The following is a 144179-nucleotide window of genomic DNA, read 5'->3' on the forward strand; positions in this document are numbered from 1 at the left end:
GTTCTGTCAGTATTGGAATTATGGCATATAATTACTGCCTGTGTTAAAGAACATGTAAAACCCAGAGATGAAAAGACCTGGAACCATAATACAGTATAACTGCTGCATTGTTTGGGGATGGAGGAGTGGGGAAAGGTGGTAGGAATGGGGCAGTTAAATCAGGCCTCAACAAAACTAGACTTAGCATTTATCTTCTTTAATGGTACAAGCTTCCTCTTTGTCCAGTCCCTTAACATCGCTTCTGTCTAGCTCCCAAGTTCTTCTTCCCTGCTAATGATTATTTCTCACAAGATTGGAGCCGTTAATTCATACTAAGGTGTGAATGGCTAATAGATTATTGACCATGTCTGCTTTATAGGTTCAAAGTGTTATATTAATGAAGGACTCCTAGGAGTAAGGCCATGTGAAAAAACAGGGAGCCAGAAGATGAAACAGACATAGTACCTTCTCTTAGGGACGTTATAGTCTCACAGGGAACCAGAGATTTATATGAATATTTGGAAAATAAAATGATAGGTATTATAGGAGGGGCAGAGAATAGAGAGTGGTTAACTCTCCTTTAGTTGTTGGTATCCTTCACTCAGCTATGAGCTCCTTAAGGGCAGAAAGTGTGCCTCATCTATCATTATATCCCCTGCATCTACCATAATGCCTGGTGTGTAGAAGGTGTTCAATAAATATTTGGTGATTTGGTGTTTGCAGAAACATGACATTTAGTTGCACACACAGGACCCTCAGTGTATTGTTTTCTTCTGAGCCAATGTCTAAGGAAAATTTCACAGATAGCTTCTAAAATGACTCCCAGTGATCCCCACCTTTTGGTTTTCCTGCCTTTGTACAATCCCCTTGAGTGTGAACCGGACTTAATGACTCACTTCTCACAATGGGAGGTGACAAAAATGATGGGATGTCACCTCTGAGATTAGGTTATAAAAAACTACGATACTTTCTTTGGCTTTTCTTGCCTGCCGACTTGCTGAAACCAGCTGCCACGTTGTGAGCTGCCTTATGCAGAGGTCCACAGGGCAAGGAACAGAGGTCCACACGGCAGAGCGATAGCCAGGGAGGAACTGAGGCCCTCAGTCCAGCAACCCGAATCCTGCCAACGACCACGTGAGTGAGCTTGGAAGGTGCTCCTTCCCTAGTTGAGCCTGAGACTCAGGGTGGATGACATCTTAATTCCAGCCTTGTGAGAGATCTGGTGCCAGAAGCAGGCAGCTGAGCCCCGCGGGATCCCTGACCTGTGAGATGATAAACCGTGAGATAATAAATGTTGTTTCAAGAGGGAGACAACCCATAAGAGACTCTTAATCTCTGGAAACAAACTGAGGGTTGCTAGAGTGGAGGGGGATGGGAGGGGTGGGGTGCCTGGGTGATGGACATTGGGGAGAGTGCTGTGAATTGTGTAAGACTGATGAATCACAGACCGGTACCCCTGAAGCAAATAATACATTTTATGTTAATAAAAAAAATCCCCCCTCAAGCCGGTGAATTTGGGGACCATTTATAACACAGGGATAGATAAGTGACGTATGGTAAAATGACAGATCCTTTTATCTCCAAAGGGTTTTCCCATGGAGAGAAATACAATCGTTTATTCCTTCTTTGGTGCTCCATTTATGAAGTTCATGAATCTAATTCCCCAAACTGAAAACATTTTTTTTTCTTGAGGCCTTTAAACATTGATTACAGATGTATTAATCATATAATTTTAAATGTATAAGTTTAGGGGCACCTGGGTGGCTCAGTTGTTAAGCGTCTGCCTTCGGCTCAGGTCATGATCCCAGGGTCCTGGGATCAAGCCCCGCATCGGGCTCCCTGCTCTGCAGGAAGCCTGCTTCTCCCTCTCCCACTCCCCCTGCTTGTTTCCTCTCTCTCTCTCTCTCTCTCTCTGTCAAATAAATAAAGAAAATCTTTTTTTTTTTTTAAGATTTTCTTTATTTATTTGACAGAGAGAGACACAGCGAGAGAGGGAACACAAGCAGGGGGAGACGCTTAACGACTGAGCCACCCAGGCGCCCCTAAATAAATAAAATCTTAAAAAACCAAAACATAAAAGTTTAAACAATTTAATCGCAATTATATATTTAGAATGGCTGATCCTTTTAAACACTTCAAAACCTTAATTCATAAACATATAAAACAAAGATTACAGAATTTATTGCTGTAATTTCACTTAAATCTACTCTAAAGCACCAATATCATGGGTTTAATGCCTTTCTTCCTTCTGTTCTTATTTTTCTCTGCTAGTTTTTATACACCCTGAGGGCTACAGCATTATTATTTTTACTCCTTTCCTTGAGTCACAAGATTCTTAGCAGATCTCAAAGAAAAGATTACCTTATCAGCACCACCTAGATTGTAGAACTTGGTTTATTGACTGATTACTTCTTGGTCAGACTTGTTTGTTTTTCCCAAGGTGATTCTAACCCAAACCACCTTTTTTATAGTAAGCTTTTCTATGGATAAATGTTATCTGTTATGTCAGTGAGACTATTTCAGGCCTTATCTTATGCCTAAGATTTAATTTTCCAACCTAGTGTGTATCTCTGAAATTGGTTTTTTAATTATCACTTCGCCATTGTTATATAACTGATTATCCTGTCATAATCAAAAATTGATTATATCTCTTAGCATTAAAAACTTGTATCTCCCTTATTAGCATTGAGATTTAATCTCTTTAAGAGTCGAGAGATTGAGTCTGTGTAGTTAGTGCTCCTTTGTAGGTCATCTGGCTAATACATTTTACTGATAAATACTGTGGAGTCCTCTTTGTGGTTGGTTATTGTGGGTGCCCACCCAAGATGAATAGTTCTTCCTGTTCTTGGCAGTCTACTTATTCTGGGACTACTTGGCTTATGGTTTCCAATGTTTATTCTCCTTAAGCAGCTAGAGATAGGCATGTGACTGAGCTTTATAAACATACAGGATTAACAGAAGAAGTATCAAACTCTCCTGATTATTAAAACTAATGAAAATAAATGTGTGTGTTTTTTTTATATTCACCATTTTCTATTACAGTGACCTTTTGGGCAGACTTCATATTAGCTTTTCTGTTTTGAGCCATTTCGAATTCATGGCCTTTCACAAGCCTTACCCTATCCTAGAAGCCATGCTGATGTCATACTGGTGGTGACAGGATTTTGATACTCAGATTATAACTTCATCTTAAGAGACAGATCTTTTTTTTTTTTTTTTTATAGGCAAGACTCTAGTGTCTAGGGGTATACATTTGGGTGATAAAACATTAAAAAATATAAGCAAGTCTTTATTATAAAAGTGAGGATATACAGAAAGGAAAGGGGGTGTGATCAGAATGAGGCTCATGGAAGAAGCTTGTGGGAGGAGCAGTCGAAGTTCTACCTTTTGATCTGGGCATACATTTTATAATTGTGTGTGTGTGTGTGTGTGTGTGTGTGTGTGTGTGTGTGTGTGTGTTACCAGTGCTTTATTCTTACAATAAAAATTTCACTTAAAAAAATTGTCACCTTATAGTCGGGGAGCAGGGTTGCTCTTTATGTTGACTTTTTTATCTTTTATACAATGCTCCTGACGTTCTTAAAAACATTCTTGCTTTTTGGCAACAATAGGGTGTTGGAGAAATGTTCTTAATTTTTTTTTCTGTCCTAAATCATGGAACTAGCCAGCTTCCAAGGGATTCTGTTTCCTTTGAATAGGCAATAATTTTAAAGACCAGGAGCTGGACTCTGGGGGTGCACTTGAGAATGTGATGAGCAAGAATGCACTGATGTGGTTGGTGGGCCACTGAGACCTGAAAACGTATTATTAAAGTTATTATTTCACACTGATATTTCCAACTTAACTTACTATATTGCTATTCTATACTTTTCTTATATAAGGTTTCATCAACTAAAAGATCACTCGTAGAGCAATAAGGCCCACTTCTGGAGCTAGGGGTGGGGTGAAAACTTGAAGGAAAACAGGGTTGTATTTTGAAGACCGAAGGGCAGAATGAATGCAGAGTAAGCTATCAACAATTCCCCATCTGCCCTTTGAAGGGAGAACTGTATCTTACTTTTATTTATGTTCATGTTCTGTGCCAGGTGCTAAATACTAGTAGAAAGAATGGACAAATAGACTTATCAAAGAATTATTTATTCACCTTCCATAAGCCTCCAAAGTCCTAGAAAAGCTTGTCCCCGGAACTAGCATAACCATTTTTTTCTGGTTTAATTGCCTTCTCTCTTAGCAACGTGACCATGAACTCCTGCTATTCCCAGAATTTCCAGAGGGGCAGTCTCGATTGGCCCTTTCTTCTGGAGTCCCCTCATTGATTAATTATAAACCATGACATTCATCATTCATTCCCAGGTCACGGGGCTTCTTTTGGCTGGTTGGTATCATATATCCTGTTAGATGAGTCAATCTTTTAAGATTTGTGCCCAGAGAAATTAGCATTTAAGCTTCCTCTTTATTCCAGCTCTGAGGTTAGGGAAGCAGCTGTTGATGGACTAATTAGTATCTTAGGAGGACTAAGAACAATCTCCCCATCCTTCAACAGTGGTTTAATCATTTGTCCCAGGGAGAGTCTGAGAACGTCACTGAAATGTTATTTTATGCAAAAACTTCAGGTTGGCCTAGGCTCCTGGTCACTATATGTAACAGAATGGTAATAACTCTAGTGAAAAACCAAGTCTGTTATGCCTGGTCATATGTAAGGATCGTATTAGGGTTTATGTGAGTTTGTCACATCCCTGGAATTAACTCTTTAACTTGCATGTGTGGCAACTGTCTTATCTCATCTCTAGGAGAGAGCATCCATGTCTTAGGGGTAGACGTGGGGCAGCCAAGTATACAGAACCAGTGCGTAATATCACTCACAATAGTCATTTAAGCTACTGGGAAGCTAAAACCAGGAACCCCTTTATTTACTCTGAGACATCACTGCCACACCAATTAGAAATGCTCCTATTGGTGAGCTCAACCTGCTCTGGGGGCAAAGACGGGAGGCACTTGCTTGATGGCTTAGGTTAATCTTGATATAACCATTTTAGGAAATGAATATTCTTTTCTATTGAGGAAAGAATTACTCAAAGTCCTTATGTGAATCATCTGTTTCAAGGGGTAATTTCTTCAATATCTATGTTTATTTCTTGGATTTTATTTTCTCATGCTCTCATCAGCCACCATACCTCTTTTGAGATCAGATGCGTTCAGGATGGTATGGCTGTAGGCACAGGTACCTCTTTCGGTGGGCTTATTTGTTTTTTGGAAACATCGGTGCCTTTAATGTGGACACTCTTGTGTGTTCTGCCTTCATACCATTCCAGTTTCCTTCAGTGACTTTGTATCTATTAGTTTACACCTTTGCAGATAAACATTAGGGAGGATTGGATTTTACTCCCTTTGCATGAGTTAATTAGGCTCTCTGTGGATAATAGTGGTAATTGACGTGGTAGTAGTGTTCCACCAAGCTCCCCTCTTCAGAGTTTTTCCCTCCCACCCCCATCCCAAAGCTGTGCTCTTTACTGGAAATTGTCCTCCACTGCAAGGGAACTGGCTCACCCAGCCCCCTTACCTCAATGGGGCGGGCACCCAGTGCTAGAGCTTCCTATAAGATTGGCTGAGGCCTCAGTTGGAACCAGATTTTGGAGCACTGCATTCTTCACTTCAGAAGCATCCCCAATCTTCTTGTATTTAAGTTCTTGCCTCAAAGTCTGTTTCCAGGGAACCCCATCTAAGATAAATGCCACTTCTTCAGACTGTTGCAAGATTGAATATATAAAGCCCTTGGGAAGCATTCACTTTGGAGTGGGGAATGGATTTACTTTTGAGAGCTGTCATTATTCTTGGGTGGTATGTCATGGACTGATAACGTTCTCATTTCTTTCTGATCTCATCAGTCGGATAGTACTTTGAGAAAAATAATGTAATAACTAGCTCAAGGCAAAGTTATGTAGTGTTAAATTTGTTTTTTGTCCCTCAACTCATTCTTCTGTTGCCTTGGGGCCCTTCATGGTTGCCTCCTTCTCCACCACCTTTATTCTCCCTGCTTCCTCTCATTAAAACAAAATTCAACCAAGTAATCTGAAGATCTATTTGGCTTTATTAAGCGATTCATGAATCAGGCAGCATCTCATCTAATAAGGAGAGGGGAGCTCTGAAGAGTTGTACAAAATAGAAAGGTTTTATAGGAAGGAAGGTGGGGCAAGGAAGTTATAAACAAAACAAAACAAAAGGATTGTTCCAGGCCAGGTCACTTTCCCTTAGGAGAAGAGTAGCAGCTGGTTTTTTTTTTTTTCTTTTAACTATAAGGGTTTATTTTACTTTTCTTTTTTTTAATTATTTTTTTAAAATTTAAATTCAATTAATTAACATATAATGTATTATTAGTTTCAGAGGTAGAGTTCAGTGAGTCACCAGTCTTTTTTTTTTTTTTAAGATTTTATTTATTTATTTGACAGAAAGAGAGAGAGAGAGAGAGCACAAGCAGGGGGAATGGCAGAGGGAGAGGGAGAAGCAGTCTCCCCAGTGAGCAGGGAGCCTGATGCGGGGCTCAATCCCAGGACCCTGGGATCATGACCTGAGCCAAAGGCAGATGCTCAACTGATGGAGCCACCCAGGCGCCCCGATTCACCAGTCTTATATAACACCCAGTGCTCATTACATCATGTGCCCTCTTTAATGTCCATCACCCAGTTACCCCGTCCCCCCCCACCACTCCCTTCCCCTCCAGCAACCCTCAATTTGTTTCCTGTGATTAAGAGTCTCTCATAGTTTGTCTCCCTCTCTAATTTCGTCTTGTTTTATTTTTCCCTCCCTTCTCCTATGCTCCTCTGTTTTGTTTCTTAAATTCCTCAAATGAGTGAGATCATATGATAATTGTCTTTCTCTGATTGACTTATTTCGCTTAGCATCATACCCTCTAGTTCCATCCACATAGTTGCAAAGGGCAAGATTTCATTTTTTTGATGCTTGCATAATATTCCATTGTATATATATACCACATCTTCTTTATCCATTCATCTGTTGATGGACATCTGGGCTCTTTCCATAGTTTGGCTATTGTGGACATTGCTGCTATAAACATTGGGGTGCACGTGCCCCTTCGGATCCCTATGTTTGTATTCTTTGGGTAAATACCTAGTAGTGCAATTGCTGGGTTGTAGGGTAGCTCTATTTTCAACCTTTTGAGGAACCTCCATATTGTTTTCCAGAGTGGCTGCACCAGTTTGCATTCCCACCTCAGTGTAAGAAGGTTCCCTTTTCTCCACATCCTCGCGAACATCTGTTGTTTCCTGAGTTGTTAATTTTAGCCATTCTGACTGGTGTGAGGTGGTATCTCATTGTGGTTTTGATTTGTATTTCTCTGATGCCAAGTGACATTGAACATTTTTTTCATGGGTCTGTTGGCCATTTGTATGTCTTCACAGCTGGTTTTATTATGCAAATCACCTTATCTTCCTTTGGGGCTAGGAGAGGGCCCAAGTGACAGGTTACCTCACTCTTCTTCTCAGAAAATTCCCTGACTGACCCTTTAAAATTAAATTTCCAGGGGGGGTTGAAGGTAACCAGGTTAGGTATTGAGCCCTGGTTTGGTGACTTGGCCTAAGTGATGCCCTTTCTGGCTTGTGGTTTTCCTTTTTAACACCCTCTACCTATTCTAATCCTTCTGTACTTTACTGCATACACCTCCTTCCCCTGGAAAATTTGTGGGAAGGGAAAAGATTTGGTAAACTTACTCACACTGAGGTGCAATATGTTACCCCTTAGCTGTCTAAGTTATACTTCATCTAAAATTCTTTTTGTGTGCCTTTAGTTTTATTATTATCATTCTCTATATTATGACCATAACTGCCCTTCAGTCATTTCTGGTCTTCATTCTGGCAAGAGATCAGTCTTTTAAAGTTGGTCTTCTCAGACAGGAAATATCTTAAATAGACTCTTTTAAAATGCATGCCATTAATTAATTAGCTAATTAATTAACTAATTGCTACTGCTATCACAGAGAAGATTTTCCCTTTTATACTAACACTGTAAGGTGAATTGCCTTTAAAGGATGCAATTTTGCCAAACAAACAAAATGAATAAAAATCTTACTGGATTTCTAAACAATGAAGATGAAAAGAGTAAAAATAGAGAATTGAAATTATAAATGTGTTAGGCAGCTCACCTTTCAGAGGTCTCAGGAGTTGGGTTGATTTGGAGATGGAAAAAGACCTGACAGTGAAGGATTCCTTTTTCTTCTCTTTTTTTCTTTTTCTTTCTCTTTTTCCTCTCCTCTTCTCTTCTCTTCCTTTTCCTTTTCCTTTCCTTTCCTTTCTTTCCTTTTCTCTTTTTCTTCTGGCATATGAACTCATAATGGCTAAATTTGTCTTCCACATCAGATTAGTTAGCGGTCTGTGTTGAAAGTGATAGAAAGCTCAACTCAAATAAAGTTAAGCACAAAAGGAGATTGACTGGAAGATCCTGGAGAAGCTCAGAAAATTCCAGAAGGAGATGCAGGAACCAAGGCATTTGGTGGTGCTCCCAGGCCAGAACTGAAGATCTGGTGCCACCAGACTTTGTCTTCATCTTTCATCTCTGCTTGTTTTGTGTCTGGTGCTGTGGGGTGAAGTATGTCCTCCAGAAGATGTTCAAGTCCTGACCCCCAGGACCTGGGAATGTGACCTCATTTGGAAAGAGGATTTTAGAAGATGATTAAGTTAAGATGATGTATTAGTTTGTTAGGGCTGCCATAACAAAGTGAGTAAGGGACAGTCTGGGCTAGGTAGGGAGAGATAGATAGGAGCTCTGGGATCAGGCTCACAGAAATCCCCAAAATGTGGAGGAATAAGGAAACCAGAGATAAGGGAACACACCAGACCACTCTGCCCTAGGTGTCTGAGGGGGAAATCTTATTTATGTCAGTCTCCTGTGGTCAACAGAAAATAACCAGACCCTAAAAAGAAGTAAGCCATTAAAGATGTTATAACTAGTCCTTAATCCATGGTGCTGCCAGTAAAGAAGTCAAAAAGATTCAAGTTCCCTGGTTAGCTGGCGAGAGATCAGTCTTTTAAAGTTGGTCTAAAAGACCAAACCCAAAAGCCCTCAGTGGCAACCCTGTCAGGACCCCTCACTCTTGAGAGCTTTTTTTCTGTATCCTTGCTTAATAAAACTCTATCAGTTTACTCATTCCCCTTTGTCCACGAGATTCATTCTTCGACTCTGTGAGACAAGAACCTACCTCTCCTGCTTCAAAAGTACCACAGACTGGATGGCTTATACAAACAAACTTTATTTGCAAAATGTTCTGGTGGCTAGAAGCCTAAGATCAAGGTGTCGACAGGGTTGAAATGGTCCTTCAAAATGGTCCTCTCTTTTTACCCAGGAACTACCCTTCTAGGACTCTATTTTAAAAAAGGCAATAAAATATGGTGATAAAAATTTACCTACAAGGATTTTTGTGAGCAGTAGTTATAAAAAATAAGATAAAACATAATTTAAGTTGATGGTTCATTCATATAATGGAATATGATTAATATCATTAAAATCATATTTTTGAAGCTAATGCTCTCAATTTGTTAGAGAACATGACAAAAGTATACAAAATCATATATACTACATCTCCCAATGTTAAAAGGGAGGAGGTGTGTATCTTCTGAGGCCTCTCTGGCTTACAGACGGGTGTCTTTACCCTCTGTCTTCACATGGTCTTCCCTCTGTTCAGGTCTATGTCTTCATCTTCCCTTCTTATAGGGACCCTAGTCATACTGGATGAGGGCCCACCCATATGACCTCATTTTACCTTAATTATCTCTTTAAAGGCTTCATCTCCAAATACAGTCACATTCTGAGGTATGAGGGTTAGGGCTTAACATACAAATTTTGAGGGGGTCATAATTCAGCACGTAACAGATGAGGTCATTAGGGTGAGTCTTAATCCAGTGATTGGTATCCTTATAAGAAGGGGAAATTTGGACACAGAGACAGACAAGCATAGAGCGCTGATGATGTGAAGACAGGTAGCACACCATCTATAAGTGAAGGGATGCCGGAGGCCATCAGAAGCCAGGAGAGAGGCCTGGAACAGATTCTCCCTTAGCCCTCAGAAAGAACAACTCTGCCAACACCTTGATTTCAGACCTCTAGCCTCCAGAACCGGGAGACGACAAATTTCTGTGTAAGCCTCCCAGTTTCTGGTACTTTGTTTGGGCAGCCCTGGGAAGCGAATACATCTGGCTTTATTTCCTTGTCCAGTTTGGTGGGCTTTCCCCATGGTGGTGTTCGGTATGGCGCTGAGATGTCCTTGGCTCCTCTCTCACACCCTACTTCTCATCTTTCAGCATGCTTTGCCATCTCTCCCTTCACAAAAGATCCAGAATCTAAACACTGCTCCCTTAGCACCTCCATGATCACTCATCACCTCTGGTCCACATTATTACAATGGCCTCCTAGTTGGTTTCTCTCTTCCCCTTGCCTCCCCAAGGTCACTTCACCATTACTGGCCAGAATGGTTCTGTGAAAACAGGGTTCTGATCATGTCTCTGCCCAGCTCAAAGATCTCCGTATCTCATAACAGAGATAAAGGTAACGTTTTCACAGGGGCCTAGAAGACTCTGTGTGCCTAGATTCCTGTTGCTTTTCTGACCTTATCTTCCAGGACTCTGCTCCAGCTGCACTAGCCTCCTCCCATTTCTCAAACACACCAGGCAAAGAACTGCTGTCTCAGGGCCTTGTAACTGGCCACCCCTCTGCCTGGAATGATGGTTCCCCAAACACGGGCATGACTTGCTCCCTCTCTTCTTAACTGTCAGCTTGTCAGGGAGGTCTTCCCCTCTGCGCCACCCCCACTTATCATCCTTCTTCCCTACTTTATTTTTTTCTCTTTGGTATCCTTACTTGTGTAATAGTTTTACTTATTTCTCTCGCTAGGCACTGGAATGTGATAGACCTTCTAAGTCCTCTGTAACATGTGGGATGGTATGATGACCTAGGAGCTCCTTGCCCTGAAATATTTCCTCCCTGGCCGATTAAAGTTCTTGAACTCCTCAAAACTGTTGATCATTTTCATCTTTAACTGAGGGAAGAAAAGTCTGGCTCACTGATGCTTATCCTGATACTGTGAACTTGTTCTGAGATTTTGCCTTGTTCCCCCAGCAAATTCCTGCTTTGTACCCTGGTTCCGGTAACTCTGTGTTGCCTGCCTGAGTCTTTAGCTCACATCTGAAATCTCAGGGAGCTATAAGGGAATTTAGAAATAGTCTTGGCCCTCTTGGTCACTTTGTTGAGGTTCAGGTACAGGAAAGAACTTGCTCAAGGTCATATTCTCTGTGAAGTATATTCATGAATTTATTCAACATATACTATGTGCCAGATATTTTGCTGGGTACTTGTGAGATAATAGAAAATATTGGTCTCTGCTTCCTCACCCCCTCTACCCACTCTCTACTCTCCCCTTCACTTCTTTCCTGTCACAGAGTTCCTAAAACCCTTGTAGTGTCCTAAGCGATAAAAGTACTAGGAGCATCTTTTGTTCTAATATTTTGTTTTTGACCTGGGCTTCTAAGCTTTTGAAATTTCCTGTGTAATAGGAGTGTCTTTTGTTCTAATGAAGTGACTTTGGGGGGCTCCTGGATGGGGGCGGTCACCAGAAAGACCAAGCCATGATTAGAAGCTTGGAATGTTCAGCCCCATACCCCATTCTCCAGAGAGTGGAGAAGGGCTGGAAATGGAGTTAATGATCAATCCTACCTACATGATGCCTCCATAAAAATCCCACAAGTATGGGTTGGGGAGAGCTTCCAGGCTGGTGAACACACGCAGGTGCTGGAGAGTGGCGCACCTGGAGGGCGCCTGGAAGCCCTGTGTTCCTTCCCACCTACGGACTCTGTCCTATGCATCTCTCCCATCTGCATGTGCATCTGTATCCTTTATCATATCCTCTTAAAATAAAGAGGTAAACAGTAGGTAAATGGTTTCCCTGAGTTCTGCTCTAGCAAGTAAATCAAACTGAGGAGGAGGTCATGGGAACCTTTGATTTATAGTGCATCAGTCAGCACAGGAAGCAACCTGGCCTTGTGATTGGCACCCCGAGGTGGTGTGGGGGAGGGGCAGTCTTGTAGGACTGAGCCCTGAACGTGTGGGATCTGGCACTATCTCCAGACAGAGTGAAATTGTAGGACACCCAGCTGGTGTCACAGAATTGCGTGGTGTGGGGAAAACCTCCAGAGCTGGTGTTAAAAGTATTGTGAATATGGTAGCAGCAATGGAATTAAGGAGGCACACAGCAGCAGGCCCCGGGCTTTCCTCCTCAGCACCGGATAGGGAAGAGGGAATAACACACTGTTCTTTCCAGTCTGGACACGCTCGTAGTTCAGTGCAGAATTTCCATAAACAGACAATTATAAGATTGGGTGAAAAAGATCAGTGATGGAGAGATGGTCAGGATGGTCAGAAGAGCGTAGTGAACCAGCATGAAGAGGGTGAGAAAAGCAAAGAGGGGAGAGTGAGGAGAGAGGGTCCTGGCTGAAGCCCCTGTCCACTTCAGCCTCACGGCATTTATAAAGAGCCAGTCATCCGTCCATTCCCTCAAAGTGGACTGGGTGTCTACTATGTTCAAGCCACTGTGCCTTGCCTTGAAGATACAAAGATGAGTTTGGTATCTCAGAGACCAAATGAAGAACTTGTGAGGTTTGCAAATTTCCAAACTCGAGTCCCTGACTAGTTAAGCCACCCAATTTCAAAAGCAATGGCAATTTGTTTGCAGTTCCTTCTCTCTTCCCTGGGGACATAGCAAGTGAGACTGTTGTGCAAGCTGGCTGGGATTCTGAGCCACAAGATTCCTTGGCAGTAGCTTCCCTTGTCAAGCCTGGCACACGTTTCCACCTTCAGAGTACCCAGATGTCCTTGGAGTAGGCAGGTGGCCTCTGTTCTTACAGCCAACAAGTCCAGCTAAAGCCAACAGGTTCTGGGTCCTTTAATCTTTCAGGAAGCAACCTTGGCCTTTTGTGGGCAGCTAATAAGTAGTTGGCAAGCCCAAGGATACATTCTGGAAGAAAGCAGTTGTCAGAGTGGAGTAGGGGTGCAGGACCCAGCCTGGCAGGGGTCTCCTGTGTCACACACTGTCTCCAGCTATTCTCTGGTAACAGAGGCAGATAAGGGTCACCATCAACTCCGCAAGTCAGTTATCTCTCCTTTGTGGGTCTCTGTAGCTCCCTAGGAGGCTGGTATTTATTTGTTTTTCTGTATGTATGGTAGAGTTGCTCTCTACATACAATCAACATTTAAGGGCTTTGACATCCAACCCTCCATTCCACCCTTCATAAGTATTTCAAGGAAATGCCACTCTTAGGTGTAGTAAGGTGAGGATTAAGAATTAACTAGTGAATTTAGCCATTTCGTCATTGGTAACCTTGACAATAGTAGTTTCAGTGAACTGGCAGGGGCCCAAATTGATTGGAATGGGTTCAAGAGATTGTAGGCAACTCCTGTGAGGAGGAAAAATGGAGCAGAGAATTAGACTAGAGCTGGAGGATGGTATGGGGTTAAGAGGGGATTTTTTTTAAGATGGAAGAAATCACAGCGTACCCTATAGTGTGTGCTGGTTGGAATGACCCAGTAGAGGCAAAACTGACGATGTAAGAAAGGGCAGGTATGGATAGATAAATGTCCTTGGACAAGAAAGAGGACAAGGAACTTTTTAGTGCTGCCGTACAGCTGTGTAGGGCAGGTAAAAGTTTTCCTTGACCATCTTAGGGTCCCTGGCTGGGTCTGAAAATTAAACTGACAAAGACAAGAAAGCATACACATTTACTTTAAGTTTTGTGGGACATGGGCTTCTTCATACAGAAATGAGGACCTGAAGAAATGGTGTACCTGAGGATTTTTATACAAGGTTTGATGAGGAGTGGGTGGTAGTGTAGAAATCTAATAGGACAAAGGATATAAGGTAAGTGTAATCAATGTTGGGAAGCTTGGCAAGGCATGTTTGTTTGGATTCTTCTGAAAATTCCCATCTTGGAGATAAGGTTGCTACTTTCCTTCTGGTATGCAGAGAGCACTCCTTAGAAGACAGTCTTATGACCTGCTTCAGGCAAGAAGGGGAGGGGAAGGTCAGAGAACTTCCTGCTTCTGCCATTTTCTCAAACTCCTTCAGCTTAAAAATATTCAATATGCCATAGTGCCATATTTTGGACTACTGTGCTCTGAATCCCGTTGGTGGGTTGTTAAGCAGACATTATTAAATATTAAATTATATAAACTTACAATTAAATAAACTATATTTAAAAAGGTAATAGGTTGGGGTCCCTGGGTGGCTCAGCCGGTTAAGCGTCTGCCTTCGGCTCAGGTCATGATCCCAGGGTCCTGGGATTGAGCCCCATGTCAGGCTCTCTGCTCGGTGGAGAGCTTGCTTCTCCCTCTCCCTGCTGCTCCCCCTGCTTGTACTTCCTCTCTGTCAAATAAATAAAATCTTTTTTAAAAAAAGGTAATAGGTATTCAAAACTCATCCCTTTTTAATTACTACATTAACCATTAACTGTGTTCTTTTTTTTTTTTAAGATTCATTTATTTTAGAGGGAGAGAGAGAGAAGAAGTGGGAAGAGGGGCAGAGGGAGAGAATCTTCAAGCTGACTCCCCGATGGGTTCAGAGCCCTATGTGGGGCTCGATCTCATGACCCATGAGATCATGACCTGAGCCGAAACCAAGAGTCCCTTGCTTAACTGACTGCACCACCCAGGTGCCCCTGTATTCTTTTTTTTTTTTTTTTTTTTTTTTGAAGATTTATTTATTTATTTATTTGACAGAGAGAGAGACACACAGCGAGAGCGGGAACACAAGCAGGGGGAGTGGGAGAGGGAGAAGCAGGCTTCCCGCGGAGCAGGGAGCCCGATGTGGGGCTCGATCCCAGGACCCTGGGATCATGACCTGAGCTGAAGGCAGACGCTTAACCGACTGAGCCACCCAGGCGCCCCGCCCCTGTATTCTTTTAAAGAAAGATTTTTTTAATTTGGGTATAGTTGACACACAGTGTTACTTTGTTTCATGTGTACAACATTGTGATACAGCTACTCCATGTGTTATGTTATGCTCCTCGCAAGTGTAGCTATCTTTTGCCACCATACATTGCTTTTCCAGTATCATTGACTGTATGCCTTGTGCTTTGCCTTTTATTACTGAGTAAGGGACAGGTGGGGCTAGGTAGGGAGAGAGAGATAGGGGGCTATGTGATCAGGCTCACAGAAATCCCAAAAACGTGGATGTGCGGGGAAACCAGAGATAAGGGGACAAATTGGACCACCCTACCCTAGGCGTGTGGGGTGGGTGTCTTTTTATGATAATCACCTATGACCAACAAAGAATAACCAGACCCTAAAAAAGGATATAAGCCATTGAAGGTGTTATCACTAGTCCTTGCTCAATGGTGATATCAATAGAAGTATTAAAAGCATTTAAGTTCCCTGTTTAGCTTTCTATAAAAGACCAACCCTAAAGGCCCTCGTGGCAACCCTGTCGGGACTCTCTCACTCTTGAGAGCTTTTTCTGTGTCTTCACTTAATAATTAAACTTCTATCGCTTTACTCACTCTCCGTTGTCCACAAGATTCATTCTTCGACTCCGTGAGACAAGAACCTAGCTCTCCCACTTCATGACTGTAACTAATTCACTGGAAGCCTATTATCTCCCATTCCCCTTCACCCATTTTGCCCATCCAACCACCCCCCTTTGCTCTGGCAACCATCAATTGGTTTTCTGTATTTATAGGTCTGCTTCTGCTTTTTGTTTATTCATTGTTTTTTACATTCCACATATGAGTGAAATCATATGGTATTTGTCTTTCTCCGTCTGACCTGTTTCACTTAGCGTAATGCTCTCTAGTTCCATCCATGTTGTCTCAAATGCCACAATCTAGTCTTTTTTTTTTTTTTTTAAAGATTTTATTTATTTATTTGACAGAGAGAGACACAGCGAGAGAGGGAACACAAGCAGGGGGAGTGGGAGAGGGAGAAGCAGGCTCCCCGCAGAGCAGGGAGCCCGACGCGGGGCTCGATCCCAGGACCCTGGGATCATGACCTGAGCCGAAGGCAGACGCTTAACGACTGAGCCACCCAGGCGCCCCACAATCTAGTCTTTTTTTATGGCTGTGGAATATTCCATTACATATATGTTGCAGGATTTCTTTTCCTTTAGTACCTGTGGTTCTTGGTCACACTGCTTCAAAGAAGGAAGAGGTAAACCAGACAAAGAGTGGTGAGTAGCAAAGCAAAGTTTATTGAGCGATAGTACAAAGCTCCCGAAGAGGGAGGGGACCCGAGAGGGTTGCTTGTTTGACGTTTAAATCTAGGGGTTTTATGGGCTCTCTGGTGTGGACTGTTTTAATCTGATTAACCCTCCACACACCTGTCATCCAATCAGGTTTTTGTCCACACGCTCGTCTACCTATCAGGTAGTTGTTCCTATGGGAAAGGGTGGAGGGCTCTTTCTAGGGTGGTGTTCTGGGACCAAGAGGGTGGTGGCCACCACTGCCAGAAAGCATGCCGGCCAGCTACAGGCCGCCAGATCCAGCTCTTTGTTTAAATTCCCAATTGGCCGGGGCATCTGGGTGGCTCAGTCGGTTAAGTGTGTCTGCCTTTGGCTCAGGTCATGATCCTGGGGTCCGGGGATTGAGCCCCACATCGGGCTCCCCGCTTTCCCCTCCTCAAATAAATATATAAAATCTTAAAAAAAAAAATCCCACTGGCTTTTGAGCTGGCCCCCTGGGCCTGGGTTAGGACACTCAAGGCCATTCCCTTCCTTTCTGTTACAGATAAGCTGTAAGTCCTCCCAGGACATAAAGCTGGGGCATTGAGTAGAGACTAGAATAACAGGATGGGGTCTTTTTCCTTCTAAGGGTAGTTTCCTCTTAGGGTGGGGGAGAGGCCCTTGTCCCTGCTTGCCTTTCTTCCAACTATCCTTTGTTATATATGTATACATATATGTATATATATGTGTGTGTGTGTGTGTGTATACACACAATATCTTCCTTATCCGTTTGATGAGCACTTAGGTTGCTTCCATATATTGGTTATTATAAATAATGCTACCATAAACATAGGGGTGCCTATATCTTTTTGAGTTAGTGTTTTCATTTTCTTTGGGTAAATACTTAATAGTGGAATTATTGAATCATATGGTAGTTCTATTTTTAACTTTTTGAGTAACCTCCATACTGTTTTCCACAGTGGCTGCAGCAATTTACATTCCTACCAAGTGTATGTACCATACTGTTCTGATTATGATAGCTTTGTAGTATATCTTGAAATCTAGAATTTGTGATACCTCCAGCTTCGTTACTTCTCAAGATTGCATTGACTCCATTAACTATGTTCTTGCAGTCATGTCTACTACATGTGGATGGTAGAGATACCACACAGTGGCGCATTTTTTAAAAGATTTTATTTATTTATTTGTCAGAGACAGAGAAAGAGAGAGCGTACAAGCAGGAGAAGCTGGGGGGAATGGCAGTGGGAGAGAGAGAAGCAGGCTCCTTAGCAGGGAGCCTGATGCGGGACTCGATCCCAGGACCCTGGGATCATGAGCTGAGCCGAAGGCAGATGCTTAACCAACTGAGCCACCCAGGCATTTTTGCGCATGTCTTTCACCCCTCCATGGTTAGTGACATCACTTTGGTAGTTTGAAATTGGCTATGGTGGGAGTACTTACACGACAGAGACTGCAATCATTAGACATCAGGGCCTTGTTTTGGTGGTTTTTTTAGAAGGAGGGCTGTTTGTTAACCATTTGCGAGCCCACTGCTCTATTCAGTGGACCAGTGGTGAGACGGCATTAAACTAAGCATGACAGTTAACAGGAACAGGAGAGAAGGCAGGGCATTTGGACAGATGAGTAGACAGATGTGGTAGAGAGAGGTTTCCTAATCACTAAGTAAAAAAGGAAGCAAGGAAGTCATCTGAGAATAAGCTGGGAAGGAAGTGTTGGGGGTTTGAGATGAGAAGACTGTGGGACAGTTAGTGGATGAGAGAAATGTAGTTTTTTTTTTTTTTTTTTTTTGTCTAGCACCATTAAAAGGCCCCTTGAGGTTAGTGGTTATGAATTTAAAATGAGGCCAGTTAGGATGGGTGTGTATTTGTCTCCAGTCTCTTGCAGCGGCGGGAGTGAAGCCCTGAGTAATGGGGAGCTGGATTTACCCCAGTGTATGGTTTTGCAACCCCAGGATGACTTTGTGTCAGTAGCAAGCAAGATCATAAAATTATAAATGTGAAAGTCACCACCTCCGACGCCTTCCTCATTCATCCTCGCTAAAATCAGAACCCACCCCCATAGCTTTAATCCATTATCCTGTTTGTTTTCCTATTTTGTTTATTGGATGTCAAATCACCTGGCTGGCCCACCGTACCTGCCAGCAGGGACCATGCTTTATTTACTACTGAATGTGTGGTGCCTACCACAGTGCTTGGCCCAGAGTAGATGCTCAGTAAGTGAGACGTTGAATAACTTATTGAATAAATGGATTCACTTGCTCGTTCTTGCAAAATCTGTACAGTCCAGTGAAAAGTACTCAAATTCTTTTCCTGTCCCTTTGTTCCTTGCTCCATGGTGTTTCAACTTTGAGGGGCATAGGAATTTCCTTACAGCGTCGGATGTGCTAAGCCATGATTCTTTATGAACACTCCCAGGGCATATAGGCAGTTTTTCCTAGAGGCCCAACTTACAGCTTTTGAGGCAGCGGCCCAGGTCGTGTGTGTCATGCAGTTGCTGACCTTTGTCACATGGGAGGCAGCAACACGGAGGAGGGTTATATTACAACCCAAACTTGGAGGGCGGGTAGTTTCCGTATTTATGATCACTTTTCTTAGGGCTGCTGAGTCCGAAGCTCAGGCGAGGTGACGACAGAAGAGCACGCGTCCGGAGGTCCAGGCTGCAGAGCGCGGGCCGGGCCGGGCCGGGCCGCTCCAGGTGCCTGCAGTGCCCAGACCTCCGGGGCCGCGCCCGGGCCTCCCGCCGCCCACACACCGCGGTGGCGGAAGGGGGCGGGGCGCGAGCGGCTGTCTGTCCTCCGGGAGGACAATAAAGTTTCGGAAGTTTGAAAAGGGAGGGAAAAAACCCCCCACGCCCCTTTGGCCCGGCGGGTGTGGACGCCTGCGGCCGCGGCAGAGCCCGGCACCTGGCGTGCGGGGATGGGGGTCACGGTGGACGTGCGCCAGGTGTACAAGTACCCCTTCGAGCAGGTGGTCGCCAGCTTCCTCCGCAAGGTACCCGCCCGCTCCGGCCCCGGGCCGCGCTCGCGTTCCCCCGGGCCGCCCCGACCCCCGCCCAGCTGTCCGCGCTCCCGGGGGCCCGCCGCCCGCCCCTGCCCCTGCCCCTGCCTCTTCCCCTGCCCCCGCGGGGTCCGCGCCCGCGCTCTCGCGCCGCAGCTGCGCGTTTGGCCTCGGGATGTGCGGGGCGGGGGTGGAAGTGGATTTCCTCGAGGGCTTCCTACCCTCCCTGGAATGAGGGGAAGGTTCCGTGCGCGGCAGCACGTTCACACCCTGCCCCACAGGCGTAGGGAATACAAGTTCTGGAGCCTGGTTGAAGTTGCACATGACTTGTCGATCTTTCTAGTACATCTTGGACCCCCCCTCCCATAAAAGCCAGTGGGAGCCGTGGAAGCGATCACCCTAGTTTACTCAGCATTGTCGCTCTTCCACCTCGCTACTTTCTTTTTTATGAAACGGCTGTGGGACTTGGGGCAGGTATCTTACCCTCTCTGTGCCTTAGTTTTTTGATCTGTGAAATGGGGGAAATGAAAGTACTAACGCCAAGGGCTGGTTGTGAGGAATCAAGTGAGATGGTTCCCGTAAGTGCTTAGACTGAAATGTTATAGTTGTTTGTACTACTACACCTGCACCCTAGGCTCAATATTCAGTGGTCCTCTTTATCCCAGGGGCTCCTCCTAGGACTGTGCTCGTGGTGGAAGAATCGGAAATTTCTTTGAGAAATCGAGAGCACCCAGGCCTGGGAGCTGAGACTCCTGAACTGTAGTCTGTCTCTGCCGTGAGTTACTTCATTTGGTCAAGGGTCATCTTCTCTTCAGGCCTCGCTTTCTGCATCTAAGATAAGAGTCTTGTATCAGAAGGTATTTTAGGTTCCCCTTCAGCTTCCACTTTTTAAAGTAAGATTTGCAAGAATTGTAGTTTGCCTGGGCAGCGGCCACCAGACAGTGTGCTCCATGTATAACCCAGAAGCAAAACAGAGATGCTAGGAGAGGAAGTCAGTTTTTTAAGTGATAAGACCGGACCCCCATTAGAGGAGGTGATGTGGTTGGGGACCCAGTCACAAGGATTGGTTAGGACGCTGGTTAACATGGTGTTGCCATAGAGGCTTTTTTTTTTCCTTCTTTTTCAGGAGAATGTCAGCTTGTTGATATTTTTCATTGATCTTCAGTATCTAGAATAGTGCCTACCACCTAGTAGGTGCTCAGTAAAAACTGGTAAATGATGAATGAATAAATGAATGAAAGAATGAATTGTGGATCTGGTGGAGACTTTGCCTTAGGCCAGACTTCTGGGCCCAAAGGAGAAACAGTCAACACTCCATTTTTTAAAAAACTTTTAAAAATTTAATTTGATTTAATTTTATTATGTTAGTCACCATATAGTACATCATTAGTTTTTGACGTAGTGATCCATGATTCATTGTTTTCGTCTAACACCCAGTGCTCCATGCGGTACATGCCCTCCTTAATACCCATCACTGGGCTACCCCATCCCCCCACCCCCCTCCCCTCTAAAACCCTGTTTGTTTCTCAGAGTCCATAGTCTCTCATGGTTCATCTCTCCCTCCGATTTCCCCCCCTTCATTTTTCCCTTCCTTCTAATGTCCTCCATGCTATTCCTTATGTTCCACAAATAAGTGAAACCATATGATAATTGACTTTCTCTGCTTGACTTATTTCACTTAGCATAATCTCCTCCAGTCCCATCCATGTTGATGTAAAAGTTGGGTATTCATCCTTTCTGATGGCTAATATTCCATTGTATATATGGACCACATCTTCTTTATCCATTCGTCTGTTGAAGGGCATCTCGGCTCTTTCCACAGTTCAGCTATTGCGGACATTGCTGCTGTGAACATTGGGGTGCATATGGCCCTTTTCTTTTCTTTTTCTTTTTCTTTTTTTAAAGATTTTATTTATTTATTTGAGAGAGAGAATGAGAGAGAGAGCATGAGAGGGGGGAGGGTCAGAGGAAGAAGCAGACTCCCTGCCGAGCAGGGAGCCCGATGTGGGACTCGATCCTGGGACTCCAGGATCATGACCTGAGCTGAAGGCAGTCACTTAACCAACTGAGCCACCCAGGCGCCCTGGCCCTTCTTTTCACTACATCTAACACTCCATTTTTTATTAGGTCTGGCAGTCTGGAGGGTGGATTCTCTAATGTCACTGCTCCCCTGGAATACCTTTCTGGATTATCCTTATCAAGAGCTGATCTCCATCTTGTCAGAACTGGAGGAGCACTTGACCTAGGCATCACTGACTATCCTCTGCAGTGTTGGGTAGTTACTTCTACACATACCTTTTTCCCTCATGAGACCCTAAGCTTCTTGGGGGCAGGACTCATTCCTGCAGAAGCACATAGCACAATGCCAAGCTCTCTTTTCGAGGGTACTTGGCATGTGGTCATGCTTCTGGGCTAAATGCTTTTCTTTCATTCAGCAGGTGTTTAGAGATACTTTTCTTCTGTGTGCCAGGCTCGGGGCTAGGGCCCAGCAGATAGACCCTCTTCTCATGGAGCTGATGGTCTCTAGTGGGGGAGACTGATGTTAATAAATGAACAACTAATGAACACATACTTACAATTGATGATGTGTATTTACACAGAGAAAGTTCATGTTGCTGGGACCAAATATAGCAGGGAAGGCCTGCTAAAGTCCCCCAAGGTGGCCATTAGGAAAGCCTTTCTTGAAAAAGTGGCCTTTGTCAAATGATGGCTGAAGTGTGAATAGGAGTTTCTTAGGGAAGAAGGGAGGGGGAGGAAGAGTGCTTTCATACATTATCCTGTTTACTCCGTCCAGCAGCAGCGGGAAGGACTTAGGACCTATTTCCATTTCCTACCTAGAGAAACTGAGGTTCAGAGAAGTTTAAACAACTTTTCCAAGTTCCCACAGCCAGCAGTTGGGAGATCCAGGATTTCAGCACATCCAAAGTCTCAACCCCTAGTCCCCAGGCTGTGCTGCCTGCCACATAATAGGCACTCAGATGATTATTGAGGGAATAAAATGTTCCAGAATCATCTTTGCTGTGCTCTTCATCCCATCTCAGTTTTCCTTTGTCTAGTCTTCTCTCACAGTTTATTCATCTTGAACCCTTTGTGCCTGATGTAAGGGTATAGTAGGGATGTGTGCTAAGGTGAGAAAATACAGTGTTTCAGTTTTCTGTTGCTCTGTAACAAATCGCCCCTGTGATTTAGTGGATTAAACCAATGGTAGACTTTTGGGTCTTGGGATTCTGTGGGTTGACTGGGCTCGGCTGACTGGTTTTTGTGTGCCATATGTTACAGCTGAGGTCATTTATAGAGCTGCATTCAGTTACAATGTGTTAGAATTCTTATAAAACACTTAGCCAAATGCCTGACACATAGTAAATAGGATATTTTGGAAGGTAGGGCTAGGGAAAGAATATTTTCAGAAAAGGCCTAGCGGTGGGACAATGCAAACACTATGGGTGACACCACACTTCTGTTATTTTTATTCACAAAGCAATGCCTCAGAGGGGCTGTGTGAGTCAATAAATTCTGAGATGTCAGTAAAGCCACTTGTTGTGAGCATTTCACTTTATATTTCTTAAAGCCATGAACTGGAAGTCAGTAGATCTGGATTCTAATCATTGTGCTTTCCCCATTAAAAGCAGTTTTTGGGTGGCCTTGGGACACAGTTTTCGCCAGTCTGTACTGTGCCCATGTGCAAATTAGAAAGAGGCCTCATCTAGATGGTGGACTCCACAAGCTCACAGTCAATGGGGCTAGTGGAAAGGAAATGGGGCTATTTATGCCAATTAGCAAGAGGGGCTGTTACCCAGTCAGGCTCTTGAGCTGTCTAAGCCCTAGAAATGCAGGCTGAGCGGGAGTTCCAGGCAAGGCTTTATCAGGGCTTAATGCTCCAGTACAGGGGAGACAGAATAAAGATTCTGCAGTCTGGCTCCCCAAGGAGAGGTCTCAGAGAGTTTTAAGGAGGCTTAGGCTGAAAAAGGGTCATCAGTGGGGTCCATCTTGGCTTAGATTGGTTCAGTTTTCACAGCCAAGCATTCCTTTTAGGCGCTGGAGCGTTTGCACAGTGTCTGAAGTGGATCAGACTGGTTGAAAACTGGGTGAGGGGGGCTTGTTTGGAGCTTGTGGCTCCTGGCATCTGGCTTTAGTTTCTGATGGCAAGCAACACCTGCTCGCAGGGCTAGAAAGCTGGGTTATTGTGGTTTGTTAGCCAGTTCCTGGGTGTGGGGACCCAATCTGGTCGCTGCTCTGTCTCAGCACTCCTTCCACTAGGTGGCTGGGTAGCCCTGTGCCCCCTGGCCTCCTTGACCAGAAGACCTTGTGCAGTGAGCAACATGCACAACTGTACATGACAACCCTACTGTCTTCATTTTGTGTCTGTGAAACAATAATGCCATGTACCTCATCTCCCAGGATTGTTGTGAGGATCAAATGTGTAAGAGTTTGACAAGCATAAGCTTTTTATAAGTGTAAGGTAGTAAGAATGATCTTTGTGGCTAAATATACTTTTATTTTTCTTTTAGTCTTTATGTATTTTTTTCAAAGGAAGGCACTTGGTAGAAAGGACAATCATATGAGGATCTCTGGAAGCATTTAATCTGATTTTGCACAATGGTATGTTTGAAGCTGTTTCAGCACTGAGGATGTTCTATTTTAAATAGAATCTACTGATCTACGTCTTTTGGTATGTTAGGACTTGCCTTCCAAGTTATTATATACTACTATTTTTAAAACCTGAGGAATGTTTGCTCTTCTTACACCTGCCTGTTGGATACCACAGGCAAAATATTAGCTACATGCTTTCAAAGCTAAGTGGCACCTTGAAAACAAACACCACAGAACTCTTTGTTCATGGAATATAGTGTTTCTCAATGAACCCTTCATGGAGGAATGCTATGAGACCCAAAATGGTTTATTCATCAGATGCTAAACTGTAGTTTCCATGCACTACATTGTCAGTGCACCTGACAGTGCATTTAGGCTGCTTTCTTTGTATGACTTAGCTTTCTAGCTCTTATCACTTACAGCTGTTTCCTTCCTTTTACTTAAAACCACCCACAAAGAGCAGACAGGGTTGCCTGGATGCAGGCTAGAAGCTCACTCATCTATACAAGCCCACGTGGGTCTGTTTACTGGGCTTGCATTCATGAGCTGGATTCAAACACTCCTTCAGTTTTTCTACCTAAAATTTAAAGTCATTAAAAAGGACTCAGAGCGCCTTTTTGTTGACTGGATTTTCTTGTTTATTCTCAGTTAAGGCCAAAGAGGTTAGAGTTTTTCTTACTATAGAGTTGTTCAGGTTAATTTTCTTTCTGTGCTGTAGGCAAAGGAGTCATTGTGAATTGGGTGTAAGCTTCGTGGGCAGAGATCTTCCATTTGTTCCTGATGCATCCCAAGTACCCAAAGAGATCCTGGAATATAGTAGTAGGTGCTCAACAAATCCTTGTGGAGTGAGTGAATGAAGTACACCACTCTGGAGTTTAGCCTTGTGTAATTTGAGACTGAAGTTAGTGTGGGCTTCAGTAACATGTCCTTACTTACGGCACTGTAATAAAATGGACAGATTAAAATAATTTCTTTCTGCTTCAACACAGTGGCCTTGGGTTTTTATTTTTTCTAGCCAGGAGCCTGACGTGCTGAACAAAATGGTTTGAGTGTTTACCCTTAAACTCATAAAGGCGATTTATGAATGGCTATTTCCATTTAGAGTAGCAAGTTGATTGGGTAATGAATAATGTTTTCATTTCTGATCCTATCTTTTCTCCCTTGCAAATCTGCCACTTACTTGTGGGGAACATCTCTTCCTGAAAAGCTCCTAAACTATTTGGGGTGAACCCATATTTCCAAAATAAATGATTTGACAAATGATAGGGCTAGTTTAACATAACGGTTATTTATCTTTTTACTTACACTGTAATAGTCTTTCTGTTATCTTCCTGTCCTCAATCCTGCTAGAAGAAGATTAGGTACGACATGAAGCAGAATGGTGCAAACGGGAAGAGCACGGGCTCTGACATCAGCCGGGGGGACGGAGCGCTTCTAGCTGTGTGTTTGGGCAAGTCAGTTCTTTTTCTCTGCCTCAGGGTCCTCATCTGCAGAATATGATAATAGTAACTGTCTTCTGGCATTGTTGGGGGAAATTAAGTGGCTAACGCACGTAGTTGCATGTAACACACTTAACTTCATGTCGGCACACAGTAGGTGCTTTAAAGTACTTGTTAAATATCTTGATAGTATTCCTGACAATAATAATTTCTTACATTTATCCCATGAACCTGAAAATAGAAAGCTGAGAGAAGCAGTCTGCAGAAATCTTCACCAACCTGGAGTAATAAAGAGAAGAAAGAGCATGAATAACAGTGCACATTTGAATTATGACTTATTTTTTAAATGTTATTTAAATGATGGGAAAGTGTGCTTGGAAACTTATCTAGTGGTGGTTGTGGCTTAATCAGTTTATAGAAGGTAGGGCAGTTTTTAACTATCAAAGCAGTAATAGTAAAGCTTTCATATGTCTACTAATGGACATTTTATAATAAGTTGTGTATCATTTTGCCCTCCGGAGATGAGGAGGTAAATAAAACATGGCCTGAGCCCTCAAGGACCTCACTGTCAAGGGGACAGAGGGAAATACATTAATTTTTATCATGAGTGCTTTCTCAGGGGCATATTATAGACATAGTGTGTGGGGCAAGGATTGTAGTTTGTTTTTTTTTTTTTATAAGATTTTGTTTTTAAGTAATCTCTACCCCACTGTGGGGCTTGAACTCATGACCACCAGATCCAGAGTCACACGACTGAGCCAGCCAGGCACCCCGTATCTTAATTATAAATCTATGACAGCTTTTAGAGTACTTAGAGTTTATTGCCTTTTTAAAAAAGTAAATGTTCTCTCTAGTCCTCCTACTTCTCTCCTATGATGCCTTCCCTAATGCTAGCAGGGAGGAATGTGTCAGGAGTTCTTGTCACACAGACCCCAAATCGGTAAAGCATTAGCTTGTGAAGTTTTACTAGTCAGAAAAAGAAGAAATATCTTCTAATAATTTTTAAGTCATCACTTAAATCTGTTTGGCTTGCAGAAGGATACTAGGAGTATACTCAGTGCCACACCACAGTGAATTGCAAAATAGACACTGAAGTCCTGAAACTAAGTTTTAAAAATGTTGATTTCATTCTTTAGTAGCAAAAAACCGGTACTGTTTATTGAGAACCTGCCTGGTGCCCAGGTGTTATACTTTACATAACATTATTCCCTTTAATCTCTGAAACTCTTTGAGATGGATTTTTTCCCCTAATTGTACAGATGAAGAAATTAAGGCAGGCTGAGGTTAAAGTAATTTGCCCAAGACTCCCACAGATGGGCTTCAGACTGAGGTCTCTTGGATTCTAAAGCTCATTCTGTTTTCAACACTCTGTATTCATTTTCATTTTGCTTTTTATTTCTTAGCTTTTCACTGAGAAATCATTTGACCCTAAACAACATCGTGTTTATAGGGGCCCTGGCCCCCACACAATTTAAACTCTGCATCTGTGTAACTTGTGACTCCCCCACAACTTAACTACAAGTAGCCCGCCACTGACTGGAAGCCTTACTGATGACACGAATAGTCGATGAACACACATTTTGCATGTTATGTAAAGTACATACTGTATTCTGACTGTAAGAAACCTAGAGGAAAAAAAATGTTAAGGAAACCACAAGGAAGAGAAGATGCATTTACAGTACTGTATTGTATTTATTGAAAAAAAAAAGTCCACATAGAAGTGGACCCACACAGTTCAAACCCATGTTGTTCAAGGGTCAACGGTAATTTGACTTACAAAATGTTGCAAAACAGACAAAAAATTCCTTTACCCAGCTTCCCTAAACCGGTGTATCATTTTTAAAACCAGGGAATTAGCATTGATACAGTGTTAACTAATCTACACACCTTATTGAAATTTGGCAGTAGTCCACTCATATCATTTTTCCAGTCTAGGAGTCAATCCAGGATCCCACATTGCATTTAGTTGTTATGTGTTAAGTCTCCTGCATTGTGGGACACTTCCTCACGCTTTTTTTTTTTTTTTTTTGTCTTTCTGGACCATGGTACTTTTGCAGAGTACTGGTCATTTATTTTGTAGACTTCGTATCTTTAAATGCATTTGGTTTATGTATGCATTTAACGTTGAGATACGAGGGTTTTCCTTTATGTCATAATTATAAGCTGTTTCCTTCAAAAAACTTTATTATGTCATTGCCAATTATTAGGACATTTTTAAAAAAATATTTTATTTATTTGTCAGAGAGAGAGAGAGAGAGAGAGTGAGCGAGCGCACGAGCAGGGGGAGTGGGAGAGGGAGAAGCAGGCTCCCCGGTGAGCAGGGAGCCCGATGTGGGGCTCGATCCCAGGACCCCGGGATCATGACCTGAGCCGAAGGTAGATGCTTAACCGACTGAGCCACTCAGGCATCCCTGTTAGGACATCTTTGAGTGAATAAGGGTGATGTGACATTGTTGGCCTTTGTCTAGAATCTAACTTGTCGCAGCCAGAAGGGCCTTGAGTATCCTCTGGTGGCCCACCCTCTGGCTTCACAGATGGCAGCATCATGGTCTGTAGGTCTTGACTCCTTGTCTTTTGTTCTTTCTACTTCATCCTCCTACTGGTCTGAAAGGCCAAGGAACAACTGTTGAAAAATTTATTGACCTAAATATGTTTTGTCCTTGATCATTGAAATTTTGATTAATCGATGATTCATTTGATCTTGGTATAAAATCAACTTTACTTTCCTCTAAGATACACTATTGTGTGTAGCTCATTAATTTGGCACAGTTCATGGTGATTTCTTTGTTTAGCTAAAGGCCAAGTCTCCTTTCAGCTGCTCCACCCATTTGCACATGCATTTTTGGAAGCAGCCTGAGCAGCAAAGATTTTCGTAGTGCTTATAAAACAGAAATGTTTAATATACAGACTTATTTTAGGTCCGCTTGGCCTTTGTACGACTAACCATACAGATCTGTCAGCTCGGTTGCTTCCTTGTGCTCTCTTTGATAATACCATTTGGAAGTTGGTAAACAATGGTTCCTTTGGAGGTCATTAACTTTTTTTTGTGGGGGGGTGTTATTATAAAAGGCAGGCATTGACTTCTAAGCTTTTTGGAAAGTTGATATTTTAAAAACTCCATACTCTTGGGCGCCTGGGTGGCTCAGTTGGTTGAGCGACTGCCTTCGGCTCAGGTCATGATCCTGGAGTCCCGGGATCGAGTCCCGCATCGGGCTCCCTGCTCAGCAGGGAGTCTGCTTCTCCCTCTGACCCTCCCCCATCTCGTGTACTCACTCTCTCATTCTCTCTCTCTCAAATAAATAAATAAAATCTTTAAAAAAAAAAAAATAAAAATAAAAACTCCATACTCTTAAGAGTAGGCTTTATGAAAGCTTGTATATTTTTCCCTTGTAAATGAGAAAGGTAAGTAACTGTATCTTCATGAAGCTGCTTCCACAAATATATTAACTCTTACTCCTGTAATTAGATGGACTCAATTTCTTGGCCTCTCACTTTTCAAAGCTCTTTGTTTGTCTTAATGTATATTTTCTTTTTTACCTTCTTTTTTACCCAGTGCTGTTTGGGGCCTCTTACCTTTTTTTTTTTATTTATTTAGGCCTCTTACCTTTCAATATGTAAAAGGTAAATGAAAGCAAGGTGTAAGACATTGTAGAGGAGTCAACATTTTACCCTGGTTAGACTGTGATATTTCTAATAGATTTATATCTTGGGGAAAGAAAAAGGATTTCTTTTATACATTCTATAAAGGAAGTAATATCATAAGTAAGTTCAAATGAAGTGAAATATACTTTGGATAATCCCGTAAGTCCCCCAGAACATACGGCACGCGGGGTGAATATACACGACCCCATGTGGTAATCGTTAGGCCACTACAGTTTGTGATCCACTGAGCCAGGTTCTGGGATGGCAGGCATTTTTGGCAGACATCTGGGTGTTTAGACCGCTTTGCTTCCATGAGAGTTGCTAGTGTGGAGTGGGGATTGGGAAATCTGTGTGACCCTGCTTGTGTGCAGGCTTTACGCCATTTCTGTTTCTAGCGCAAACTCCTTGTCTTAATAGTAGTTAGTAGGCCTTCTCCTTTGGGGAAGTACTAAACGAGATAATGCATGAGATGGCCTCTAATACCTGGGGCATTAGATCAGTGGATGCTCACTAAGTCTTTGATGGTCTTGACCCTGACCTAGCTTGATCCGTTCTAATGTCACACCATGTTTGAAAAGGTGTCCAGAGAAACCTGTCCACTGCCTCCTGTCTTCTCAAATTGGCATTCCTGGTGATGACCCTCTTTCTGAGAGCCTTCCCTCTCTCAACCCCTTATTACCTGACTTCAGAAGGTTTCTGAATTAAATCATGAATATTCAAGTTACCACAAGATGGCGTCAGATCATTTCAAGTAATGCCAGGTAGGGGGAGCCTCAGCACAGTAAATCTTTAATTTTAAAAAAGTTAGAATATATGCCTTTCACGTCATGGGATTTAGCTATTGTAAATAAACCTCTCATTTCTTCTCCCATTCTCATGTGGAAATATGAGGCTCGTGTCTATTCAACTCCCCAAAGTAGTTGGGTGGGAAAATGACTTGGATCATGCAGATGATTTTACTAAAGTGAATTGTTCAGGATCTCTTGTGTTTGGCTGAAACCTTCATTTTACTTCATTGTTATTTACAAGGGTGACCCTTAGGTATTTTACAGTGACCCCTCTCCACAATTTCCCATTTCCCTATTATCCCTGAGTCTGATGTGTTTATTTTTCTCCTGATATGTTTATTTTTTTGTTTGTTTCCCCAACTAATACGTAACCTCTGTAAGAGGCTACAGTTTTGTTTGTTTCTTTACTACCATGCCTGGCATGGTAGGCACTCAAAAACCTCTTAAATGAAGAATGAATAGAGAATTTTCACTGTTGTTTCAGTCAGTGCCCTTTGGCTTAATAAGCAAGTCTTAAAATTATGTAAAAATGTGAAGTTTCTGAGTTTATAGTCTTTAGGAATTTCACTGATAACTTGGTGACGTAATCAAAACTTGAAAGCTTTTATCACTGTCCTCCTCTGGTGAATATATTTCAAATCTCTTCCATAATTTAGTTCAGTAATCTTCCTACAACTTACAGTATATTTGTAATATTGAGTCAGGATGTATTGATGAATACAAAATGAGCAAACTAGGACTAGTGAAGGAAATAATTTCAGACTTTCATTTTACCTTAGTAAAGTGTTTATTCACGCACACAAACACACACAATTCAGGGGATCTGGGTGAGGCTGAGATATTTTCCTTGCTTCAAGGGTGCTCTGTAAGCGAGGCCCCTTGCCAAGAAGCAGAGTAGCTAAATCTGACCCTCCCTAGTGGACATTATCTGAAAGTTAAACTTCAAGAAAGCAGTCATCATAATTTTGAGCATTTTTTTCTGGAGCAGAAATGAATGAATGAATGAATACTTAAAAATCCACTTTGTGATTAGTTCTCAAAATTGCAGTTGCCAGGATGCAAGTGTGAATGTCAGAGTTTTTGGCCTGGAGCATGATGCGGTGTCGAGGCTGCTGATTACTGACCATCTGTGTTCTCTTCACAGATAGGTCCCCAAGCAAAGTGAGGTTTATTTTCCAAATTGACCCCTGAGGTCAGCGAGGTTCAGCTCCCTAATCACTCATTCAGCAAAAATTTATTGAGTGCCTACTATGTGCCAAACACTGTGTTAGTGGTAGAGATGGAGTGACGGAAGTAGATCAGATTCCTGTTCTCACAGAGCCTGTGAGTGTCTTTCAGTGTCTTTCGAGGCCACAGATATCTTTAATATGTGTGGAAGTAGTGGACCCTTTTCTCTGAAGATCAACCAGTTAGCCGACCCCTCTCTCTCTCTCTCTCTCTCACACACACACACACACACACACACACACACACACGTATGCATACAGGTAGCTGGTGTGAGATGGGGAGACCCACACTCACTGAGCTGCATGTACCACTTCCTGGGGTTCCAAAGACTTGAAGCTCAAGTTCACCGAGTGGCGGGCCCTCTTCCCTTGCCTCTCAGCTTCTTCACTGCTTTCATCCCCCGTTGGTCCTTCATGATGTCTTGGATGGGACTTCCTGTAATTTCCTTTTCAGGTTTGGTCCCATGATGAAGCAGTGTGAGCTTCTAGATAAAGAGCCCAAGGGGTGCTCAGCAGGCTTGGATTAGGGGCTGCCTTGTCCTATGGGTTTGAGGAAGTCACTTCCACTCCCGAAGTCACTTCCGCTCTTTGCATCTGAGCGATAGAAAGGACTGGATTTGGGTAATTCTGAGGAGATTTAAGGGTAAGTTAGGTAGGCAGGTTAAAAAGGCAATAGAGAATAGCTGTGGGTAAATTACAGTCTCGGGGCTCTTTAGCTGGGTGATTTTGAGCAAACTACTTAGTTTATCTGGGCCTTATTTTACACATGTGAAAGGGAAAAAGCAGCATATACCTCATGGTGTTAATTTGAGAATTAAACTGAAATAATGTATGTAAACTGCCGGGACAAAAATGGTCGCTTTTTTTCCAGCCTTGTTATATCCAGATTGTCTTTCAGGGGAATTAATAGATGAACGACTTATTGAGCCCCTGGAGTAGACTACTTCTGTAGTTGTTCTCCTGTGATAGCAGCCCAGCTGTCAGACAATGATGTACGATCGTAGGGAAAGGTTCACTTTGCATCAGGCCCGGTTTAATTTCACGGCTCTCCCGCTGACTAGCTGGGTGATCCTAGACTCTCCGATCTTTATTCAGTTTCCACTTCTGACAGATGAGACAGTGATAATACGTGACCCAGTCACAGCAGAGAGGCTGTTTTGGGATTTGAACAAGATCGTGTAAGTAAATAGAGCGTGTAGCACAGGGCCTGGCACAGAGGACACTCTTCATTTATGTAAGACTGTTTCCATAATTAACCTAGTTTAACCTCACCCTCCCTTCTCCGCCCAGGGCTAGGTTGGATCTCAAGGTTTTCCCTGGATTTATACAGGTTCAGTTGATGATAGCCTCTCACTCATCTAGGCCCAAGTAGTAAAGTGAAGAGCCTTGATTGAAAACGGGCCTTAGAGGTTCCTTGGAAAATATGTACTGTTCCTGCAAAAAAACTGTGGTTGCTGGGAAAGAATTCACTTTGGTAAAAGACAAATGGTAATTCTTCTTTATGTGTTTTCATTTAGTATCCCAACCCCATGGATAAAAATGTCATCTCTGTAAAAATTGTGGAGGAAAAAAGAGGTAAGTTCTCTGAATTATACCTCACTTCGGTGATGATCATTAAGTGATACTGATTTTCGTAAAGGTGTTGTGTGTGTACCCTGGTATATTTCTGTATTTGAAGTGACAGGAAAGAGTACCCAGCACTTACAGCAGCAGAGGGCTTGCTCAGTATGCTCTTGTCATTCTCTCAATTAATAACTGGTGACAGTAGTAACAGCTAACATTTCTGAGCACTTCGTATGTGCCAAGCACTCGCACTTTATTAACTCATTTAATCTTTAGACTAATGTATGGTGTATGTATTATTATTACTCCCATTTAATGTATGAAGAAACCAAGGTATGGAGAGGTTAAATAAATTGCCCAAGGTCATATGGCTATATCCCTATCATACATTCATACATCATTTTATAGATGGCAAAATAGTTGTGATTAGTAGCATGTATATAAAATGTGACTATAGTGATTAGATTATGGAATCATAACTATACTTGACAGTGTGGTTCCATATTGACCAGAGCAGGGGTTGACAAACTATGCTTGTCCTGCTTGATGTTGTGAATAAAGCTTTATTGGCATACAACCATGCCCACTTGTTTATATATTGTCTGTGGCTTCTTCCTTGCAACGACAGCAGAGTTGAGTTGTTGTGACAAGACTGTCTGGCCCACAAGACCTAAAATATGTACCATCTGGCCCTTTACAGGAAGTGTTTACTCACCCCCGAATTAGAGTGTAGGAGTCTGCCCTGCTCGCTGTCATTCGCATGTCACTGTAAGCATTTCCACTGTCCTTGCTTGGGAACCGGGCCATGCAGGAAGCTCTAGTGATGGACGGAATCAGTGTATAAACCCTTGGAAACACCCAGGCCCACTTCTGACATGCTCTTGAGCCTTCCGAGAAAACATACGCTAGGCCACTGTTCATTACGTGACTCTGAAGTCTTCTCTGTGCTTGGTGAGCACAAAACTGTTTGCTTGTGAGGGTCTTTTCTTCATGTCTACAAAAAATACTTTAAAAAAGTATTTTTTTTTTCATGTATCTGCACTCAGTGTGGGAGAGATGTGTTATTTGGCATCAGAGAGATCTGATTTCCAGCCCTGATTATTACCTGCATGACCTAACTTCCTGAAGGCTCAGTTTCTTCCTTTTTTAAATGGGAAAATAATAATCCTGCTTAGAAGATAATAATAATTGGAAGAAGAAAATAATAATAATCCTGCCTGTGAAGGTCAAATGAGAGAACAGTGTGCACATCCCAAAGTGGTATAGAAACATTAATTATAAATTCTACCATCGACGGGGGCGTCTTTGCCTGCAAGATTGGCTAATCCATTTTAAGTATGTGTGCCGCAAACCTTGGATGGGATGGCTAAAGGAATGCCAGTGGCAAGGAGATGAGCCCGCTTCTCACCCTGGCAGTGGCTTCTGGGCAGTCTGGGTGTTCGCACCAGCCTTCAAGGCTACTCTAGCCAGAGTTAGAGAAACCCTATAGGAGCTTGGCTGAGTCACATTAATTTACAGGGCAAAGGACAGCACCTCAAAGGTTATTTTTTTTTTCTCTGACCCGGTCTCCCTGTTTCTTAATTCACATTTATTTTGTGTTTTTTACATTATTGGTGCTATTCTCTCTCCAAAACAGAGTAGTGCCAGTCACAGGGAAGCTGCTTCCCTGTGAGTAAAGAGTATGGCTAATATAATTAATTATAGATTTAAATTTTGTAGCCAGAAGCCTGTGCTTGAAAACATGGTTGGTGCTGAAAGTGGCAGAATCGATTCTCCAGTTTTTTTGTTAAAACATTCTTTTTATTGGAGTTGAACAGAGGGCTCATTGGCTTTTGTCATTGGAGTGATGACATTGATTGTCCAGAGCAGTGAATGGTTCGTGATTCTTTATCCTTGATTTTAGAATGTGCAGTGTGAGTTAGCTGTCTTACCCTTACTCCTTGATCACAGATGAGTGTATTTGGAATGATTTAGCCCAGAAAAGTGGTCAGGGACACTAAGTTTTGAGTTAAACATTTTTCTCTAGGAATTCTACATATATAAAATTGACATCGACATGAAAAGTTTTATTGACATAGGACAAGAATACATTTCCTTAAAAATTTTTTGAGTGTAAAAATTTTCTGTTTCTAGATGTCTCAACAGGGATCATCTATAGAAAGAGGATTGCAGTCTGTCAGAATGTGGTTCCAGAAATTTTAAGGAAGGTAAATTCATTTTAAAATTTAATCAGATTTGGATGATTTTCATGTAGTCCTGGAAAGAGACAGCATTTTCTGATGTATAGGAGTGTTAGAACTGTCCCAGTCGTACCTCATAGCCCCTCAGAGGGTGAAAGCACTCTCATATCTAACCTCAGTTTTGGCAGATGCCACCAGAGATAGTTTTTTTCCTGTCTATTTCTGCTTCTCTTTTGTGGAGGGCTCTTAGTGGACATAGAGATGGTCTATAATTATTGTACAGATACCTTGGACACTTTGCATGAAGTGACCAGCTCTTCTCATCTGTCCATGGATAGATATGACTCTTAGATAAGAAAGATCAGAAATGGGCAGACGGTAAATATTTAGTCTCATCTTTAGAAAGGAAGATAAAAGTTTCAGTTTCTATTTCACTTTCAGAGAGTATAGTTATTTCAGGGAGTATAATGTTCTCAGTGTTCTCTGTAAGTCTTTTGTGTGTGTTTCTGTAAACGGTGGGGATGATGAAATCTTCATGATATCAAATTGTTTTCTCTCTTTGAAATTCTTAAGCACTCTGGTGATTGTTGGCAAAGGTAAGTGGGAAGTTTTAATAACATTGCTTAAATCATAGTGGGATTATTGACAACAGTCCTTTTAGAATCATTAGGAAATAAGAGGAGAGCATCTTGATGTGCACTTCTTACGATGTCTCAGATGGTTGTTTCAACCTGGAAGTGATTCTGTTTGTGATGGAGAAGCCAATTAGCTTGCAGGTTACACTGCTGTGCTGTTTGCTGTATGTAGAAAAAGAGGTTGGCTTCTGTCACTTCCTTGTCATGCATTAAGACGGTCACATTCTTTGAGGGAAAGAAAGCTGATGTGACAATGGAAAAGAACTTTTTTATTTTCCGCATGTGTTGCCCTTGTGTGCAGCGAATTATCATTGGCTTTTTCTACGCTGTATACCCTGCCTTTGCCCTATATACACGCTTTGAATCTATTATTTAAAAAGGCATTCAACTTTGTCTTGTATCTCAATTCCTAAATAATTTAAGGACACCTCTGACTTGTACAGTGCTGCCTTTGTAGTTTCCCATGTCTCCTCCACCTTGGAAACCATACATTTCGAGGTATTGGACAGAGTTTAAAATGAAGAAGATATTTTATCTGATATTGTCCTGCATGCGAGCCCATAAGTGGGCCCAGTTAGAATCCATCAATTTAAGAAGGCCATAACCAGCCCTAGAGGAGACAAGAAGGAGGTTGATAATTTGCTTAGTGTTTAGCCGTTAGGGACATAAGGCCAGGGATGTACAGGCCCCATAAATCCTGGGCCATTTGCATGTCCTCACCAGCATTTAGTAAGGTCACAGTGTGTTTGATGATCAAGGACTCACAGCCATTGGTGAGCCTTCATTTCTATATGAGCATCCCTTGTCCTCTTAATTATCCAAGACTAAAGGCAACTCTGGACTTAGTCTTTATGTAGCTCGCTCTTCCTAAATTGAGAAAGCCATCCACTCTCTGTTGGACAGGTGAGCATTTTAAAGGTACCTAGTATCCAGTTGGAAGAGGAATCATGGCTCAATCCTCAGGAAAGAAACATGGCCATACGGAGTCACTGCCTTACGTGGACACAATATGCATCCATGAAGGAAGAGTCTGTCTTCCGGGAAAGTATGGAAAATCCAAATTGGTAAGATCAGCTGTGTGTGTGTGTGTGTTTGTGTGTGTGTGTGTAGGCTGGGTGCAGGGATACACAAATGACTGCATATATTAAAAAGCTATAATTCCATACTCATAACGTCTGTTTATAACTCACATAAAGTACACATTATTAATTTTTTTATTTTAGAGTGAGAGAGAGAGTGCACATGTGGGCAAGTCGGGGGAAGGGCAGAAGGAAAGGGAGAGAGAGAATCTTAAGCAGGCTCTAGGCCTCGCGCGTGGGCTCAGTCTCACGACCCTGAGATCATGACCTGAGCTGAAATCAAGAGCTGGACGCTTAACCGACTGAGCCACCCAGGTGCCCCACATTATTAATTTTTAATCCTATAAGTAGTTAATGAATAGACTTCCCTTTGGGGGAAAAATAACAGAGCTCAACTCTGTTCTGATCACCGTCTCCAGTCTTGGTGCCTTTTTGCTCTCTCCAGAAGCAGTGAGTGTTATCAATGTGCTGAGGATTCTTCCAGACTTTTAAGAGATACCATTAGGTATTTACATGTGTATTCACAGAATCTATATGGCATGGTTTTGTTTCTTTTCACGTACATGCTTTCATTCTGTGTCAGTCATTGTGTACTTACTTTTTTCTTAATAGAAGTTTATCTATTTAACATATATAAAACCTAGCTTATTCCTTTCTACTGTCGCGTGGTATTCAGTCCTATGATTATACTACATCTGTTTAGGTTTTTTTTTTTTTTTAAAGATTTTATTTATTTGGAAGAGAGAAAGTGCATGCATGTGCAAGTGCACGAGCTCGGGGAGGGACAGAGAGAAAAGCAGACTCCCCGCTGAGCAGGGAGCCTGATGCGGGACTTGATTCCAGAATCCTGGGATCATGACCTGAGCCCAAAGCAGACACTTAACTGACTGAGCCACCCAGGTGCCCCTGTTTAGCTTTTTTTTGGTAGAGGTTCAGATAGTTTCCAGTTTATCTTTATTACAAACAGTAGTATAGTATTTGTGAACCCTATGATCCTTACGTATGCAATATATGAATGTTTCTCTAAAGGAGAAGTTTTAATAGGTTTATTGAATATATTAATTTCTTACAGCAGAATTTATTCTTAATGTATGGTTTTAGGAGTTTTGACATAGTTGTGTAAACACTGCCACTATCAAGCTATAGAACATTTAAAAGGAAGACTTTAAAAAGCTATATGCCAAGACTATTCAATGAAGAAAGAATATTCTTTTCAACAAATGGTGCTGTCACAACTGGATATCTACAAACAGAAGAATGACGTTAGACCCCTACCTCATACCAAATACAAAATTAATTGAAGATGCATCAAAGACCTAAATGAGTTAAGACCTATAAAACTTTTTTTTTTAAAGAGATTTTACTTATTTATTTGTGAGAGAGAGAGAGAGAGAGAAAGATCACAAGCAGGGGGGAAGGGTAGAGGGAGAAGCAGACTCCCCACTGAGCAGGGAGCCTGATGCGTGGCTCAATCCCGGGACCCTGGGATCATGACCTGAGCTGAAGGCAGATGCTTGATAATCAACTGAGCCACCCAGGCACCCCAAGACCTATAAAACTTTTAGGAGAAAACAGGTAAAATCTTTTCGATCTTGGATTAGGTAGTGATTTCTTAGATATGACACCAAAAGCCCAAGCAACAAAAGACAAAATAGGTGAAATTGGTTTCATCAAAATTGAAAACTTTTCTGCTTCAGGGACACTGTCAGGAAGGTCAAAAGACAATGCAGAGAATGGGAGAGAATACTTGTAAACCATATATCTGCTTATATGTATATCCATAATATGTAAGAGTGTACACTTATTTTGATGAGCCCTGAATAATGTATAGAATTATTGAACCCATATTGTACATGGAAACTAATATAACACTGCATGTTAATTATACTTGAATTTAAAAAAAAGCCTAATTAAAACATGGGCAAAAGATTTGAGTAGATATTTCTCCAAAAAAAGATGGGTAGCTGGTCATTAAGTGCGTGAAAAGATGCTCAGCATCATTCTACATCCAGAAGTGCCAATCAGAATCACAATGAGATACCAGTTCAAACCTGCCTAGGATGGTTATAGTAAAAAAGATACACGGTATCAAGTGTTGGAAAGGGTGGGGAGCAATGGGAACACTTACACACCACTGATGGCAATGTGAATGGTGCAGCTGCTATGCAAACCAGGTTTTCAGGGCCTCAGAAAGTTAAACATAGAGTACCTCTGGACCCAGCAGTGTATACTATATTGAAAACATACGTGTTTTGTGAAAACACAGAAACTTGTACAGGAATGTTTATAGCACTGTTGTTCATAATAGGCAGAATGTGGAAACCAAATGTCTGTCTACTGATGGATATATAACCAAATGTGGTATACTTATAAATGGAATATTATTCAGCCATAAGAATGAAGGACATGTGCTATAATGTGGGGGAAGCTTGACAACATTATGCTACTCGGAAGAAGCCAGTTACAAAGGCCACATAGCGTATGAATCAATTTATTTGAAATGTGCAGAATTTGTATGTCCATAAGGACGGAAAATAGATGAGTGGTTGCCATGAGCAAGGAGGGAGAGGGGGGCAGTGACTGCTAATGGGCATGGAGTTTCTTTTTGGGGTGATGAAAATGTTCGGGAACTCAGTTGATGGTTTCCCAACTCTGAATATAGCAAAAACATTGAGTTGTACACCTTAAAAGAGTTCATTTCCCTAAGCCAGCAGTTCCTATTAACATACTTTAAAAATTTTTTTGTCAATTTAATGGGTGAGAAACGATAAATTCCTTTTGAGATAGGCTTAAAAACAAAAGCAAAATATAACAAGCATCAAGTGTTAATAGTGATTACTGCCGTGAGCTCTGATTTTAGAGGATAATGTACTGTTTTTCGTTTTTCTGTATGATCTGAATCTTTTATTCACTTGTCATTTTAATGGAAATAGTAAGACTCTCAAGCTCAAATAACTAAAACCCCCAAATTTAAAATCCGTTCTGGAGCCCCATCACTTATACGAATCGTTACTGCTCCCCATACAATGTGTGTATACAAAGGACTTAACACAATACCATGGTAGGCTATCTGGGGTACCTGGGTGGCTCAGTTGGTTAAGCATCTCACTGTTGATCTCAGCTCAGGTCTTGATCTCAGGGTCGTGAGTTCAAGCCCTGTGATGGGTTCCACACTGGGTGTGGAGCCTACTTAACAAAAAAAGTGTTATCTATTGTAATTGATTATCAGTTCTTTTTTTTTTTTTCAAAGATTTTATTCATGAGAGACAGAGAGGCAGAGGCAGAGGGAGAAGCAGACTCCCCGCTGAGCAGGGAACCCGATGCGGGACTCGATCCCAGGACCCTGGGACCATGACCTGAGCCAAAGGCAGTTGCTTAACTGACTGAGCCACCCAGGCACCCTGATTATCAGTTCTTAAGCACCATGTTTTAAGAGACTGAGCCACTGTGGCCTATAATATGTACCTGCGCTAGGCTGTTGGGCTCCTGAGATTCCCCCACTTGATAATTCCTTAGCATTACGGAATTCCCTGCTGCAGCTCACTATTAATAATTTAGGACTTGTTAGAGGAGAGCAGCTCAGAGGGGGAGGGCCCCAGCAGTGGGGGCTAGAGAAACTAGTGGGGTGTTTTGTTTTCCATGGCTGTCGTGCAGAGTGTGCGAGTGTGATGTATGATAGCAGGGTGAGGAGGAGGCTGGTGAGATGGGAGGGCTCTGGAGCTCCCAGGGCTTTGAATGCCAGGACAGGTGGGGAGGGTTTCATTGCCAAGTGGTTTAGGGTGGTTGAGGGTCACCTAGAATTTACTGAGGTACAAAGGTTTGGGAGTTGATGAGAGTTGGATTTGTGCTATGAGCATTTAACTTCTCAGACACAGTGTTTGTCTTTGTGTAAATGGTAATCCTAATGGTGGGAGTAGTAGATGGCATTATTATTAGTGGTAGTAATAGAAGTAGGTTAGTATTATTAACTGTATTGAATGCTTACCCATATTACCTTGAGTACTTTACACATACTACCTTATTCACCTTTGGAACAACCTGTGTGATAGGTATTATTAATCCTTTTTGACTGAGGAGACTGAACCTCACACAGCATTAGGTACTTGCCTGTGTTGGCAGGTCTCCACTCTGTGTTAGAGATTGAGATGTGAATCCAAGAACTACACCCTTAATCTGTGTTCTCTTTCTCTCTCCCTATGTGTGTGTGTGTGTTTGTGTGTGTGTGTGTGTGTGTGTGTGTGTGTGTGTATGTGTGTTAAGGCTAAGACTGCTTAGCACTTACTGAGAACTCTGTCAGTTGGATTGGTCCTCTGAGGAAGCATTATGATGTGAATGGGTTTGGTAAGATGGCGTGGGCGAGACCACATATTCTGGTGTGGTGGAATCACGTAGGAGCCCGGCAGTCTCTGCAGCACTGTTAGACCCTGGGACCGGGAGCGGGCAGTCTGACCTGCAGACCCTGCCTTTCTTTTGGGCTATCCCTCTGTGTGGTTACAGGAGAATGCCAGGATCACCATGATTAGAACTGAGATGTCATCACAACAGGAATATCTGTGGAAACTTTTTCTCCCCTCAAAGACACTTTAATTAAATTCCCATCATGAAAACAATTAGGCAAGATTTGCCATACCTAACCAGTCAATAATTCAAGGACAGGATCTCATTAAGAGCTTTTGCTTTCCCGGAAACTGCCATTTTGAGGATTCAGACCTAGTGGCTGCATGCTCTGGGAATTAATTTATCCATATTCCCCTGAGCTTTTTTATTTTCCCAAATCCAGAAGGAAACACATTTTTAAATGACCTAAAAGCAGGAGACTGATTGTATAAACTGGCATTCACTTTCACAAAGATGTTCCTGGGTTTGAGGTGTGCATTCTCTGTCACGATTCCATTGTGTTCTGTGTTGAATGATGCCTGCCTGGGGACAGAGCAAGAGATGTGACTCTGTTACAGGCACCACCATGTGTGAGCCTCCTCTTCTATCATCATTTTCCAGATACTCTGGTGCCTTATCTTTGAGCCAAGTGGACGTTGCCCCCTACTGACCTTGGCAGGTAGAAATCTCGAGATATTTAGTTAAATTGCCCTGACAAAAGTATTGAGATGTGCTATAAATTCTCTCATTCTTTTGCTTCCTTCTCTTCTCTCCCTTCTTTCCTTCTCTTCCTGCTTTTGTTCCTAATGCATTATTGATTTGTCTACCATGTGCTAGCCATTGCAATTGGCATTGAAGCAGTAAAGAAAAAAAACCCTACAGGTACAACAATTTAGAAAAACATTTGACATCATCTACTGATGTTGAAACTGCACATGTCCTGTGACCCAGACATTCAACTAATCTATATGTTAGAGACACCTTTGGACCTACGTCCCTGGATGCATTATAATATGTTCATCTTCACTAGAATGGATAAATAATTTGGAGTATTTTCAAACAATGGAACACTATGCGCCAGTGAAAACGAACGGACAAGTTACATGCAGCAATATGGACGAATCTCAACTGAGCATTCAGGGTTTATTCTCTGCGACTTTGTAAGCAGTCTATGACAGGATCAGCAGGTGCTTAGGAAACTGACTTCGGGCAGCATGGATTATAGAGGACACACGCTGCAGACCAGGATCCCACTGAGAGGCAGCTGTGGTCCTAGAAAGGGAAAATTGCTATGCTAACCCCAGGCCGTGGCTGTAGCAGTGGCAGGGAAGAGAATGACATGGGCTGTGGAGGGGCCGTTAGAAGTAAAATAAACACTGTCTGGTGACTGATTGAATGTTTGGGTTGATTAGGAAGGGAATGATAGAACATGTTGCTGAGGTCTCTAATATCATAGACTAGGAGGATGGCTGCATCATTAACTGACATAGGAGCAGGGCTGGGGTTTTGAAGCAGTAGATAACGAATCTACATCCACCAAACTATATGACCCTGGGCAAGTTATTTAACTTCTTTTTACCACAATTTCCTCATGTGTAAAAGAGAGAAAATGTGTTAAGAGTAACAACCTCAGAAGATAATACAGTGTCTGATACATAATACACACTGTTGCTACAGAGTTTTTGAAGAGTAAAAGTGACCCTGGGTATGTAACATCATAAATGTGATCAGTCCTTCCTTTAGGCTTCACAGAGATAAAAGGTAGATGTAGGAAAACTCAAATCATCTTTATGTCTCTTGAGTGAAACATCAAACACTTCAAGCTTGAGGGCAGTAGAAAGTCTTAGGACAAAAGGCACAAAAAACGGAGGTTACATAGTGTGGGGAAAGGAAAGCCAAGAGTTGCTTTAATGAGATTTTAAGTGAATGGTAAGTCAGAGTTAGCATGTACCTTTACTGAGAATGGTTCTTGGGAGCACAGAGCCTTTTGAAGAGTAACTTTTTATTTATATAGAAATGATCCTTAGGTCCTTATTGTTATTAGTTTTGGTGATTACCAAGTACTACATATTATAGAAAATTAGTAAAAGGCAGAAGATGAAAAAATAACACCTATAATTCTAACATCCAGAGATTCTTTTCATATTGCAGCTCTGTCCATTCATCTTTCCATCCATCAGTCCATCTTTTCTTTCTTGCTTCTTTTTTTTTAAGAGCTGAAATTAAACTGTATATTGTTGTGTAACCTGCTATGTTTTGCAAAGGAACTTAAAGAAGGGTTATCTAGCATGAGGGATTTAGGTTGGCTATGTGTAGTAAGAAGAAAATGTCTGATGTGCTTTGTCAATGAATTATTGAGGGAAAGTGCAACATTTTCTTCTCTAGCAGTCTTAAAATATACTAGGATAAACTCATTTCAATGATGGTGAGGGTATGACCCCGCTTTACTGCCCTGTTATTCTCTGATATGTGGGCAAGCCATGAGAGTGCTTTCCTGAGCACTTACGTCTCCCAAAAGTAGCAGAAAGAAATATTGGTTAGAATATGATGTGATAGAGACTTTTATTAATCCCTCACCTACACTTGCCTTGAGGACTGAAGAGTTTATCTCTCCCAAGAGTGTAAGACTGCTCAACTTTTCATTTTTAAATATTAAAATCATTGTAAAATTCTACTCTGACTAATCTGGAATAAAGACAGGAAAGATTAGTGTCACTTTACATGAACAAATCATTTTAAATAGGCTTAAATCTAAGAGGTAGAAGCTGCTTTGCCTAGACTGACTATTTGCTTAGACTATTTATGTCAGATTGGCTAGGATAACTCTGTGCGTGTGTGTGTGTGTGAGAGAGAGAGAGAGAGAGAGAAGGCTTCCTTTTATGGAATGCATGATTGGTGTATAGAGGCTACTGCTACTAGAGAATTAGAAGGTCTAATAAGAGTTATGATAACTACTTTTTACCAGAATCACAGCTTTTTGGATCTATATTTTTCTCAGAGTATCTTTCTTAGTGTAAGCAAGTGTGCTCATATATAGATATATAGATACATAGATGTAGATATGCACACACACGTCCAAATACACATACAGGAGACATGGCTCCCATCTCTTTTCCATAGAGATAGAAGATACAAGAGAGTAGAGGAAATACTTTCTTTGTTGAATATTTTCGGTTGTAAAGAAATGTAGTATTAATGTATTTATTCACATAACAAATGCTTACTGAACACACTGAGTGTGGGTAGTTTGTTGCAAATGGGGGATAAGAGATGGTCTAAAAACATTAAAGAGTGGCACTGAGCTATTTAGTCAGTGGTGCACATGTAACTGTTCATCTCTACCTGTTACTTGGTGGCCTCAGAGGGGGAGTCCTTGCTGCCTGCAGGATAAAGTCTAAACTCCTCAGCATGAGAAGACCATTTGCAATCTGGTCTCCCTTTGTCCTTAAGCGTCCTCTCCTAATACCTCCCGTGCCCACCTTATACTCTGGTCATTCCTATGAACAGAATTTATTAAGCTCCTTACTAAGTACTGGGTATTTTCAGATAACTTGTGGCTTCTCAGACATTCTCTGTTTCTTCATGTTCTCTTGCTTGGGGCCTTGTGGTTTTCCTTATTGGAATGCCCTGGCTCTATTAGCCGGTGTGACACTCAACCACTTGCCTATTTGTCCTTCCCACTAGTCAGTGGGATCCTGGAGGGCAGAGACTTTCTCTCTGTGGGTCTCTAGCCCTGAGTAGGCGCTCAGTGTACAGTAGCTGGTTAGCGTGTGGAACACGTGAATTAACAAGGCAAGTTTAAGTGTAATCCAAATTTATCCCTCATTTTTTATTTATCTGGGAAAGTCTTAATTTCTCCTTTATTTTTGAAGGATAGTTTTGTCAAATAGGTATTCTTGGTTTGTAGTGTTTAGTGTTTTTTTTTTCCCCCTCCCTTCAGTACTTTGAATATTTGAATATATTATTCTACTCTGGCCTACGAGGTTTCTCTGAAAATCATTGGACCTCCCTTGTATGTGATAAATTGCTTCTTTCTTGCTGCTTTCAAGATTCTTGCTTGATGGTTTGATTATAATGTGTCTTGATGTAGGTCTCTTTAGATTTATCATTTTTGGTATTCATTGAGCTTCTTGAATTTGGATGTCCATTTCCTTTCTCAGATTTGGCAAGTTTTTAGCCATTATTTCTTAAAATAGGCTATGCCCCTTTCTCTTCTTTGCTTCTGGCACTCCCATAATGTGTACAATTGATCCATTTGGTGATGTCCCTTAAGTCCCTTAGGCTGTCTCGCTTTTCTTTCTTTTTCCTTTTTGCTCCTCTTAACTCCGTAATTTCACATGATTTGTGTTCAAGTTTGCTGATTCTTCTGCTTGTTTAAGTTTGCTGTTGAATCCCTCTAGGACATTTTTCAATTCAATTATTGTATACTTCACCTTCTGATTTTTTTTTTTATAGTTACTGTTTGTTGATATTCTCATTTTGTTCATGCATCATTTTCCTGATTTTGTTTCATTGTCTGTTTTCTTTTTTAGTTTACTAGAATTTTTTTTATTTTTATTTCTTTATTAGAGAGAGAGAGAACACAAACAGGGGGAGCGGCAGGCAGAAGGAGAGGGAGAAGCAGACTCCCCACTGAACAGAGAGCCTGATGCAGGGCTTGATCCCAGGACCCTGGGTTCACGACCTGAGCCTAAGGCAGACAGACACTTAACCAACTGAGCCTCTCAGGCACCCCTTTACTGAGCACTTTTAAGATGATCGTTTTGAATTATTTGTCAGATAAGTCATAGATCTCTATTTCTTTAGGCTTGGTTTCTAGAGATTTATTTTGCTCCTTTGAGTGAGCCATGTTTCTTTGTACACTTCATGATCTTTTGTTGAAACTCAAGCATTTGAAAAAACAGCCACCTCCCCCAGTCTGAATGGACTGGTTTCATGCAGAGGAAGACCTTTACTAATCAGCCTGGGTAGAGATTCTGGGGGTCTTTCAAAGCTTTTCTGGGGATGATTCTTCTGTAGGTTTGTGTGTGAAATTTTCTAGTTAAAGAGGTCTGCCCCTGTTCTCAGGTTGCCATGATCTCTTGCTGTCCCTGGTGTCTGTCTGGGGCACTGCAGACTCTGGAGCCGTAACAAGCCACCGCACTCGCCTTTGTTCTCAGCAGCCCCCAAAGTATACTGCCATTCTTTTCAGCATTCTGAGTCAGGTGAGATAGAAACCTGTCCCTTGGGCAGCCCCCTTGTAAAGCCAGAATATTGGATATTCCATTCTTCTCTTTGCCTCCCGGGGGAGAAGCTAGAAGTGGGGAGTTTTTCCCCAATTGCACTGAGCTTTGCTCAGTGGATGGGAGCTAAGATGGGTAAATGCAGCAAACTTTCTTTCCCACTTTCATGTGGCTTCTCTTGACTTTGGACTCACCTGGGGTGCTGCAAACTCTTAACTGGTTTCTGGAGTTCTCCCAAAGGCAAGTTGGTCCATGTACTGTTAACTTGGAATCCCCATGGGAGAGTGAGGATCTGGAAGTTTCTATTCTGCCATCTTTCGATGTTACTCTCAAGTGTTATCTAATCCCGGATGCCTGGGTGGCTCAGTCGGTTGGGCGTCTGCCTTCAGCTCAGGTCATAATCCCAGGGTCCTGGGCTCGAGTCCCGCATTGGGCTCCTTGCTCGGTGGGGAGCCTCCTTCTCCCTCTCCCTCTGCTGCTCCCCCTGCTTGTGCTCTCTCTCTCTGACAAATAAATAAATAAAATCTTTTTTTAAAAAAGTGTTATCTAATCCATTTTATGAAATGGAGATAATTAATATTGGTAGAACTTTATTTATTTTTTTAAAGATTTTATTTATTTATTTGAGAGAGAGAGAGAGTGCGAGCAGGGGCGGGGCAGAGGGAGGAGCAGGGGCGGGGCAGAGGGAGAAGCAGGCTCCTCGCTGAGCAGGGAACCTGATGTGGGGCTGAATCCCCAGACTCCAGGAATATGACCTGAGCTGAAGGCAGATGCTTAACTGACTGAACCACCCAGGCGCCCCTCTTGGTAGAACTTTAAATAGCATAGTGGCACATCGAATCTCACCACCCTCTCCAATCGAAGATTAAAGAAGTCATCCCAGGCTTCTGGCTTTCCCGTCTCTCTCTACTGCCTGTCTCTCTGTGGTAATAATGGCTAACATTTAATGAATGCTCATTGTTTCTCAAGAATAGTTCATGTTCCCATTATGTGTATTAACTGATTTACTTCTCACAGTAGTTGTGAAAGGATGATACTATGATTATTCTCATTTTGCCCATGAGGAAACTGATGGCTTAGTAATCTAACCAAAGTTATACATCTGATAATTATCTCAGACTCAATTTTAAGAAGCCATTTTGCTGCATGAAATGAGTGTGTGTGTGTGTGTGTATATATATATATATATATATATATATATATATATGTTTTATTTTAATTGGAATCAGTTAAGTTTATTTTATTGTGGGTCAAGTAGAACAACACTTTAAAGAGAGAGTACAGACCTCTTGACTGTCACGCTTTTATCCTGGAATTATGTCTTAGGTGTGACTAGAAAACCTTTATTCTGCAGTTGCTATAATTAGACTAATACAGCTATATATTTTCTTTTTTCCCTGAGTTTTATTGAGCTATAACTGACATACAGTGTAAGTTTAAAGTATACAACATAATTTTATATATGTTTGTATTACAAAATGATTACTGTAATAAGGTTAGTTAACACATCCATCACCTCTCATAGTTAAAAATATTTTTGTGTGTGATGAGAACTTTTAAAATTCACTCTTTAACAACGTGGAACAAGTATTCTTTAATCTGAATAAAATAATTGTATGTATAAATTCTAAGTCTCTTTTTAACAAAACTTTTGTTGTAATAGGTAGTTATTGCATTGTTATGGGCATTGTTTTGTGTTGATCATAAGTGCTAATTATGCTGTTGGAAATCTGTAGTTAAATATCCAAACATAGAATGACATCAAAGATGCATTTTTTTGTTTTTTGTTTTTTTTACAGGACAGAGTTCATTCAGAGAGGCAGGATTTCAATCACAGGGGCTGGCTTTCTCAACTACATTTTGGAAACTTTTGCCAGCACGTTCTTAAGACAGGGTGCCCAGAAGGTAAGCTTGTTTCTGCTTTGAACCAACATTCATTTTAAGAAACCATGGAGATTCCCATTGGGTTATTGAATAAGGCTCATGAGCAGACATCATGAAAAAAAATACAGTTAATAAGCAAAAATAAATAGATGCAAAAATAATTATGTTTGCTAATTATTACATACATTTAAATCAAAGTAAAACTTAAGTACCATTTGTGACCCATTAAATTAAAAAAATGACAGTGAAGAATATGTAATAATATGGGAAATTCTTAGAGTCTAAGTAAGAGATATAATCAGAATGAATAATTATATTTTCAGTATATACAGAATGATGACAACTATTTCCAAAAAAAAGATAACCGCTAATATTTATTGAGCACTTACTTGTACCAATGTAAAAAGAATTTTTTATTTATCATCTCATTTAATCCTCAAACCTTTGAAGTAACTATTTTTATGAGCTCCTGGTGGTCAGTTCTTATGGTTTTCAAACTCCATACTTGTGGGAGCTCAGGCTTCCATGAAGGTGTTTCAGAGGCCACATTACGGTTCTAAGGTCTATACCCTGTTTTAAGTAGTACTATTCTATTTTTACATCTGTCTTTATGTAGAGCTGTATATGTGCTATTTTCTTGCCTTCATAGCATTATTTTCAAAACTTCTTTAGGGTAAAGTCTGTTCCTTTTGCATGATTATATACTTATTACAGGTGTTTTGCAGTATTGGCAAATTCATTTTTATTGACTTGCTTTATTTATAATATTTTACTTTTTAATTATTGTTGTTATTATTAATTGTGATGAGGAGCATAATCACTTACTTCCACGATTTACTCAGGACTAATGCTATGCATATGTTACCTTGTTTTGTTTTGTAGAATACTAGGTTTAATGGCTATTAATTGTGGAACAATAGGTTTAATAGTAGGTTTAATGGCTGGTCTGAAGGAATATTGTTATGACCCCAGAGATTTTCTGGGTAACGAACCTTTGTTCTCCCTTTGCAGATCTAGGTTCAGGAATGAACCTGGACCACGATGTGTTAGTCTGGGAGGCTGAGGGTGATGAGTGAGTGTTTGATCCTGTACCGTACTCCATAAACATACTGTCAGGGTTAATGTGTTCCTGGCCTAGAGGTGCATAGACCAGCCCAGCCTGTTTAAGCTGGGTGTGAAGTGGGTAGCTGAGCTTCTGGAAGGTCTGATGTGACCTTTACACAGAGATGACTGCAGGTTGTTCTGCTCTATTGCAAAGTATGCATGTGTAAAAACCCCCATGTTCTGCAAAACTGATGGGGCTAAAAGTAATGGGGCTGATGAGAAGAATAATTTCATTGCCATATCCCTGAGAGAGTTTTCTTGTACATTCTTTTAATCAAGATCGACAAGGTTTTTCAAACTTTTTCATATTTCAGATGGTAAATATGTTAGGCTTTGTGGGCCAAAAGGCAAACTGGAAATATTATGTTGGTACTTTGTAACAAGAGAGAAACAACTTTCCATAAATTTTGTATTGACAAAATTAAAATATAATAATAATTGAATTTTATTTGTAGTATAGTTCTTCTAATCAGAAAAATGGGATTCTGTTTTGTGGGGGAACGTAACAGTTAGCTAAATTGTGACTCAAAGTTAGTGTTCCCTACCATCAGTTGCAAATATTCGTTTGTAAAAACCATTCTTATTTGGCCTGTGGGCTATGTAGTTTGCCAACCCCCACTTTAGATACATGAATATTCTTTTTTAAAATCTTTTATTTTATTTTTTAAAGATTTTATTTATTTATTTGAGAGAGAGAATGAGAGAGAGAGAGAGAGCACAAGAGGGGGGAGCGAGAGAGAGAGAAGCAGACTCCCCGCTGAGCAAGGAGCCCGATGCGGGACTCGATCCCGGGACTCCAGGATCATGACCTGAGCCGAAGGCAGTCTCACTCAACCAGCTGAGCCACCCAGGCGCCCCTAGATACATGAATATTCTTTGATTAATTCAGGTGGGTGTATATTTGACCTGTCCATCAATTTGAACCTATCAATGACTTTTAACCATACACAGGTATGGATATTCTGATCCTGTGAGATGCATGAAGTAGACACTCTTAGTCCCATTGTATTAATGAGAAATGTCTTGAAGGAGTAAGTGCATCTGATATGTGGGTGGCTGCTAGCCTGCCTTCCTTTTTCTGACACATACATGCTGAGCATGTGCTTTATGTTAGGCACTGCGTTAAGCATAGGGTACATGGATTTACTCAAGGTCATGCGACTAGGAGAGTGGAGTCTGGACTCACATCCCCATCTTTTACAACAAGTCTTACTCCGTGCCCCTTTACTGTCAAGTTATGTTCCAATAAATGAAGCAGCATGTTTGCCTCCTTAGCACCATGCTGCGTATTAGATGCATTTATGTTGTGGTCTTACTCCTTCTGTAGTTATTACGACTCTTTGGTTGCAAGTAACAGAAACTACTTTAGGCTAGCTCACTGTAAGGGTACAAGGGTGGTGAGGCGGGCAGCCTTCAGAATGGTCTGCCCTGGGACGGAGAGCTGCCAGGAACCCATAGTATTCCTTCTTTAGCACTTGTCCGTAAGAGTATGCATCTGTTTTATTCTCTTTCTCTGCTCCACAGACTGTAGAATGTGATGTGGGCCTCCATAGTCCAGGTGTGTATGTTATGTAGAGTTCTGGCCAACAAAGAGGCTGTCTGCTTATTTCATTCATTTCCAAATTCTTTGGGAGGGACTCTTGTTGTCCTTTCATGGGTCAAGCATGGCCAGGTGGGTGGAAGTCAAGTTTTACGAATAAGGCTCGACTTGGGCTGTGAGTTTGTGGGTCAGGGTCGGGATGTCACGTCCCAGGGAAAGGGGTGGTGGGATGTGCCAATATTCCCAAAGGCTTCTGGCATGGTCTCACAGTAGATTCTGTGTTCTTGATGGCAGAGAGGGGGTTTTATATTTTTATTATTATTATTTTTTAAGATTTTATTTATTTATTCGACACAGAGAGACAGCGAGAGAGGGAACACAAGCAGGGAGAGTGGGAGAGGGAGAAGCAGGCTCCCCGAGGAGTAGGGAGCCTGATGCAGGGCTCGATCCCGGTACCCTGGGATCATGACCTGAGCCAAAGGCAGACGCTTAACGACTGAGCCACTCAGGTGCCCCGAGAGGGGGTTTTATTAATCTTAATCCCAATTCCCCTCAACCCACAGTAGCTTAGGCAGTGCTCCTACATTTATGTGGAAATGAGTAGAAAGGAGATAGAATGCACAGCTACATCTCAGTTGGTTTCTGATGAATATGATCTGGAAATCATCAAGTGACTTCAAATTTTTAAAGTGAGGAATCCAACTAATTCCTCTTTTTTTCTCACTTTTGCTCAGAAGTAAGAATATGCTTTTCTTGCTAGGTTTTGCCTTTTCTGACTTTCCTCTTTTTTTTTTTTTTTTTCCAGAGGCTTAGTTTAATGAGTTAGCTTTTCAATTTTAGGAGCCACTCGTGCTAAATTGTCTTTTACCTTTTATCCAAGTGCTGATGTTTTCCGGTATCAGCCTGACTTCGTGATAAACCTTCACAGCTGAGCCTGCATAAATGGCTTTTGTGGGAGTTACCGTGAGAGTGTTTTAGGTGACTTTATTTTCACTTTAGGACTTTATCCTTGAGGCTGTTTAGTGATGGTGAAGATGGGATCTGATATCTATTTTTATCCAGAGAAAGCACAATGAGGCACTCACAAAGTTTGTATCTCTGTGTTTGTCAGTTAGAAGCTGGCCCTGGATGCGGGCCCCCAAGGTGAGGTCACTTGTATTTCTGTGCTTCCAGAGGTTGTGCAACTGCTTTTCTCTCCTCCCTTTACCACTCGGAGGTGACTTGCAGTTCGGGGGCCTTTCTGACACAAGTGTTGACTTTTCATATATCACTTGGATCTCACTTTCATCTTAGAATGGAAGTATGTGGGCAGGTGAATGGGGATTGCCCTCTGGTAGCCAAATCAACAACTATGGTGTTTTTTTTTTTTTTAATTATGTTATGTTAATCACCATACAAGTGTGTTTTTGAAATAGAAGCTGTTCTAACTTCTAGCCCACTAAAGCCCCTTGTTTTTGTAATGTGGCACAAATAACTTTATCCCTCTGGATCCTAAATTTAATTGTCTACAAGGTGGGAATTTAAGATTTTTTTTTAAAGATTTCATTTATTTATTTGAGAGAGTGAGCGAGAGAGCAGGAACAGGAACAGGGGAGAGAGAGAAGCAGACTCCCCGCTGGGCAGGGAGCCCGACTCGGGGCTCCATCCTGGGACTCCCAAGATGAGGACCTGAGCCAAAGGCAAATGCTTAACCGACTGAGCCACCCAGGCGCCCCACGAGGTGGGAATTTTAATGCAGTCCCACAAATAGGTGTGAAAACTATGTTGAAAGTTTTCAGTAGATTGAAAAACACAGGTTAAATACACAGAAGGTGTTCTTCCTGTTTTCAAGAATTAAAAAAAAATCTAACTCACATGCTTCTTTTTCATACTTTCTTTTTATGGTTACATGTTTGTTTGTTTCTCTTCAAATTCATCTGAACACACAGTAGATTTTCAACTCAGAAGTTTAGTTCCACAAACACTTTGGGTATCCACTATGTGCTAGGCACTGGGTAGGATGCTGGAGACACAAGTAGGAAGGAGAATTCACAAGAGTGGAATCTGTGCGTTCTACAGCTTTATTTCACAGGTATCTAGGAGCTTGGAGTGGAAAGCCTGACAGGCAATGAATAAACATCTGCTGATAATGAGAATTTATTGAGCCCCACTTGGTGTCCGGTGCTTAGCACTATGGTCAGTGCTGAGAAGAATATTAAAATAACAACTGTACTTATAAGAGGTTACTAGATGCCAAGCACATTACCTAAATTACTTTTCTTTCTTTTTTTTAAAGATTTATTTACTTATTTGAGAGAGAGAAGGAGAGAGAGAAAATGAGGGGGCAGAGGGAGAGAGAGAACCGAAGCAGACTCCCTGCTGAGCCCGATGCGTGGCTCCATCCCAGGACGCTGAGATCATGACCTGAACCAAAATCAAGAGTCAGACATTTTAACCAACTGAGACACCTGGCCCCCCCCTCCCCAATTACTTTTCTAAACAACTCTGTGACATAGGAACTCTTACTCCTATATTATGCATTGGGAACCTGAGGCCCCAAGCGATAAAGCAGTTTTCTCAAGGTCACAGAATTAGTGAGTGGTGAACTTGGGATTTGAACCCTAACATCACTGGCTCCAGCGTGTACTGTTAATGAGTATACCCACTGCCACATTCATGCACTCTGCACTCAAGCCCCCGCATGTGCGGCAGCAGACGTGGTGTGCTTGCGAGAGCCAGAGCAAGGGGATATGGTATTTACAGTAAGGACGGAGGAATGCAGAAGCAAGGAATTCAGTTGCAATGGAAGAACTTGGACTGGACCAGGGGAACGAGGGCTATGATATTGGTTTCGAATGGCTAGAGAGCGTCCTTCCTTCTGGTCCGAGCCCCTCCCCCCCCCACTCGTTTTATCCAGATTCTACCTGACCTAAATTCCAGAGTGCCAGGCAGGTGGAGGGTATGTTCAGCTGTTAATGTTATATACTTTTTTTCTGCTTTCCTCTGGATCATGGGTTTGTTTTTGTGCTGTCTTAAAAATATCTTTATATTACAAAAGAAAATTTCAGTGGCATTTTTCACAGAAATAGAATAAACAGTCCTAAAATCTGTATGGAAGCAGAGAAGACCCAAATAGCCAAAGCAATCTTGAGAAAGAAGCTGGAGGCATTGTGCTCCCTGAGGTCAAACTATATTACAAAGTTGTAGTCATCAAACCATTATGGTATTGCCTAAAAACAGACACGTAGATCAAAGGGACAGGATAGAGAGCCCAGAAATCAACCCATTCTTATTCAATCAATTAATTTATAACGGAGTAACCATGAATATACAGTAGGGAAAGGACAGTCTCTTCAGCAAATAGTACTCGGAAAACTGGACAGCTACATGCGAAAGAATGAAACTGAACCACTTTCTTATACCATACACAAAAAACAAGAGCAAAAACCCTAAACAAATGTTAAAAAAAATGGGCAGAGGAACCAAATAGACATTTTTCCAAAGAATGCATACAGATGGCTAACAGGTACATGAAAAAATGTTGAATGTCACAAATCATCAGGGAAATGCAAATCGAAATCACAATGAGAATACCACCTCACACCTGTCAGAATGACTGGTATCAATAAACAAGAAATAATCAGTGTTGGTGGTGGGAGAAAAGAGAACCCTCGAGCACTGCTGGTAGGAATGTAGGTTGATGCAGCCACTGTGGAAGACAGTACGGAGGTTCCTCAAAAAATTAAAAATAGAACTATCCTATGATCTAGCAATTCCACTTCTGGGTATTTATCCAAAGGAAATGAGAACACTAACTCAAAAGATATATATACCCCCGTGTAAATAATGAATTATTTACATTAGCCAACATACGGAAACAACCTAAATATCCACTGACGGATGAGTGGATAAAGAAGATGTGGGATACACACACACACACACACACACACAGGAATATTATTTAACCCTAAAAAAGAAGGAAATCTTGCCATTTGCAACAACATGGATAGGACCTTGAGGGTATTATGCTAAATAAATAAGTCAGAGAAATACAGATACCATATAATCCCACTGATTTGTGGAATATAAAACAAAAGCAAAAACCAAGTTCATAGATACAGAGAACAAATTAGTGGTTGCCAGGGGTGGTTATAAAATAAATACGATGGGGTGTAGAGTACAACACAGTGACTATGGTTAATAATACTGTATTGCATATTTGCACGTCGCTAATAGAGTAAATCTTAAAAACTCTCATCACAAAAATGAATTCTGTAATTATGTATGGTGATGAACACTAACTAGACTTACTGTGGTGATCATTTCACAGTACATACAAATATTGAGTCATTATGTGGTACACCTGAGACTAGTATAATGTTGTATGCCAGTTATACGTCAAGAACAAAACATACCTGTGAAGGTGATGTTGGGAATGGTGTGGTTGGTGACATACGAGACGAGACAGAAAATGTCATCCATCAGTTGGAAAGTTCAGGGAATCATGGATCCTGAGCTGCTGATCAAATCCAGATTCAAGCACTGCACACAGACTTTCTGGCTCTGACTCCTGGGGACACAATAGAGGACAAGCTGTTGAGTACATGCGATGATCTGAAGTTTGGGAAGTGGAGCGTTAGATAAGAGGAAGCATGAGTTTTCCAGATGTTACTTGACTTGCTAAAATCATAAATCAAGAAGTAGAGGAAGACCTACAGTAAAGATTGCCTGATTCCTCCCACTCTATTAAAAACTATAGTAAAGATTTTTTATTGTGATAATGTTACATAAAATTTACCAGTTTGACTATTTCTAAATGCAGTCTGCTGTGCATTAAGTACATTCAGTGTTGTGTAACTATCAGCACCATCCAAATCCAGAACTTTTTCATCTTCCTAATAATAACTCGGTTAGCCATTAAATATTAACTCCCCGTTCCTCTCTCCTCCCAGCTCCTGGCAACCACCATTTTATTTTTTATCTCTGTGAATTTGACTTCTTGAGGTACTTCATGTAAGTGGAATCATACAATATTTGTGCTTTTTGTGTCTGGCTTACTTCATTTAGCTTAGTGTTTTCAAGGTTTATCAATGTCATAGTGTGTGTCAGTGTTTCTTTTTAAGGCTGAGTGGTATTGCATTATGTATTTGTACCACATATTATTTGTTTATTCATCCGTCAGTGGACACTTGGGTTTCTTCCACCTTTTGGCTATTGTGAATAATGCTGCCGTGAATATGGGTCTATAAATACCTGTTCAAGTCTTTGCTCTCAATTCTTTTTCTGGATTTTGTGGTAATTCTGTTTTAATTTTTGAGGAACTGCTTAAAAGTTTGTTTTTGAGATAGCTAGCTCTCTTTGTCCATGGCAGCAATGGACTGTACCATTGCTGTGTATTTTTCTCAAGTCCGTCCAGAAGAGTGGTGCTAAATAGACTCTACTCTTGGCTGGTGACACCAGCAAGTGTGGCATATGGTGCTCTCCTCAGTCTGAGAGGCATTCAGTTGTCTCTTGACTCCGCCATAGTCTCTGTCTCTCTGTCGTAATTTCAGGTTCTCGTGGACAGTTTCGATCCATGATAGGTTGGAAGTGTTGAAAAGTGCCATAGACAAGTGGCACACTGGATACCACTTAAGTACATATTTTAACTTGCCTTGAGGTAAGCAAGCACGTTCAAAAAATAGATGAAGAAAACAGAGAGAAGGATCTGACAGAAAATAGGGACTGAGGGAAGTCTGAGACACATGAAAGGCTTCATACACATTTCTGCAGCCTAGGGGAATGGCCAACAGCTGTGAAGCAGGGCTGGGTTGAGCCCAGGCCAGTCAAGTCCCACCTCAGGGATCCTGGGAGAAGGACACAGCAGAGAGATCGGGCTATTCCCTGGGCACGTGTAGCTCTGCAGGTGCTCTCCAGTTATGGGAAGCTAGGCCTTGGGTCTTGGTTTTCAGCCTTTTCTTCATTAGCACCCACCCATACCCAGTGAACCTTTTCAGACTTTTTTTTTTTTTTCTATTTGTCCCCCTCCCCATGAACTATTAATACCATGGAGATACTGATTATCTGTTTATACACTTATATTATGCCTTTGCTTTATACATAAAAAGTATAAGATATTTTTCACTCCCCAAAATAAATTGTCACCTTGTGTTGATGTGGTTCCCACTGCGAAAAGTATGCTTCATACCACACTGGTTGTAACTGTCTCCATCTCCCCCAAATTCAGTCACCAGTCCCCTGGCCCCCGGACCCCCAAAATTCCAAACCAAAATCAAAAGAACTTTTTGGTGGACTCCCACGTGGTTCTTGCAGATTTCCCCGTATTATTCTTCTGGGAGAGGCTTAGGAGATAATATGGGTAATAACACTCTTGTCATGCAAGTGTTCTTTTTTAGCCCTGTTGTCTCTGTGCTTGGAGACACTTGTACAAATGCTGTGGAAATGCAGAGCTCTCGTGATGCACTGGCGTAGAGGTTTTTTTTTTCCCCCTTAAGTTTGTGAAGTACATTTTCAGTGTGTACTAAAATAATTTGTTATCCTAGCCACTCTCCTGGCAAGGCCCCATTATTCGTCCCCTCATTATTCTTGTGTTGATCGGGAGGCTGAAGCGGAGCGAGGCTGAATTCAACAGCATGTGAAATATTTGTCACCGAAACAATGTGGGCAAGTCAGACAGTTTGAACATCACTTTAAAGAAGGTCTGGCCTACACACGCTACAGCTAAAGATATCTGAACATGCTGTTTCCTTAGGGTGTTTATAAAAATCCATTTTAATAGTGGAATATAATTCTCTGAGACAGAAGGTACTATTCTTGGGTATATACCAGTATATATAAATGTGTGTGTATGTGTATATGTACACACACACTGTACACAACACACACACACACACACACACACACATGCACACATACACTGAGACACTGTCTTTGTAGTAGTCCAAGTGGGCATTTGAAAAACCTGGCTGCTATTTGGTCGCATCATCTTTGTAAACTGTATTAGTCATCTGTGACTATATAACACATTATCCCGGCACTCCACAGCTTACAACAACACACGTTTATTGTCTCTCAGTTTCTGTGGGTCAGGAGTCCGGGCATGGCTTAGTTGGGTCTTCTGCTTCAGGGTTTTAGATATAATCAAGGTGTTGGCTGGGGCTGTGATCTTATTGGAAGGCTCTATGGGGAAGATTCAGTTCCAGATGCATTCACATGGTTGCTGGTAGGATTCTACCAGCCTCCCTTGGTTCCTTGCCATACGGGGCCCTCACGACATGGCAGCAAGCAAGAGAGGAGGCAGGAGATTGCTAGCAAGGCGGAAGCCATAGTTTTTGTTACCTAATCATACAAGTGACATCCATTTTTTTTTTTGTATTGTGTTCATGAGATGTAGCCCACCCTCAAGGGAAGGGGATTACACAGGGCATAAATACCAAGGGGCAGGAATCACTAGGAGCAGTGTCAGTACTGCTCACCATACTGACCTCAGCTGATTGGTATGTCAAGTTGCATGCACAACTGTTAAATTCTTTTTGACATATATTGGGAATTGATAATAATTAGAAGTTGGTAAGGGTCAGCTGCACCCTCAAAACCTTACTACCAGCTTATAAAAAAGTTCTGCAACATGTACATTTTGTTAACCCTTTGTTTAGAAGTAGGCACAAAATAGTTTACCTGTTTTATCAGTTTGATTAAATCTCTGTCCTTTTGGGTGCTCTGACCATGAATCGCATCAGCAGTGTCTCAGTGTATGTGTGCATGTGTGTGTGTGTGTGTGTTGTGTACAGTGTGTGTGTACATAATTTTAATACTCATTAACTCACTGAAAGCAGAGCTGACACTATTCCAAAGGCAGGATTCAGCTGTTTTAAAGATAGCATCAGGCAGCCAAATCTTCTGATCCAGTGGGTGGTCATAGGACCATCTAGGCATAAACCCTGGGTGCCATCCCTAAAGTTGGCTGGCATAGGGCTTGCTGGATAGAATCTTAGACCTTCATTGTACAAGGATGGGTATGTCTCTGGAAATTTGAGCTGACCCTTGTATCTTAAGTTCCCCTAATTAATTTAACGAGAGTCCATGTGGCACATTCACTAGGAAGTCACTAACTTTACCAGTGGAAATTCACAATTTTAACATTCCTTATTCCAATTATCAAAGCCCCTGCTGTTTGTTTTCAAGGATAAAGGAAACTGAAGTTTCTGGAGAGTAGGTTTGCTGATTAGAATGCTCATAGCCCAACCTGTAGAGCCCGAAGCCTGCACTGGGATGACTGACTGTCCCTGGTGTGCGGTGTGAACTAACACGGGCACCATAATAGGATACTGTATGTGCTGACATATTTAGAAGCAAATTATAGATATCCTCATAATCATGTACCAGATTTCAGTTCCTGAACCTAGGATATTCTGCCTTTAGAAAGATTAGTTAGCATGAAACAAGGTTTTGGTTGTGTGTTTAACATAAGGATTGAATGTGAAGCTTTAGAGAAGTGCTCTTCGGTCCATGCTCTGGTTTTTTCACTTCCTAGATGTCGCATTTCACATCTTGGACCCTCAATTTTTTCATCTCTAAATTGGAGTGATAGTGGTGTACTTCATAGGGATATTTTAAAGATTAAGTATGGCTGGCAAATAAAGAAACTTCAAGAATTACTAGCATTAAGAGAAGTTCTCTGATAAGAAAGATATTTTTATATGTAAATACCCTCTTACATACTTACCTGAACAAAAATTTGATTGCAGCAGTTTATGGTTTTTAAAAATTATTTTTTATTATTTGTTTAAATCCGTAATTTTAATACTCATTTTATCCACATTTAACATTTTGATTTAGTTCCTTCTATGTGTCTTTGTGTATGTTGGCATACATATGTATGTCTGTATGTATGTATGGTATTTTTCTGAAAGACAAAATTGGGATTTTTTTTTTAAAGATTTTATTTATTTATTTAATTGACAGAGAGAGACAGCGAGAGAGGGAACACAAGCAGGGAGAGTGGGAGAGGGAGAAGCAGGCTTCCCGAGGAGCAGGGAGCCCAATGTGGGGCTCGATCCCAGGACCCTGGAATCATGACCTGAGCTGAAGGCAGTCACTCAACCAACTGAGCCACCCAGGCGCCCCCGACAAAATTGGGATTATTCTGTTTAGTTAGCCCATCTTTTTCATTAATGGACACCCTGTTAACATTTTCCTTGAAAACATGAGTTTTGATGCCTTCATAATAGTCCATTGGCAGAATTGCTTTTCTTGTTGGTTTCTATTTTTTTCCACCATTATAGATAATATTGTGGTAAATCCATGAATACAAATGCTTGTGTATATTTCTCATCACTTCCTGGGTTAAAGAGTGTGCACATTTTTAAGACCTTTGATGTGAATCGCTAAATTTCTTTACAAAAGAATTTTTGCCAGTTTGTAGCTTCCACCAGAAGCCAACTGGGTATTACCAGTTTTCTTGCTGTGTGACTTGAATGAAGGACCTAACCTCTTAGAACTTCATTTGTCATTAGGAAATCAGGGTTCATTATTCTACCCTCATAGGGTTATTGTGAAGAGGAAATGAAATTGTTAGCTCCAGTCTTCTGATGCCTACTCCAAAGACATTGAAAGTTAATGCTTCTGTCATTAACTAATTGTTTGACCTCAGTCCTCCTCCACGCTAATGGTGTTGCCTTGGACTGGTTGCCCAGAGCTGCTCAGTTCCTCATCTGTGAAATGAATGTCTAGTAGACACACATGCATGGTAGTCACTACCCTAAAAAAGAATGGACATTTCAAAACCCAGTAATTCTAAGATAAGAGGAAGACAGCAAATAAAAGTGTCATTCAAAAGAATAAATAAAAGTCACCAGTATGACATATAAACATCAGTATAATAATCTGCTGACTGCATGTTGGAGACTTGTATTTCCTTCCTGGTTATGTGAATCTTTTCAAGATTTTTTATTGCTAGATCAGTTAAATGATGGTAACGGCCCTCTGCTTACCTATCCCTTCCCCGTCAGCTCAGCTTGTCCTGCTTTCTCTAGAGTTTTAGTCCCAAGCAATGTAGCCTTTGTAGTGAAAACCTCTCGGTGAAAATAAGAATGCTGTGAGTGATAACAGTCTTTGGTCCTTTCCCTGAGTTTAAGTCAATGCCTTTACCTTGACTGTGAGACTTAAGAATCCAGAATCCCGTGATGGCTCATTTGAACCCATCAGGGTTGTAATAGCTGCTCAGTGGTAAAACTTTGGGGGAAGCCCTGCAGTCAGCCGGCTGCAACTGTGGGGCATTGCCTGCTGTGAAACTCGATGAGCCTGAGAAGGTAGGCCCTTCGCTGAAATGGCAGGAAGTGGTTTCTTGAGCCCTACGTGTGTCACTGGCATTATTTGCCTAGTGATCGGAAGTCATGTCTCCACACATCATGCAGCATTTATTTTTTTAAAAATTTTTTTAAATTTAAATTTATTTTATTATGTTAGTCACCATACATTACATCATTAGTTTTTGATGTAGTGATCCATGATTCATTGTTTTCGTGTAACACCCAGTGCTCCATGCAGTACATGCCCTCTTTAATACCCATCACCAGGCTAACCCATCCCCCCACCGCCCTCCCCTCCAGAACCCTCAGTTTGTTTCCCGGAGTCCATAGTCTCTCATGGTTCATCTCCTGCTCTGATTACCGCCCCCCTTCATTTTTCCCTTCCTTCTCCTAATGTCCTCCATACTATTCCTTATGTTCCACAAATAAGTGAAGCCATATGATAATTGACTTTCTCTGCTTGACTTATTTCATGCAGCATTTAATGCAGGGACCAAGAATCAGGAAATCGGGTGGGGGCCCTGCCTTGGCTGCACTCAGTGGCCACATTGCTTGGACTGGTTGCTCTGAACTTCAGTATCATCTTTTATAAATCAGAGATTGCACTAGGAGGGTTGGTTTTAATTCTGACATGATGTGATTTTTTTTGGAGCCATCCCTCCTTTCCCTCAGTGTGTAAATACCAAGATTTAAAAATTTTTTCTGACAAATTGTCTTTAAGCCTGCATAAAAATCCAAGAGTTTAAGTTAAGTGGGGATCCAGGACCATCAGAGATATTTCATGTAACAAGTAGATGGTCAAGGGTTGAGGTGGTGGCAATAAAATATTTAAAAATGATAAACATGCTTTCATAAAATACTAGTTAGCAAGGGGGGCTGGTAAGCATGTGGTAGGGATGTTACAGTTTCATTTTATAGTCCTATTCATGTGAGCTAAATAAAGTGCTTATTACAAAAGATTTGTAGGAGTTGTAGGGGTCTTTGAGCTGTTGGTACCCCATAATAGACATGTTGCCTTATTTTTAATCCATGTTTTCTGAAAACACAGACTGTTCTGGAAATTTGGAAAAAACCAGATACAGTATTAATATTAACTGTAATCTTTTGAGTTTTACCATGAGCCAAGCACTGCACTATTTTATGAGCAGTGGGTTCTCCCAGTGACTCTGAGAGAGAGTCCATTTTACAGATGAGGGAGTGGCGGCACAAAAGTTATTTTACTTGCCCAGGGTCATCAAGCAGCAGGTGGCAGAGCTGGAATTCCAGGGGATCTGACCTCAGAGCCCATCTTCTTAACTGCCTACTCTTTGACTCCCTGACCTGGAGGGCAGAATCCTTTCCCCCAAAGAGCTTGACTGGGGAGACAGGACAAATGCATGACTGGTCTCCATCAGCTTGGGGTATGACCTTGGAGTCAGATGACCTTGAAGTCAACACTTGTCAGAACATAGAGAAAATGTCATCTCCGTAACACTTACTGTGGTACTTACTTGCTTTCCTAATGCTCCTTTACTCTCACACCCACCCAGGAATCTTTGGAGATTTGGGAGCCATGTTCTCCCCACTGTTCTGGATAGACTTTCCAAGCAATCTATTACTTTTCTGAGTTCGCTCTCCCACTCTGTTGTGCTAAATTCAAAAACAGAGACAATAAGAAAATAGGTATTTGTGGCCGCCATAAATCTTCACATACCTCATATAAACCTAAGGCAGACACAGAATTGAAGACTGAAACAGCGCTGGCCAGGTGGCATTGAAATACTGGAAAAATTGGGGCTGTGTCTGCAGATTGTGTGGATTAAATGCATTTGAGGCACAAATCTTTTGTGGATCAAATCTATTGTAGGACTGGACTTGAATTCAGCTGGGTTCTTTGTGCTAAATTAAGATTCTTAGTTTGACCAAAAGGCCAGGAAAATGTCATTGAGGCTTCTCAGATCAGGAGTTAATACAGAATTCTGGGTAGAGCAACTTGAATTGCAAAGGTAATTTAATTTCTTAAAGGTACATCCAATAGTTAAACGTCAGTTGTGTGCTTAAGCCCTGCAGCATACTAATTAAATGCTCTGTGAGTTCTCCGAGGTGTCCAGCTGTTCCCTTGATCGTTCTTCCTTCTCTGTAGGTGGGATTTCTTATTCTGTGTCCCCACTCTGTGGGAGAATTTCATCTCTTGCTGAATGACCCCTTTGGTTGTGCCCACCCTCTGTGGGAGTTGTGGTACCAGGCAGAGCCCCAGAAGGAGAGGGGGAGAAGGCTGGAGAGCCTGCCAGGTAAGGAGGAAAGAAGCCTGTGGCTTGTGAACCCAGGTTTGTTGGAGTGATATTTCTTTGTCACTTCCCATTTCTTTGGAATCCCACTTGCTGCCTGGGATTTGACCATTCCCTCCCTCCCTCCCTCCCTCCCTTCCTTCCTTCCTCCCTCCCTCTTCCCTTTTTTTCTTCCTTCCTTCCTTGAGGGGGGTAGGGAGGGGCAGAGCGGGGAGAGGGAGAGAGAGAATCTTAAGCAGGCTCCAGGCTCATCGCGGAGTCCAACAGGGGCTCGATCTTAAAATCCTGAGATCATGACCTGAGCCAAAATCAAGAGTTATCAGACTTAACCGACTGAGTCACCTTGACTCCTTATTTCTTGTCTAGCTTTCTTCCTTAGAGTCTAGCTAAATTATGTTTCTGTTTTTCTCTGAATTTTGTTAGTAAAGGAAAATGGTGGATTTTTGAGAGTTAATTAACTCCTTTCGTATTGACACCAATTTAAGAAGAATTTAAAGGCTATAATTAAAAAAAGTTCTCAGTTGATGGCCTCTGGTGGGGATGTTGCTTTTTTACTTTTGAAGATACTAACATTTTTTAAAGCTTACTGGTTTTTCTCTTCACTTCTTGATATGTTTGAGTATTTCATAATTTAAAAAATGGCTGCACTTCTCCCAAACAGGCTCTTTCAGTCTGTATATAAAAAAAAAAAATTAAGGTTTTGTTTAAAATGTTTTTGTGTAGGCGTTACCTGCACATAAATGTTTTAAAATATATATTTTCAGCAGAGCCATATAAGTTCTTTTGCCCTAGATCTCTTTGAAAACCAGCAGAATGCCCTGTACTGATCAGCTGTGTGACCTTGAGTAACTGACCTTAATTTCTGAGTCTCGTTTTCCTCATCTGTAAAGTGAGGATAATATTGGAATCTACCTCATCAAGTACTTATGAGAAGTAAATGAGTTATATGCATGAAATGCTCAGGACAGGACTTGGCACACAGCAGATAATCAGTTGTTATTATTTAAAAAGAAAAATGCAAGGAAGTTATAAGCAAAAACTTATTTTTCCTATTAAGGCTGCAGACAGTTATTTAGAGGTTATGATAAGTCTGTCTTTGAAGTCACTGGAATCCGAACTTAAAATCTCTGGGCCCTCTCTCATAGGGAGTGTACAGATCGAGCCTCTGGTGAAATGTGAATGATAGTACCTACCTTCCCAGCAGGACAATAAAAGGGAATAGTATAAAGAAGTGCTTAAAATATCTTGGCATACTCCAGAAATGATAACTGTTATCTTGCCATTATAGCTCAAATTGGCATGTTCTTTTCAGTCTTTTATGTGCAGATTTTAAACAGTCATAATTACAGTGTAAGTACAATTTCATGTCTTGCTCTTTTCAGGTAATATTATATCATAAATGCCTATCACAGCAACTGGAGAAACTGCAAAGCCAACATTTTAATGACTGCATAATACTTCATTAAGTTGTTATATAATAATTGATTGCCCTGTTTTTTTAGGATTGAACACTGAAGTCGTTTCCAAGGTTCCCATTAGAAGCGAGACCATGTGAAGCATCTTTATACTAGAATCTTTGATATTTTGTGTCATTACCGTAGAAAAGATTCCCTGAAGTACTGGTATCAGGATGTGGCGGTTTTCATGATTCTTTGTTTGCCTTAGTGAACAGGAGGCTTTGGTGCAGGGCTCAGCACTTTATCCTCAGCACCTAGTGCACAGTCAGTGCTCAGTAAATAGTTACTGAATTAGTGAACACATGTGCATATTACTGAATGATTTTCCGAATGTGCGAAGACTTTGTTTCTATCCTAGTTTTTAAAGATTTTTTGTTTATTTATTAGGGAGAGAGAGCGAGCATGAGCGGTGCAGGGGTGGGGGGGGTGGGGAGGGGTTGAAGAAGAGGGAGAAGCGGACTCCCTGCTGAGTTGGGAGCCTGACCTGGGGCTCCATTCCAGGGTCCTGAGATCATGACCTGAGCCGAAGGCAGACGCTTCACCGACTGAGCCACCCAGGCGCCCCTGTTTTTATTCTGTTTTATTTAAAAATAGTCTTAAAGGCAGCGAAACTTTTTAGCCATTGGGGTAATAGGAAAGGTAATAACAGGTCATATTTGTTGAGCACTTTCTATGCCCTAGGCATCATCCTCAGTACTTACGTGTGTTACCTCCTTCAGTTTGCATAACACTGCTCTGCGGTAAGGACTGTTATGACCATTTTATAGATTAGGAGACAGTCTACTTGCCCCAAATCACACAGGTGGTGAGCGGTAGAACCCATGTTCACATGAGGCAGTCAGACCCTTAGTCTCTTCACCTGATGACTAGATTACATATCCCTCCTACTTTACTTTTCCAGCAGCTCGTCCCTTTCCATGTCAGCCAGTCTAACAAATGATATTCCAGGGAACCTGAATTTCTTGGCCAAATTCCAAACAAAGTGTGAATCAGGTGTCCCTGAGCCTGGAGGGTTTTGCTTTGGTCTCAGAATGGGAGCCAGAATTGCTTACAGGTGCTTGTTCTTTAAAAGGAGTCTCACCTTTGCAGTTCACCACGTGAAGGGTGTGCAAATTTTTTTTTTTTTAATAAACTGTAGCTTTTTTTATCGAAGGGAAGAATTTTATCACATTGTTAAACATTCAAGGCAGCTGGGAGATTTATAACGTCGTCCATGTGGGAGTTATTAATTCATGAAGGAATATCTGGGACCTAACAATACAAAGGATAAGATCCTAGGGATTAACCAATAATGCTTCCATTTAGTTAGCAATTGAAATAGAGCAATTTTTAAAGAGTATCAAATGTGCTATTACAACCATTTCTTCACTCTCTCTTTCCCCTTATCAGTTTATTATTTGATAATAATGGGGATAATGGCTGGGGACTTTAAAGAATATTTGCATCTGTGAGCACTACATGGTATTTTTTTTTCCCCTTTGCAAATAAATGACTCTTAAAAACAGCAGGTAGATTATCTTTAGACTATTATTTGCACATAGTGATTTTATGATTTAGTCATTTATTTGTAGCTTTTGTTCTGGTTGTTTGTGTTAATTTGTAGTATTAAATGCTTATACTTGCCACGGATGTCATGGTTCTGCCATACACTACACAGGTGACGTGAAGCATGGGGAGTGAAGATGAGCCCTCCTAGTTATATAGCTAAGGTTCATTACGGCCCTCCAGCTCAAAGCTGTAACCTCATATCTCATTCAGCCTCCCTGGGGTTTTATCCCCAAGAAATAATGAAAGGCTTTTTGTGGGAAGTAACAGCCTCACTAGTTTTTCGATAAAACCAAGGAATTCTAATTGGCAGATATTGTGTGAAAATAGAAATGTTACCTGTGCATGTGCCTGTCCTCCAGCTTCTTCCTAGTTCATGGGAGAGCTTCACTTGGTATGAACAGAAAACGAAGCGCATTTGGAGATGAGATGAGGTGCTTTTATCCTTAGGGCAGTTTCAAGAATTACATGTAGCTTCGTTTCAGCCCGCCTCCCCTAAATAGATAAATTAAAATCACCCAGATGTAGATGGAAATAACTTTGGGATGGCAGGAAGGACTATGCCTAGGGCAACGTGTCATTTTTTGGGGATTTGACTAAGAGAAGCCTGCAAATGTACCTTTTTAAGGAGGTGATGTATTGTGGGCTCAGTCACAAAAACCTGGGTGTGACTCTGGATTCTGCACTTACATAGCTGGGTGCTGTTGGTCAAGTTTCTGAGCCTCTGTGAGTCTCATTTTCTTCACGTCACTGACTTGTACGTTGAGTGTGAGGCTTAAATGAGACCAGGCCTATAATGTGCTTGGCACAGCCTAGTAGGGCCGTAGTCTTTCTATAAATAGTTCTTTCCTGTGATTTGGATTCTAGTTCTGTTCCTTTTGCTGAAGACCCTGTGACCTAGAGAAAGCTGGCTTACTCTGTGGGGCTCAGTGTTGTCAAACGGAAGTTTTAGTAACTCTTAGAGGTGATGTGAAGATCAGGTGAAATGTGCTTGGAGAAATCTGATCCAGGCATGAGGTGAGCCCTTGCTGACATATCCTCTGGGTCACTGACCATCCACTGAACGGGGGGGTGCCTGGTTGTGGGAGTCCCACTGTGAGGGGCCTGTAGTCAGATTTGGGTCTGCAAAGAAATCAATAGTCGCTTTTCAGGCCGCAGGGAGAAAGGGTGGGAATGCCTGACAAAAGTCTGTCATGTATCAGTAGCTTTATATGTTGCCTCAGTGAATCCTCACAGCAATCCTGCAAGGAGGCATGCTTGCTCACCTCCCTCCACCCATTGTATGGGTCCACAAACAAACCCATTGAGGTAAATACCCATTGTGGAAAGAGTTGGAGAAATCCAGGTTTAAATTTCAGGTTGGTCACTTACTCACTCTGTGACCCTGAGCAAGTTACTCTCCTCTTTGAGGCCCAGTTTCCTTACCTGGAAATGGTGAGAGTGAACGTGTCTTTTAGCTCAGGGGACTCTTGAGACGATTAACTGAGATAATTTCAGTATTGGTGAGATTTGGTGTGATGGGTTTTTGACTGAAATATGGCTTTTGAAAATTATATTTCCTTCAAAGGACACATGAGATATGAAGACGCAGTAGGCTGGCCTTACATGTAAAGAAAATTGTTGACGTACAGAAATTAATATGAATGTGGGTGAAAAGAAGGGGAGAGATCAAAGCAAAAGGAGAATTATCTGGGCATCTAGTGGATTGATTTATTCTGTTAGAGACAACAAGCATGCTGGTAATCATTTTATCTCTCAGAACAGGGAAGAAGCAAGGCGGAATTATGACTGTGCTTCAATTTGATGAATAGTGAATAAGTGCCGATAAAGGGAAGTGATAGGAGCCTTGTGTTTTAGTTTGTTTGTTAAAAGAGTTGGTACTGGGCCCCTTCAGTGTGCCAGGCACTGAGGCAGTGCCGCCTCAGTGTTGGGAAGACTGCCTTATAATGAGGACTGACAGATGGAATAGAGGTAGAAAGCCTCCCCTCCTTGGGGGTTTCTAAGCAGGCAACAGAAGATCGTTTGTCAGAAATGTCATGGATGGCATGTGGCACTAGGTTGGAGGCTGCCCTGTTGGTTAGTTAGTGGTGAAAAAGCCATATAGTCCAAGTCAGGAAAAATAAAATTATATATATGTCGTTTAAAAAAACTAAAAATGAAAACAGACTAATGGGGTTACACTGGAGGGTTGGGGAAGGAATTTCATAAAATAGGCAAACACCAATGCCTAAATGCCTTTTAGCCACTAACCTGTTCATGCCACGTCAGAGTTTATTTGAGAACTGGCAAGAGGGAAGTGGCTTGGTCATCTTTCATCCTGGTATTTGATCCTGGGACACCTCTCTGACTCAGGTGCATCACCCACAGTTCCTTGCAAAGACTGCTCTCTGGACTAGATATTCTACCGTCCTTTCCAATTCTTAGTTTTTATTATTTGGGGGTATATTCTTTTCCACAACCAGTTGTGAGATTAAATATTCTCTTTAAGGAGAGAGGGAGTTTTATAACGTGAAGCACAGACATCTGAGTTATTATATCTGTTAATGTTCTGCAGTTACACCTAAAGATTTTGGGTTACTTATCAAAATAAAAATGAATCTTACGCGAGAGTTTTTTAGCTGCTATGGGAAAATTATATTGAGGTCATACATCCTGTCAGATATTCCTACTTGAAAAGCATTGTATTTAAAATAATTTGTAGAGGTTATTAAATATTGATTCATGTATTAAGAATCGTGCCATTTAGTTTGGGAGCAGGGCTGCAATGTCTGATTTATTTATCAGGCTTTTTGAACATCATAAATAGGGAAGGGAAGAACACGCTCCTGCTGTGTACCCAGCAGTGTAATAGGCATTTTCACATATGCAATCTCATTTATGCCTTCTGCCCCCTTGTGCGGAAACATCCTGGATCCTGGACTCTCAATCCTGATTGCTTTGGGTCAAATCAAGACGCTTTGCTTGTTAGTTATTGTGTGATTTTGGCCCAGATGCTTAATTTTTCTGAACCTCAGATCTCATCCAAAAAAAAAAAAAAAGATAATCCTCTGAGGCAGATAGGAGAGTAAACTAAGCCAATGGCAGGTAAACCACTCAGCACAGTGCTTGGCGTAGAGTATATGCCAATAATTTTGACTGTTGTTTGGTGTTATCCTAGTTTTATGGGTGAGGAAGACCTAAATGTAAAATAATTAACCTACATCAGATTAAAAGATGCTTTAATGGGCAAAAGATGTCTTCCTGGAGAAGCTTTGAGCAGTGTTTCTCTTACTTTTACTGAGAAAACTGGATGCGGACTCCTCCCTTTTTCCCCAGACGATGCCCACTGGCCAGGTGTTTCTCCCTTCTCCTGGAGCTTCCATTCTGTTGCGGGGAGGGGATGGCCGACAGTACAAAATATTTGAAAAAGCACGATCATTTTTTATCGTGATGAGTGCTATAAAGACAGTAGGACCAAGCTGTGTGACCAGGCTGTGGCCAGGCTGTTTTAGCTAGGGCCGTCGGGAGTCTCTGAGAAGGTGCTGGGTGAATTGAGATCTCAGTATGGCAAGGAGGTAGCCGGCCACTGGAAGATCTGGGGATGTTCCTGCTGGAGGGAACAGTGCGTGAAAGAGAAAGGAACTGAGCATGCTGCCTGCATGGAAAGCAGGCTTGTGTCTTTGCAGGGCATCAGCCTTCGTCGGAAATCCCTGGAGCCATGATAGTGAGTGTGCATGTGTTATAAGAGCAATGGGACACTCTGGAAGGGTTGAAGCAGGGAGTGATATATTCTCATCCTTCCTTTTAAATTCATACTGTTAGGATTCTACACAGAGGAAGTGAAAAGATTTGCAGGAAGTTTTGTGTAAACCAACTCGAATGAAAAAAATAGAAAAAGACGTGAGGTCAACTTGATGTAAATGTTTTTATCGAAGGGTGAGTGGTTTTCTAATGTGAACTTCAGCATTTGACATTACTGCACTTTGTAAACATCCCTATGGCTAATCCAGATTCTTGGGGACCCATTTTAGGTCCTGCCTCTGCTGTCAAATTCTTTTCACACCATTCTTTTCCACCTTTTTTTTTAAAATACTTTCATTCTTTATTCTTTCCTTGTTTTGTTCTTTCATCTCCTGGGCAGCCCTTGTTATCCTGGCCTTTTCCACTGCTCTTTGAAGAATCCTAACTCCTGGGCAGAATGCTACTGTAATGTTAAAATTCAGACTCTTTCAACCTGGCATTCGAAAGTAATCAGTTTATCAGTCTTGTAATCCATCAACATCCAGTACCTTTTGTGTGCCCAATTCTGCACCCATCTTTTATCTTTGTGATAATTAAGTGAGCTGTTCTTGTTTTGTTAAGAGCACCCCATAGATGTGTCTTTTGAGAACTGCTTTAGAACTCTGCAATTTTTATAAGGTCTAATACCACTGTCTTTGGGACCTCCTAGGTCAATCAGGGCTTCTTAAGGAAGCATCAGTTGGAGAACAGAATAAATATGCTGTCTGGATCGAGCCACCTTTAAAAACAATTTTTTCCAGCTCCCCTTCAGACAAGCTTTTTGTTTCCCACAATAATCAGCTATTTCTCAGAGACTCTTAGTGTGGGGGATCTGTGAAGTGTTTTCAATCTGTGAGACTCTGGGACACCTTTGTGGGGATGTGCTTGGCCCGCACAGTGTTGGTATTAGGGAAATGAGACCGTGAGAGGGCTCACTTCTCTGTACATTGGCAAATAGAGAAAGGTAGCCTTGTAATAGAAAAAATCTCAGAGGGGAAAGGAATAATAAAATCAAGCTGGTTTATGGTTTGTCAGTCCAAAAAGCTTTTAAGCCATATCTATAAAGGTGGATTCACTTAATGTTTGCTCTGCATTTCAGACATCATTGTGTGATAAGTGGTGTAAATTTAGCCTCTTTAAGCCTGATCTCCTAGGGGTTGAGTTTTAAGCATTGGAACTTTATTTGAAAGGACTCTATCGATTGGGTTTTTATTTGGTCCCTCCATACTAAAGAGAGGTACTAAATAATGGTTTGGCCGCCCTGTTAGGGTTTTTTTTTTTAATTCACTTTATAGGTCTCTCTCTCTGCCTCTGTTCTCCACCTTCTATTTCTAACTGTTTTCCTTAAAAAGACTAAAGTGGTATGAGAGAGGGGGGAAAAAAGGGAAAGAAAAATCAACTGTCACATTGTGAACATAATTGATTCAATAAATAATGTCTTTCAATTCCCAAGGCCAACCTCACAGTCTTCACTTACGTCAATTAGTGTTCAGCTCCATAAGTGGTGGCATTCTTCTTAGGCGAATGGGGAGAGTTCACCGGTGCTCACTTCCTAAGAAGGGAGTGTGCTTTCCTATTTTTAAAGACATACCGCCAGATTTATGCAAAAAGGAGGTTGCAGCGGAATCAACGTGGCTGTCCTTATTCTTCCTGAAAATAGAAGGAAGGCATTTAATTATTTTTCAGGGTTTTGTTGAAACAAACAAATAAATGGAAACAAGGGGAATGAAAACTACTAGATTGTAAGCTCAGTGTTGGCAGGGGCTTTATCTTGTTTGTTCACCATTTGATCTCCAGTGCACACAGTAGGTGCATAATATTTGTTGAGTGGATTTGTTGATGAGTGAATGAGAGCAGAAATGAGAGCATTTAGATCTTAGGGTAAGAATGAGGTTAAATTTCATTGCACTGGTGGTTTTGTCCCCACTCCCCTCCTCCTCCCCCTAATTCTTTGCAAGGAGAGTAGCTCTAAGAGTACCAGAGGGCAGTGTGTACCGTATCTTCCGAAATGCATTCTCAGACTGGCAGGGCTGGGAGGGATCTTCGAGGTGGTGTCAGGCTGCCATTCACAAATTCTAGTAAATGAACCAGTTGGGCTTCAGAACCACATGAGGTATATTACAAATCTACGGGTTCCAGGCCCCAGCCCCAGAAATGCGGACGGTGCGGCTCTCAGTGAGGCGTGGGGAGCCCTGTGTGCTTCTGTGGGTTCCCCTCCAGGTTCTGGTGTGCAGCTGCACTCCCCCTTTGGCCTTGCTGTCCCCTCAGCTCTGAGGGAGCATCTGAAACCTCATGGATATGTTACATTTTGTTTGGTGTACTCTGACACTAAATATATTTTATGGTCTTCTCTGGAGGCTCGCTCCCTTGCTTTGGCCCAAAATAAACCCTTAGTAGGAAGCCCCAGTCTTTTGTCTTATAGCTCCCTCAGGGTTTACCGCACCTGCCCGATCACGGGTATCAGCCGGGTGCTTGCTAAAGGTGCGCAGCTCTGGGGCCTGCTTGAGGTCGTCCTGTATATTCAGTTTCTGTGAGCGGTCTGGGGACCTATGTTTTAAGTTAGCTTAGATCATTCCTATTCCCTGTAAACTACTTTCTAGTCCCTGAGAACAGTGTCTCCCATTCCCACCCCACCCCACCCCCTCCCGCCCCAGTCCCAGATCCAGCTCTGACTTCCTTAAAACTCTAGCTCATAATTACATCATCATCCTGTCTTTCTACGTGAAGGTTTATCCCCTGGTCTGCAGAACTTGTTCTTGAAGGAGGAAAGAGGGAATATCTGCTGTCCTCCTTCCTCCGGGGCTGGCAAGGTGGGTGCGTGGACAGGTGGGGATGTGCAGTCATGGAGTTGAGCACGTGAGAAGGGGCAGGGGAACCTTTGAAGCCAGAATAGAGTGGCTCTGTTCTCTCCCTGCGTTGTTACTCAACAGATGTATGATTTTGGGAAAATTGCTTGAACCTCTTAGAGTTACTGTTTCCTCACCTGTAAAATGGGAGTAAGAATAGTACTTGTTCAGGGGTTTGGTGTGTATTAAACTAGGTGTCCCAGGCTGGCTCTTGGGACACAGACTCAGAGACAGAGACTTTCGTGCAGAGGGTGACTGCCCTCGGGAACAGCCCTTACGAGGGAGTGGGGGAAACGGAATCAGGCAGGAGGGGACTTCGAACTGTGGTGATGGAGCAGTGAAGGTCTCAGCTGATCCCATGGGGACCTCTAGACCTGGGGTGTCCTTCAGTTGTCCAGAGTGGAGGGAAGGAGGCTGGGCCTTCAGGCCCCCATATCCACCGGTCCTTGGATGTGGGTGGCCCCTGGACAGGGGACATGACCTCAGGTAAGGCAGCTCCCTTTGGCTGAGGGTGGCCACGCCCCCAGTGCTGGCAGGTGGGGAAGGGGTGCCCAGGTGCTGGAGGGGTCTCTGCGGTGCACCCTGCACCCACTACGCAGGACCACGCTCACGCAAACCCGGGCAGCCAGTGTAGCGCATCCGTAAGTGCTCAGTAAGTACTCATTATTGCCATTATTATTCCAGCTCTGGCAATGCCCCTTAGCAGCTGGGCCACTTTCAAGAAGTGACTTACCTTCTCTTGGCCTGTTTTCTGTTGTTTAAAATGGAGATTCTAAACTCTCCTGTGCCTGCTTCCCTTGACTAATTCTGAGCCCATATAGAGAAAATGGACGTGAAATTGGTGAGAAAAATATTATAAAAATGTAAGGTATGACTATGAGCTTACTTTTCTGAAATGAGTATAGGGCCGCGACTTGGATTTCTTGAAGGGAAGGGGTCGTGATGAATGTAAAAGTGTTTGTTCACAAACTGTGGCGTTCTGATGGTTCTTTCTTCTCTCTCTAGGGAATTAGAATAATGGAGATGCTGCTGAAGGAACAGTGTGGTGCCCCCTTAGCCGAATAAAGAATCATCAGTGAGTACCGAAAGCAAAATCAGAATTATTTACTCCAGCCATGTTTTCATGCCTTTAAGCCCTGTATGATGCATTGGCCTCCCTGGGCTACTCATGCTGTACATTTCCCAGTTACGGGCAGAGCATACTGTTTCACAGGTGTTTTGTTATCTCTTCAGCACCTTCATTTACTTTGTTTCTTTGATTTTCAGAGCAGTTTGGTACCACGTACTGGGTTACAGCTGCATTCAAATTGTTTAAACTGCTCAGCACAATCCAGCGTGATTGCGACCCTCAAGGTCTAGATTTGTAGACTGTGGTTCAGGATTAACAGAAACTTAATTTTATTCTGGGAACAATGAAAGGAGGGGTTTAAAAGCTGTATTTGAAGCAGAAAGAGAAACAAGAAAGGGGCATGTTCTGATTGGCCAGTGAAATAATATATTTTATTGGTCATCAGTACTTCCACTGGTTGGGAGTGGCTACCTGAAACGCTATGGAGAAGGGTTCTGGCAGCTTGAGAATACTTGTGGGCTCTGGGTGAGGGTGCTGTGCGTGACGAGCACCGTGTGTGGTCTGTAGAGCATGGGGGAAAGGCACTTGGCACCTCGAATTGAGGACGAATGCTGCCGGCGTCACAGGTAGCGGGGGGGTTTTAGAATTAATTTTTTTTTCCTTAAGTTTTTACTGTCTACACGAAGGAGAATGGTCTCTATAGTGGAAAGGACAGAACAAAGTTATTTAAGAAAGAGCCAGAGCCTAAAATAAATGAGTGTAATGGATTTGCCTCTTACCAAATTTATTGGACTGGGATTTTTAACATCTGAGAAGCAACTTTGGACTCTAATTGTGATATACAATACAGTTTGAGAACAATTAACCAAAGAAAAAGCAAAATGAACATTTATGTACAAGTTCTTCGGCATTGAACACACGCTAGCCAGGCCTGTGAATAGATTTATTCATGACTGGGGAGGCTAAATAAGATAATTTCATTTAGCACAAGCACAGCACATGGCAGGTGCTCAAAAATGTTGAAGTGAAATCTAAATATGCTGTGTTCCTACATCTACTCTGTTCTTTGAACAAAATTCTTGAGGCATTTTTGTGAGGCTCACCAAGTAGCTCTAGAGCTCACGCACTTGAGTGCGGATCCCATCTTACTCCTAAGGGTGAGGTCTAAGGTCAGCTCCAGGTTAAATGAGAGAATGTGACAGGACTCCACTTATAAGTAAACATTGGTTTTCAAACTTCAAATTAATGATTTGGAACGTCCTTGAATATCAGAATCATCTGGAGGATTTGTTAAACATGGACTGGTGGGTCCCACTCTCAGAGTTTCTGAGTCAGTAGATCTGGGGTGCTGTCCGAGGATTTGTAGTTCTAGCAGGCTCCCAGGTGATGCTGCTGCTGCTGGTCCAGGGCCCACACTGAGAACAGTTGCTTTAAACGACATCTTGTCTCTGAGTAGAGACAGATGATGAAATACAAGGGCACTGAGGAAGCTAATAGCTGGAGTTTTCAAATTGTTGTCATGTATTTTGTTGTCTTTAGATTAATCAGAGGAATGATTTTCTTGTATGGCTTTTCCCTGATTTTAGCATCTCACGCACGTCCTGTTTAACTTTTTTTTTTTTTTCTGCTTAAATGGTGACATGCTCCACACTGGAGGAAAGACAACTGAAAAGAACAGAGATGACACTCACACCAACTTGTGTTTTTGATTTTAAGTGAAATGAGGAAATTCAACAAGCCTCACCTATTGTCATAAATTACCTATGCTCTTTTCATTTGTTTATTTGTTTTGTTTTTACTGTGGTTGAAAGCTGAGCCATGAACTCGGGGCTTTGCATTGTTTCTAAAAGCAACTTGTTCTCCTCTTTCAAGTGAAGTGGTTGAGGTCTGGGTACTACCAGGAGTTTAGTGTGGGACAGTTGTATTCAGGGCATTTAATGCAACAGAGGTTTCGAAGGATTTACATAATTCAAGCTCTCTTAATTCATGACCCAGAGGGGCAAATGTGAAGTAACGGATATGTACTCTCACCACATAAATCTAATCCAAATTAGAGCCTGTTGCCGAGGCTTTAAGCACTTTTTCAATATCCACTTTATTGAAGTATTATTTATGTACAATTAAATTGACCAATTTTAAGTGTACAGTTTGGTGGGTTTTGACAAATACATAGTTATGTAAGCATCGCAAAAAAGATGATATAGAACATTTTAAGGCTTTGATGTTGCTGCCGTGTTTTTGCCAGCTTATTGCTTCCCTTTTTTTTCTTGACTATTATTACAGAGTTTTGGCAAGCTTGAAATATGCCTGTTTTAATGGAACTTCTTTTCTCAAAATTGGCTCTACGGAAAATGGGAGAAGGATTGTTTTTATGAGCAATAAAATGTCACATTTAAAGGAAGGGGGTAGATATCAGGTCTAAGGCTGTAGAGGAAGGGTCAGTCAGTTATTGCCCTCAGGCCAAATCCAACCTGCTATCTGCTTTTGTAAATAAAGTTTTATTGGGAACACAGCTATGTCTCTGGCTTTCTTATGGCTGCAACACCGGAGTGAATAGCTGTGACAGAGCGCTCCTCTCCTGCAAGGCTTAAAATATTTCCTGTCTGGTCTTTTAAGGAAAAGCTTTCTGTCCCCTAGGTTCGAGCATGCCCCATCCTCAGTTATGATCAAGGAGCCTTGTGGTGGTGGTTTACCTTTTTGATATGGCATTGGATATGTATTTCAAAGTTAATAGTGTGACAGTTTATTTTCTCTGTATTAGCTCTAACCTCACCACCCGGATGATTTTATTTTAAGGCCTAAAATAGCATTGAAATTATCACAACAATGAAGTTAAAATAGCAGCAACCGTCGTCATTACCATTGTTCATGAAGTTCCAGTGCACGTGCACAAGGGAGTAGAACAGTAGGCATTTTGTTTAGCGGATAAAGCAGCTCTCTGATGTGGCGGAGGTCTAGGTGCTGTGTACAGCGGACTCAATTTGCCAGTTTGGGAATTTTGCAGTTCTTAATTAAAAAAAAAAATTCTGTGGGGTTTGGATGAATTTGCATAGGGAGACATTTACTATTTTTATATCATACCCCATTTCACATTTGCCTAATTTAAATTCACATAGATTGTGACCACCTTGTATATGGTGCCCAGTCCTCAAGATACTCCCCAGAACTCTCTCTGGCCTGTGTATCTACGTGGGCATTTGAAAATTAGAAAGCTTAGAAGGTGATTTTGTCATGAGCCAAAAGGGAGGTACATAAATCTCACTAACCAATATGCTTGTGGTGTTGCAGCTGACACGTCCATTTGATAGATTTTTGATTTCCTGTCATTTTTGAATAAAACAAATAGCCCTGACATCTGTTTGTTCTTGCCACTGGCAGTTGGGAGACGGGGCTTGGTGAGGTTTGATAACATAGCAGAGTTCTTTCACACTGGAATGATGAAGCCCTCAGCTCTAGCTCTGTCTTGACTCCCCTTTGAACCAGCTCCTCTGGGTCACTGGACTTAATAAAATAAGATGCCAGCTTTGTTCGAAGATCATTAGGAGGCAAAAATGCAGTTTCTTCAAGAATTATCCATAGTGATAGCATTCAAGTGACTTGTAAGAGTTGCTTCAGAAAAGAGGCAAATAAGTATTGATTGGCGAGACATGTTTATTAGGTGACAAAGCCTGTTTGCTTTCTGTTGCAGGGGAGCTGTGGTGTGCTACTTCTGCTCGGGAATCACTCCTTGGCCATAACACATCACTGATGCATGCAGTTTTCCAAATACAAGCTTAAGGATACAGTGTCGGCAGCTTAAAGAAGAGGAGGCCTTCCTGCCAGGACGTGAAACGATATCCTCCCCTGGGAGCCTGCCTCAGATAGTGGCCCTCTTGGATATGAGACCTTCTAGAGGGATTTTTATGGCACAGTGTCTTTATGATTTACAAATAAAGGAAAAAACCCATAGAAGGTGACGTCTGCCCTTCTTCAGGATGTCTTGCTGATTGCCTGGTGACGATGTCAGGGAAGCAAAGGACAGGCTAGAGGCCTGGCGAGTGGCACTGGTGCCCATGTTATCAGCATCATTGCTCATAGGATTCATGAGAAGATTTGGGGACAGATAAAGGAGTTGAACCTGATGCCTGATGCCTGGGTGGCCGACAACAGAAAGGAATGTACCAGGCCTGTGTTGAAGCTAAGCCGTATTTAGAGTCATGTTTGATTCTCAGAAATCGGGAGCATTTGATATCTACCCATAAGCACTACCTAAGGGCCATCAGTATAGATTCTGTAACGTAACATGTCAGCTGTGTCATTTGGTCTCCTGAAAGAACGTGGCGTGGGGAGCGGGGAGGCAGCGTGTAACTTCGGCATTGTGAGATGTGGAGCAGATCGTTAGCCTCTCTGTGTTTCACTGGGAAGAGGGGAGAACTGGGCACAGATGTCTCTGTCTCGTGATGATTAAACACGGAAGGGCAAGCGGGGGGCAGTTTAGTGCGAAAAGCACAGGTGTGGGAATTTGACAGACCTGTGAGTGCAAGTGTTGCCGCCCACCAGCTCAGTGATCGATCATGTACATAATTTTCAATCTTTCTGAAGCTCTTTCTTTTTAATTGTACAACGGGGTTATGGGATTAACTTCGTGAGGTTGTTGGACCGATTTGAGATCATGTCTATCAAGTGCAGTATGCTACCTCTTGCAGAGTAGAAGTCTTGTAAACAGAAGTCGTTATTATGTGAAACCATTTTGAAAATGTACTTTTCAGATGCATTGGAGGGTAGTATTACTGTTTGAAAATTAGGTGACAGTAGTTTGCATTTCCCGTGATTAGAAGCCAAAATATAAACGCACACTACCTAACAGAAAGCTTGAAGAGAGGCAATAATTTGGAATTTATCTGCTTAAGATAAAAATTGGGCCATTACTGGAAAGACTTGGGGAAATCGTTCTTTTTTTTTTTTTTTAATATTTGAATATTTTTCCACTTAGTGCAGTGATGAATTTCAAAACAATTTTATTTGTTCATTCAAGCCTGCCAGTGTGAGCTTCTTCTTACTGTGTTTGAGCTGTTTGTGCTGCTTGAGTTTTGTCCCTTAGGATAATTCTCCTTATTTTTTTAGTGTTTCATTCTTCAGGTGTGTTGGAGGGAAAAGGAATGGTAGAAACCAGAACACACTTTGACTTCCTTTTCCAGTTTGTAAATGGCATTTGGTAGGCTTTTGGAATAATATCCCATTTCACAAAATAAAAGGTGATGTAAATTATCACAAAGGTGAGAGGTTAGAAATCCATATTTGGAGGTTGACATTGGAATGAACTTACTGCTTCACACTCAACACCGTGCATCCTCTGAAGGCAGGAGTTCTCAGCCTTGGGTGTTCATTAGAACCACCTGGGGAGCTTTATGCACCATCCGCTGCTGCCCGGGGTTACGTCCCAGAGCAATACAGCAGGATTTCTGGGGCTGGAACCCGGTGTCCGTATTTTCTAAAGCTCCCTAGGTGGTTCCAATAGGCAGCTAGGGATGAGAACGCTATAGTGAATTCTAGGTGATTTTCAGACATTATCTGATTTCTTTCTCAACACTTCCAAAGTAGGAAAGGATCTTTGTAGCAAGAATTTTTGTTAGAACTAGAAATAGTGAAGCACGGAGAGGCTGAATTTTTGCCCTAATTGCCTGGAGCCGGGGTGGCCAGTGCAAATGGCTTTGGGCACCTGTCAGGTGATCTGATGAGTCACGCGGGCAGGTGGCCGCTGCGAGACGGTGGGGCTGCACACCTTTGTAAAGGTGGGTAGCTGCTGCCCAGGTCCTCCACACTGTGGCCGTGTGGCTGGCCTTTCTAGCGACTCCACCAGTTTGGTAGGAAAAGACAGATTTTTTTAAAGAAAAGAATTCTCCCAGTTTTTATAGGTTAGCAATAATTCAGAATTGTTTAAAACTTGTGCTGGCCATACAAAATGTGTTTGCCAGTAGTTTTCAGTCTCTCCCTCGAGAGTGTTAAAGCCTAGCTTAGGGCGCCTGGGTGGCTCAGACGGTTAAGCGACTGCCTTCGGCTCAGGTCATGATCCTGGAGTCCCGGGATCGAGTTCCGAGTCAGGCTTCCTGCTCAGCAGGGAGTCTGCTTCTCCCTCTCCCGCTCCCCCCTCTTGTGCTCTCTCACTCTCTCTCTCAAAAAAAAAAAAAAAAAAAAAGGAGTGTTAAGGCCTAGCTTAAACACCCAGCCAATTTTTAATAGATTTGCATTTCCCCATTCTGGATGTAAGCTGCATTCTGCTTCTCCTACAAGACTGCTTTGATACGTATTTTCTTCCCATTCCCAAGAAATCCTCTGGTCACTCAGTATTTTTTTTATTTTTATTTTTTTAAATTTTATTATGTTAGCCACCACAGTATTTTTTTTTAAACACTCGGCAGGCATCCATTGCTTTGAACTTCACATATATGGCTTCGAAATCTTATGCTCTTTTTAAAATTAATTAGAGCTTGTTAGAGTTTATTATATGTCAGAATCCTTTTCCTGTGATAAGACTAATTAGAAATGTCAAAACCAGGAGTAGTACCGCCTTACCGGGCATATTAGGAACAAGTGCAGGAAGGGGTTAATTCACAGGCCTGGCCAGTTACCTCCTGACTGGGTGGCTGAGCCTACACTTCATTTTTTTTTTTTTAAAGTAGCCTCCACACATAGCATGAAGCCCAGCATGGGGTTTGAACTCACAGCCCTGAGATCAAGACCTGAGCTGAGATCAAGAGACCCTTAACCAACTGAGCCACCCAGGCGCCCCTGAGCCTACACTTCAAGGCGATGATTTTGTAGAGTGATTCCCACACTTCTACTTGTACCAGAAATCCTCGGGGAAGAGTGCTAAACTGTAGGCTCCCAGACCTTCCCGCAGAGATTATGATTCAAGGAACTTCACTTGGAACTGGGGGATCTACATTTTAAAGTGAATTCACCAGGAGATTCAGTCGTGCTGTTCCACAGACCGTATTTTGAGAAACACTGATTTCAAGGGCCATGTTGTTGCCCTCTGTGTCTCCTATCATGTAAAAAGATTTTGCAGTCATTTGGGCCCACTGATCAATAGAATTGACTGCTCAGGACACAATATAAAGTTCTTATGCAGAGATAAGCTGACTGAGGCTATCCCTACGTGATTGAGGTGCTTTTACCATGAAGGGGCTTTTATGGTTTCCATCATACGTGGATAAAAAAGGTGCTGTATTACTTTTTATAAATTGTGTATTTTATAAGCAGTATATGTGTGGTAATAATATCCCATTTGTCAGACATTGTGGGGTACACGGTGTCGACTAGTCAAGGTTGTTCTTTTAAGTTACACATCTTTTTTGCTTTATTTGAGCCATTTACATTGTAACTCTTAGTGTACATTTCCCTGCTTTTGTGAACAATCTACTAAAAATAATGAAAAAATCTGAAGGTCATCCTTTATGTTTTTCATTGCTTCAGGCCCCCTTTGGGTTTGTTAAAGCCCCTTCACCGAATGGCTCTGCTCTTTGAGCTCTGCAGTGGTTACTCTCGCCTGCCTCTAGGAAACTTCCTCTCGTTCTGTCTGGGGTTGGGAACTCATGTCACTGCATACTGTAGGTCTCAAGTAACACTAAACAGGATCTGAGTGAGGCTTTGAGGGGCTTTCCTGAGAATAGTAAAACGAATGAATGTTGCTGCATTGATCTGGTGACGGGATTTTTCTATTTTCCTATAGCTTCCTGATTTCTCGACTACACTTGTCAAATCTTTGACCTCAAGGTAAGTGAGATGTTGCTACGGATGATGTCTTTTGATCTAGAAGCCGTTGTCTTCCCCAACTGTGTTCGTGTTTTTATATGTACAGTTGTATAATGTGAAACGTAAGTAAGTTAAATTCAAATGAACATTTCTCAGGCCACGTTTTTGTGCAGGATAAAAAGTATTTCTGGTTCAGTATTATTGTGATTTGGAGCTATCAGTTAGTTGTATAGCTATGAAATTCAATCCTGTAGACATTCTGAAATAAAGGTGTTACGATTAATACTTATGCATGATCTTTAGTTTCTTGGGGGTATCACATCACCCAGCAGAATTTGTGTTTATCGTTGGTAGTGATGATCCTCGTCCTGCACAGCAGCCCCACATGCGGGTGTTAACACCCACCATAGGATGTTAGCCCTCCGCTTCCCCCAAGGTGAGCCGTTAACATTTCTCCCAGAAATAAGCAGAGGCTCCTTTTATTGGGTGACCTGAGGGGGTCATGTGCTAATGGGGCAAAGGTCCAGGGTGGGCCGAGAGAGAAGAAATGAAGCACAGCACAGACACACAGCAGCGTGGAGTCACGTGATCCCCCAGAGGGCGGGAGACACAGCTGCTGCTTGAGTTGTGAGGCTCAGCTCTGCCTTCCGTACTTTGTTTCCATGGGAGTTCCGTGAGATCCTTTCCCTTGTCTGCTTTTCACTTGGATGAATTGGAGTGGCTTTCTGTGCCTTGCTTCCAAAATGCCCCGTCCACGCCCTGTCAATGCTTTTCTTTCATTAGAGCCCGGGTCCTTAGTTCAACCAGCATTTACGGAGCACCTATTGTGTTCAAGCAAAAGGCAGGCTTTACCTTCTGTTTTGACTTGACCCAGGGGTTTCTAGGAGGCCGGCACTGACATTCTATGGACAGATGGCAGCGGTGGGCACCAGTTGATGGTAAGAAGAGACGCATGTACCTCCTGAGTAAATCAAACAATGGCTGCTTATTTAAGGAATGCCGAAAAAAATCAGCCAAGGACATGCAGTGGAGACACCAACACATAAACGGATAGCTCGGTGGCCCTGAAGCCTCACCAGCAGATTGCACGGTTGTGGATGATCCTGTCTGAATTAGTGAGGGGACACATCATACTTTTTGGAAGATAACCAGTTCTCTCTAGGATCAGCCTTACATGTAGAAGGGTGGAGCTGCCCTGCAGGAGACCGCCTCCTCCTCTCAGCCACATAGGAACTTCGCATCGCATAATGCTTGCCGGGTACAGGATATTCAAGCATAAACATTTTCTACTTTCAGACTGTTCTGACTATCACAGCCTGGTCCAAGGGCATTCCTGAATTCATGGCTGCAGGGTAGTGTTTCCCTGATGTCTGGGTGAGGCATGCTAACTCCTGCAAACCCCAGAGAACCTTTGCACAAGCATTGGAGAGATTGGGGCAGGTAGAGAGGTGGAATCCTAACAATGACAAGCCCGGTGTGATGGGGGCTCAGAATAGAAATTTTATTAACTTATCACAACAATTTCTAGAAATGTAAAATGCAATCTTTAAAACTTTAAAAGCAGTATTTCTTGCATACCTTGATGGCTGATCGGAACCCCCTGGGTAGCTTTAAAACACACTGATGCTTGCGTCCCATTCCCAGAGATTCTAGGTCACGGCCCTGGCATCTGGATTGCGTAAAGCTCCCCAGCTGATCCTGAAGCCATGCGTGGAAATTCCTACCACCTTCAGAAACAATGTCTCTTCTTCCATAAGTGGGAACCCTTACGTAGCTAGCTGGAGGAGGGAGTTGGCAATATGAGACCTCTCCCTTTTGGTGAATTTTGCCTCTAGGCCTTCAGAAAAATGTAATTCACTGTCCAAGAAAAAAGTGCTGTGGTGTCTCTTAAATGCTAGTAGAAGAAAAGCGATCCTAAAAACACTCTACCAGTGCAGTTGGCTTTGTTATGATCAAAAGTTTGAGTTGCATTTGTTGGAACAGAATCCAGTGCAGAAGAAGGATGCCGTCATAACTCAAGACCCTTGCTTGTCTCGAAGGGTTAACCTGAGACCTTGCACTGCTGGACCCTGAGATGCAGCTCTCCAAGCTGTGGCCAGGCCTGCTGTGCAAGAGGTGCCAGGCAGAAAATAGCAGCCCCCATCCTGGTAAATTAAACTCCATGGAGCTATTTGCCGGAGCTATTCGGAGAAGGTTACAGCCATTTCGTGCCTGCCATCTGTTAGGCTGCTGATGGAATCATTCCTTCTTTGTGTTGGTGCCAGGCTGAACTTTTAGATCTGACAACGAAGGAGAAAATGTGAACTGTTCACTTGTATGTTTTTGTTTTTTTATTGTGAGTTTAGATGTCCCCCTAAATTCAAAAGTCCATCAATTGGGCCAACTTGGAAATGACCGCATTGTCGATTTTCTTTAGAGGTTTAGGGGAAATAACTTTCCGGACTGAACCTTCTCTGTTATTTGTGTTTAGAGATGTAGTCATTAATCTCATCAAAACCAAAGTCATTCTTGTCAATCTGTCAAAAAAAAAAAAAAATTTCCCTGGTCTCTAGGACAGGAGGCTTACATAAAGCACCCAGAAAGAATTTAATGAATGTGAATTAGCCCAGAGTCTAGTCTTTGTCGCTGGAAACAGGATATGGGGCCAGGAGAGGGAGAGAGAAAGGGAGAAAACCTATCAAGGTTATAGCTGTCACTGAGTAGGTTAGGGTGACCATGAGGAAATCTTGGTTGTCTGGTACTTTCTTGCACAAATGACATTTCAGAGAATTGAAGGATATACCATGGAGGTTTAGAGCCTCAGTTCATGTCTTCCTTTCTCTGTATGTATTCATAGACACACAAGAAAAAAAAAAAGTCTAATGAAGCTTTCTCCTGGTATCTTCGTGATTGGATCTAAAGACTTTGGAAAAGTTGGAGTCACATTTGAGGCACTACATGGCTACAGTTTTTAATTACAGTTTTAAATTGGATTAAACGAAGCATCAGATTACAATTGGAACTATTCCAGTATGGAAAGTAGTCTTTTTGTATGTGCGAAGTCTTAGAAGCTAGCTTTGTAACTTGTTTCCTTAGGTGTTAATTGTTCTGTCAAGTGCTATGAGAACTATTTCTCCTGGAAAAAATTAAGTGCTAACAATGTTTTGGGGCCTTAGTAAGGCAAGGATTTTGCAGAGGAGAATTGGGGAGGAGTAGAGTGTCAGCCAGGCATTTATTTTGCCCCCCCCCCCCACCGATTTGCCTCAGAAACCTCTTCCTGGGGAGTGTCACCTGCAATTTTCAAAATAGGGTATTTGTACCCTTAGGAATATATAGTCATCTCTGTGAGGGAGGTATGAAGCCATCTACCATGAAGGGAGATGGGCAGAATGCTCCTCTTAAAGCATTCCCTTTTCTCAAAGATTTGTGGGAAACATGGCTTTTCTATTAAACATATAACTTTGTAGGATGTAAAATTGGAATGGAAACTTAATTTAGAAAAAAGCAGAAGCCATAAAGTCCTTTTGCTTGGGGCGCTGCTTAGCGTGCTGCCTAGAACGTGGCAGGTGTTATATGAGGTTGAATCTGCTGGAAATACCAAAGAGTGGCCATTACATATGCTTCAGCCTGCTGCAAGCACTTGGCAGTTAGCACATCCCAAATGCTCCAGGGCTGTCTTCTGCTAGTGGGAGTCAGGTTCCTCTCTGGAAAAGTTTGGGAAGCCCTGATAGAGGCCACCCCAGTCCCCGGAACTCCCAGAATTCCCATGTTCCTCAGAGATGGCCTTGCATCCCAGCAGCATGGCCTTCTCCTGCCAATATCTTGTGATACAAAATGGGGCAAATATCCTGTAAACCTGGGCAAGCCTTGCCACCAGGGGTATCATGGATTATTTTGAGGGCTGAGTTAATGCACAACTCTTCGTTGTTGAGAAGGAGGTACGTAAGTATGAAGAGTATTTATTAAATATTAAAGTTTAGGTCATTTTTCTCGCATTTGTTGGGAGGTAGTCGTGTTTCCTCTCTTGTTAAGAGAAAACACTCGTTGGGAAAATTTTTTTTGTCAGTATAATGTTTTTGACATACCGTTTTTTCCTAAATGGAGGCAGTTCAGATACACCTAGATACCGCAGCTTTTCTAAGCACTCTGTCTACAGTGCTTGTTAAAATCCATGGGAAGGGGTATAATTAGTCTTGATGGAGTAAAATAACAAACACAAGGAAAAAATTAATGAAGCAGTGTTTTGATTCTTGATTCTTGTAATTATAGTGGTGCGGCTGGTTCTCCTATAGCAAAGCTTTTACCATTACCAATAATAAACCTCTCTTCTGGTTGTATTCTCTCGGGTATGTTTTAACTGTCATCTAGATGGAAATTGTATGGCAGTTGCCAGCAGGAATAGCCTTTACTTTTATTTACAAAACACATATTTCTATTGAGAATGTCAACTATAGTAGTATCCCAAATTCTTTGTTGAAAGAATGTGTCCTGGTCAGATCGGAGTTTCCCTTCGAAAAAGTGAAATTTGACTATGTATTAGGTGATAGATTAGGATTAATATACAAGAAATCCGAGCATTGACTTGTTCAGATTTATCCCAGAAACGTAAATTGGAGTCCTGATTATGTCATACCCTAGGTGTGTACCTAAATTCTCAGGGCTTTGTTTTGTTCGTATGGGAAGGAGTAATAATAGGGCCTCTTTTTTAGGGTTGTTGAAAGGATTAAATGAGCTCCAGACATGTAAAAACTGTTGGAACAGTGCCTGGCACGTAGTAAACCCTCCACAGTCTCTGGAAGAGATTGTGTTGAGTTGGTGTTCTTTAAATGTTTGGTAGAATTCTCCAGTGAAACCATCTAGAGCTTAAGATTTCTATTCAAGGGAGATTTTAAATCACAAATTGTGGTATTTCTTTAATAGTTGGGGGGCAGTCAAATGTTCCATTTCATTTTGGGTGAGTTGTGGTAGTTGGTGTTTTTGAGGAATTGGTTCGTTTTATCTAAATTGTCAAATTTACATGTGTAGGATTATTCGTAGTATTTTCACATTAACCTTTTAATGTCTGCTTGGTCTTTAATGATAGGTTCTGTTTTATTCCTGATCTAGTAATTTGTGTCTTCTCTTTTTTCTTTGTCAGTTGCTAGGTGTTTGTCAGTTTTATTGATCTTTTCAAGGAACCAGCTTTCCAATTCATTGATTTTTCTCTATTGCTTTACTGGTGTGTTTTATGGATTTCTGCTTTTTATTATTTCTGTCTTCTGCTTGATTTGGATTAATTTTTTAAAAAAGATTTTATTTATTTATTTGACAGAGAGAGACACAGCAAGAGAGGGAACACAAGCAGGGAGAGTGGGAGAGGGAGAAGCAGGCTTCCTGCTGAACAAGGAGCCCGATGTGGGGCTCAATCTCAGGACCCTGGGACCATGACCTGAGCCGAAGGCAGACACTTAACAACTGAGCCACCCAGGCGCCCCTGGATTAATTTTTTTGTTCTTTTTCTAGGTCTTCAGGTGGAGGGTTAGATTATTGTTTTGAGAACTTTTTCACTTTTCTAACGTATATATTTAGTGCTATAAATTTCCCTCCTAGCACTGCTTTAGCTGTGTTCCACAAAATTTGATATGGTGTATTTTCATTTTTATTCCATTCAGTGTATTTTTAAAATATCCCTTGGGACTTTATCTTTTACCCATGGATTATTTAGGAATGTGTTGTTTAGTTTCCAATTGTTTGGAGATTTTCCAGCTGTCTTTCTGCTATTGATTTCAGTTTGATTCCATTCTGGTTGGAGAACACACCTGTATAATTTCATTTCTTTAAATATGGTGAGTCTTATTTTCTGGCCCAGGATGTATAATCTATCTTGGTATATGTTTCATGGGCACTTAAAAAAGAATGGATATTCTGCTCTTGGGTGTAGCATTCTACAAATGTTGATTGGATCCTGTTGGTTGATGGTGGTGTCAAGTTCTACTATATACATATGTACTGTCTTGTGTTATAAATTGTTGAGAGAAAGATGTTGAGGTTTCCATCTACAATTGTAGATTTGTCTACATCTCCTTTTATTTCTATTGATTTTTGCTTCACATATTTTGTAGCTCTGTTGTTTAGTATGTACACATTTAGGTTTGAGATATCTTCATTTTAGCTTAACCCTTTTATCATTTTATATATATAATATCACTCTCCATCCCTGGTATTTTAAAGTCTCCTTTAGCTGGTGTGCCTTTAATAGGAATTCCTATCTTTCTTTTTATTAATATTTAGTATGATATATATTTTTCAATTATTTTTGTTTTAATTTGCCTGTATGGTTACATTTGAAGTGAGTTTCTTGCATACAGTTTGGTCATGTTTTTTAAAGCACTGTGCCAATCTCTGACTTGTAATTAGTGATTTAGACCATTTACATTTAATGTAATTATTGATATGTTAGGGCTTAAGTCTTCCATTTTATTTTTTGATTTCTGTTTGTTCTTTTTTTTTCTTCCTTTGTTCTGTTTTTTTTTTTCCTTCCGTGTGTGTGTGTGTGTGTGTATTTATATATATCTTATCACAGTCTACTGGTGTCATCATTTTACCAGTTTGAGTGAAGTATAGAAACCTTACCTCCCTTTACATTCCTGCCTCTTCATGTTTATAATTAATTGCCTGAAATATTTCTTCTATATGTGGTGAGAACCATATCAGACAGTGTTATAGTCTTTTGCTTAACCATCAAATATAATTTAAAAGACTCAATAGGAGAAGGAAAGTTTACTGCATTTACCCATATTTTATTTACTGTGTTCTTTTTTTCCTTCCTGATATCCTGAATTTTCTTCTTTTATCATTGTTTTTCTGTTTAGAGAACTACTTTAGCCATTCTTTTAGGATAGAATTGCCGGAAACGGAGTTTTTCAGGTTTTCATCATCTGAAAATGTCTTGATTTCCACTTACTTAATTCCTTAAGGATATTTTCATCAGATAATAGGATTCAGGGTTGACAGTTCTTTTCTTCTAGCACTTGAAAAATGTTTGTACCACTTCCTGTGGCCTCCATGGCTTTTGATGGGAGAACACCACTACTTTTCTCCCACAGGTAAGTTGTCATGTCCCTCCTACTGTTTTCAAGATTTTTTTTCTTTTTGCCTTTAATTTTCTAAAGTTTGGCTGCGTTGTGTTTTGATGTGGATTTCTTTGGGTTGACCTATTTGGTGTTTGCTCAATTTCTTCAACCTGTCGATTTTTGTCTTTTGCCAAATTTGTAAAGTTTTCAGTCATTTCTTCAAGTACTCTTTTTAGTACTTCCCAGTCTCTTTCTCCTCTCCTCTGGAACTATGATGACATGGATGTTAGATGTTTTGTTATTGCCACATAAGTCCCTGAAGCTCTGTTTATTTTTGTTTCTTCACTTTATTTTTCCTCTGTTGTTCAGATAGAGTAATTTCTATTACTGTGTCTTTCAGTTTACAAGTCCTTCTTCTTCTTCTTCTTCTTCTTCTTCTTCTTCTTCTTCTTCTTCTTCTTCTTCTTCTTTCTTCTTCCTTCTTCCTTCTTCTTCTTCTTCTTCTTCTTCTTCTTCTTCTTCTTCTTCTTCTTCTTCTTCTTCTTTTCTTCTTCTTCTTTTCTTCTTCTTCTTTCTTCTTCTTTCTTTCTTCTTCTTCTTTCTTCTTTCTTCTTGTCTCCTCCATTCTCCTTTTCACCTAATCCATGGAGCTTTTTACTTTATCATGTTTTACAGTTCTAAAATTTCTAATTGGTTCTTATTTCTAGTCTTTCTTTTCATAGACTATTTTGTTATTTGTGTCATACATGTTTGTAGCTGTTCACTGCCACACTTTTATGATTACTTAAAAATATTTGCTGGATAATTCTAATGTCTCTTTCATCTTGCTGTTGGCATCTACTGATTATATTTTGCTTTTGTTTGGAGATCTTTCTGGTTTGTGTTATGATGAATGATTTTTTATTGAATTCTGGGCATTTGGGGTATTATGTTATGAAATGCTAGATCTGGTTTAGACAGTCTATTTTAGCTGGCTTATTGCGATACCACTCCAGCAGGGGAAAGGGTGGGTACTGCCTTATTAACTGACACATGGGGTAAAAGTTCCCTGCCTAGTCTCCATAGACATCTGAGGGAGGGGAGACTTTACCTGTTACAGTGTGGTGGGTTTGGGGATTCTGGCTCTCTACTAGTCCCCACTGATATCTTCCTGGCTAGGAGGGGTAAGAGTACCTCATGACTGCTCCCCACCTGGTCTCCACTGATACTGTGGTATTGATGAATACCCTAACTCTCCACTGGGTCTCCCCTGACACCACCTCCGCAGAGAGGGAGGGGAGTAGCTTCTTCCTGACAGGTAGAGGTAGAAGTTCAGGCCCCTCACATAGTCTCCACTGAGGGGCTGGGGGGCGGTATCCATTACCACTTGGTGGGGATGAAAGTCCTAGCTCCCTACTCAGTCTTCTCTCACATCACTCTGGCAGGGGAATTGGGAACCTCTGTTAAAGTCCAGTGAGAGTGGAAGTCTGGGCTCCTCAGTTGGTCTTTGCTGGCATGGGTTGGGGTAGCAGCTGTAGTATTTTTTATGGCATGGAGTACAGTGACTGTCTTCTAAATGTTTTCTATCTTGCTGAGTGGCCCCTTTCCTGGTCCTTTGCCTAGAGAAAGCAGGATGTTGTATTTTTCTCAAAAAAGAGGCATTTCTAGGTTGCTGGTTTCTCCAGCACTCAGTCTCGCATATATGAAGCAAAACGAAAATCCAGCAAACTCATTGCAGTGTTGTTCTTTGGATCTCAAGTTCCTTAGATGGGTTGCCTTCTTGGCTCCACTTTTCTTAGTTATCTTGTTTTGTTTCAAATATAATGTCTACAAGTTTTAGTTGTACCACAACTGACTTTTTAAAGTCCAAAGTCTTTGGTCTTCTTTCTCTACTTACTTCCATCTTTCTTTTAAGTCTTTGCTGAAGTATCACTTACAGGAAACTCTCCTCACTCTGCACACTAGGCTGGGTGTCCCATTACACTCCTCCATAGCACTTTGCATTTCTCCTTGCAATAACTTTGTTCAGTGTCTATCTCCTCCATTTGACGGTAAACTTCTTGAGGGCAGGAGTTGGTCCAATCTTGAACAAATGAGTGACATTGTCATTTGCAAAATGAGGCAGCTGGAAGAGGTGAATTTAAAGACCCTCAATCTCTGCCTTTTTTCCTTCTTTCTCCCTCATTCATTCTCTTTTCTCTCTCTCCACCTCCCAAATAATTTCCAAAATAGAATCATACTGAAATTTTCTCTTTCTGTGCCCTGTCAACATCGGGTTTCATCATGAAACACAAAATAAATTTTGGTTATCTGTTAGGTAAATAATGACAATTTACAGTTTTATTTTGTACTTATTTGAATACCAGGAAAGTTCACTTATCCTGTCAATAAATATTGAGTATCTACTATGTTCCAACCTCTGTGGGAGGCTGTGGAGATAGAACAGTTCACCAAACAAAGCCCTCATTCTCATGGAGCTTATAGTTGAAATTTTTTTTACATTATTATTGAACATTTACATATATTTTGTGAATTGCCTCTTTGCATCAGTTGCTCATCCACCTTCCACACTCTCCTTTCTAGTGCTTATTTAACAAATATTTTGCTCAGGAGTATGAGAAATATAAAATTAAGATAATCCTTTTCACAATTCACTTGGCATCTATTCTGACTCATCAGTTCATACATTCAAACAAAAACACTTTCCTCAAAAAAGAGGTCTGGGCAGCCCAGCCGTCACTATATGGTTTATACCTTAAAGAACTTGAATAAAACTTAAAAAAAAAAAAACAAAGGCCAAAGTGCCTATGATTTTGGCATATTAATTTTATAATGCGTATGTGGCCTGACTGTATAGCAACAGTTAAATACCATACATTGCAAAAGGGAATTGGACAGTTGGATTTAATGAAACCATTTTAACAAGAACCAGTTGCAGTGTTAGGTTGTAATTGCAAAGGAACCTGTCTGGACTTTAATTTGTCATCTTGTTTTATTTTAAAATGATACTTAATTTGCATTTCCCAGACATCAGAGGCAGTGATGAGAGGTCCTGGGTGACAAGCCTGTAACATGAGCAAGGTTTTAAACAGAACCCAGCATTTTTCTGATGACCTAAAATTCTACTCACTTCAGAGGGAGCCCTTAGTAGACTGCTTTCATTTCATGACGTAGTTGGTTATGCTGATCTTAATCTCTCTTATCTGTAGGGGACATTTTGGTTTATTTACTAAGCACTTCCATATCCATTATCACAGTTAATTTTTGAGGCAACCCTGTGAAGACGGTAGGAGACGATTTACAGATGAGAAATCAAAGGCTCACTGTGGGTTAAGTGACACAGGGTGTAAGTGGCTGAACTGTAGTCCTTGTGTGGCCACATATTTATCAAACCTCAAATGAAATTTCATAGTAATGCTGTGTAATGCTAGATACACTGAAGAAAATGTCTATATAGCTCTTGATTTATATTTCCTGATTACAAACTATATTACTTACACCATGTCAAGTCCTTGTCATGTGATCTTATTTGCCCTCTTTCCTTGAGATGGAGTAAACTCTTCCTTCCTTCCTTTCTTGAGAGAGCAGGGGTGGGGGGTGGTGGAAGGGGCAGAGGGAGAGGGAATCTCAGGCAGACTCTGCACTGAGTGCACAGCCCAACACCGGGCTTGATCCCACAACCCTGAGATCATGACCTGAGCCAAAACCAAGAGTCCAACGCTTAACTGACTCAGCCACCCAGGTGCCCCTCACTTGATATTTCTGAGTGTGTGTAAAACATGTTTTGTGAAAAGTCCTTTATACACCTCTTTTCAAATTATTGTGTTTGGTTATTCTGTTTCTCACTGTGATCTTAACTACTATGGTGATAGAGCTTGAATTGGTTAGACTAATTACAATTTTTTCATCTATAAAATGAGGTGTTTGAGTTAGCATCTGGGAATTCTAGAAACTCAGGTTTGGAAGGGGCCTTAAGAGCCTACACTTTTTTTAAAAAAATTTTTTTATTGTTATGTTAATCACCATACATTACATCATTAGTTTTAGATGTAGTGTTCCATAATTCATTGTTTGTGCATAACACCCAGTGCTCCATGCAGAACGTGCCCTCTTTAATACCCATCACCAGGCTAACCCATCCTCCCACCCCCCTCCCCTCTAGAACCCTCAGTTTGTTTTTCAGAGTCCATCGTCTCTCATGGTTCGTCTCCCCCTCCGATTTTCCCCCCTTCATTCTTCCCCTCCTGCTATCTTCTTCTTCTTCTTTTTTTTTCTTAACATATATTGCATTATTTGTTTCAGAGGTACAGATCTGAGATTCAACAGTCTTGTTGCATTCAACAATTCACAGCACTTACCAGAGCACATACCCTCCCCAGTGTCTATAACCCAGTCACCTCATTACTCCCACCCCACCCCCAACTCCAGCAACCCTCAGTTTGTTTCCTGAGATTAAGAATTCCTCATATCAGTGAGGTCATATGATACATGTCTTTCTCTGATTGACTTATTTTGCTCAGCATAACACCCTCCAGTTCCATCCATGTCATTGCAAATGGCAAGATCTCATTCCTTTTGATGGCTGCATAATATTCCATTATATATATATACCACCTCTTCTTTATCGATTCATCTGTCGATGGACATCTTGGCTCTTTCCACAGTTTGGCTATTGTGGACATTGCTGCTATAAACAACGGGGTGCACGTACCCCTTTGGATCCCTACATTTGGGATTTGTTTCATTCTTCTGCATGTGGCTGTCCAATTTTCCCAACACCATTTGTTGAAGAGACTGTCTTTTTTCCATTGGACATTCTTTCCTGCTTTGTTGAAGATGAGTTGACCATAGAGTTGAGGGTCCATTTCTGGGCTCTCTATTCTGTTCCATTGATCTATGTGTCTGTTTTTGTGCCAGTACCATACTGTCTTGATGATGACAGCTTTGTAGTAGAGCTGGAAGTCCGGAATTGTGATGCCGCCAGCTTTGCTTTTCTTTTTCAACATTCCTCTGGCTATGTGGGGTCTTTTCTGGTTCCATACAAATTTTAGGATTATTTGTTCCATTGCTTTGAAAAAAGTGGATGGTATTTTGATGGGGATTGCGTTGAATGCGTAGATTGCTCTAGGTAGCATTGACATCTTCACAATATTTGTTCTTCCAATCTATGAGCATGGACCGTTTTTCCATTTCTTTGTGTCTTCCTCAATTTCTTTCATGAGTATTTTATAGTTTTCTGAGTATAGATCCTTTGCCTCTTTGGTTAGATTTATTCCTAGGTATCTTAAGGTTTTGGGTGCAATTGTAAATGGGATCGACTCCTTAATTTCTCTTTCTTCTGTCTTGTTGTTGGTGTATAGGAATGCCACTGACTTCTGTGCATTGATTTTATATCCTGCCACTTTACTGAATTCCTGTATGAGTTCCAGCAGTTTTGGGGTGGAGTCTTTTGGGTTTTCCACATAAAGTATCATATCATCTGCAAAGAGTGAGAGTTTGACTTCTTCTTTGCCGATCTGGATGCCTTTTATTTCTTTTTGTTGTCTGATTGCTGTGGCTAGGACTTCTAATACTATGTTGAATAGCAGTGGTGATAGTGGACATCCCTGCCGCGTTCCTGACCTTAGGGGGAAAGCTCTCAGTTTTTCCCCATTGAGAATGATATTCGCTGTAGGTTTTTCATAGATGGCTTTTATGATATTGTGGTATGTACCTTCTATGCCTATACTCTAAAGAGTTTTGATCAAAAAAGGATGCTGTACTTTGTCAAATGCTTTTTCTGCATCTATTGAGAGGATCATATGGTTCTTGTTCTTTCTTTTGTTAATGTATTGTATTATGTTGATTGATTTGCAGATGTTGAACCAACCTTGCAGCCCAGGGATAAATCCCACTTGGTCATGGTGAATAATCCTTTTAATGTACTGTTGGATCCTATTGGCTAGTATTTTGGTGAGAATTTTTGCATCCATGTTCATCAGGGATATTGGTCTGTAATTCTCCTTTTTGATGGGGTCTTTGTCTGGTTTTGGGATCAAGGTAATGGTGGCCTCATAAAACGAGTGTGGAAGTTTTCCTTCCATTTCTATTTTTTGGAACAGTTTCAGAAGAATAGGTATTCATTCTTCTTTAAATGTTTGGTAGAATTCCCCTGGGCAGCCATCTGGCCCTGGGCTTTTGTTTGTTGGGAGATTTTTGATGACTGCTTCAATTTCCTTAATGGTTATAGGTCTGTTCAGATTTTCTATTTCTTCCTGGTTCAGTTTTGGTAGTTGATACATCTCTAGGAATGCATCCATTTCTTCCAGGTTATCTAATTTGCTGGCATAGAGTTGCTCATAATATGTTCTTATAATTGTTTGTATTTCTTTGGTGTTGGTTGTGATCTCTCCTCTTTTGTTCATGATTTTGTTGATTTGGGTCATTTCTCTTTTTGATAAGTCTGGCCAGGGGTTTATCAATCTTGTTAATTCTTTCAAAGAATCAGCTCCTAGTTTCATTGATCTGTTCTACTGTTCTTTTAGTTTCTGTTTCATTGATTTCTGCTCTGATCTTTATTATTTCTCTTCTCCTGCTGGGTTTAGGCTTTATTTGCTGTTCTTTCTCCAGCTCCTTTAGGTGTAGGGTTAGGTTGTGTACTTGAGACCTTTCTTGTTTCTTGAGAAAGGCTTGTATTGCTATATACTTTCCTCTTAGGACTGCCTTTGCTGCATCCCAAAGATTTTGAACAGTTGTGTTTTCATTTTCATTTGTTTCCATGAATTTTTTTAATTCTTCTTTAATTTCCTGGTTGACCCATTCATTCTTTAGTAGGATGCTCTTTAGCCTCCATGTATTTGAGTTCTTTCTGACTTTCCTCTTGTGATCGAGTTCTAGTTTCAAAGCATTGTGGTCTGAAAATAGGCAGGGAATGATCCCAATCTTTTGGTACCGGTTGAGACCTGATTTATGACCTAGGATGTGATCGATTCTGGAGAATGTTCCATGGGCACTAGAGAAGAATGTGTATTCCGTTGCTTTGGGATGGAATGTTCTGAATATGTCTGTGAAGTCCATTTGGTCCAGTGTGTCATTTAAAGCCTTTGTTTCCTTGTTGATCTTTTGCTTAGATGATCTGTCCATTTCAGTGAGGGGGGTGTTAAAGTCCCCGACTATTATTGTATTGTTGTCGATGTGTTTCTTTGCTTTTGTTATTAATTGCCTTATATAATTGGCTGTTCCCATGTTAGGGGCATAGATATTTACAATTGTTAGATCTTCTTGTTGGATAGACCCTTTAAGTAGGATCTAGTGTCCTTCCTCATCTCTTATTACAGTCTTTGGTTTAAAATCTAATTTGTCTGATAGAAGGATTGTCACCCCAGCTTTCTTTTGGTGTCCATTAGCATGGTAAATGGTTTTTCACCCCCTCACTTTCAATCTGGGGGTGTCTTTGGGTCTAAAATGAGTCTCTTGCAGACAGCATATCGATGGGTCTTGTTTTTAATCCAATCTGATAGCCTGTGTCTTTTGATTGGGGCATTTAGCCCATTTACAATCATGGTAACTATTGAAAGATATGAATTTAGTGCCATTGTATAGCCTGTAAGGTGACTGTTCCTGTATATTGTCTGTGTTCCTTTCTGGTCTATGTTGCTTTTAGGCTCTCTCTTTGCTTAGAGGACCCCTTTCAAGATTTCTTGTAGGGCTGGGTTTGTGTTTGCAAATTCCTTTAGTTTTTGTTTGTCCTGGAAGCTTTTTATCTCTCTTCTATTTTCAATGACAGCCTAGCTGGAAATAGTATTCTTGGCTGCATATTTTTCTCATTTAGTGCTCTGCATATATCCTGCCAGTCCTTTCTGTCCTGCCAGGTCTCTGTGGATAGGTCTGTTGCCAATCTAATGTTTCTACCATTGTAGGTTACATATCTCTTCTCCCGAGCTGCTTTCAGGATTTTCTCTTTGTTTCTGAGACTCGTAAGTTTTACTATTAGGTGTTGGGGTGTTGACCTATTTTTATTGATTTTGAGAGGGGTTCTCTGTGCTTCCTGGATTTTGATGCCTGTTTCCTTCCCCAAATTAGGGAAGTTCTCTGCTATAATTTGCTCCATTATACCTTCTGCCCCTCTCTCTCTTTCTTCTTCTTCTGGGATCCCAATTATTCTAATGTTGTTTCATCTTATGGTATCGCTTATCTCTCGAATTCTGCCCTCGTGATCCAGTAGTTGTTTATCTCTCTTTTTCTCAGCTTCTTTATTTTCCATCATTTGGTCTTCTATATCACTGATTCTCTCTTCTGCCTCATTTATTCTAGCAGTTAGCACCCCCATATTTGATTGCACCTCATTAATAGCCTTTTTGATTTTGACTTGGTTAGATTTTCGTTCTTTTACTTCTCCAGAAAGGGTTTCTCTAATAACTTCCATGCTTTTTTCAAGCCCAGCTAGTATCTTTAAAGTGATGATTCTGAACTCTAGTTCCAACTTCATACTAATGTCTGTATGGAGTAGGTCCCTGGCAGTCAGTACTACCTCTTGTTCTTTTTGTTGAGGTGATTTTTTCCGTCTTGTCATTTTGTCCAGAGGAGAATAGATTAATGAGAGAACAAAATGCTAACAGGGTAACAACGTCCCCAGAAAATATATTCTAAACAAATCAGGAAAGACCTGATGCAGGGGGAAAAGAAAGGGAAAGAGAGAAAAAAGAAAAAGAAGAAAAAAGAAAAAGAAAGAGGTAAAGATAAAAACAAACAAAAACAGAACAAAACAAACAAAAAGATTATGATCAAATATGATCAGGCTGGTACATAGATCAGTGCCTCACACTAGATTTTGGGTGTATTTTGGTCTGTTAGAAGAAAGTGCCTCCCAAAATTTTAAAGAAAGAAAAACTTATATATGTACAAAAATAAGGGTTGATATGATGAAGGGATGGAATATGACTGTAAAGGTGAAAATTATAAAAAATTTTATAAAAGGAATTGATAAGAAGTTGTTTGAAAAAAGAAGAGGATTTTAAAAAAAAGAAAAAAAAGGGAGAGAATGTGATCAGGCAGGAGAGTAGAAAAAAACCATACACTAGAGATTTAGGGTATATTTTGATCTGTTAAGAGAAACTATCTCAAAATTTTAAAGAGAGAACAACTTATATATATATGCCAAAAATAAGGGTAACTACTATGAAGGGATAGAATATGACTCTAAAAATGAAAAATAAAAATGTTTTTTAAAAAAGGGATTGATAAGATAGATGTTGGTTGAAAAAGGGAAAAAGAAAAATTCAAAAAAAAAAAAGACAGTTAAAAAAAATTAACTTTGAAAGACTGCAGAATCATGGTAAAAAAGCCATGAATTCTATGTGCATTATTCCCCTAGGGCTGGAGTTCTGCCGTTCTCATTGAAAGGTAAACTTGGTCTTGGCTGGCTGTTCTCGCTGATCTTCTGGGGGAGGGGCCTGTTGCCGTGGTTCCCAAATGTCTTTGCCGGAGGCGGAATTGCCCTGCCCTTGCCCGGTCCGGGCTAAGTAATCTGCTAGGGTTTGCTCTCGGGAGCTTTTGTTCCCTGCAAGCTTTCCGTACAGCTTTGGAGGCGGAGAGTGAAAATGGCGGCCTCCCAATCTCCGCCCCGGAGGAGCCGAGATCTCGGGGCCCCGCTCCTCAGTGCACCCCCAGAGAAAAGCAGTCAGTCACTCCCGTCTCCCCGGTCTCCGGCCGCACTCCGTGCTCACCCGGCCTGTGACCGAGCGTTTCTATCTCTGGCACCCGACCCCATGTGGAGTCTCCAAGCCCAGCAGATCCCTGCCGTGCGCTCCTGCGCCTCTCCTCCCCGGGGAGGAAGGTGAGTCTCCCCGGATCTGCTACTTGTTGGGTCCCTGCTGGAGGAGCAGTGGCCCGACTGTGCCGCGGATCATGGTGTATGACAACCCCAAGCTGAGAGCCCGCGCCTCGGCTCTGTCTCTGCAGCCGGCTTCCCCACTCCGATACCTGGGAGCTCTGCCGCACTCAGACACCCCCGGTCTTTCTGTGACCCCGAGGGTCCTGAGACCACACTGTCCCGCGAGGGTTCCCCTCCCCCCCCGCCCCGCGCTTAGCCACTGGAGCGACGTCCCTCAGCGGAGCAGACTTCTAAAAGTTCCGATTTTATGCTCCGCGGCTCTATCACTTGCCAGAAGCGGCCGATGGAGGCCCCTCCCCCGCCGTCTATCCTCCCGAATATCGCCTCGGATTCACTTTTCCGCACGTCCTACCTTCCAGAAAGTGGTCGCTTTTCTGTTCAGAGAGTTGTTGCTCTTCTTTTCTTCTATCTCCTGTTGAGTTTGTAGGTGTTCAGAATGGTTTGATCCCTATCCAGCTGAATTCCTGAGAGGAGACGAAATCCAGGTCTCCTACTCCTCTGCCATCTTGCTCTGCCCCCTGAGCCTACACTTTTGAATCAGATGGATCACAGAGCAAGTGTTGGCTAGTAGGTCTGCCATTTACTAGCTATGAGGTCTGAGGCAAGTCATTTAAAGTCTGAATTTAAGCTTCCTCATTGGTGAAAAATAATTGAAATTAGTGTATTTTTGGAATTGTTGTCAAGTGATTAGCACACTGCCTGCCATATAATGACCACTTCAAAAAGAGTCAGTAAAATAGATACTCTCTCTGAGGATGAAGAGCTTGGTTGGCTGGATTGCTGAATGATCACCATTTTCCCATAGAACATGCTAATTGATGCCCACATCATCTTGAATAATCATTGCTGGTGTACCTCACTCATGTTTGTACACTTCTGGTCTCACTCATTGAATTACATGTTTTGCAAGGGTTGTTTGCATCCTAAATCAGTTTGTGCTCATTTATAATCATTTAACTGTTATGTAAACTGTGTATTGGTCTCCTATTGCTGCTTTAATAAGTAAGGACAAACCTGGTGGCTTAAAACAATACAAATTTAGTATCTTACTGGGGGTCAGTCTGAAATGGGTTTCACTGGACTAGAGTCAAGATGCTGCATTTCTTCCCGAGGCTCTAAGGGAGAATCTGTTCCCTTTCTTTTCTAGCTTCTAGATGCCACCTACATTCCTTGACTTGTGGCTGGCTCCTTTCTCTGTCTTCAGTCAGTAGTATAGTATTTTCAAATTTCTGTCTGGCTCTCCATCTCTCTCTTTCACAAGGACCTTTATGCTTATATTGGGCTCACCAAATAATCCAGCATAATCTTCCCATTTCAAGATCACTAATTTAATCACATTTCCAAAGTCTCTTTTGTCCTGCAAAGTAAGATATTCAGAGTCTGAGGATTAGAGCATGGACATCTTTGGGTATTAATTATTTTGCCTACCACACCTGTGACTTTTGAGAGAAGAGGGAGAAGATATTTTTAAGAAATCCAACTTCTTGCTTTGGAAAGAGTCATTAAGTTACAGTGAAAATAATTGTTTTTGAATTACATGTGGGTTAGATAGCTCTAACATTTTGGCAAAATTGTGAAAGTCTAGAAGGATTCCACACTTAGATTGCTTCAGAAGTGTCTTTATGTTCTTTCTCCACTTAGAGAAACTCACTGGAAACCAGAAAATGCTTTATGGTTTTGATTTATGGAAGAAATAGAGTGTAGAAATCTAGTCAGTGCACTCATTCACAAAGAAAAGTCCTTGGCTCCACACCAGAAGACTGGTAAAGGCAAATACATGTATTTTCATTTATTATAAATTGAAATAAAATATTATAAATGTATGAGCACTATTTTTTTTATGTCTTCTCACTTTAAGATAAAATTTCTCACTTTCTTCGTTAACTAGTCAACTGCCAATCTCAACTGTGTCAGATAAAAATTTTCTATTATATTATTTAACCAACCCACATTCTATTTCCATCCTCTCTTCTGAGGTTTTTCACCTCTAGCTCAGAGATTCTCGACATTTTGGTGGAATCTTACACCTCTTTGAGAATTTGATGAAAGCTAAGTCTGACCTTGAAAAATACCCGTACAGACAATTTTTTCTTTCTTTTTTGTATCTTGGACACAAAGAGTTATTATACTCTTCAGTTCTTGGTCCATTATCATTTTTTAGTCTGTGCAGATCCATGCTTTTATTTTTATTATTTTATGTTGTTATTTTATTTTACTTTAACCTTCACCTCTTATCCCCACCCCTGTAGATACTCACCCTAATTTCTTTAATACTTAATCTTGAGTAACTATGTATTATTGGAAGATAAATAGTATTGTTTTGCATACTTGATATTTCATATACAGCTTAGGTCAATTTGTGTGTCTTTTGAAGGCTATTCTTGGACACTAGGAGGTCTGTGGGTCAAGAACCTTCTCTTTAATCTGTGCTATTCACTACAGTAGCCACTAGCCTCATGTGAATATTTAAATTCAAATTTAAATTAAGATTAAAATTGAAAAGTAGATTTCCCAGTCACACTAACCACATTTCAAGTGCTCAATAGCCATCTGTGGCTATTGGCTGCTTACTGTATAGCACAGCATAAATACAGATCATGCCCATCGTCCCAGAAAGTTCTACTGGACAGCACTTCCCCAAGTGATCCAGAAGAACTCTCCCAGCTCTAAGGATTATTTTAGTTGGAGACATTTTTCTCTCACTGGCATGCCTTTGTGTTTGTGTGGAATAACTCATTCCTCAAAACTGAGTTAGAGAGTCCCTGATAAAGCAGATGGGAAGAGGGTCAGGGCGTAAAAACTGTAAGTAAATGGTTCTCGATCCAGCAAATTAAAGCACTTCAAATCTGTCCCTACCCAGGTGCTCTCTGAGGAATTCTACTCTGACATACACTATAATCCTTGAGGTCATCAATTTAATCCCTCAATCTGTATATAACATTTTATAATTTGAAAACCTATTGATTTCAGCTGCCTTTGGTCATAGAGTTATTATTGTAACCATTGGTTGTTCATGAAATGTCCAGATTGGCATTCAGGTATGAAAATACAGGAGGTGATGTACGAGAGGTTTTTACTTTCCTCATTGAACCCCCTTTCAGTCTACATTAAGGGATCATTCAGAGGCTTCTAGTTTCTTTGATCTCTGTCTATCCTTGCTGTTCCTCAGGTTCTGGTTCCCTTCTGGAATTAGGGCATGGAGTGCTCTATTCTGGTCCCTGCTGAAAGGTGAAAAGTAGATCCTTATGACCTCGTCTCCTGTTATAGAAGAACACTTGGGTGTTTAGATTCTTCAGAATTGAGACAAATAAACTCTTCTCTTTCCTAATTTGAGTTTCTCATAGCATAATTTTAATAGGAGTGAGGAGTACAAGGAACGAAATGAGGCAAGGAATAGGGAAATGATCTGTTGGAGTATAACCTCATTTTCTGATAAAGACGCTGAGGCTGAGAATGGGTCAATGTCATGCCTAAGATTATTCAGCTAGTGAGTCTCTGCTCCACACATTTGTTGCTCTTTCCTATTGTCACACTAACAGCTTGGGGTAAAGAAGTCCAGAGTTCCCAAACCACTTTGATGTATGACTGTGTCTGATACATTGGACTCATTGAATTCCAGTCAGTATATGTCTTTAGTCCCTGTGAGTCTTATGAATTGAGAGGCACTGTGACTGAGACAGTAGTTGATATGAACACTTGCCATGATCAATAGATGCGATTGATAAATCAGTGAATGGACCCTGATGTTCAAAACTAAATGTCCCAAGAACTCTGATAGTCCTCAAATTTATAGCAGATAATTTTCCTTCTGGAACTTAAGTTTACTTTATAAGCATGAGTGCATTTGCAACAACAGAGAACAGCGAAGTTGCAATGTGATAGGATATGATGTGGATGTTGGGCAGTTAAGTTGGTTCATTCTTAGAGAAGAAACTTGCTTTGGTGCTTTCTCCAACCGTCTTCATCCTCATTAACATGCATGATTCAAATTCATGCCTCAGTAAAATCACCAATGATTCCTTGCTATGGATCTTTATGTCTCTCATGAATAGTCAAAACCACTTTTAAGTTTGGCATTTTGACAGCATGCTAGTATTAGTGCAGCTCATTAAATATTGCCTGCTCTCTCCCTTTTGTGCATATATATGGTAGGATTGAACTTTTCTTTCATTCATTGCAACTGGGCATGACCGAGTGAATTAGTTTGGCCAGTGGAATGCTACTGGCAGAGACATGAGTCACTTGCAGACAGAAGCCTTAAGAATCAGTGTACAATGTGTATGGGTGGACCAAGCTCCCACTGTCTGGGAGAAAGCCTAAATTTGGAAAAGTTGATAGACATGTAGTAGGGTAGGAAGCTGTCAGGGTGAAAATCTACAACTGATGCAAAAATCAGGCTAAAGGGATATGGTGAGGAATTACTGACATGTCATCTGCATAATGTATACCCACCCTATTTGACCTACCCAGGGGCTCCAATTCCCTGGTCCTAAATATATCCTGTAGTGGACATACTATTACATATCTACTTGCCTGTCCCTCTCTCTCTCCCTCTTTCTATCTCTCTCATCTTTCCATGCCTCTGTCATCAGGAGTGGAGCTGCTGGTGGATGTTGACTAAGACTGCCTTAACATCCCCCTCAGCTTTACTAAACTTTAGAAAAGTTTCTATCTGATTATAGGCCCCAACTTTTCTTTTCTCAGTAGATTTACTTCAAAAAGCTTGCCGTTGTATTATAAATATTCTACATCCCAGAAATGTATTTCTTAAGGAACTATGAAATGTAATCAAAGAAGGAGCTAGTCTCCATATCCCAGTCTCTGTGGGAGGGCAGGAGCCTAACTCTGAAAAGTGACAATTATCGGACATAGATGTTCTGATCACATGGACCGACCTTACTGTGAATGCCCTCCATTAGTTTTCCTTTAGCTCATCCCAGCATTTAAACATTCTCCTGCCTTTCATTTCAGCAGAGTTGAGTTCAATCTCTCTCCCTTATTGCAATAGTTTTAAAGTCTTCTTTGGCATTTTTAATGAGTGTCCAGTGAAGTTTTTCTTTAACAGTGTACATATATTTAATTTGATTAAGTAGTGCCAGACTGTTATATGGAATGGCTATACTGGTTTATATTTCCATATATATATATATCATGGGCTTGATCCCAGGACCTTTATATATATATATATCTGTTAGCAAGGCATAAGGATTCCTACATCCCTGTATTTCTACCAACCCTTAGACTTATTTGGAATTCTAATGTTTATAAAATAAAGTTAAGTGATATTTCATTGTTTTTTTAAATTTGCATTTCTCAAACTACCAATGATTCTGAGCACTTTTTTTTTTTTTTTTTTAATGTGTTTGGTAGCTTTTGGGGTTTCCACCTCTGTAAATTGCTCATAGCCTTTGTCTTTTAGTCTATTGGGATCACTGTTTTTTCTTGTTCCTTTGCAGGAATTCCTTTTACAATCAGTCAAATCCTTGCAAATTTTAGGCGTTCCAAATTTCTTTTCCCATACTTTCAACCACTGGTGAACGTTGTCCATGTTATGACTTGTTAAACAGAAATGCACATTTAAAAAACTACTTTGAACTTCAAACTTGCAGAAAAGCTGCAAAACTAATACATAAGAATTCCAATATATTATTTATTCAGGCTCACTAATTTCAATATTTTATTCCATTTACTTACCATTCTCTCTTTCTCCCCCCCTCCACACACACATGCCTGTAATTTATATTTTTTAAAGAACTGTTTGGGAATAAATTGCAAACATTGTATTTCTTTGCTCCTAGTTATTTCAGTGTGCATTTTCTAAGAACAGGAACAAGCTATAACCAGAGTACAAGCATGGAATCTGGGAATTTAACATTGATTCAATATTATTATCTTATCCATTATGCAAGTTCAAATTTTGCCAATTGTCTTGATATTGAGTTTTATAGTTATTTTCCTCCTCCAATCCAGGATTCTACCTGTCACGTCTTTTATTTTCTTTCTCTTTCTTTCTGTCTGTCTGTCTGTCTCTCAGGATTCTTTATTTTTCATACCCTTATCATTTTATTGTGTACATTGTTCTGAAGTATGTGTTTTCATGTATGATTTTTTTTTTTTTTTTCAGAAATACTTCAAAGACGATATTGTATTCTCAGGGCATCATGTCAGGAGGCACATGATATCAGTTTATAACATTACTGATGGTGTTAACTTTGGTCCCTTAATTAAGCTAAGTCTGCCAATGACTATTTTTTCCTTTGTAACTAGCTACTTTTATATCGACACTTTGTGTCTATGGGAAAATAAGGGAATATAAATATATCTGCATTTTGCATTTGTCACATCAATATGTGCTGAGCTCACTTCATATTAGCTCATAGAGATCTTTTTTTATTCTTTATTATAAAGCACCCCATTGTATATATGCATCATAATTGATTTTACCAATCCCCTATGTAGAGAGATTGAGGTCATTACCAATAGTTTGCATTTACAAATAATGTTACATTGGGGAACCTAATGCATATGCATTTTCTTACTGTTAGAGGTGTATCTTCAGGGTAAATTCCAAGAACCGGGATTGCTAAATGAAAAGGAAATGCATGTGTAATTTTGTTAGAGATTGCCAAATTCCCCACTGCAAGGGTTCTATCATTCACCTTCCCACCAGCAATGAGAGTGCCTCACAGCCTTGCCAGCACAATGGGGTGCCAAGCTTCTAAAATTTTTGCTAACCCGAGAGAAGAGAAATGATATCTCAGTGTAATTTTATTTGCTTTTCTCTTAATATGAGTAAAATCAAAATAGTTTCATGTGACTAAGGACCATTGTACATTTTTTTTTATGACTTGTTTGTGCCTTTAATTCATCGTTCTATTGAGGTTTTGGTCATTTTTCTCCTTTATGAGTTTTCAAGTATATTCAGGATAATACCTTTTTATCTGTGATCTATTGTGATGCAAATATTCTTCCCCAGCCTGTCATTTGTCATGTTACTTCCGCTATGGTTTTCTTCCATGAAAAAAAATTTTTGATTTTTATATAGTCGCATTTATTTTTCACGAAGTTTTTCAACTGGATTTTAAGTCTTTGTTAGAAACTTTTCTTATATTCATGTTATACATAAATTCAACTGTGTTGTCTTCTAGGACTTGTATGGTTTTATTTTTTACCTGTATATCTGCATAAGTAAATTTTTCATTTTATATCTCTGGATCCATGTGGAGTTTATTTTTACATATGATGTGAGGAATGCATTTACTTGCCTCATTTCCAAAAGATTCTCTGGTTGTGTCAGTACCATTTTTTTAAAAAGTTCATCTTTGCCCAGGGGTTGAGAGTCACCTTTATCATATGTAACATTTCCACAGGTGCTTGGGTCCTTCTGTGCGCATTCTGCTCGATGCTTTTGCACCAGTCTGCCTGCTTGTTCATGTGCTGGTACGATTACACCATTTTAATGATAGAACCTTTATAGGCTTTTTTTTTTTTAAGATTTTATTTATTTATTTGAGAGAGAGAGAGTACAAGGTGGAGGACAGGGAGAAGCAGGTTCCCCGCTGAGCGAGGAGCCCGACGCAGGGCTTGATCCCAGGACCCTGGGATCATGACCTGAGCTGAAGGCAGATGCTTAACTGACTGAGCCACCGGGTGCCCCCCTTTATAGACTGTTTTAATATCTGATAGGGCTAGTCCCTTTTCATAGCTATGCAAGAGCTAGCTATTCATGCCTGTTTATTTTCCTTGTGAACTTTTGTTGCAACTTACCTAGCTTTATAAAAAATACCTTATTGGTATTTTTATTGTTATTGCCTTAAGTTTATAAATTAGTGTAAGGGAGGAGTCATCTTTTTCTGTTGCTGAACTGTCTTGTCCGAGAACAAGGGCCACTTTTCCATTTGTTCACATCTGATTTTGTGTCTTTCAGTGGTGTTTTTAAGCTTTTCTTACACAGGTTGTACTAGTCATCTCTTGCTGCATAACAAATTACCTCTACACTTGGTGGCTGAACGCTATAATAACCATGTAGTAGCTCACACATTTTCTGTGGGTCAGGAACTCAGGGGTGACCTAGCTGGGTGATTCTGGCTTTTGGATGTCTCATGAAGGGGTCGTCAGGATGGTGGCTGGGGCTGCGGATAGCTGAGGCTAAGCTGTTGCTTCTATGACGGCTCACTCATGTGGCTGGCAAGTCAGTGCTGGCTGTTGGAAGGCCACAGTTTTTCACTGTGTGGTCCTCTCCATAGGGCTGCTTGAGTGTCCTCAAAACACGGCAGCTGGCTTTCACCGGACAAATGATCCAAGAGCGAGAACAAGGTGGACACTACAATTGTTTTTTATAACTGAGCTTTGGATGTCATGCAACATCATTTCTGTGGTTTGTGTATTGGGTCCACAGATGAGCACTATTCAGCATGGGAGAGGTCTATACAAAGAGGTAAATTCATGGTTATGGTGATCATTAAGGCCATCTTGGAGGTATACATCTTGCACATATCTGTAGTGTTTTTACACTAAGGAAGATGTAGTTTTGGAATCGTGTGTGTGTGTGTGTTTGGATATGGGTGTTGAATTTTTAAAAAGAAGTTTTCATCATTTATAAAGATCATAACATGGTTTTTCTCTTCGGATTTATGGTGTTTTCTGCTAATAGAATTCCCATATTGAGTGTACTTTGAGTACCTAGAACAAATCCTGCTTGGTTATTGCATATTATTTTCAGAGTATGGTGATCAATTCTATTTGCCCATAAATATTGAATATTTTTGAATCAATAGTCACGGATTTTATTTTTAAGAATTTGGACTATGTCAGGGCGCCTGGGTGGCTCAGTCAGTTAAGCGTCTGCCTTCTGCTCAGGTCATGGCCCCGGGGTCCTGGGATTGAGTCCCACATGAGGCTCCCTGCTCAGCGGGGAGTCTGCTTCTCTCTCTCCCTCTGCCTGTTGCTGCCCCTGCCTTTGCTCTCTCTCTCTCTCTCTCTCAAATAGACAAATCTTAAAAGAATTTGGACTATGTCATATTTGGCTATCAGCATTTTATTTGCTTCATAAAATATTTCAAAAGTTTTCCTTTATGTTCTGCTTAGGGACAGGTTTTGTTACACTGGGACTATCTGGTTATTGATAATTTGGTAAAATTTCATTGTGAGACCTTCTAAGCCTGGTGCTCTTTTTGGGGTATATAGATTTGATACATTTCTGTATTTTTTTTTCTATGAGAATTAGCCCATTTAAGCTTTCTAACTGAACTTAAAGAATTTCAGTAAACTGTATTTCTTTAACAATTATTCATTTGATATGGGTTTTAAATTTATTTGCATAGAGGTATGCAAAGTAATCTCATGATTTTAAAGTTTTATCTCAGTGGCCATTTCTTATTATTTCTTTATGTATTTGTGCTTTCTTTCCTTTTTTTCTTGATTAGGCTAGCTAGTGATATGCCCACTTCATTAATACTCTTCAAAGAACCAGGATTTTGATTTATTAATTAGATTTCATGTATTTCTCTTCTCTACTATATTAATTTTCACTTTTTAAAAATGATTTTATTTATTTATTTGACAGAGAGAGACACAGCAAGAGAGGGAACACAAGCAGGGGGAGTGGGAGAGGGAGAAGCAGGCTTCCTGTGGTGCAAGGAGCCCGATGCAGGGCTCGATCCCAGGACCCCAGGATCATGACCTGAGCCAAAGGCAGAAACTTAACCAACTGAGCCACCCAGGCGCCCTATAAGATCTGTTTTACTGAGAATGTTATTTAGGACTTCGACAGCCCTACTAATTTTTTGTCCCCTTGTTCTATGTTATAATGAGAGTAGTTTCCTCAAGTACATTATCAGTGTGCTTTTTTGTATTTGTATTTGCTTCTCCTGTAGTTTCTGCTTTATAAAGATGGTTGTGGTGTTATTTGGTATATCAGTATTTCTAAATGTTATATCTCTGTTTTGAATTGCAGCTTGTAGTATTAATGGTGGTCTTTTTGTTTCATTAATTTGTCTTTGGCTTGCATTCTACTTTGATATCAGCATTGCAAACACTGTTTTCTTGCTGATTTCCTTTGCCTGTTGTGTCTGTATCCATTTGCAGTTAGTCTTTTTGATTCACTGTTTTTCAGGTGTAACTCTTGTGTATATCATAGATTTGATATTTTTCTGTGAGTCGTTTTGGAAATATTTTTATTTGGAAAGATGAGTTAAGCCAATTGACATTTACTGATATGCTTGTTACATTCTCTACTCTCATTTTATTTCAATTATAATTACCTTACAATTTTATTATATTTTGTTTCTCTACCTGACACATTTGCTTTGCTTTTTAATTTTTAAATTTTCTTTTGGGATTAGGATTAGGTGTTTCAGTGATAACCTTTGTACTTACACCTTTTTAAATGCCTTTCTCCACTGTTTCCTTAACCTTCATTATCTGATTTTTCAGTTTCCTTTTTTTTTTTTTAACATTTTAATTTTTAAGTAACCTCTACACCCAAAGTAGGGCTGGGAATCACAACCCTGAGATCAAGAGTCACATGTTCTACCTACTGAGGTAGGTAGAGTGAGGCGTCCCTAATTTGTCAGTTCTAATGTATCCTCTGACTCCTCCTTTTATGTGCCCAATGAATGTTCTCAAACTGTTGTCCGCTGAGGCCTCTGAAACATTTTCAGGAAGTCTGTGAGTCCAACCATTTTCATAATACTACTAAGACATCATTTTGCTTTCCTGCTCACATTTTCTCATGAATTCACATGAACGCTTTCCAGAGGCTACATGATACGTGATGATGTTATCACCCTGAAGGCTAATGAAATATGTGAAGCACTATGAAAATCCAGTTATCTTCTATTAAGCCAGACCTTAAAGGGATTTGCAAAAATGTAGATGATGCCACTATTCTCACTGTATTTTTGGGAAAAAGTATAATTTTTCATAAAAATATTATTGATGTCACCATGTGACAGGTTTATTATTGTTATTTTTAAGTAAATAAATAACTGCAGGTTTAACTGCTAATATGGAAAATATTGCTACCTATATTAATTATATTCAACTAATGAATAATTGAACATTATATAAAAAACTAATGATGTACTATACATTGGCTAATTGAATTTAAATTAAAAAAAATTTTTTTTTAAATTTTTTTATTGTTAAATTTAAAAAAATTTAATAAGCAAAAACATTCTGAAGTTCTCAAAAATTTGAGAAGTGTAAAGGATTTCAGAGGACAAGAAGTTTGAGAAGTACTTCTATGCAACCTCAGTGAATTCATTCGCTTTTCTACTTTCCTTCTTCCTTCTCTTTCACTTTTTCTTCACTTTATATTTCCTTTCTTGGAATATATGGCATTTTATATTATTCTACTCTTGTCTCCATTTTTGTTTTAGCCTTAAATCTAAAATTAGAGGTATTAAATCCTTACTGTCACTCCTTTTGCCTAAACTTCCTTAGTCATAACTTGGTTGGATGAAATTCATCCCTTAGCTGATTCTTCAAGAACTCATGAATCCAGTGTTCCCCAAGTTCTTGGGTGTGGAAAATGTTTTTTAAGTTACTGTGTATTTATGGCCTTGTTATTGAAGAACAGCTTAGCTGGATATAAAATCCTTGTTTTGCGTGTTTCCCCCTTGAGTTCTTGCAAATGTTGCTTGCTTCCTGCCTTGGTTTGTATGTTGCTCTTGGGAAGTGTGATCCCAGGTGAATTTTCTTGCTCTTTTAAAATTTCTAGTTCTTTTTGCCTGAGTGGAGGCTTCACGGTTTTTTTTCATCTCTCAAGTCTAATAGTTTTGTTAGGATATATCTGAGGGTTGATTATTCTGGGCTAATTTTCCCAGGTACCTGGTGGGCCTGTTTAGTATGTGGATTTAGATTTTGTATAATTTCCTGAATCTTTTCATGGGTATATTTTAAAATATTAGTTCTATTGCATTGTGTTTTTAAAAATTTTTTTAATTTTATTATTTTTTTTAAGAGAGAGAGAGAGTGCGTGTGCAAGTGGTTGGGGGGGGAGGAGCAGAGGGGCAGAGGGAGGGAATCCTCAGCAGACTCCCTGCTGCATGGAACCCAATAGGGGGGCTCGATCTCATAACCCGGAGCTGAAATCAAGAGTCAGACGCTTAACTTATTGGGCCACCCAGGCGCCCATATTGTTGTTGTTTTTTTAAGATATTATTTTTAAGTAATCTCAAAACCAAATGTAGGGCTCCAAATCACAATCCCGAAATCAAGACTTGCTGGCTTCACTGACTGAGGTAGCCAGGTGCCCCTGCATTGTTTTGTTTTTATATGTAATTGGATCTCCTTTGCTCATCTTCCATTTAAACTACTTTCTTTTTGACCTTTTCTTATGTTTTTATTTTATATTTATTATCTTGGTTGGTTGTCTGTTTCCTTTCCTCTTATTAAATGTTCATCCGATTCTAAATTTCATAGGGCAACTTGCAATTTAATTTTTTAAATTAAAAATTTAATTTCATTCCTGAGATGACTTTTTTATTTTTCTTCCATTTCATTTTATCTACTTTTACTTTATTCCTGTTTTATGTCCACTCTGGTTCCTTAGATTTTGATAATCTGATTGAGGTGTTTTTCATAGTCCCATATGCTTGCTTGAAAATACTGGATTTGGTGTGGAGTATTGTGCTATATAGTTTCTTCTGCTTTGCTGTTGTTTTGGGGGTGGTGTGGGAGAATTTTCACCAGTTTAAATGTTTCAATTTTAAGTTTCAGTTTTATACTTCCAAGCTTGTATAGATGTAGACTGTCTTGGAGTCTGTTTTGTGGGTCAGATTTGGGAAGACTGCAATGTTTATTTCAGGAACTTCCTCTTATGTCTATAATGGATATCTATATATTTATGTATCTATCAATCATCTATCGTCTGTTGATCAATCTATTATCTATCTAACTATCTATCTATCTATCATCTATCTATCTTAGCAGGAACTTTGCCAGGTATTCTCCAATTAAAAAATGTGTTTTTGTCTTGTAGGATACCAAATTTCCTTCACATGCTTCCTTTTTTCCTCATCAACCCAGACTCTACAGTGTTTCATGGGTATATTTTAAAATATTAGTTCTATTGCATTGTGTTTTTAAAAATGTCGTACCTTTCTGAGGCTGCCCCCTGGGGTCCTGCACACCTTTAACTCTCTTTTCTGTAGTTGTTCTTCTTATTAAGTTTTGTCACAGTGTGGACTTTCTCTTTCTGGAGATGCTTTTAATTCAATCTTAGGCAACTACACCCTGTTGGAGGAGGTCATCAAGAGGACGTGACCTTTGGTTGACCCTTGGGCTGGAACCCCGACAATTGGAGGTTCCTCCCTTCCTCCCACCTTTTCCACAGCTGAAGCCGTTTTCAAGGACGCAGTGTTGCGAAAGCTATGTGCTACTGAGAACATCTGTGTGGTGTTCACAGTGGAACCTGGTTAAGGCCTCTTTATAAACTCTTCAAATGGGGCCGCTGGGAGTGCAGGTTTCTTAGTTTTGCAGCGTCCTAGAGAAGCTTCCTAGGTAAGTTATCTTGTTTGTTAAACATGTCCCCTACTAATGTGGGGGGGCCTGTGCCTGTCTCTTTAGTCTCTGCCTTCCCTCCGAGTACAGGGCTGGTACTCCCTTGTCTGTCATTCCCCAGTTTTCCTGGGTTTCTGTCACTTTCCACAAAAGCTTGCTGGGGGAGCTACTGTTGTTGTGTTGATCTAGTATTGAGGCTGAAGCCTTGAGTTGTCTGTGGTTTTCTTTGTTCTTCCAGTTAATCTGTGTACTTTGGTAAAATTGTGGAGTGATTCTGATTTAGGTCCTATCCTTGTCTGCGGCCCACCCCGGGTGGTGATGCAACCGAATCAATCATCTTTTCCCTCATTCCCCAACATAGATGCTTTCTTTTTTTTTTTTTTAAGTTATCTCTACACACAGCATGGGGCTCAAACTCCTGACCACAAGACCAAGAGTCACATGCTCCATTAACTGAGCCAGCCAGGCTCCCTGTATATGTTTTAATTTTATTTATTTTGTCTATGAAGCTCACGAAAGTTTTTTTCAGTTAACACTATAGTTCTGTTGCTTTTATATCTCAAGCCTATCCAGAGTCTCCCATTTATATAGTGTTATGATGTTTTTATGGTTTGATTTTTTTTCCCCCATGTAGTGAACAAATTTTCCCAACACCTTCTTTTGAACAACCCTTCTCTTACTTGCCTTTTGTCACATATGAGGTTTTCATATACACGTAAGGGTTTCTAAGATATTTATTCTGCTCCATTGGTTTATTTTATTATTATGGCTTTATAGTGTGTTTTAGCATCTGCTTGCCAGCTTTTCAATTTTCTATTTTAAAGTTGACTGAGCTATACGTGGACCTATGCAACTTTCTTCTGTGTGAATTTTAAAGTAAATGCTATTTCTCAAATGTTGAAGTTGAAATTTGGGGATTTACAGATGAGTGATGGCAAAATTTACATGTAAAAAACTATTGAAATTTCCATGCATTCTGACCATCTTTGTCCTTCATTAGATTTTAAAATTATTTTCTAGAGAGGTATTGTGATTTACTGCTCAACTTAATTCCTAAATATCTTCTATTTTTGTTCTCTTACTATATTTTCTAACTGGTTATTACCGATGTTGAGTAATATGATTGATCTTTGTAGGTCATTCATAATTAGCAGCACACCTGAGCTCTCTTTTATTCTAATAGTTTGTCTCTAGCTTATGTTGGTTTTTCTAAGTAGATGATCATAGATAATTGACGCAGAAAGCCTCCACTTTGTCCACCTTCTCGCTCATGGATTTTGTGCATTTTATTTTGTATTTTTGGGTGAGATGAAAGTAGGAAATTATACCAGTGTTAGATTTGTTCTTGACTGTCCATGAACTTCAATATTTCTTACCCTTACTCTTCAGTGTGATTATTGGCACCACCTACGGTCGTATTTTAATGTAGTATTATGTTAAAGCTACGGAGGAAATACTCAGCCTCTGAAGCCAAATGATGTAAGGAGGAGAAACATGAACCTGAAATCCTCCTACTTGTTTAATTTCTGTTGATCTTAATACCTTGGTGAGCTAACTAACAAAAATCAAACAATGTTTGTTTTAGATACTTGATTTGAATTTTGAAAATCTTGTTACTTTTCATTACACAATGGATTATTTTAAATTAAAGAAGTACTTAAAATATTTTAAGTGAATTTTTCCCATCTGATGATTCAAATGATGTAGAACTAGAGGGGAAGAAATTTCTACTTTGTCATTGCCTGAGGTTCCTTCCTCCACCATGAACCATGTTCTGTGCATCCTTTTATCCCTTTTCTTGATTTTTAATTATGTATTTATATATCATTTCTTTATTCAGTTACTTCTTAAATACGTTCTTCATTGTAATATTTCTTCTATAGCAAGAAATCCCCACCATTTTCAAATGTACAGTTCGGTGCTTTTTAGGTGTGTTCACAAAGTATACAATCCTCACAAGTGTCCACTTCCAGAACATTTTTATCACTCTCAAAAGAAACCTCATATCTGTTAGTCATCACTCTTCACTTCTCCTTTTCTCCCCACCTCTGGCAACTACTAATAAAGTTCCTGCCATTGTGGTTTTATGTGAACGGAATTAAACAATGTGGTCTTCCTTAGCTGTACATGACAAAATAAGTCTTAATGGGATCCTTTTTTCCTCTTACATGCTTTTATATATATATCTGCATTTTTTCTACTTGGCTTAGATACTTTAAGCCTATCTTACGTATTTCTGAGTAATTATTTTTAAAAGAGGTATAATTTCTACAGATGAGATGCATTATCGTTGATCGACACATTCCATTGATGGATAGAAGTCCTAGCCAGTCATTCTTAAAAAGAATCTCCTACTGAAATTGGTTGATAACCACAGTGTGCATGTGTAAGGGCCTTGTCTAGAAGGGGAATCTACAAAATGGAAATAATACTACCCACCTTTAAGTTATTGTGCAGATAAAACAAGGTAATACCAGGGCTTTGAACAATGCCTGGCAAATAAACTCTGAAATGTTAGCTATCATTAATATTATAAAAATACTCAGTAGCCTAGAAAATGTTTATAATAGTAAGTATAAAAAGCAACCCAGTAAAATATGTATATTCTTTGGCTGTAATTTTGTAAAAACTATCTGTTTATGAATAAAAACTGAAAGGAAATATATGTGTGAACAGAAGTGCTTTGCTATGATGATGGTATTATGGGTTCCTTTTCACGTTTTCAAAATATCTTTAATGTTATAGCAGTGTAACATTAAAAAGAAATGTAGAGAGAGGTGAAGTCTTGACTTGCCCTTGAAGATGAGAAGGAGGTTCCCAAGCACTCTGAGATGGGGCCCCCACCCAAGTCAATGTGGCTCTGCGAGGGGTGAGTCAAGACCATCCATTCATTCAGTGCATATTTATTGATAGCTCACTGTGTGTGAGGCAGTGTTTGATGTAAACTATAGTGGACAATGGGGAAGTTCTTGGGTTTTGCATTTTAACATCATTGTGCAACTTAAAGGAACAACAAAGAAAAAAAAATCAAGGACAAGTGCTATAGAGATAATTGAAGTACAAAAATGTATGGCTGGACTTGGTGCTGGTACCTGACTTGGTATCTACTTGAGATTGGTGGTCAGGACTAGGGGTAGGTCCATGGGGAAGCAGCACTAACCACTCAAATTCATGGTAGATGGGATAGGGCTGGGAAGGGCATTGGTGGGCCAAGAAAAGACACACACAAAAATGGTGACTGGAGGTCTAATATCAGACCTGTCTTACACAAGGTTTGCTCAGTACGGTCTTGGGGTCAGCTCAAGAACTGTTACCCATGTTTATTCCATGGGGTCAAGAGATGGAGCAGCTTTTTCTTTCACTTGCCTCAGCAGAACTCCTGGCATCTCACAACTTCTGTGGTTTTCTGGCCATACATGGCGGCAGCTGTAGACCGTGTCCTTGATGCCAGTTTGGGGAATTTTCCACAAAAGTATGCAAGGATTTGTCCCACCCGACTGAGAAGGCTGTTTTTCTGGATGGATCTCTATTTATGCATGAGGAAACTTGGCACTGGCGAAGCGGTAGCTTATTTCTCTTTTTTGTTTGGTTTTATTTTGTGCTTCAGAAATAGAACAGATTAAGCATTACTTGCTTTTGAAGGCTCCAGTTCTCCCTACAGCTTGACTTTAAATTCTCTTCTCCCCAGGCGAGAACGTGGAAAACATCTTTGCTAGCTTTTGTTAAAAGCAATGCAAATTCAGGGAATACTTGAGAGGGATTTTTTAGTTTAATTTAATTTATATGTCTTTGAAAATAAGTCTTCCTACAAAAAAATAAAGCCTTGTTGTAAAGAAAATCAAGAGAAAAAAGAAGAAAAAATGAAATTGGATGGTAATTAAAATGATGAAATAAAACTACATTAGAACTAGAAGGACCTTAAAAATAATGTAACCAGACTCCAACTATTTTATGAAGGATGAACCTGGGGCCCAGGGAAGTAAAGCCACTTGCTCAGGGTTCCACAGCTAATAGTCTAGAGTTAGAATCCTTTTCTTTCTTCATTCATCTTGTTTTCTTGTACCGGGATTTCCAGCATTTTAGTGACTTTGTAGTGAGGAAACTCTTCAAGGTAAATCTTAATTAAAAGCCAGGTACCTAGAAAGAGGTGATGTTGTAGTTATATGTGGGGAGGAGCTCCTGCATGCCTGTTGTATCCACCCAGAGTTCCCCAGCATTCTCTAGAGACCCCCCTATGAGTCAAGGATTTCCTGGGGCAGTGTTGGATGTATTTAGTGATCATTGCCTGATACCACTTACTCATTTAATTGTCAACAATTGACTGAATGTTTATGATGTGCCAGGCATATTTTGAGTTGAAAGGAGTAAAACCTTGAACAGAAAAAAGATGTGCAGGGTACACGAAGTCTCTTTTCTGCTTGCCTGTGATAGCTTTCTCCATTCCTTCTATGTAGTTTGCGATACCTGTTAAGATTTGAGTTAGGACAACACCCAATATAAACCATCCTGCAAGTCCTTTTCCTTCCCCACTCCCCACGACTTGATTAGAAAATAGTTCAGTCTTTCCTTGTTTTGAAAAGATCCAACATTTCTCGGTGTTCATTCAGAGTCATTTCTCTTTAGCTGACCCAGGGTTTAATAGTTGCCCTGAGACTAATTTCTGTTTCCACTTTTATTACAGATGAGGAACTTGACCATTCCAAAGGCTGCCATTTCAGCATCTTTTGGACAAACCTCCTAAGGATACTATACATCCTTAATTAGAAGTGGTTAAAAAAATTTCTGATGGACAAAATTAAGTATCCTATACCTCTTTTGCCCTAATGTAGCCTATTAAAAATTTGAATGTATAAAATAGAAATGACTATTTCCAACATGAGTTGTAAACTCCATTCCCAAAGGTCACCTGAACCATCTTCCAAGTTGGCTGTGTGGTCCTCCACCTCCCTTGAGCCCCCGACGTGAAAGCAGGAAGGGCAGATGGAGAGGTGTTGGGTCCTGGGGGTCAAATCCTGGCCCTGCTTCTCACAGGCTGTGATTGGGGGCAAGGTACTTCCTTGAGCCTCTGGTTCCTCACCTATGTATTAACATGAATAGGTATGAAATGGGGGTCATTTTGTATTTAAAAGAAAAGTCTATTCGAGTGGCACAATGCCTGGCCCACAGGTACTTAGTACAGCCTGTTTCTTTCCTCTCCTTGAAATCTGAAGAAGTAGTTTCTTAGGGCAGTGGCGTTATTGGGCACATGACACCTGGGGATTGTCAAAATGCAGGTTCACCATCAGGTCTGAGGATGGGGCCTGAAATTCTGCATTTGTCCTCAGCCCTTGACCATGGATGCCTAGTGACTTGAAGATCTGTGTTTGAATCCTGACTTGACCACTTGCTGGCGGGGTTGAATCACTTTGCGTTTCTGAGCCTCTTCGTTCCAACTGGGGTCATTATACATCAGAGGTCAAGTGAAGGTTTAAAATGAGACCCTGGGTTCCAGGAATATTGCACCATTATTGTTAGTGTGATTTTTAACCCCCTTATATTAAACCAAGCCCTAACAAGAAGATGTGGAGAACATGCTGTGCTGCTGTTGGTGGAGGGAGTGCATCTTTTGGGTAGCTCCTGGCCCCTAGCATCATGCCTGGCATGCAGGAGGTAATCCCTGGATGTTGACTCGCAGCACACATAAGTTCCTTCCGGCCCTGGCTGGGGGAGAGTCGGGAAGGGCTGCTATGTGGGTCTTGGTTAGTTTGGGTGGATGCTCCCTTGAGTGACCTTCTGAAAGGAAAAGCAACTACTCGCTGATCATCTGGATCCACCACAATTGGGAACAGTATGATTCTAGGCTGTGGGTTTTTAATATAACTTCTGGAACCGGAGGCTAGAATAGTTGAGGCTGTCTGCTTGGTAAGGTGTCTCTGTGTTGATGTGGGAAGCTCATTTCAGACAGGATTTCCTGCGTTCCCATGTGGTGTAATCCTGGTTTTCAGTGAGACTTAAGTCTGGCCTAGCCGCCAGGAAGATGCTAGCATTCAGGGGCACAGGAGGGCTTGCACATTCCAACCCTGACATTTTTCTTCCTTCTCATTGTCTTTGAATGACCTTTCATGACCTCACTTTCCTTTTTTTTTTTTTTAAATGTAACTAAAACTAATTTAATACACCCCCATGCTAGGAAAATAGAAAATATATGTGATCAAAAAGAAAATAAGTATCCCTGAAACCCAGCACTTTATTTTTTTAAAGATTTTTATTTATTTTGACAGAGACCTAGCAAGAGAGGGAACACAAGGAGAATGCGAGAGGGAGAAGCAGGCTTCCCGCTGAGCAGGGAGCCCGATGCGGGGCTCGATCCCAGGACCCTGGGATCATGACCCGAGCCGAAGGCAGATGCTTAACGACTGAGACACCCAGATGCCCCTGAAACCCGCACTTTAATGTAGACCAACATTGTGAAGTAATTTTTTTTTCTTTTTTAAAGAACGAGTGAGCGAGTATGTGCACGGGTGAGGGGCAAAGGGGGGGAGGGAGAGAGAGAGAGAGAGAGAATGAGAATGAGTATCTCAAGCAGGCTCCACACCCAGTGCAGAGCCTGATGGGGGGCTTGATTTCACAACCCTGAGACCATGTCCTGAGCTGAAATCAAGAGTCGGACACTTACCGACTGAGCCACCCAGGTGCTCTGGGAAAGTAATATTTTCAAAACTATGTGCGTTAATATGTGTATAGAGCTCACAGCTAAGAATATATTTTCATATCTTTTAATGACTGAAAAAAAATCAGAAGAATACAATTTTGTGGCCTTTAAAACTTTTATGAAATTCACATTTTGTTGTCCATAAATAGTATTTCTGGAACATAACCACATCTGTTTGTTGGCATATTACCTATGGCTGCTTTCTTGATTCAACAGAGTGGTTAGGACAGAGATCATGTGACCCAAAAAGCTTCAAATATTCATTTGCTATTTGACTCTTTACAGAAAAAGTTTGACTCCGGATATAAAATTCTATTTTGGTAACGTGATGATCAGCTTAATGACAAATCTTTACATGTTAACAAATTCCTTTGGGCCAAATAATTTGTTTTTCATTAAATTATACATTTTTGTCAGATCTATTGTTTTTGTCAGTCATGAAATGGATCATCCTTACCAGTTTTTATAGTAGGATATTACATATTATTGCATATAACAAATCATTATTCTCAATTCTTAGAGCTGCCTAGTGAATGAGACACGAGGAATTCTTGAAAATTCTCTGCTTGAAAGTAGCAGAAACCAACTTAAATGTCTTAAACAAGAGCAGGGTATTGAGGAGGATTGATGCAAGATTAAGGGATTTGCCATGGAACACTTTGGCAAGGCTGTAGCTGGGCTTTTTGCAAGGGCCTAGAAAGCAGCTGGGACTCTCTTGACTTCCTTTCAGCTCTTTTGTGTGTCTTTTAAAATCTTTTTGCATAGATTGTTTTTCTCTGCTGGTTAGTACAAGTGGTGAACTCTGCCTGATGATAGCATGAGGTTCCATGTTCCTGGTCCCACCACTCTCAAGGACCCTAATTGTTCCTTTTCAGACCTAATTCGAAATACTATATGGGAGAGAAATAAAGTTGGCCCAGTATTGGCCAGATTTTACTCCTGGCCCAATCATCTGCAACGATTATGAAAACAGTTGGGGCAATTATTTACAATGTGGCTCCTCTATACATAGGGGATAGTTAAGAGGGGTAATTGTGAATTACACAGGTGCTTCAAAAGTAACCGATTTCATTATATTGCTCCCATTTTATTGAAGAGGAAATTGAGTCTTACAGATACCAAATGAATTACCCAAGTAGCAAAATAATCTGCCAAATAAGTCTTCAGAATCCAATCCCAGGTGTGTTCAGAGTGCAACCCACTGCGGCTCGTTGACTGTTGGGGTCTTGAGATGTTGCAGTAGTAACATCCTATTTGGGCTACAGGTCATGGTTTGCTCATTTTTCATCTCCTTGCTTGATAGATCTTTGGAAGCTGAGAATTGCCTCTGTACTTCTTGCTTTGTGTCTAGGCTGCAGCTGGGAGCTGGATGGATAGAGCCGGTTTGGGAATTTTCCCCTGGTTGACCACTGTGCTCAGAGTGCTATGCGTGAGAATGATCCATGTGCTAATCTGGGCTGACATGTCATTCCTTAGCCCAATTTTTGTTTCACATCTTTGTGTCTAATGCCAGCAACTAAATTTCCAAGCTTGATTAGGGATGGTTACAGCACAGGGAGCATGAATCCAGAAACCACCCTGACATGATGTTTCATCTGTGAGAGCTATAGCCACAAAACCTCATGAACCAACAGGAAGATGTCTCCAGTATGTTGACTTTGATTCTGGGGTACTTGTTGAATAAAATATGCCATGATTTTAATTTTTTTGTCTTAAGTTGAATGAATAAAATGAGTCATGTCATTGGTACAGTGTAGCTCTGAAATAGTCCTGGAAATTGGAGGCTTGCTGGAAAAATTCTTTTAAGGAGCTACAAACTCAGATGTGGAGGAGCAATTTGTTGTTCTCTGGACCAATAACCATGGCTTTCTCCTCCCTCCCTTGGACTATATTTTAAACATTCCCACTTAAGTGTGGCTGGGGGGTGGGACTGATCCCACTGACAGAGGAGAAGGTATACTATGAGTAACCCATGCCAACCTTCATATTCTTCCCCTTTGTTGCAGTTACTAATTTAGGGTTAGCCAAATAAGTCCATTCTGGACAATGCAATGTCCTAAGACCTGGGTATGTTCTATGTACTGACTTACTGTTTTCCACAGATCATTTATGATAAGGATGTGAGGTCTAAATCTGAAGCAGCCATTTTGTCCTAAGAGTGAAGTTTGAGCTGTTGCGTATGTGGACGGCATGTCTACCATATGGAGTCTGATGATGAAGCTATCCCCACTGGAGGAAAAGCTAAGAGAAAACGAGATGCCAAGAGTCCTTGGGGAAGATGAATCCACAAGTTTCCTTGAAAGCCCACCCTGGGTGGATTGTTGAAGTCATTTAGCCTATGTTGTACCAATTTACATTAAAAAAAAGCATCAGATGCAAGTAGTATCTGTAATTGTCTGCTCTGAATAGATTGTTCGCTTGGTAATTTGACTTCTTCCAAAGGGTTAATATACTTGTTACCTGATGGCCAACAGGTACTGAATGGAAAATAAAGGAAGGGTAAATCTTACAATTTGGACCCAGCTTCACGTTTGCATAGTTACTGTACATTTTTGTCAGGGTTCAAAGGTGAGTGGTTGGTTTATTTTACAGTATTTGCTGTCTTTTTTTTTTTTTTTTTTTTTTTAAAGATTTTATTTATTCATGAGAGACAGAGAAGCAGGCTCCCCAAGGAGCAGGGAGCCCCATATGGGACTTGATCCCAGGACCCCGGGATCATGACCTGAGCCGAAGGCAGATGTTTAACCATCTGAGCCACTCAGGCGCCCACTGTCTTTTGATAGAAATGGAAATATATATCCGTCTATTAAATGATTTGACTTCTTAAGCTCTACCTTGACGAATTTGTGTAGTGAATGTAGAATTCAAGTCTAAGAACTCTCCTTTGTCTTCTGGCTGAAGTTGCCTTAGGGGTGCTCTGGAATGTAGAGTATATCCTGAATGGCGTCATTGAGACCCTTTCTTCCCTCATGTGAATGGTTGGCTTAGAAGGTGTATGTAGCTCAGGTCTGGCCAACGAGACAAAAATGGAAGTCTGCTGGAGGTAGGAATCCTGTGGAAAGGTTTCTTAGGTCTTTCAAGACTGAGATACCTTGATGGGATTGAACTGCTTTCCCTTTTGGCTTCTTAGATTGTGAGATTGATGTTTCCAAATTCTGACTGTCATACTATGGTATGAGGCTGCTTTTTAAAAATTTTCATTTTTTTTTAATGCTGTTTAACTCAGGCCATAGGCCACAGAAAGCATCCTGATGAACTCTGGCTGGACCACATGAAATAAGGAAGAGTTGGATCCCCCTAAGGAGGGATGCTGAGAGTATCCCCTCCCACACCCTAAAGAACAAAAAAGGCATCCATCTATCAGTTTCCTTGACCTTTATCTGGATGTCCTGATGGTGCACAGCTCTACCCTCAGCCCTAGATGAGGAGTGGTCTGTGGGACTTCCAGATTTCCAGGCGTGTATTGTGAAAAGTGATGGTGCTTGAGTAATGACTCAGATGATAATTTTGCTAGCTGACTCACCTACACACTTTTTTGGTGAGTAAATGCAGTGGTGGTATGTAAAAATACTTAAGCATTACAGTAATACAATTAATATATAAATCAAGCTATACATAAAAAAATTAAATGTGTTCTTTTTAAACTTCTGAACTCAAACTGCTTACCAAGAAAGAAATTGTAACACACATAGTTCGTTAAAATAACAGTTTACTGATCTTGAGATTTTTATTTTATTTTTTTAGACACTGGTGTGCTCTTTTGGTGGCATGGCTGTCACTTACTAAATGACACCTTGTGGTTTGACAGGGTATTACATACAAGTCTTTTATCCACCATTTTGTTCAACTGATAGTCATTAAGTGAGTTGTCAAGTAGAGAATTTCTTTTAAAATCAGCAATACTGTTTAAGGTCCTCTTTGAGCTTCTGAACTAAGCAATTACATTAAAATTTTTTTCTAGATTTTAAAATGTTGCTTAAGATTTTTACATGGCCAAATCTGTCCTGTTAACTAAGCCATGAAAATCATTTACTAGAATGTCATGTTTAATTAAATTGAAAATAGACTTAAGGCCAAATGAGAGGTGGTGCAGTGTGAAGGTTAAGCACACACCCTCTGTCTTTGAGATGATCAAGTTTATATCTGGTCTTTGCTACACACTCTGGGGAGTGTGAGCCATGAAGTTGGAACTTCCTGCCATTGGTCTGAGCCTGAAGTGGCTCCTATCTCCTGGCCTGACCATCTGCTCTACCCATCTTTTTCTGGTTTTCTCAAAACCTGGTTGACAGTAGCTCAAATTTCCACAAGGGGCCACACAGATAATTGTAGGGAATGTCATCCCAAGGTGGGAATTCAGAGCCTTCCGGGGGCCAGATAGGCAGGCATGGAGGGCTTGCTCACCTGTATGACAGTGGTTACGGTGCTGCCAAAGGCAAACCCACCCCAGTGTGCCAGTCAGGACACACTCGGGCAGTGGAATGAATAATGGCATATGGGAGCATAGTGGGTTGGCTGCCCCATATGTGTGTGTCAGGATGGTCAGTGATCCTCAGGACCTGGAGGAGTATATAGGTGAAGCATGGCTAGCCCTTGGGGATCCCTGGAAGCAAGTACAGATACTTTGGGGGCACTTTGAATGTGTTGGGCATCAATGAATCAGAAAGGATACCAGCTGTGGGGTCTTAGAGGTCCCAGATGTGTGAGTTAGACTTTTGTTGCTGGATTATGAAGAGATTCTGGGGATACTGGGAGGGGGGTGTTCCTTGGAAGCTCAATGCAGTTGCTCTTTACTAAAATGAGGGATAAATTTAATATTTTTAAATCTCTATTACCCTGCTTATGAAAACCAGCAGAATATCAAGGGGGCTATAGGAAGGTAAATTAGTATTTTTTGAGCATGTGGTATAAAAACTGAGGCTCAGGTATATTACTTCAGTTGCCCAAGGTCACAGAGCCAATGTGTACAAGATTAGGGATTTGAATTCAGCTCTTCAGGTTCCAGAATCATTACAGATGAATGTTCAGAAGACAGGGAAAGTTGGGGACCCTGTTGATGACACATAAAAACTTCTGGGTACCACTGATGCTTGGGAAACAGCCTCTAAATAACCGTTAGAGCTGTGGAGGTCACATTGCTCCTCTCTCATCATTTTTTCTTCCCTTGTCAAGTGGGAATTAAATGACCACAAATAGATGTGTGGCTATGTCTTTCCATGTATGTGTTTGCTGTAAAGGGAACATGGCTTTCTACTTGGGTGGTTGCAGAGCTTGCAGCTCCTAGACTTTGCTTCCTGAGCTCCGTATTGCATTCCCAGCAAGTGAGAAAGAGTGTCGGGACCAGGAAAGCAGGTAAAGGGGAGATGGCATTTTATAAAGCACCAGTGTCCATTTTCAGAATGTCTGAGGGTCCAAGGAATTGATGGTTAGATTTTCTTTCCAGAAAAGAAATTCATGAAGCAGTTGTATTAATGAGGGTAGGGTAAGTGGGCTGCCAGAGTTGTAGAAAGTATGGGGTTGAGCTTAAATGACAGCTTTTGACATTTTCTTCTCTTTGCATTTGGAAATCTTAAAGTAAAATCCTATGGCTCTGAAATTGGTTTCTCCTTAGAATAGTCCAGTGTCCCATGAACTGAAATGGGAGCTAGGCAGTGTTTCCAAGCCTGGCCAGTTTCCTTAGGGTTGAGGAGCTGGGAACGGGTGCACACTGGGGCAATGAAAAGCTTTGGCCATAGAGCCAAGCTGAGTTTGATGTAGGATTTGCCAGTGGATGTGTTGGCTGTTCTTCCAGCCTCAGTTGAGTTATTGGTAAGTTTATGTCTGTATGTAGAAGGGTAATAATAAAATGTCCAACTTGAGTATGTTAAATACTCTATCCTGGTCCCAGTTTAGCCGAATCAGCATTTCAGTGTGTAAATGTTGGGACAAGGGTACTGTTCTGTATATAATTTACTTGGCTTGGCCCTGCCTTTCTTGTTCCCATCACAGATGCTACCTCCTTCAAGAAGCTTTCTGAGTCTTTAAATAGGATTGAGATGTCCTGTTATTCTCTAGAACCTTCTTCACACATTCTGTACAATTTAAATGATAAAATTATTTGTATCTGTTCGAATTCTCTATTATTGAGTATACCATGAAATTCCCAGATAATAGGGACATACTTGTTTCATCTTACTTAAAAGTGAAAATACTGGGGTGCCTGGCTGGCTCAGTCAGAGGAGCATGTGACTTTTGATCTTGAGGTTGTGAGTTTGAGCTCCACATTGGGTGTAGAGATCACTGAAAAATAACTCCTAAAATTAAAGAAAAAGTGAAAATAGCATTGGTGAGGGGTATGTGACACTAAATAGACTGATATGCCTGAAATGTAACTGTTCTGAATGCAATGGCAATGCTGGGCACCTAATAGGTTTTGAGTAAAAAATTTGGAATGAGTGAATACTTGAGATTTCATGGAATGTAATTGAAACCTAAATTTCCTTTAGATTTAAAATGGAGATTTCTGTGTTTGAGCTTGCAAAGAGGCATGGCTGCTATTTTTAGTTAATAATACCCAAAGTCCTGAATTTATAGTTTTTCATTGCCTTGCAAACCACAACATCTCTAAGAAGGATCTTTGTGTTTGAGGGGCATCGGGAGAAACACAGGTCTCATACATGAACTTAGAAGTAAAGTAGGCTGCAAATTTTTAGTGATTTTTATTTTGGAGTGTCAGATAACTGGCAGCTGAAATCGAAACAACTTCAAATGTCACAAAATGTCTTCTTGTAATTCCTCTCAAGCATTAAATGTATTAAATCTTAAAGGCACAGTCTGCATTTCCCAACTCACTGTGCATGTTCTTATTTAAATGGATTGCCATTAGGATGCTTTCCCCCAAATCCTCAAATGAGTTTTTCAGATGCTATCACAGTTAAGAGCAGGGGGTCACCTGCGCCGGCTTGGACTTGGCTTCCAGCCCAGGACCTGACATCGACTGAGTGCTCAGTAACTCTTGGTGCAATGATGAAATGAATATTTATACTCACCAGAAAAGTTTTCATCAGTTCTGGTGTATATTGACCTCTTGGTGAGGCTTAATAATTCCCCCCTTTTAAAAACTGTGGTGCTCTCTCTGGTTCCTTCCACTCTGCCCTAGCCTTACAGCTCTGCTTTGTTGTTTGCAGACCCAGTTATAATCTACCAACGTCCTGCAAATTTTACTGATACTTTGTTTTGTTCCCCCCCACCGCCCCCACAAGAATGTAAAATACCTGAGGGCAAGGGTTTTTGTGTATTTTATTCTCAGAGTAGATACTTAAAATCATTAAGTGAATAAATGAGTGACATTTCTGAATGCCATATAGGGATAACTGATGCCAGGGAAAAAAAATTAAACAAAACCACAGTCATACCTTACTTTATACCATGGACTTCAAATTCTTTAACTTGTACAATGGATTTGTGCTTAATTTCAAGTAAAATCTGCAGATGCATTATATTCTAATGTACTAGTTTGAAAAAAAATGTCATTTTATTAATAGTAAAGCATAGATGGAAAAGTGATTTTAATTAAAAATTAGAAACGTTTAAAGTAACAAAAGTGCTATTTTTATTCTAGGAGAGTTAACCTAAAAATTGCCCTTAACACCATGGATTTAATCATTGCTAATATTTGGGGGCATACTCGGTCAAGTTTTTTTCTTGTGTGTAATATTTTCATTATATTTAAAAACAAACTTACTTTAGACGTTTAGAAGAGCCAGTGTTGATGTTGCACTTACTGTATGAAAAGCTCTTTTCTAAGTGCCTTATTTATCCTTATTTATATGGTGCAACACCTGATGATGGAAGTTCTAATATTACCTCATTTCACAGAGGGAGAAACTGAGGCACCAGGACGTGAAGTAACTCTGCTGAAGCCCTCCATCTAGTGAGTGCTAGAACTGGGCTTTGAGCAAAGGCAGTTGGGCTCCAGAATCCATGCTCTTTTTTTTTTTTTTTTTTTAAGATTTTACCTATTTATTTGAGAGAGAATGAGAGACAGAGAGCACGAGAGGGAGGAGGGTCAGAGGGAGAAGCAGACTCCCTGCCGAGCAGGGAGCCCAACGTGGGACTCGATCCCGGGACTCCAGGATCATGACCTGAGCTGAAGGCAGTTGCTTAACCAACTGAGCCACCCAGGCGCCCGAGAATCCATGCTCTTAATCACAATTTTTGCTGCCTCCAAATATTGCTGTGACTGGTTTTTTTTTTTTTTTCCTTTTTCCCATCAATGAATCAAGAATATCTTCCTGATGGTTCTGTATTCTTTTGCAGTGTTACTTGTAAAGTACTCAAATACTCCAATTCTTCTATGTAAAAAAAAAAAAAAAATTGGCTACTATGAATAATTTTACAAAATAACTTGAAGGTAAATGCACACCTATATGATGGCGTATTTAGGTTTAATTTCTCAAACTGGTATATAAAGCTCAACAGGAGTATATACAGTAATTTAAGGAATTTATGGGGAACAATTTTGAAGAGTAGGCTTTTTTTAAATACATCTGGAATATGAGGCAGCTGCCTCATGAATGTCTTCAAGTGAGGTCCACCTGCATTTCTTCTTACCAAATGGTTGCTTCTTCTGAGAATAGGGTTGGTAACCAGCCATGTACAAGTGAAAACATGTTTGTTAATGGAGACATTATGTGACTGTGGGAAAAGCTCTGAGTGAGAGTGGAGAATGAAAAATGAAAATCGAGGTAAAGACGGAGCGAGTAAAGTAAACCATATCTGTATACTTACACTCTAATCTGCATGGAGTGTTCATTTCAAGCCAAAAGGAAGTGTTTGCTTTATGAAGACACAGAGCTAATTAATCTATGTCAAGTTGTTTTTTAAATACTTGTCTTCTGGGTAATTCAAACTCACTGGTGCAGGAATTAATCAATCTCTCCTTAGCCATTTGTAACTATTGACCTGACAAGGATTTCCTTTTTTTTTTTTTCTTGGTACTATAAAGTGTTAATCGTGCAAAATTAACATCATTAGACAAAATGCCATGCTTTGGGTGAAAATGCTGAACATTTTTACCTCTTGAGGTGTCAGCCCAAACTCCTCTGATGATACAGGGTGCTATTCAGGGCTAAGTCTCCAGCTGGTCAAGTACTCCCTTTGCTGTTAGTGAAACACATAGGGCCTCAGGGCATGTGCGTCTGTCTCTGTCTGTGTGTCTGTACATACCAACTTGCAGAACTGGCTGGACAAGAGTACATAGAAACATTTTCCCCCAACAACTAGAACTTTCAGAAACCTTTTACAGTGATTGCACCTGAATGTATTTGCTAATTAAACAAGCATTTATTGGCCGTACTTTGTGTCCGTACTTCAGTAAATGCTGGAATACAAGGATAAAAGACAAAGTCAGAGTTCATGGTATTCTGGAAACATTAGCCAGGTAAAGAAGTCATTGGAGGCCATGCTATGTTGTCACGAATAATAATAAAATGCAGGGAACAGCATTATCATGCATCCTGGGAAGGAGAGGTTTAGAGCAAACAGCACAGAGCAGGTCTCACTGCTGTTAGGCCTTGATGAATGCATTCATCAGGTAGCCAAGGTGGAGGAGGTTATTCTAGACAGGAAAATGTTCAAAGACACAGAGTTATAAAATAGCATGAAATATCAGGAAATTTCAGTCCCCAAGAACTCCTGCAGTCCAAGGAGCCTGAGCTCCTGCAGAGCCCATCTGAATTCTGCTTATTCTTGGGCTCCAGAAAGGGACAACTGAATACGTGCAGTCATTGGTCATCTTTGTGTTAAGGTTTTAGTACCATGGGAGAAACCTAGGAGTCTGAGATAATTTCTGAAGCTGCTTGGAATTCTATTAGGATCAATTCATTTGGGATTAGTCTTGGCTGTATTTCCCCCTTTCTTGAGTGCAAATACTCCCAGAAAGACCTTGATCATAGTCTCTTGATCCGTCACCAACTGTGCCTGGTTCTGTGCTAGCTAGTACACAGTTTGCTCTCTGTAGTAGGTATGTGCTACATGTTTGTTGACTGGAATATTGGATGGTTGTAAAGAGAAGAGCTAAGACTTGAAGGAACTTCGAGTCTTCTTGGAGAAAGGAGTTACAAACATGCGAAGGACTCATAATGCAGGATATGAGTAATTGTTACAGGTTAAGAGAGATTTAACAAGATTAGTATAAACTCCTAAAGAAAAGTTAACCCATGCTTCATTAGGATAGACAGAAATCCAATGTAGCATCCTTAAAATGGGTAGGAACACTGTATTCTACATGTAGAATGTGTACAGTTTAAGTAATGTCTTCAAATAGGACATGAATCAACTAGAGTTCTATCAGGAGGTTCAAGCCAGATAGAGAATTATCTCTGCAACTACTTTCTTGGGATAAATGTATAAGCACTTTTAGACCATTAATACATAATACAATGTGCTTTCCAAATAGCTATGCCAGTTTACCCTGTCATGTGCAATACATAAATGCACGTGTTTTATCATAATTTTGATAGTTGTTACTGTCATTTTTAAAGTTTTGTTTTTTTTAAGATTTTTTGAGAGAACGAGAGAGAGAGTGCAAGTGCACAGAGGGAGAGGGAGAAGCAGACTCCTGCTGAGTGGGTAGCGGGACAAGGGGCCCCATCCCAGGACCCTGAGATCATGACCTGAGCCAAAGGCAGATGCTCAATGAACTGAGCCACCCAGGTGCCCCTAAAGGCTTTTTTTTTTTTTTTTTAAGGGGGCAATTTAAGAAGACCTCATTCTCCTTGTAATTTGTATTTCTTTACTAGTGAAGTTAAACAAGTTTCACTTTGTTTAATAGTGTTGTTTTGGATTGTATGAAGACCTTTTCCTGCCGGTACTGTGATTCAGAAGGAAGATAGGAAAAGATTATTTGCAAATGGAGAAAGTGGAGAGACAGATGGAAGACACTGGTGTTACGTTAGTATGTTGTATTTTATTTTATTTTTGGTAGCAAGTGAAAGGAAACCAGACTTCAAAAGGCTTAAGTAAAAAAAGGAGATTTAATAGTTTACCTAGCTGAAAATTCCAGACAGATTTAGCCTCAAGACTCCACCAGGATCCATTTCTGGGTGCTGGGCTTTGGATTTTGATGTTGTAGTCCCATATTCAAGTAGGCTTTCCGCCTGTGGTGGTCCTGAGGCTGCAGCAGTTCCCGGCTTCATGTGGCAGAGCAGAGCCTGTTTCTCAGTCTCACTGGGCTGAACTGGATCCCTTGAAGCTCCTGAAGCCCTCCCAGTGGCCGGGAGATTGCGGCGTTCTGATGGGCTCAGGCCTGTGGCAGGTGCTTCTCTGCTAGTCTGAATTGGTATTTCACACTGAGTGCTGTCGGAGGAGAGGTGGCTTCCCAGAGGGGAGTGGAAGTTAGAGGATTCCACCTGTATGACAGCCATTGTTGGGGAAAGATGGAGTTTCAGGAGAGCATCTGCAGTGGGGGTTACTGGTGAAATTGAAGGGCTCTGTGGTAAACGCCTGTGGCAGTATGTGGCCTCCAGCTGAGCCTGATGAGCCTGAACCCTTCCAGTCCGTGGAAGTAGGGCCGCCAGGATTCTCCCAATGCCCAGATTCCTCCCCCGTATTTTAGCCCGCCAGGATGGGTTTCATTTCCTTCTTTTGCTCCCCTTTCCTTAGAACCAGAAGGCTGCAGAACTTGGAGGTGGCGGTCCATAATCTATTGTCCCTTAGCATCAGGAGGGTCCATGTTGCTCAGCTTGGTGATACTGGGGCTGGGACTCTGCTGACCGCATTTGTCACATGCTTCTTGGGAGGCTCTACCGGTGGGGGAGGGAGCCAAGAAGGTGTGAAGCTGGAGGAGCCAAGAAGGTGTGAAGCTGGAGGGAGCCAAGAAGGTGTGAAGCTGGAGGAGGAAGAAGGCCCTTGCTCTCACCTGTTTATGTAACACAGCAGTGCTGCTTCACCTTGCCAGTGATAGTTTGTTCTAGTCTGTTGGTCGAACACCGGCACGGCCTATGTCATGGTGGCCTCTTGGAAACCTCTGTACCTCCCAGCCAACTTTTCTTTGGAAATCTAAATCCCAGCTTTGCTGGATCTTCTCAGCTTGCAGCCATGCCGCATCCTCTCCTCAGAGAGTTGGGCTGGCACTCTACAGTGCCCCTCCCCTCAGCTTACACATTTTGATAACGCCAACTTCTTCTCTTTGCTTCTGTGGCCCTTGAAATGGTAACTGGGTCCGGTAGTTACTACGTTGATAGCTCCATGTCTCCTTTTGGTCTTTGTGTTTTTCCAACATTTGACTAATAATTCTTTCCATGAAGATAGCTTTGTTAAAATAATTGGTGCAGTTTGTTTCCCGAGTAGACCCTGACAGAAGCAACCCCAGTCTACCTGCATTGTCTAATGATCGTTCAAAATAAGCCTGAAGAAAAATCATCCTGATGGAGGGTTAATACTGGCTTCCCATTGCCCTTAGGATAAAGTCTAAGTGCTCAGGTCCTGCCTGATTTTATAGCTGCATCTCTTGCTGTGCCTCGCTTGAACCTTAAGTTCTTGATGTGGGGAACTCTTTTAGGTTCTTCCAGTGTTCCCTGCTTTGTCACCTTCAGACTATTGATTGGACCATTCCTTCTGCTAAGGACACTGCGAACTTCCCCCTCTTTCCTCTGGATAACCCTTGCATATCCTTTTTTTTTTTTTTTTTTAAAGATTTTATTTATTTATTTGAGAGAGAGAATGAGAGAGAGAGAGCACATGAGAGGGGGGAGGGTCAGAGGGAGAAGCAGACTCCCTGCTGAGCAGGGAGCCCGATGTGGGACTTGATCCTGGGACTCCAGGATCATGACCTGAGCCGAAGGCAGTCGCTCAACCAACTGAGCCACCCAGGCGCCCTTTTTTTTTTTTTTTTTTAAAGATTTTATTAACTCTTGCATATCCTTAAGATGCCAGCAGAGGTGTCCTTTTCCTCGGAAAGGCTTTATTGATTTCTCCCCCCCTCCCATCGTATCCTGTCCTTTTCTTCTGAAGGCATTCACTTAATTGTTCGATTGCCCATTTTCCCTACTGGACTGCAAACTCCTTGTAAGTGATACCTGGAATTTTATATAGCTTAATAAATGCTTGACCAGGACTTCCTTAGAAAATTGTGGTGCTTGCTTTTTACTTTCCTGGAGCAAGGACAAAAATTCAGCTACCATTGCTGCTGTCACAAGTCACGCCCTACGTGATTACCGAGGGTTTCATCTCCTATCCAAAGGACAAGCTAATGTTGTGAAAATTGCCAAAGTGGGGCTCAAGGGCAACAAACAAGATGCCTTAAAGACCTGGGATGTCTCTGAGGCTGCCATGTGTCACTCCAGTGATGGAGGTGGACAGGGATCAGCTATTGATTCACCAGGTTAAAAGCCTTCCCATCACCCTCAGCTGCTGAAGGCGTTGTGTCAAAGATAAGCAGCAGAGGAAAATGAAGCCTTGTCAAGTCTTCACACATACAGTTTCCAGATGCTGCTGAGAGGCATTGGATCAGAAGGGAAGACTGAATGTGCCTCCTTTCCTGGGGCTGCACCATGTAATGAAAGAACAAGGCCTGTGGAGCTGGAACTTCATTCCAATCTTGGTTTTCAATGGTGTTAGGGACCTGGGTGAGATGGTGTGGTGATTAATCTGAAAAATGGAGCCGATAGTCTCTCTTTCACTTGATTTATTGATTTGAAGAGAATTAAAAGAAATAACTGATTGTAAAGTACCATGCACAGAATTAAGTCTTGGTAGTTTGTGGAAAACGGTTGGATTGGCAGAGTTGATCCCAATCAAGCATTCATTCATCTGTTCAAAGACATCATTGAAGGTTTTTTTTTTTTTTTAATGTTATGTTAGTCACCATACATTACATCATTAGTTTTTGATGTAGTGTTCCCATTGAAGGTCTCTTAAATGTTAGTTATACATAAGCAGACACATTTAATGTTCTCTTCATGGAGTTTTCCTCGGAGGAAAAAATGTGAAAAAGTAACAAATCTCAGCTTGCAGCCATGCGGCATCCTCTCCTCAGAGTTGGGCTGGAACTCTACAGTGCCCCTCCCCTCAGCTTACACATTTTGATAACGCCAACTTCTTCTCTTTGCTTCTGTGGAAGCAGAAGAATGACAATTTTGTCTGTTGCCTTGACATTGTTCTTTATGGCATTTTTTCCCCCCCTGATTGAGGATTCTAGTCCAGGATCATGCCTTTAGTTAGTTGTCATGTCTCTTTAGTTGTCTTTTCTTTAGAACAGTTCCTTGGCCTTTCCTTGACTTACATGACATTGACATTTTGAAGAGGCTGGGCCAATTGTTTTGTAGGAGGTCTCTCAGTGCGGGTTTGTCTGATTGCTTTCTGACAGTGGGCTTTTTAGGACCATGCAGGCAGCAAATGGCACAGTAAACCTGACCTCGTGTCTTGTACACTTTCCTTTTGACTCTGCCGGGAGGTTCGGAGGTCAGAAGACCCTGTAGCCCCAGCCCCAGAAGAGCCATCCTGGTGACACAGCCAGCTTATGAAATAACAGCAGCTCTGCAATGGTGATAACCAGCTGGGACACCTCCTTCCCAATTAAACCTGGCTCTTTGCTTGGTTGTCATTTAGTACCTCCAGGTCTGAGTGACTATTTGAGAAAAAATCTGTAGTTATTTTATTACTTCATTTTGTTTTCATCTCAAGGTGACAACTTGTCCTGCTTTAATAGAGCAGACAGGAAAAAACGTTAGGAAAATTAGACCAAATGTGGTTAAAATGCCATGAGACAATTTCGGTTCTATTATGATATGTTTTTCAAAACTGTAGGACATTGAACAAAATGCACTAAAATTTAAAAAAAAAAAACTTTTTTTTATTTGGAAAATTCTTTTTAAAAGCTGAACAATTGATGCAGCTAATCTATAATTTACCCAAATGTTGGGTACTTCATTATATTGGCATGCTAAGAGTTAGCTCACTAAATTTTCTCAAAGAAATAGGGGAGACAAAGAGGCAAGTAATTGGTGTTCTGAGCCCATGTTCTACTTCCCATTTCAAGAATTGGACCTAAAGTACATTTAAAAATTTGTCTAGATGTTATTAAAAAAAAAAAAAAGTCCAAACCAGCCCTAAATGAACTCTGCCATTTCATAGCTTTTTCACTACTAGTTGAGCCTTTTTTTTTTTTTTTTTTCCTTTTGTCCCTAAAGCAGTTGAGGAGGATATCTCTAGGTGTGCCTGGGGGAAGACCCTCCCCACATTTAGCTCTTGCTGCCACAGTGTGTGGTGGGGGTGAGTTGTGGGGGGAAAATACTTCAGGTATCTATGTTCCACTGGTGAACAGTGATGGCAACGTGTGGGCTGTTGATGACCTAAACATTTATTCAAAACCACCTGTGGAACACACCATTAAATGCAGGTGCCATGCTAGGTAGTGGATTTAACAAATGAATAACTCAGACATGGTTCCTACTTTCAGAGAACTTAGTCCTAAGTATGTGGGGACATTCATGAGGCAATTGTTTAGGCTAACCACAGGATGCTAGGGGGCACATAATCAGGCTTGGAGGGAGGTAGAGTGGGTGGGCTTAAATGTGTATTTTTTTTTTTCTTCAAATTTTATTTTATGTTAATCACCATACATTACATCATTAGTTTTTGATGTAGTGTTCCATGATTCATTGTTTGCATATAACACCCAGTGCTCCATGCAATACGTGCCCTCTTTATTACCCATCACCAGGCTAACCCCTCCCCTCTAGAACCCTCAGTTTGTTTCTGAGTCCATAGTCTCTCATCGTTCGTTTCCCCCTCCGATTCCCACCCCCTTCATTTTTCCCTTTCCACTATCTTCTTCTTCTTCTTCTTTTTTTTTTTAACATATAATGTATTATTTGTTTCAGAGGTACAGGTCTGTGATTCAACAGTCTTAAACAATTCACAGTGCTCACCATAGCACATACCCTCCCTAATGTCTATCACCCAACCACCCCATCCCACCCCCCACCACTCCAGCAACCCTCAGTTTAAGAATTCCTCATATCAGTGAGATCATAGGATACATGTCTTTCTCTGATTGACTTATTTTGCTTAGCATAATACCCACAAATGTGTATTTTGCTCATTGACTGCTACTTTTATCTTGTGGAAAAGAACAAAGGCAGAAAAGAGTTTGGCTTGTTTAAAAAGTTGGGTATCTCCATGCCATCCATTCGCATTGAACTTGGAAAGTTAATCACCAAGGATTTTTCAAAGAATGGTAATATTAGGGACCCGGTTGACCAGAGAAATCAAGCAGCTTTTCTCGGTTCTTCCTCAGAAAAGCCCAGAGGAGATTGCTCAGAATTCTGAGACAGAAGTTGTCAGGGACAGGGGTGTAGAGGATTTTCAAGTTTTTTGATTCCTCTTGAAGGTGATCCAGTGATACTGCTCTATGCAGAGCAGGTCTGTTTCCCCTTAAGAATTAGTGGCTTTCTGTCCTTCTCCATATGTTAAGCCTCTTGTTTTTTCCAGTGATAATTAATATTTATTATAGGTAACTGTTCTCTGGTCTCTGTCTTTCTTTATTCTTTTGGTTAATATGCATACTTTCCTCTCTACACCCACAGTTTTTCACAGCACTCATGAAATGGATGTGAGATAACGATTATAGTTGCCTTGGTAGTAACTGTTGAGGATAGAAAGAAATGGTGGTGGGGGAGCTTCTGATTGTGATGAAGTTTATCTTCCCAATTCTTACTGTTGCAGAGAAGGCTTCCAAGAAGAAGTGTTGTCTAAGCTGAGACTTGAGTCATGGTAACAGAAAATGTGCTCTAGACAGCAGGCAGAACCCTGCCAAAGACCTGGAGACTAGAAAGAACATTCTGGATAACTTCAGAGATACTGATGGAAGAGTGAAAACAGGGCACAAGTGAGAAGTGGGGTTGGAAAGAGTTGAACCGTGGAAAGCCTTGGAAGTGTTCCATCCAAAACCTCCATGTCTTAAGGACTATGGGGAGCTATGGAAGGCCTGTGGGATGGAAAGTGCTAGAATCAGATTTACGTGACAGAACACTCTGGTGGCAGGAGGGTGAAAGTACTAGTGGGGCAAAATTGGGAGCAGAGAGACCAATTGAGACATCTGGAGGAGGGTAGGTGGTAGTTGGGATGAAGAGAGGCCAAAGAATGACAACTATATGGGAGGTGGGACCAATATTTTGGGATGAATTGGATGTGGAGAATTGGAGGAGGAATCAAAGATGAAGAGCCCAACCTTGTATCTCAGCCTTGCTCTTAGACTTGGAAGCTTCCCTGCATCCTCAGTTCTTCCTAATACCCTGACCTCAAATCTTGGCATTGATCTCAGGCCCCATGGTACCTGCTTGTGCCCTGGTGGTGCTGACAGCCCCCACGACTACATTCTGTCCTCTACATGTTGCTGCTCACTACCTGGCCTCAGGCTTGGTCCCCTGACACTTGCTCTTTCCTGGATGTACAGTCACCAGATATCATGGTGCTTCAGAGTATGGACTTTAAACTGTGATCTGGTCTCACATCCTAGCTCTGCACTTATTTTGTAGTGTGACCCTTGGCAACTCACTAAATGTTACTTGTAAAATAGCAGAGCTGTTGAGGTCGCGAGGACAGAAGAGAATAAAGGCTGACCAAGGAGAAGGAGACAAATAAGAAGATACTATAGAAGAAGGTGATACGGTTTAGTTCTACAGTCTTCACTCTGACACCACACAGTAGGGGAAAAAAAAAGGGGCCATTTGGGTCAGAGGAAAAGGAAGAATGCCTTTTAGCAGGATGACGTGAATGAGGTGTGCGGGTAGTCTTGACCACGTGAAAGTTCTGATTCCTGAACCCTGGACTGCAACCAAAGCCGGACATGGGCCTCCTGAAGCATCCTGCACCTGGGCTGTCTTAGCCCTTTTCATGATGGCCTCCCTCCCTCCACTTAACGTTCTTCTTCTTAGTCTTTGTCTTCAAATACCAGTCTTCCCTAGGTCTTCTTTTCCTTTCCCATGCCACTGTTGTCGCCCTGCCTCTTCTCGCTATGTAACTTCTAAAGGCTCCAGGTATTTGCCTAACTCCAGGGGCAGGCAGGGTGTAGAAGTTGACTTTGGCTGAGGAGTGCTTTGCTTCTGGGAATCTGGCCTCTAAGAAACATTGGATCTCTCTGCCTGAAAAGCTGCCATGTCCCTGAGTAAAGGCAGTGTTAATAAAATTCACTGAATGGTCATAATCATAACAGGAACAATAACTTGTTTGTGTCAATTTTCTGTGTTGGTTCTATACAATCAGCATTTGCTCTGACTGGCAAGTGGTTAAGCAGCATCTTTTCTGATCCATTAGCTTCTATGGTCAACCTGTGGTTACAGGTTGAATTACCTACCATCCAAATTAATACATTGTAGTCCTAACCCCTAGTACCTCTGAATGTGACTATTTGGAAATAGGACCTGTAAAGAGGTGATTAAATTAAAGTGAGGCCTCTAGAATGGGCTCTAACCCAATCTCACTGGAGTCCTTCTAAGAAGAGGAAATTTGGATACATAGACCCCGGGGATGTGTGTGTACACAAGAGAGAGACTACCACCTTCTCTGTGGTCATCGGCAGGTCAAGGATCAAAGCCTCAGGGAAAACCAACCTTGCCAACACCTTCATCTTGGACTTATAAGCTCCAGAGCTGTGAGAAAATAAGTTTCTCTTGTTGAAGTCACCTAGTCTGTGGTATTTACATGATAGCCTTAGCAAACTAATACACCAGTGGGATCTGCTTTAGACTCTCATGTCTGAAAATAACAATTTTACTGAGTAAGTGCTTATAAACTCTAGAGGTAAGACAGAGAACACCATGATATCTTTCGGTATTATCTAGGTATTCTTCCCATTTTTGCAAATGAGGGAACTGAAACTTGGAGAGGGAAATGACCTACCTAAAGTCAAAGTCACAGAGCTAGAAAGGGAGCAAGTTTGGATTTAAGTGGAAATCTTTTGGACACCTGTGCCTGGGATCTTAACCACTGTAGAATACTGCAAAAAAAATGCTGTTCTTCTCTGCCAGTTCACCTTCCCCCAATGTAAATAGTACCCTTTATTTTTCTCCGTGGCTCCCTGTTTCTTTACTCCAGAGCATTAGCTGTGGTTTGTAATTATAAATTTAATTCTATGATATTTTTTTCAATTTCTACCACCTTTACTAGTGCCATAGTGTAGCTCTGTGCTTATAATCATGCAAGATGGGGATGGTTTTGGAACGAACCTCTTGATTTCTCTGCCAGGTGAAAGGCAGCCAGCCCTTTGCATATGGTGAAATGATCAACCTCTGTGGGCACTGGCGAGTAACCGGAACTACTGCTGGGCTCTTCAATTTATACCTTAATACTGTCCACATGTGGCTTCAGCAGTGGAGTGCATCATTTAACCTTCCCACATGGTGAACACCAGGGTCTGCACTCCTTACTGTTCCTGTCATGAAGAGCCCTGCCTACGCCCATGTTCTGGGACTTGTTTTTCCATTTTGTATTGTACTTTAAGGCAGGAAGCTGTGAGCCACCTGATGGCACACTGGTAGCTTTGCTTTTCCTGACTCTCCACCCTTTTAACACGTGTGGGTGAAGTGGTGGCTGCCTTTTTTTTTTTTTTTCCCTAAGGAATAATGGAGTCTAAAAAACTGTAGCCCAGTCTATTATACCAGATTGTGGCTCCTCAATGAACAAGATCACAGCAGACGCTTGTTTTAGGGGTCAGACTGTGTTAATCACCTACTTCAGCCAATGTAATGTTATGATGAGAGTCGTTGTTGTTTTCACAATGATATTTCCCATCAGAGGTGGCAACACGTGTGTTTTCCCATAGCCCAAACTGATAGAGAAATTCTATATACTTCCCAAGATCCGAACTTCATAAAGAGATTTTTATTTTCCTCTATGTGGCTTCTTATTTTTAGTTTCCCTTCTCCCTCTTCTACTTTTTTTTTTTTTTTCAAAAAATCATATAATGCTTTCAAAAAGAATGAATCGTATTCTACATTTTTGTATTCTAAACACAGCTCCTGCATAATTCTATTGAATTCTTTGTTGGTCTTTTTTCCCCCCAAGTTATGGTTTTAAAAATAATCTAGAACTAATTTGCCTAATGAATATGCAATTATTTCGAGAGTCTTTTGAAGTTTTTGAAAACCTTCAGTCAGCATCTTTCTGGGACATGGTGATGAATGTATCATCAGGCACTTAGAAGCTGTTTCTAATTTGGCATGAGCAGGTATAATTTTTGCACATTTCAAAGCTGGGCACAAGACAGTCATTTACCCTGTACTTACTACCATGGTTAGTTCGTTTCTACCTAGCCTGGTTCCCCCTACTAGTAGAGTGGATGAATCATTGCTGCTGGGGCTCTTGTGGAGTTAAAATAGAAATCCGGTAGGACCGTGATGACAATGTGCAGGAGAGAAGGGGGCTCAGTTTGGTTCGTCCCTGCTTAGGCCAGGGCTTGCTAATGCCTAGTATTGGTAGTGTGCTTATTCATGTAGTCTACTTTACCTACATCTTAGTGGTCACTTAGCCATAATCCAACAGCAATGGGCTATTAGCTCCGTTACATGGGTAAAGCAAATCAAGGTTGGAGAAGTTAAGAAAATTTTCCAAGATCACACAGGAAGTAAGTGGCAGAGCCTGTGTTCTTAAACATGTTTTCTGTGTGAGGCACTATGCCATGCAATTTGGGAAATGAGGAAATGAACTTGACCTGGATCCTACTCAGAATGTATCTTCCGGTAGAAAGAGGACAAAACAGCATGGTCTGTAGCCAAGAAAATTCAGACGACAGATAAGATAGAGGGCCGTGTCGTGGAAGCAGAAGCAAATGAAAGAAAGATTTTAACCCAGTAGAGAGAAAATTTGTCCTCTGAGCGGGACGCATATGCAGAAGTTTTTGTTCACAGCTCCCTGTTTCCTGCCTACCGTGCACATTGTGTTTTGGAACATGGCTCCTGGATAGAATTTTTCAGTAATTGTTTTTGACCTGGGGAATCCAGCCTCCTCCTGTGTACGCCACGCCGCCCCCCACCCTCCCGCCCCGTGCCTCAGTGAAGAAGCCAGCTGGGCTTTCTCCAGTGCTGAAGGAGGCAAAATCTTCCCAACCCCAACTGTGGGATTCATTAGCCTCTGCTGTCAAATTGCTGTGGTCATGAGGGTGTGAAAGACACAGTGCCTTCCCCGTCCTAGCTGAGGCACAGGCAGTGCTAGGCCCCCATAAAAGCACACAGGCCCTGCTGTTGGGTACCAGAACATGCCATCGCATGAACTCTTGCCTTCAGATGGAATTGCTTTTGTTTGCTTCACCAAATGGAACAAAGTAATTTCTCCCATGTTCAGTCTGTGTTACACATTTTTTTTTTCTTCTGGCCCCAATGTGAATATCCGTGCTCTTCCAGTTGCAGGTAGCAGAAACGGTCTAAATAGCTTAAGCTAACCAAGGAGAATTTTTGATAAGAATCTAAGGGACTAGACCCAGGAGCAGAAAAATCATCAGGAGCAAAGGCAGTTACCCTCCTGGTAATTCTGTCTCTTATGGGTTACATGGTTTTATGCTTCTGGTTGTTTCTTCATATTTGTTGACTTTTTCTCCCTCCCAGCCAGTTGTTTTGTTCTCATATGTTCATGACAGAATAAGGCATTTCATAATTCCCAAATGTCCATCGTCTCAGTTTGAGATACCAAAAGAAGCTACCAGTCTGGGTCTAATCACTTGTGGTGGTAGGGTCACATAATATGGACATAATTTCAGGTCTCCATCCTGTCCCCAGCTCCAATGGTGGGGTGGATTTGGCAGAAAAAGAATAAGTCAAAGGACAGGCAGTCACAAGGTAATTGCACAAATACATATATATGTAATCTTACATAATTTTGTTTTGGTTTGGGAGTCCGTACAGAATGAAAATTGTCTGGAGTAAGGCAATGTCTATGGATGTTGGTTATTTTCTTTTTTGGGGAAAAATGGGGTTCACTTGAGCTGTTTAAAGACTAGAATTGATGAAGATAACCCTATAATTCAGGAAGAAATCCACTGAGAGAGAAGGTTGGAATGTTTTGAATTAATTAGGTTAGTTTACAATACTCAAATACACAAGATAATTGCTTAGGCATCTTCATCAAAGTATGAACAAGATTTAGGTGGTTCTGTCACTGGGAATCTAAAATTACTTCTTTGTCTCATGCCTCTTCTGCAGGGAGTTCTCTTTGGTGTCCCAAAGCAAAAGGGATCTTTCCTCCCTTCACATTTCCCAGAGACTTTCAGTCTTTCTTGATTCCTTGTACTTGTCTGTATGCTCTTACCTCCTGATAGACTGTTCTTTGCTCAGAACAGTATCTGTCTTATTTTACAGTCCCTAAGATTATAACGCCTCATACATAGTAGATTCCTAAATCATACATACTGAATACATCAGTGACTCATAGTAAACCAGAACAACTAATAGTTAGTTCAAAACTCCTTGAGTCAGATTCTTGAACCGGCCAATTAATTAATGAAATAAATAAACTAGTACCAACAATGTGTTTAGCACTGTGCTTAGTGGTAGTATGTAAGTAGCTTTATAGTTGATTAACTATGACTTTATGAAAGGTCTTAATATGAGTCTCAGTGGCCCATCTTCAAACTGGGGGTAAGGGGAGAAGAGTAAAGACCCTTGATGATTGTAAAGGCTAGACATCATACCTTGGGATGATTGTAAAGGCTAGAAATCATACCCAGAAAGCACCAAGCACACGGTAATCTTACTTTGTTTTGTTGTGGGTTTAATTGTAGTTACTACTTACTGTGGTTGCTATGAATTGTCTTGCATAATTCTCAAGTGCAGGAAAAAAAATCACATTTATTTCTCTGATTTATACTGTCTTTTCTGATCTTTGCATTTTTCTAGGAGAATCAATTACAATTGTATTCTAGAGGCTTCTAACCCTTCCAAGGGTGTGAAGGTCTGTAGATCTTAGCAGTTCTCTGCATTTGGGAAAAGCTCTCTAGACCTCTACCTACTCTGCTCCCCACTGATGAACTTGCCCAAGCCCTTCTTGGCCCATGAAGGTAGGTGCCTCTCCATCTTTTTGGTTCAGTTTGGGTTTGAAGATCCCTGGCCATGGTTTCCCAGACTACAACTTATGTTCTCTATTTCCCTTGGTTGAGAAGTCTTCCCGTTTGTTGGTTTGACCACCCTCCCTGCCCACCCCCAAGTATAAGCCTGAGGCAAGGCAGGAAAAAGTTTTTGAGGAATTTGGCAACTTTTGGTTTAGTTTCTGAAAGACAAAAATTGTTGCTCATCCCTTAAGGCAAAAAAAAAAAAAAAAACAACTAAACACTTGGTTCCCTTCTTGATGTTGGTGAGAGAAAATGGCATTCACTCTTCACATATTCCTACAGCAATCAAATAGAAATTAATGCCTCAAAATATCACCCAGTGCCATGCTTCCCAATTCTCATCATGCAGAAGTCTGAGTGGTCATCCTTCTGTTCCTGAATATAGAACTTGCCTCAGGACATGGTGTTTGCAATTTCCTCTACTTGGAATATCCTCTCCACCAGTTCATGATTGGGTTCCTTCTCAACTGATGCTCCTAGAGTCTCTGATGAAATGTCAATCTCTTCATAGGAATCTTTCCAGAATACCCTTTCTAAAGTAGATATCACTTAAAATATCAGCCAATTACATCACTCTATCATGTTATCTTCAAAGAAGTCCTCACCACTTTGACTTACCTTATTAGCTGTCTCTTTTGTGCTAGGATTGTAGTTTCCCCAAGAGCAAGGACCATGTCTTAGGTACTGTGGTATCCTTAGCACAATGCCTGGCATATATCAGGTATTTAGGAGATAATTCTTGAATGAAAGAATTAATTACTCTGCCAAATGGTGCAGTTAATGTGGTGAAGAAGTTGATGAAAGAGATACAACATAGTACTTGTTTGAAGATGACTTAAATTATCTTGTCTTAATATTAAATAATTTGAGGATCAACTCAAGGGTTGGATGGAGAATCTTGCAGAGGTGAGGTGGCATGTATAACACACACACACACACACACACACACACACACACACCCGCGTACAAATAAACACCTAAATAAGTTCTCTAAATTTTCATGCTTGTATTAATAACATTAAAGGTAGATAAAAGATCTTCATGTTTATCAAAAGGGGACATGGATGTTAAAAGCTTGAGCAATATTGGTTTAAATTTGAGTGCCACAGGAAGTTCTGTGCTAACTGCATGAGAATTACTGGAAACTTGTTAAACGTAGAGGTTGAAGAACACCACCCACGGAGTTTCTGATTCAGTAGAGTTGGGTTGGGGCTCTAAAATCTGTATTTTAAAAAAAAAGATTGTTGAGGTGATATTGCTTCTTAACCACATTTGGGAACCAGTGGTTTATAATAAAAGTCTGTGAGGTGTAAGGCACAGTGACTTTCGAAAGGGGGATCTTTGTGGATGATGTAGAACTTGAGCTCCAAGAAGAACAGAATTTTCAGAGCAATGCTCATGCTTGGTGACAAATTAATTAACTTTTAAAAAATTATTGAAAAAAAATTTAAAAAATTATTTTAAATTTTTATTCATTAATTAATGAAACCATAGGTGGTTACCAGTTTGAAAATTCACAATTCATACTTCATTCCCAGTGCCTGAGGGGAGTGGTGGTGATGTTCCAGTTTTTCCTTTTTTTCTGGTTTCATTTTCATATGAGATATTTTGATTATAAATGGAAGTAAAATAGTAGGATGAATCCCTATATATCCGTTATCCAGACTCAACAATGATCAGTTCATGGTGATTTTATTTCATCTCTACCCTAACTTACTACCACCCAATGTGTAGATTGTTTTGAAAAAAATCAAAGACAGGACCTCACTTCTGCCATAAATATTTAAATCTGTAAAAAATGAGGACTCTTTATTTTTATTTTTTAAATTTTATTATGTTAATCACCATACATTACATCATTAGTTTTTAAAAAAATTTTTTTATTGTTATGTTAATCCCCATACATTACATCATTAGTTTTAGATGTAGTGTTCCATGATTCATTGTTTGTGCATAACACCCAGTGCTCCATGCAGAACGTGCCCTCCTCAATACCCCTCACCAGGCTAACCCATCCTCCCACTCCCCTCCCCTCTAGAACCCTCAGTTTGTTTTTCAGAGTCCATCGTCTCTCATGGTTTGTCTACCCCTCCGATTTCCCCCCTTCATTCTTCCACTCCTGCTATCTTCTTATTCTTTTTTTTTTTCTTAACATATATTGCATTATTTGTTTCAGAGGTACAGATCTGAGATTCAACAGTCTTGCACAATTCGCAGCGCTTACCAGAGCACATACCCTCCCCAGTGTCTATCACCCAGTCACCCCATCCCTCCCACCCCACCCCCCACTCCAGCAACTCTCAGTTTGTTTCCTGAGATTAAGAATTCCTCATATCAGTGAGGTCATATGATACATGTCTTTCTCTGATTGACTTATTTCGCTCAGCATAATACCCTCCAGTTCCATCCACGTTGTAGCAAATGGCAAGATCTCGTTCCTTTTGATGGCTGCATAATATTCCATTGTATATATATACCACCTCTTCTTTATCCATTCATCTGTTGATGGACATCTTGGCTCTTTCCGCAGTTTGGCTATTGTGGACATTGCTGCTATAAACATCAGGGTGCACGTGCCCTTTCGGATCC

The 144179-nt window shown here is 41.0% G+C and overlaps 1 protein-coding gene across 5 annotated transcripts; it reads left to right on the plus strand.

Moving 5' to 3' along the window:
• Positions 1–19033: 19033 nt before the first annotated feature.
• PRELID2 (PRELI domain containing 2) lies at positions 19034–77652 on the plus strand. 5 transcript variants are annotated; one of them, XR_013445817.1, is made up of 9 exons: positions 19121–19194; positions 19866–19975; positions 32403–32460; positions 34582–34655; positions 36167–36327; positions 47741–47846; positions 62881–63028; positions 73638–73707; positions 77390–77652. XR_013445817.1 is itself a non-coding variant. In XM_036081543.2 (7 exons), exons 1-6 carry the CDS (start codon positions 19120–19122, stop codon positions 73695–73697), a joined length of 534 nt encoding a protein of 177 aa, XP_035937436.1. In that variant the 5' UTR covers positions 19035–19119; the 3' UTR covers positions 73698–73707; positions 77390–77652. The 5 variants fall into 5 exon arrangements, 3 of the variants coding, with proteins under 3 accessions (XP_035937436.1, XP_077923474.1, XP_077923475.1); XR_013445816.1 differs by lacking the exon at positions 19866–19975 and having other exon boundaries at positions 19034–19194; XM_036081543.2 differs by lacking the exons at positions 19866–19975; positions 62881–63028 and having other exon boundaries at positions 19035–19194.
• The last annotated feature ends 66527 nt before the right edge of the window (positions 77653–144179 follow it).

The sequence above is a fragment of the Halichoerus grypus genome, chromosome 2, assembly GCF_964656455.1.
Source record: "Halichoerus grypus chromosome 2, mHalGry1.hap1.1, whole genome shotgun sequence".
Lineage (NCBI taxonomy): Eukaryota > Metazoa > Chordata > Mammalia > Carnivora > Phocidae > Halichoerus > Halichoerus grypus.

Coding starts and splice junctions, on each gene's coding strand:
- PRELID2 (XM_036081543.2), top strand. CDS start 19,120: ATGGGGGTCACGGTGGACGTGCGCCAGGTGTACAAGTACCCCTTCGAG. Junction 32,461..34,581: donor AATTGTGGAGGAAAAAAGAG/GTAAGTTCTCTG, acceptor TTCTGTTTCTAG/ATGTCTCAACAGGGATCATC. Junction 47,847..73,637: donor TAAGACAGGGTGCCCAGAAG/GTAAGCTTGTTT, acceptor TTCTCTCTCTAG/GGAATTAGAATAATGGAGAT.